Source organism: Benincasa hispida, chromosome 12 (assembly GCF_027475165.1).
Source record: "Benincasa hispida cultivar pf3 chromosome 12, pf3_genome.v1.1, whole genome shotgun sequence".
Taxonomy (NCBI): domain Eukaryota; kingdom Viridiplantae; phylum Streptophyta; class Magnoliopsida; order Cucurbitales; family Cucurbitaceae; genus Benincasa; species Benincasa hispida.
The window spans coordinates 22,540,558-22,667,522 of record NC_143489.1 but is presented as its reverse complement, the minus strand read 5'-3'; the positions used below and the strand labels follow the sequence as shown (position 1 = coordinate 22,667,522).

Below are 126,965 nucleotides of genomic sequence, written 5' to 3'. Positions count from 1 at the left end.
TATGCAGTCTAAATCCTTTGCCTTTTCAAACATTGATTCATTCTATTTAGAACAGTCTTTCGATTTATTCACATAGTTTATAAAGAATACATAAAACAAGTTGAATGCAAGATTAAGGATTACTTAATTCATGTTAGTTGCAACGTTTCTCAACCCATATAGAAATTAGTTGCTCATGGTAAAAGATGGAGAGATGGATAAAAGATAAACTGTAGATACATTTATATTGATAAAAGAAGACTTTCAACATTTTATAGAATATAAATAACAACTGTAGAAGAAAAGAGATAGAGATAAAGAACCAAGTCGTGGTATACAATTCCTTACTCCCTCCGACACTGTGGATGATTTCTACAGAAAGATTGTGTTGAAGGTGAAGTCTCCCCTTGGTTCTCTGGAAGAGATAATGAGCTTTCACTCAAAATTTTTTGAGGGCTCAAAGGAAGTGTCTTTGAAGTGAGAATTTGTGTAGAGTTTTCTCTAATGTCTTGGCTATATTTTTGCATGGAAATATTTGTTGAGTATTTATAGGTGCCAAGGATCACCTTTTTTCTCTCTCACTAATCATTGTGCTAACAGGATGCATTAAACTCCATACCTTGACGCACCGCTTACTCCACGTTAGAAGTTCATTGGCTCTGTCGTGAAGCTTTCTGATCAGCTACCAACCTGATCTCTGATTTGACCTCCACCGTCTGTGCATCATGTCATCTATCGCATGAGGCTATGTTTTCAGCTATGCGACTCCAATGTTGGCATTAGGGCTTCCTTTGTGATGATTGCATAAATAGATTTATTGCGTCCAAAGAGCACAATTTTTACATCTTTCATGGATTGTGAGACTTTGTACACATGTGATCACATGATATTATTATTTTCATGAATTTCTTTCCAAGCCATCACATTTTTCAAGTTTTTTTCTAATTGTTTTAGATAAAAGAAGTAAAATAACTTGTATTTCTATAAGTTATCAGTGACCCACTTTGTATTTGATACAAACTATGTGTTCTGAATCGTTCATGTCGACACATGCGAATGTCAGTGTTCTATGTAATGAGTTTGCATAAGACAGGACCACGAAATAGTCACTTTTACTTTCTAATGTTGTTTACTGATAAGATTGACTATTTCATTTTGATGATCTAGGTAAGTCAATCTTAATCTTGAGCTAACTATGAACTCTTGTTTATTCAGGATTATTCTTTAATCTACATGGGTGAGAGTGGCTCAACATCACCGACTCAATAAGCCTTTCATTTCAGGAGAAAGACCATGTAGATAGTTGAGGACATTGTCCTATAGAATGGAATTCACTCCTACTCAACTCTAGGGATAGTAGATAGGTTGTTATATTAAGTGTTGACTCCCGGTCTTGAACAAGGGGCCTCACCCTTTCATTGGCTCGGGAGGGACTCGGTTTGATGGTTAAACCACAAACCAATTGTTCATGAGAGAATCAATGGGACTTAAGGAGCAAGATGTAATTCCAGGGGTAAAACGGTAATTTGACCCAACTATAATTATAAATAACCTGTGAGAGACCAACTTACTAATCATGGTTAAATCAAGTAGACATAAATATATCTACAGTGAGAAGAGTGCAACTATTGAGCTTTAGGGGAGTGTCCTGGTAGTTAATGAATGTTGATTAATTAGATTAAAGAGTTTAGCCAATTAATCTTAGATCGTTGGAGCTCATGATCTGTAGGTCCATTAGGTCCCCTTGCTAGCTCATTTCAGACTAAAACTTAGGACAATGTGATGAGAGAATTTGAAACGTTCAAATTTAGTTTAGGGAATTATTGTTAGTTATATGCGATATAATGTCCATATCCGCAAAGGAATATAGTCTTGGGAATATCACTGTCCTTTATCATCAACTGATGGTATCCTGAACGAAAATCAATCTTGGAGAATATTGTGGCTCCCTATAACTCATCAAATAAGTCATCAATCCTCTGGAGAGGATACTTGTTCTTTATGGTTACCTTATTTAACTCTTTATAGTCAATGCAAAGACGTAACGAACCATTCTTCTTCTTCACAAACAACATTGGTGCACCCCAAGATGACACACTTGGGTGTATAAACCTTTATCCAATAACTTTTGCAACTGAATCTTGAGCTCTTTCAACTCTATCGGGACCATGCTATATGAAGTTTTTGAGATAGAAGTTGTGCTTGGCTCCAACTCGATCGTAAAGTCTACCTTCTGATATGGTGGTAAACCAGGAGATCGTCTGGAAAAATATCTGGATAATCTCTTACTACTGGCTCTAAAGTCAAGGCGACATCAGTTTTCTCTGATGTGAACCTCGCTAGCCAAGATACTCTAGCTACCTTGGTTAAGCAATTTTTTAGCTTTCATAGCCGAAATTACTTTGGACAGGTGATGCGCTGGTTTATCATGATTTGAAAAGATGTGTGGATGCAATGATTATGCAAGTTTTCCTAACAAAGCCCAAGTATAAGCCTTCTTAGGATCCTAGTAAGTTGAGGGTCAAACGCAGGGATTACTAAATAGATATGCGACATACTCTCTGATCCTATTACGATGGTGATTTAAATTTGATTTTCTAATGCGATGGAATTAAATGCACAACGATGAAAGGTTGGTGTTGTAACAAATATGCGATAAAGGGGTTGAGAAGAGGTTTTTCTAGCATTTTTTAAGATATTGTACAAGTCATGCGATCATGCTATACACAAATATTAAGCACTACATTTCTCAATGCATAATCACACATTTCCTATGTCTAGGATGCATGCGAAGTGTATGGAATGCAGCAGATAGAACTTAAATATTAGTCTCTACTCTTGCTTATGTGATCTAATCTGATTCTCTAAAACCTAAATTCTATCTTTAGACTACTCTCTTAAGTACCCCAAATGATGAATGAAGCATACATAAGACAAGATGATCGCATAAAGTGCATAGCTTAAGTCATGCTAACTAAGTACTTCTCAACCCATTCACAAATTTAGCTACTCATGTATGGTGTGAAGAGACCGAACATAAATTGAAATGAAGTTTTCATTCTTGCAAATAAAGTGTTTAAGGACAAAACAATAAATGGGGTAAGTATCAAGCCAGATAAGCAATGTCTTGCTACCTTTGGCGTTTACACTACTCTTATCACTTCAATTCTTTCCCAAGTTGTAAACTCTTCCTCTCGCAAGGGTTTGGTGTCTCTCCTCCGTGCTGTTTCCGGCAGTCTCTCGACCTTTCCAAAAATTAATTTCTTCTCAAGAATTCCCTTCCCTCGGTTTCGCCTCCTCTTTCTAGAAGTCCTCCTGGTTTGATAGCATTGGGTATAGACTTCTAAACAAAAATATTCTTCTCACTAAGAGTTGCATGGATGGGCAGCATTAATTTTCATACCCTGTTGCGACGTCTAATAGTCACCGAAAGTTCAATGTATTTGCAACAGTATGGTCTTCAACGACCGTCAACTGAATTTCTGATTTGACCATTATCAATTTTACGTCCCATCATGTTTTATTACATTAGGCTACCGTCTTTATGTAAGGTTATCACACGATCATCTCTGAGGTACCCATTGGATCGCAAACTAAAATGCGCTATCGAATTGTTCCAGCACAGAATAACTCAATTTAACTGCTTTTATGCGATGATCGTTAGCGATCGAAAATTTTCTTTTAGTTTGACACATTCAATCGTAATATTGCTTATTCACCATTGCTTTCTCCCATTGTTTTAATAATTTGAGCTTTGATAACTTGTATTTCTCCCAGTTATCACACCGCCAAATTTAAAACAATATTTGCCCTCAAGCACAAACTAAAGATTTCTCAAAATTTCAATCGCCTTTACCTTGCCTAGGCTTCTCATGATGCCTTATTCAAACCACTGAACCGTTGTCATTATTAATTTCTATCCTAATCTCTTCCTAAAATATTTCTAACCTTTAGGGACCGCGAGCTTAATCTTTAAAAAAATCTTTACTCATTTCCCAGGACATCGCATGATTTATTTCAAATTTTATCAAACCGGGGTGTTCAAGTGGTTTTGGCCTTCATATGATTCACATATTAGTTTTGTGATCTTGCGCTGATTCGAGTGCCCAGACTTCGTTTTGGCTTGTCCCCACAGGTGTCATGCGGACATCCAACTACGAGCGAGGCGCTCTTTTCAGTCAAAACTCATGCCCATCTTTTTATTTGGCAGCAGAGTTGCGATCACTTAGCTTCTGCGTTGATCATGATTCCCACCTTCATTTTGGCTTGTCCCCACGGGTGTCATGCGGACATTCATCTACGAGCAGAATCCAATCTCAACATTATATATTATTATTTTTTATTTTTATTATATTTTTTAAATTAAAATTTTGAAAAATAACAAGGCTTAAAATAACCCCCCCCCCCCCAAATTTAAAATGCACCAATGTCCTCATTACTGAAAACGAAATAATTCATGGGATGGACTCAGAAAATTTTGTAAAAATAGTTTTGAAGTAAAGCTAGTAGACCAACTAAATTTTAGAAATGCTTTGTGAATCGAATGTTCTGAAATTAATCCGACGCTAGTTCATGCAATAAGAAAAGAGGCATATATTTCATCACTGAAGTCGTAATGGGCAAAAGATGAATGCAGCAACCAAATAAAGCAATCAAAAATTCAGAATTGAGCCAAACGAGAGAGAATGCGATAGTAGAATTCAGCAATATTAAATTCAAACTAAGAAGTACAAGAATTGAAATAAGATGAGGCAAGGAGGGAGACACCCCCCAAATTTAATTTTCGCCCACATGATTTTGATCGCTATAAACGAGTGCATCAGAATGATGCGATGGGCTTAAAACACGCGATAGGTTGAGCTTTTGAAAGATAGTACGAAGAAAAGAGTTGACAGTCATATAAAGTATTAAATATGCAGGAAGTAAAATAGATTTTTTGAAGAAAAACAAAAAAGGATACACAAAAGGACATACTTCGTCCCTGATAAATGTATGTCACTTATCTTTGCAGGGACTGAGTGTTTCTTCTTTATTCTTGTTTACCCAAGTCAATGGAGATTTTCTCACATTAGAAATCCCCTTCATGATATAGCTTTACTCTTTGTTCATTCACTTTAAATGCGTTGGTCCCATTTTCGTTGGTCAATTCCACTGCTCCATGTGGGAATACTTCCTTGATTATGAAAGGCTCAGACCAACTTAACGGGCAGAAATATATGTTATCATAGTAATAAGTTCTTAAACAATGTTGGATTGCGTTGATGAAATGTGTTAATTTGCGTTCATTAAGCATCGATTTCATAATATTGCGGTCGCATGCATTCAACGCATTAGCACAGTTGATTTTTGTATTTTTGTGCAGAATATGCGTTGACGCAATGCAAGAATTGCGATAATAGGAAATCATTGGTCGTGTGCAACTTCACCGCAAGGATTTGTGTTGATTGTGTTCGCAAACATTCGCCCAAGAAGGATCACCACAACTTGGTCAGCGCAACATGGTGGGCGCATCTAGGTGAAAGGCTAATCAATTTTGATGGGACAGAAAGCTGATGACAGTCGAATTCGAATTAAGTGGTCACAAAGTACATTCAGCTTTTCGATGACAATTATTTGGTGCATCAGTTAGGAAATAAAGTCGTCCCATCTGTACAACCACGAGAGAGAAGCTGCCTTTCACCATGGATGCTCTATAAATACCAAGGGCATTCTTCAAAAAAGGGGTTGACGAGTTAATCAGTTCACCATTCTTTAGTTCATACATCTTTGTTCTTAGTTTTCTTTCATTTTAAGACGGAAGCGAGGAAAAAGGTTGTGCTGGCAGATCGTTCCGATAAGCTTGGGAGAGTGCCAGAAACTTTAAGGGCAGAGAGAGGGCCGACGCCTGCGGGAGCAGGAACATCTTTAGACCGAATAGAGATTTCAGTGTAAAAGCTTCGGTCAGTAAGGAATTGCTACCAGGATCTCTACCTTTAAATTCCATTGTTATTCTGTACTTAAACTCATTTATAAAAATGGAATTTCCTTCTCTATATCTATCCACTCTCTGTTATTTACGCATGAGTAGCTAAATCAGTTGAATGGGTTAAGAAGCATTTAGCTAGCACAACTAGGGAATTTACATTTTTTTGCGATTATCTTGTATTATGTATGCTTCATTCGTCCATTAGAGATACCCGGGAGGGTAGTCTAAGGACAGAATCTAGACTTAGAAGATCTAGACTTGGAAGATCTAGACTTGGGAAGGTCAGGTTAGAATCTAGGCTCGGAATAGCCAGATTAGAACGCATAATCAAGAGATAGAAGGTTAGGAATGAGCACTATTTGTTATTAACGCATCGCATGCATCCTAAAGATAGGATATGATTGTATGCAGTCACCTTGCTTTCATGCATTTTGCATCATCACATAGGACAAAAGTAGAGACTTAGAAATAAGCTCTATAGACAATTTTGCATTCAACACATGCGTCCTAGACTTAGGAGCATCGCATTTGCATTGGAAATTGACTTGCTTTGTATGGTTGTAACATGATCGCATAGTCTGACGCATTCCTAAGTAACGCTAGCTAAAGATCTTCTCAACCCATTCATCGCATACTCATTGCATTTATCACACAACTGCCTTTTCTCAAATCCGCCGCATTTGTTTATTTTCTCATTAATGCAATCAACAACAAACCAACAATTTATTTACTTGGTTACCGCAAGGTTTTCATAAAAATTACCAACTCAATATGTTTTCACAAGTCCTTGTGTTCGACTCTGGACGTACCAGGAAACTCAGAGGAATTTACACTTGGATTCTGCTGGTAAAACTTAAGTGCACAATGCAATTTCATCAACGCATATCATCTACATTTCCATTTCATAAAATCAAGCATCACCAACCCGACTTCAGTTTTCCACGAAAGAGACGACGCAGCCTAGAGTTGAATAACAATACATCTTGACCTGCCTTGAGGTTTTTCTCGCAAAGACATTTATCATGCCATCGCTTGGTGCGTTCTTTGTAAATTTTGGAATTTTCATACTCTTGTAATCTCCACTTGTCCAGCTCTAGTAGTTGAAGAATTCTCTCTTCTCCTGCAGCCTTAAGATCAAAGTTAAGTTTCTTAAATGCCCACATCGCCTTATATTCCAATTCCAACGGTAGATGACAAGCCTTTCCAAACACCAACACATATGGTGACATACCTACGGGTGTCTTATAAGCAGTCTGATATGCCCACAAGGCATCATCTAGTTTCATGGCCCAATCCTTCCGCGATGGGTTCATCACTTTCTCTAAGATTGTCTTTATTTTTTGTTAGAAACCTCTGCTTGTCCGTTTGTTTGAGGGTGATATGCAGTGGTGATCTTATGGTGGACATTATATTTTACCAACAGTTTACTAACAATGCGATTCACAAAGTGGGTCCCTTCGTCACTTATTATGGCACGTGGGGTGCAAAAACGGGTAAAGATGTTTTTTTGCAAGAACTTAGAGACTATTGCCGCATCATTTGCAATGCATGAAATAACTTCAATCCAATTGGAAACATAGTCGACAACCAATAGAATGTATTTATGACCATTTGATGATGGAAATGGTCCCATGTAATCAATTCCCCAGACGTCGAATAGCTCCACCTCCAAAATGACGTTCATTGGCATCGCATTTTTTTCTGAAATGCTTCCAGTGCATTGGCACTTATCGCATTTCATAGAATATTCTTGTGCATCTTTAAACAAAGTGGGCCAGTAATACCCACATTGCAAAACTTCCGCTGTTGTGCACTGTCCGCCGAAATTCCCTCCATAGGGTGATTCATGACATTGAAACAATATACGATGGAAAGCAGTTTTTGGAACGCAGAATCTCAATATCTGGTCTGGTCCTCTTTTCTAGAGATTTAGATCGTCCCAGTAGTAAAATTTGCATTCATGTATGAGCCTTTTCTTTTGATGGAATGTGTAGTTTTCAAGAAATTGTTTGCAGACCATGAAGTTGACAATATCCGCATACCAGGGTAGTTCTTCAATCTTAAGCAATTGCTCATTAGGAAATGAGGCGTTCACCTCCGACTGGATGCAATCCACTTCTGGATTTTCTAATCGCGATAAATGGTCAACGACCTTGTTCTCTGTTCCCTTTTGATTGATTATTTCCATATCAAATTCTTGGAGTAAGAGAACCCAACGGATTAGTCTAGGTTCACATCTTTTTTTTTTTTATCAAATATCTTATCGCAGAGTGGTATATGTGGACAATCACTTTTGACCCCAACAAATAAGGTCTGAATTTTTCAATAGAAAAAATCACCACTAAAAGTTTCTTCTCGGTGGTGGTGTAATTTGGCTACGTGGAGTTTACCGTTCTGCTAGCATATGCGATGGGGTGTAACATTGTCCTTACTTATTGTGCCAAGACTGCCCCCATCGTATATTCGTTGGCATTGCACATTAGTTCGAATGGCTTTGCTCAATAGGGTACAATCAGAACTGGCACTGTAGTCAAAGCGTCTTTTATTATTTTGAATGCAGTGAGGCAGTGTGAACCAAAATTAAAGGGTCTATCAGCTTCCATCAACGCATTCAAAGGTCGAGCAATTTTGGAAAAGTCCTTCACAAACCTTCTATAAAACCCCACGTGTCCTACGAAACTCCTTAAATCTTTCACATTCGCTGGAGGTGGAAGTTTTCTATAGCTTCAATCTTTGCTTTGTTCACCTCTAACCTATTCCTTGAAACTCTGTGCCTTAGCACAATTCCTTTCTTGACCGTAAAATGGCACTTTTCCCAATTCAACACCAGATTAGTTTCTTCACATCTTTTCAGTATTCTCTCCAGGTTTTGCAGACAGATTTCATATAATTGTCCATAGACTGAGAAGTCATCCATAAAGATTTCAACTAAGTCTTCAAGGTACTCGGAGAAGATCGCCATCATACACCTTTGAAACGTACTGGGTGCATTGCATAATCCAAAAGGCATGCGATGAAAGGTGAATGTTCCATATGGACATGTGAACGTTGTCTTTTCTTCATCCTCTAGTGCGATCATAATTTGGTTATAGCCTGCGTACCCATCAAGAAAGCAAAAATAATCATTCCCTGCTAATCTATTGAGCATTTGATCAATGAAAGGTATGGGCAAATTATCTTTCTTTTTCGCCACGTTCAATTTCTGTAGTCCATACAAATCTGCCAACCCGTGACGGTCCTCATGGGGCTCAATTCGTTATTTGTATTGGGAACCACTGTCATCCCACCCTTTTTGGGAACATATTGCACGGGGCTGACCCACGTGCTATCTGCGATAGGGTAGTTAATGTCGGCATCTAACCATTTGTGATTTCTTTTTTGACGACCTCTTTCATCACAGGGTTCAATCTGTATTGAGGTTCTATTGACCCCTTTTGATTTTCTTCAAGCCGGATTCAATGCATGCAGTATGTCGGGCTAATAACTTTTATGTCCGCGAGCGTCCATCCAATCGCTCTAAAGTTTTTTTTTTAAAACACTGATCAACATGATTTCTTTTTCTTCAGGTAAAGCAGAGGATATGATGACTGGTAAGGTTCCATTTTGGCCGAGAAATACGTATTTCAAGTGGGTTGGTAGAGTTTTTAGTTTTAGTGTAGGTGGTTGCTCTAAAGAGGACTTCTATGTTTTTCTTTTTTCATCCAAATTTAGTATTTCATCATTCTTCAACATCTATGTTATCGCATGGCAAGTCTTAATGGATGTTTTCGCATCCTCTCTTTCTTCATTCTCTTCCTCGGACTCCCAATTTTCAACGCAAGTTTGTTCATCATTGGAATCTGATAAGCCTTCCTCATCTGGGAACTTTATTGTCTTGATAATATTGAACCTGAGCTTCTTTCCGTTGATGCTCATTGTGATTTATCCCTTATGCACATCTATTTGAACACGAACAGTAGACAAGAATGGTCGTTCCAATAGGATTGAAACATCTTTGTCTGCCTCATAATCTAAGATAATGAAGTCTGCAGATAGAATGAATATGTCTATTGTTACCAAGACATCCTTTAATTTCCTTTCAGGGTGCACCAAGGATCTATCGGCAAGTTGAAGAGTCACCGTTGTGGGCGTTAGCTATCCCACATTCAATCTTTTGATAATTGAAAGAGATATTAAGTTTATGCTTGCCCCAAGATCGCATAATGCTTGACCAATATAGATTCCTCCTATCGAGTAGGGTATTGTGAAACTGCCTGGGTCGCACATCTTTCGTGGAATTATAATGTTGTATTCTTGTGTCAATGCCATCATGGCGGATCTTCTCGTGCTTCTCTTATTCGAGACAACGTCCTTCAAAAATTTCACATACATTGGCATCTGCTCTATCGCTTCTATGAATGGGATATTGATGTCCAATTGTTTCAATATTTCCAAGAAGCGCTGATACTGGCCTTCATCATTATGTTTCTTTTTCAGTCTTTGAGGAAATGAAGGTAGTTGTACTTCCAATGTTTATGGTCTGGAGGCTTAGAGGTGATCGCATCTTCTGGTTCCCTAGTCTCATACTCCTTTGATTCAGTCTACGATAAAGGCTTTTTTGATTCAATCGCAGGTTACTCCTTTGACTCGATCATGCGAGGCTCCTTTATGACTTCTATCGCCGCCTTTCAACTCCTTAGGGTGACTGCTTGGAAGCTCGGTTGAGCTAGGCAATGTCCCTTGGGGTCTGTTCTTTAGATCTCCCGCAATTTGTCCCATTTGAATTTCCAAATTGCGGATGAATGTAGCATAGTTTTGAAGGACTATTTTATTCTTTTCGATGTATTGTTGCAATAGGTTTTCCAGGGATGATGAGGATGGTGCTTGAGAACTGCTAGCTTGCTGTTGTCTGTTAGATCTATGGAAAAACCCTAGCGGTCCCTCTCTTTGAGCCACAGGCTGACTGCCTTGTTGTGGTTGCTCTTCCAAGAAAAACTAGGGTGATTTCGCCACCCCGGGTTGTAAGTGTTTGAAAAAGGATTGTTTTTGACAAACTGATAGAGGATTTCGTGGGCATTCCCAAAAAGAATGCGATTCTTCACATAAGACACAACTGGTGCTTGTTTGCTCTATCGCATTGACTTACCCATTTCGAGCTCTTGAATTGTTTATTGTGATGCCTTGCAACAAGTTTATAATCGCATTCATCTAATTTTGTAATGATGCGATGGCACTATTACTCGAATTATTTTCTCTAGGCTTCGTTCTTTGATTGCTTTCTTGCCAATCTTCATGGTTTTTGTAGATGTGATCAAGAATATTATTTGCTTCATCATATGTTTTGTCTAAAAGACCTCCTGCTGCTGCCGCATTGGCAGCTATCTGCGATTCAGAGTTGAGTCCATGATAGAAAATCTCCATTTGGAGGCAATCCGATAATCCATTATTTGGGCACGTACTAGTCTCTTGAATCTCGCCCATACGTCACTGAGTGATTCATCTTCTTCTTGTTCAAATTTGGTGATCAATTTCCTCCTTCTGGCATTTTCTATGGGAGGGAAATACTTCTTCATAAATTTCTCCACAACTTGTTCCCATGACGTTATCTCTTCTAGTTCGAGAGAGTATGCCCATTTTCTCGCTTTATCGCATAGTGAAAATGGAAATAACGTGAGTCAAACCTCTTTTGAGGAAATATTAGGGAACACAAAAGTGTTGCAGATTGCAATGAAGCTTTGTAGTGGGGCGTGCAGATCTTCACTACCCTGTTTCCCAAACTGTCTTGTTGTTTGTATCATTTGTAACATTACTGGCTTCATCTCGAACCTTGATCCATCTAATGCTGGTCTCATGATTCCTGGGGAGAAATCATACAAATTTGGTGACGCATAGTCCCGGATGGGTCTATTTCGATCATTTTCTAGTAGGATGGGGTTTGTCATCATGTTGTTTTCATTCGCTACTCGTTCTTCAGGTTGTTCAGCCATTCTACAAACTCTTCCTTGCCGTTTACGTCTGTTTCTCTTCCTTTTGCGAAAAATTCTTTCAATCTCTGGGTAGTAGTTGAGCTTAGAAGTATTTTCTTCGTTCATTGATGTGCAGAAATTGGAAGTCAATTTTACTCGACAACCAATTTCCCTTGGACGCATTATGTGATGCATGTTCCTAAAATATGTGTTGATAGCCATGTGTCGATGGTAGTGCGTTGGAATAAAAATTGCGTTAATGAATGTATGCAATGAACATGCATCCTGCCACAAGTTTTCTTGTGTTCATGCCAAGTATAACATGAATGCAAGTTTCTCGGGTAATCCGAGGTCGAACACAGGGACTTGTAACTATATGTTTGTGGTGATGTGCATGCGACGGTATAAATAAAAGAATGGAGCGGTTATTGTTAAATTAATCATACTCCTGCTCCTATATAAAAGACAACGCAATGAGAATATGCATGAAAGGTAGAAATGCGACAAACCTTGACATGAAATAAATGTGTGGGAAAATAGATAAAATATGGAGATGTTTTCATTGCAACCCTTAAAAGTGACCGCAAGGGAACATTAGTCAGCGTCAGACTATGAGATCATGTTACAACCATACACGGCAGGTCATTTTCCAATGGAAATGTGGTGCTCCTAATTCTAGGACACATGTGTTGAACGCAAAGTGTCCATAGAGCTTATTCCTAAGTCTCTACTCTTGTCCTATGCGATGATGCAGAATGCATGAAAGCAAGGTGACCGCATTCAATCATATCCTATCTCTAGGATGCATGTGATGCGTTAATAACAAACAGTGCTCATTCCTAAGTGCCTATCTCTTGGTTTATGTGTTCTAATCTGGCTCTCCCAAGCCTAGATTCTGACCTGACCTTTCTAAGCCTAGATCTTGTCCTTAGACTACCCTCTCGAGTATCCCTAATGGAAGAATAAAGCATACATAACACAAGACAATCGCATAAACTTCGCTGACCTACGGTTGTTACTATCCCTAGTGAACAATGCATACCTTGCTTAATGTGCCCAACCACTTACCCTCTCGGGCAGTTGATTGTTGCTAACTTCACTCATAGACAAGCAATGCGTTAGCCCATAGACAGGCGTTGTAGCAGGTTCACACTAAGCAAATAAGATTACTCACATACTCGCACAACTCACACCTCTTGGTGGGTTGCTACATGCTTCATATCCCTAATCCACATGACTAAGTATGCAATACCCAAGCAATTCCACTAAGTGTTGCAATGAAAGTAAAGATGCTAAGCAAGAAGATGGAGATGAAGTCGAAGGAAAAGAGAAATGCATTGAAACACATTGTATTAATTTCTTAATTCCAAAATGTTATACAATACAATATGAGAAAAGAAAGGAAAAGAAATGACCGGTTGTGTCACACCCCGCCCCAGACTACCCTCTTAACCTAGGAAAGGGCGTGACTGATAGCAGTTATCAACCCTTTTGTTGACACTTACTGCCTAATAACTCTTGCGGAATAACTCTGATACCAAAATATAACTCATATACAGTGGAATGTCTTTAGGCCAGAAATTTATTAATTTAGAAACATAACATGTTTAAAGTCATTACAACACTAGATTCATAAGTCCCAAAGCCCAAAAACCTTAGTCCCTATATGAACAACGGAAACATGTGTACAATATTTACAGTAACCACCTAAACTGACGGGTTACAATATCTTTATCCTTTAGTGGTAGAGTAGATGCAGAGCTATTTCCTGAGGATTTGACCGCTACCTGGGGAAAGAAAAACATTTGAAAACGGGGTGAGTTTGCTAGCTCAGTGAGTGACTTAAGAAAGATAACTGATTCTCATGCAAAAATCTCAATGAAGAGTTTAAACTGAAATATAAGCTTCTACAATACCTTGTATTGCAGTATAAACATTTTTCAAGCATAAAACATAATAAGTTGTTTAAATCATGAAACAGTAAAACCGTTTCTCAGTTCAAAATAACCTTGCTCTGGTTAAAAATAATCCCAACACAACTGCTAGTCAAGAGAGAACCCTTTTGCTCAATCTCTGACTCTAACTACCTACGTGCATGTGGCCATACTAAGTACCGTCATACCTTAGGTGCTTCTGCTCAGATACCTTCTCAAATATCCTTCAGTATCCAGTTACTAGGATACCTTCTCAAATGTCCTTCGGTATCAAGTGGGCTTGGTACCTTCTCAAACGTCCTTCAATACCAAGTTGATTAGATACCTTCTCAAATGTCCTTCGGTATCTAGTTGGGTAGATACCTTCTCAAATGTCCTTCGGTATCACGTTTTAAGTAAAACTAGTCATAAATGACTTTCTCTTTAAAGCATGTAAAGTATAACACATATAAAAACATGGCTTTAAAGATACTAACGCATGCTGGGTATATTTAACACATATAAATAGCTTTTCAACAAACTTCTCACACATGCATACGTTTAAAATATAACTCATGGTTTACTTGGAAATCACTTTGTAAAATTAGCTGGCATGAGAATAATCTTATTTAAAACATGCTTTCTTTAAAACATTTTAAATATTTTGTCAAATTTTTTAGTCATTCACCTCGATCGTTTAGGAACTTTTCACTCCAGAAGTTCCTTGTTTACCTCGGGCTCCCTTTTTCAACCCTAGAATCCATATTCAAATTTCAACTCAGATTACTCATAGTTCTAAGCCTTATTTTGAGATACTTCCTTTTACAAATATATTCTAAAATGTCTCGGAAGCTTATCCTAAAGTCTGAGCTCAGAACTCCTCGTGGTTTGGCCGGAATCAGAAAATCTTAGAGACTGGCCCAAGCTTATCTAATAGCCTTACCCTTCTGTATTCTTCTCAGTTTCCAGCCCAATCCTCTAGAGATTTTTCTCTAGCAGCCCTACCCTGAAAACAAGACTTTCAGAGCTTTCAGGTGGCTTTAGAATCACTCCAAACGCACGAGTATATTGGGAGAACTCCACGTCCCAATTTGATGTTGTTTTCCAGACTTCACTGTCCACTGCGTCCTCTTTGAAGTTCTATGATCAACGCATGGATTTTGCTCTCAACGCAATGTTTACTCAGCTCTTCCACTCTTGTTAATGTCTTTTTGAATTGTGGTCTGGAAAAGAAATCCTTGGCTCTATTTATAGGCGTTCATACACTCTCCAAGGTCGACACCTCCTACTTGGCTGCATGTCCAAGTGTTTCTTCCTCACACTATCAATGAAATGTTTCATCAACGTAATCTAAGTGTCCTTCTCTTACATAGCCAATGCATGGGACTTAATTTTGCATGACCTCTTATGCAACCACCTCATTTGCTTAAGGCTTAAGGTTTCCTCCCAAGAAGCCACATGTTTGATGACGTCCTTTATGTGAGCTCATCTTTCATATGCGTCCACAACCCTTGGATGTTCAACGCATAGTGCCGTCAACGTATAGCAACCCTTTGTTCCACTTGGTTTTCCAACTCGCCACCATCGAAACCCAACTTAGTCACCGCAAGCCTTAACAATCACAAGAGCCAGCCACCATCAATACATAGGATGGTCGCTCGACCTCGACGCACAGCTCACTCGGCATCACCGCAAGGCTCGCTTGGAATCGACGCATGGCGCTTGGCATAGGCGCTGGTCACCGACACATGGGCGTGTGGCATAGGCACTGGGCATCGCTCGTAGGGCTCGCTCGACCACATGGGCGCTTGGCAGGGCGCTCAACGCATAGGCTGGGCACCTGGCATGGGCGCTCGACGCATGGGTTGGGCCCTTGGTGTCACGGGCATGCTTATCCAGGGCCTGTTGCCCATGGCTGCATGCCCAATCCAACCCCCTTCTAACATACTTCTATATCATGTATTGTATTAGCTTAGTTAGCTTGCTTTCTTTACATTTTCATTGTAAATAACCACTCGCCCTTTTGCACATGCAAGGGTGCCAGTTGGCTTTTTATTCAGAATGCACTATATGGGGATAAGACTAATTATCACTTCCCCATACCCAGAGTAGTACTCTATAAAGTTGTCGTTGTTGCTTATTGCTTTCTAGCCTACTACAATCTTTCTTTCTTTATTCGCACTCACAAAAACTGCTTACGAAAACCTTTTCTCCAAACTCGTTTTCTAAAACCGTTTTCCCTAAAACGGGGGTGGAGGTTGCAAGAGGTACTCAGTGTGCCTTCGGCAGTCCGTATTTGAGTTAGCTCACTTGTTCGTGAGTAGGAACAAGTGCTGCACAATCGCTAAGAGAAGCTCCTGAAAGAGCGATTGTGACAGTTGGTATCAGACCCAAGTCGGCTCATAAAGAGAAAGATCAGTGATCATGTCGGCGACAAAAACCTGAACAAGTCCTATGTGGACAGGCTGGTAGAGATGGAAGAGCAAATGCTCTTGTTGAGAGAGGTCCCGGATAGTATCCGTTTCCTAGAGACTCGGCTATAAGAAGTTGCTGAGAAAGCCGATGGAATTGATGCGATAGTGGGTCGCCTAGACGGATTACCCGTCAGAGAACTGATGATGAGGGTAGAGACCCTTGAGACCAAAACAGCACGGTCCGACAGCTTTGAACATGGCAATAGCTTGTCGGGCTCTGTTGCCCACATAAAGGAGTACGTCAAAGAGTTGGACAGCTCCCAAAAAGCAATAATTTAGATGGTAACTGATTTGTCAGAAGAATTTTGGTCGGCTCTTGACGTCGTTAGAGCCGAGATAGCGGATGTGAGCGCAAGGGTGAATCTCACCATCCGAGTGGTAGAGAACCAAGCCCCATCTGGAGAAGCAATGGCAGTAAGCAGAATAAAAATCCCAGAACTGAAACCCTTCTGTGGGGTGCGGGAAGCAAAAGCCCTGGAAAACTTTATCTTCGACCTTGAGCAATACTTCAAGGCAACGAACACGATGACCGAAGAGTCGAAATTCACACTAGCAATGATGCATCTGGCTGAAGATGCAAAATTGTGGTGGAGATCGTGATTTACAGACATACAGGAAAGACGATGTACAATTGATACTTAGAATAGATTGAAACAAGAACTTCACTCGTAGTTCTTCCCTGAAAATGTCGAGATCTTGGCTTGACGAAAACTCGAAGAGCTGAAGCAAACAAGTAACATCAGGGACTACGTAAAACAATTTGCAGGACTCATGTTGGACATACGCGATATGTTCGAGAAAGACAAAGTCTTTTGCTTTGTCGAAGGGCTGAAATCTTGGGCGAAATCAAAGTTATATGAACAGAGAGTATAGGATCTCCCCTCTGCCTATGCGGCAGCAGCTACACGACTTAGCACTGACTCACAAGATGTGAGGAAATAGCCAACTTCCTCAAATAGGGGAACAGAAACAGTCGTTTCAGTCTTTCCAGACCTGGGGGAGGAGACAAGAACACAGGGGGGACCGTAAACCATCCCAACCGAGATCAGGAAACAACTGGCAGAGGCCGCCGCAACAACATAAAAATTACATTCGCCCCCTATCTTGATTCATATGTAGAGGGCCACACAGGGCGGGCGAATGTCCAAATCGGACCGCGTTCAATGTTTTTCAAGCCACATTAGCCTCTAGCTCAAAAGACAAGGCTGAACTGGGGGAGACAGTAATCGAGCTAGCTGCAGAGAGTGAGAATCTCAGGATGGGGGCATTGAAATTCTTATATGCACTCCAAAAGAAAATGGGAAAGATGACGGAGCCACTAGAGAGAGGACTCATGTATGTGGACGTTTGGGTCAACCAAAGATCGGCCAAGAGCACTATGGTCGACTCTGGGTCCACCCATAAATTCATGACTGAAATGGAAGCCCGCCGCCTAAACTTAACTTAGGAAAGAGATGCATGAAAGATGAAAGCTATGAATTCTGCAGCCCTACCGATTACGGGGATAGCGAAGAGAACTCCGGTGAAGTTAGGAGACTGGAAGGGCCTCGTTGACTTCGTAATTGTCAAGATGGATGATTTCCACGTGGTATTTGGGATGGAATTCCTACTTGAACATAAAGTTATACCAATGCCCCTTGCCAAATGTCTAGTCATTACCTGATCTACACCCACCGTAGTTTAAGCCGGTATCAAGCAGCCAAATGGGGTCAGAATGATCTCAGCCCTCAAATTGAAAAGAGGCCTGGCCTACGACGAACCCACATTCATGGCATCCCGATAGAGTCAGTTGAGACCACAGAAAAGAAGATCCCAGAGACGTTCTATTTGTCTTGGAAGAGTATCGAGATGTCATGCCTAAAAGCTTGCCCAAGTCCTTACCCCCACGAAGGGGGATTGACAATGAGATCGAGTTATTACCAGGGGCAAAGCCGCCCGCCAATAATGCATATCGTATGGCCCCGCCAAAATTGGCCGAACTCCGAAAACAGTTAGACGAATTGTTAGATGCGGGATTTATTAGACCGGCAAAGGCCCCCTATGGAGCCCCAGTACTGTTTCAAAAGAAGAAAGATGGGAGCTTCTGGTTATGCATCGACTATCGGGCCTTGAACAAGCTCACAGTCGCAACAAATATCCCCTTCCTATCATTACCGACTTATTTGATCGGCTTCCCGGTGCTAAGTATTTCTCGAATCTGGACCTGTGGTCGGGATATTATCAGGTCCGAATTGCTGAAAGAGACAAACCTAAGACGACCTGTGTCACGAGATATGGAGCCTTCGAATTCCTCGTGATGCCCTTTGGCCTCACCAATGCTCCAGTAACTTTCTGTACCTTAATGAACCAAGTGTTTCATGAATACCTAAAAAAATTCGTCGTAGTGTATCTCGATGAAATTGTGGTCTATAGTGCCTCGCTGGAGAACCACCGACATCACCTCCAACTAGTCTTCAAAAAACTGAGGAAAAATCAATTGTATGTAGAGAGAGAGAAGTGCTCCTTTGCCCAATAGCGCATAAATTTCCTCAACCCATGATTGAGTGTGGTCGGACTGGTATGGAAGAAGGCAAGGTGGCCGCGATCAGAGATTGGAGGGTACTATCATCCGTGACCGAACTACAATCCTTCCTCGGACTAGCCAACTACTATAGGTGGTTCGTAGAAGGATTCTCAAGAAGAGAAGGGCCATTAACCGAACTGCTGAAGAAATATAGCTAATGGAGCTGGACTCCTGAATGTCAAGCCACCTTTGAGGGCTTAAAGAAAGCAATAATTGAGGGGCTGGTCCTCGAAATTACCGACGTGACTAAGCCATTTGAAGTCGAGACTGATGCTTCTGACTTCGCGTTGGTCGGTGTCCTCAAAGACGGACACCCCATTGCGTATGAGAGTAGGAAACTAAATGATGTCGAACGGAGGTATGTCGCCTCTGAAAAAGAGATGTTAGCAGTAGTTCACTGCTTGAGGGCCTGGAGACAGTATCTCTTGGGGGACAAATTCGTGGCCAACGCCGACAATAACCCCATTTGCCACTTCTTCAACCAACCGAAGTTGTTGTCGAAACATGCATGGTGGCAGGAGTGTCTAGCGGAGTTTGACTTCCAATTCGAACATAGACCGGAGAAAAGTAATCAAGCAGCCGATGCTCTTAGCCGAAAGAGCGAACATGCGGCTCTGTGCATGTTCGGCCACCTACAAACAAGTACGTTGAGTGCAACAGTACGAGAAACTGTCAAAACTCACTTGACAAACGACACAGCGGCGCAGGCCATCATACAGTTGGCCAAAGAGGGGAAGACACGCCAGTTTTGGGTGGATGATGATCTACTATACACCAAGGGCAATTGCCTCTACATCCCAGATCCGGGGAGTTACGAAGGTCGCTGATGAAGGAGTGTCACGACACACCGTGGGCAGGACATAATGGTTGGTAGATGACTTATGCCCTCCTGAAACAAGGCTACTACTGGCCAAGCCTTTAGGACGATGTCATGCAATTTACCAAGACTTGCCTTGTCTGCCAACAAGACAAGATCGAAAGGGAAAAATTAGCGGGTCTGCTAGAACCCTTACCTGTGCCTTCTAGACCATGGGAGAGCATGTCTCTCGACTTCATCACCCATTTGCCCAAGGTGGGAGAGTTCGAATCGATCCTTGTTATCATCGACCGGTTCTCAAATATGCCACTTTCATCCGATCCTTGTTATCATCGACCGGTTCTCAAAATATGCCACTTTCATCCCAACGCCGAAGATGTGCACAGCCGTGATGACTGCCCAGCTGTTCTTCAAACACATCGTGAAATTATGGGGCGTCCACGCGAGCATTGTTAGTGATTGGGATGGAAGATTCACTGGGACATTTTGGACAAAATTGTTCAAAATATTAGGGTCAACACTGAATATCTCCTCTAGCTATCATCCCCAAACTAACGACCAAACGGAACGCTTCAACAAGATGCTCGAGGAATATCTGCGTCACTTTATCGACGCTAGGCAGAAGAACTGGGTCCAGTTGTTATATGTGGCTCAGTTAAGCTACAATAGCCAGTAGAGTTCCGCGATCAGAAAAACATCCTTTGAAGTGGTGAGCAGTAGACAGCCACTCATGCTACAGTTGGTGGACCACCCTTACGCAGGCAAAAGTCTTCAGGCACATAACTTCACTACGGAGTGGAGCAAAACCTCTAAGATAGCTCGCGCCTACCTGGAAAGAGCATCAAGAAGGATGAATAAGTGGGCTGATAAGAAATGGAGGGCCCTCGAGTTTCAAGCTGGGGACAAGGTCCTGATCAAGCTACGACCGGAACAGTTTCGTTTCCGAGGGCAGAGAGACCAACAACTAGTAAAAAAATATGAAAGTCCAGTGGAGGTAATTGAGAAGGTCGGGAGAACCTCATATAGGTTTCAATTACCCTCATGGATGAAGATTCATCTTGTCATCCATGTAAGTATCCTGAGCCCTATCATCCCGATCCCGAGGATGAACAATGAAATATTCTAAGACGCCCACCGGTCACGATGAAGAATTCTACTGAGAAAGAAGTTGCACAAATCCTGAATAAACGTACGAGCCGTATTGGAAGACCCAGACGAGTGGGGGAGAATGTCACTGTCATGCTTTTCCAGGGCTTGTTGCTCATGGCCCCATGCCCGATCGAAGGCTCCGGTTGTCACTCGGAATGGATGAAGGAGGTGAAAAACTCCTAGCCATCTTCTCATGCAATTTGTCTGGATCGCAGGGAAAGTCCCCAGTTCACAAGGATCCTCCCCTGACGTTCGGCGCGTTAGTCCTTTCTGAACCTCTACTACCAACGACATGGTAGGTGAAATGTTAGCATCAGCTTTGAATTTTCTCGAGGTAGATGCGTTGATGCGTTCATTATACCTTCTTCGCGTTGATCCCATTAGAATATGTTGTCACGTAGCCGCATTCACTTAACACCGCAACTCTACATGATGACCGCAATCGCTTGACGAGTGCAATTCCCATGCAATGGACACATACGGCTAATTACCGCAACATCCATGCGTTGATGATGTGTTTGCCTTGCGATGGAGTGTTTCTTCGCATGCGGTCGTCTATACGATGGTCCGATTTTCGAGTTTGTGTTCATTTTCTGCATTGGCTACAAAAATAGAACATTGAACGCGTAATTAACACAAAGTAATGGGTTAGCTGAGATTCGATTTGCTGATCGACGCAAACTCTTTTTCTCATGAATTCCTAGCTTGATCGACGCATATTCTGCCTAACAACCTTCATAATTCTAAGTAAAAGGCCTAAGATGACATGCAGCACACCCCCAAACTTAAAATCATGCTTGTCCTCAAGCATGCGTTATACTCAATAAATTCTAGATCACCTTCATGCTTTCTTTTCCGATGACCAGCTTCTCAGAATATAATTCACACACACCTTTGACCATCACCGCAATGCTCTCCTCCACTTTGGCCGCTTCTTCAAAAAGATCTTTTCTAAGTTTAATCCAGCAAGCCTTTGCTCAAAGCAAATTTTATTCATTCACCGCAATCAAATTTTATTCATTCACCACAATTTTTTGTTTAGCTTCTGAGATTGTGTTCATTCAAAAAAAGTACTTCAAAACTTTACGATGACTTATTCAAATGCGGCGTTGAACCTGGTTACGCTCTTCGTTTTGGCTTACCCACACGTGTGTTATGCGGGCATCCAACTTCGGTTGCGTTCCATATTCAACTCAACCCTTGTCTCGTTTGTTTTGGCTTGCACCGGACAGAGGAGTTGCTCTAATGCGTTGATCCTGGCGACTTGCCTTCATTTTGGCTTGCCCCCACGTGTATCATGATATTCAACTTCGAGCAAGTGCCTTTCACAGCTTAACTCTTATCAACATGGGTTTCCCCCATTGCGTTGACAGCGGAGTTATTATTCCAAAAATCTCACTTCAATTTTTTTTTCAAATGATCGCAATATAATGAACGCAATTCTCCAAGACCGCTACCACCCCCAAACTTAGAGGTTGGCAGCGTTCTCACCGCAAAGCTAAAAACAAAACTACAAGAATGCGATAATAAATGTTTGAACACAGGTTTGTGCAAATAAAATATAAGACTTTAAAATTTTGAAGAAGCTAATAAAAGTAAAGAATGCCTTGCGTTGATTAGTTAGAAAATGCGGTGAATTATACGTACCATCATAGAAACATCGCAAAACAACGCAATCGGGAAAAAAAGAATTTTAAAAGGATAAGGCATAAAAGATAACAAGAAAAGACTTTAGATGGAACAACACATGCGCTTATGTGTTGGAATCCACGTGATTGAAGCCTTGTGTTGAAGGGTGAAGGGAATTCTTCCATTGAACTACGAACCGAGGAGACTTATTGTTGCACCCACAAGAGCAAATGTACCCAAAACCAAGGAAGTAGCCATATATCCAAAATAACAATGAAAATAAAATAAAAATAACCTATACTAAGAAAGCAAAGTAAAAATAGAGTAGAAGACGTCCCTGGAAAATAAGAGTGTTGTCACCGCAAGAAGTCTTCCGTACAGGAGATTACTCTCAACTGTTTGAGTCAAGTTGCCCTGACCATTGGAACTTCCGACAATTGTTGGGCGCATGCGGCCGTCATGTGCTTAGAATCACCTTTATCTTTTTTGCGACCGATTGCCCTCCTACCTTGGGGTCAATACTGACTTTCAGCGCATCGCCTACACTTCAATGCAATCTGATCACGCAAGTTGTAATACACCCAAGATAAAAAGTTTTCTCGCAGAGACAAAAAACTTAACAAACATTTAGTTGCCAAGTCCCCGGCAATGGCGCCAAAAATTTGATGTGCGGAAATTGGAAGTTAATTTTACTCGACAACCAACTTCCCTTGGACGCATTATGTGATGCATGTTCCTAAAATATGCGTTGATAGCCATGCGTCGATGGTCATGCGTTGGAATGAAAATTGCGTTAACGAATGTATGTGATGACCATGCGTCCTGCCACAAGTTTTCTTGTGTTCATGCCAAGTATAACATGAACACAAGTTTCTCAAGTAATTCGAGGTCAAACACAGGGATTTGTAACAATATGTTTACACTGATGTGCATGTGGCGGTATAAATAAAAGAATGGAGAGGTTGTTGTTAAATTAAGGTCATCATGCGATCATCTTTGAGGTACCCCTTGGATCGCAAACTCAAAACGCACTATCACATTGTTCCTGCATAGAATAACTCAATTTAACTGCTTTTATGCGATGAACGTTAGCGATTGTAATTTTTCTTTTAGTTTGGCGCATTCACTCGTAATATTGCCTATTCACCATCGCTTTCTCTCATTGTTTTAATAATTTAAGCTTTAATAACTTGTATTTCTACCAGTTATCAACAAGACCTGTTGAGGCTGATGCCCTAAATCTCATGGGTCCTGTAGTTTGTAATTGTAATGTACAAACGATTTATTTATTTAATAAAATATGTGATATTTTATTTGACATTTTGTAGCATTAACCCATAAAACCAATAAACTAACATCCAGGTTTATCTTGTGTAACTTAAACATGCATGTAGAGACATACAGGTAGATCATGTTTAAGTGATAACCAAAATGGTCTGTAGTAGATGGATAAAGTTGGATATCTTATCCTCATGACACTACGAATAAGCCCGCTTTGTAGATGTTACAATTGTTGTAAAGTGCTATAAATAATCTGATCCTAATCATTCATGTGGAGACATGTGAGCGAGGATGTTCTATACAAAAGGGTTTGTATAAGATCGGACCACAAAATGAATAGTCTCATTATATAACGCTGTTAATAGTAGAGATTTATATTTCACCAGGATGACCATAGGTGACATGACCTAAATCCTGAGTGAGTTGTGAAGTCTTGTCTAGAAGACGATCCTTTGATTTGTATGGAAGAGAGTAGCTAGATCATCGACTCAGTAAGCCTACCATTTTGGGGATCGTCTGAATGGGGAGTTAGGAACACAACTACACAAGACAAAATTCACTCCTTCCCTAATGTCGGGATCAGTAGATAAACTGCTCCCTTAAGGGCTTATTCCAGGGATTGAACAATGTGGCATCACACCCTCTCTTAGCCTAAGAGCGGTTTGATCATGGTTGGACTATGACTTACTATTTATTAGAGAAATCAGTGATACTTAAGAAGTTAGTTGTAATTGTAGAGGCAAAACGGTAATTTTGGCCCAATTGTACTTACAAGCAATTTGTGAAAGATCATCGTACTGTTGACTGGTTATATCCAATGGACACGGAAATATATCTGTAGTACGAAGAGTGAAACAGTTGGTCTTTAGTGGAGTGACCAACAGTTAATAGATGTTTAATAATTTAATTAAAGGAGTTTAATTAATTATTCGAGTACCATGAGAGCTTCAAACTATAGGTCCATAAGGTCCCTTCTGTAATTCAACAAGGATTATTGAGAATTAATTTTGGACTAATTTTAATTGTTCAAATTAATTGAGGGAATTAATTATATGTGATATAATTAATTTAATTTAATTATATGTGATAGAATTAATATAATATATATGATACATTATAATATAAAGTTTATTTTGAGAGGAATTAAATATTTGAATATGATTCAAATACTAATTATATGGATGAGATTCATACAATTAAATTTATTATAAATGTGATTTATGTTAAATGATATGTATTATTGAGAGAAATAAAAACTATCGATTATATTATGTTGATACAATATAAAGACTATAGGTTTTCTGTTATTTTTTATATAACATATAGTTATATATACATATAATAAGTTGGTTATTATATATATATATATATATATATATCAATTTAAATTTAAATTTCAGAATTAAAGGGAGAGAGTTACAACTCTCTCCTCTTAATTATCTCTCAATGAATCGTGGTAGGGGAGGTTATGTATTATTCATCTTCTTTCCCTTTCTTCAAAAGTTTTTAACAGAAGTTCTCTCTGTGATTTTTTAAAAAGGATTACACAGAAGAAAAATTCCTCTCTCGTAGAACTTTCTCCCTCTCCCAAAACTTAGAGCCCACACACTCTTGAGAATTCTCTTCCCCTATAGAGAATACGGAGGTTTCTTTTGTGGTGGTGTCTTTGTTGACGGCCTTTTGATTCGTGATTGACCGTGATCGGAGAGGAGGCTTTCATGAAGAAGTTGTTCTTTAAGGGTAAGTTAATCCCTAACCATTCTTCCTCCTTTTTATCTATAAGCATACTGTAAATTATGTGTATATGTATAATTATATGTTTACTGTATTTAATTATGTGAAAAACGAAAATGAGGACAACCCGCTTCTACAATGGACCTCAAAATTCCTTTAAGACCAAGGTCCCAGCCTCTTTAAACTTAAAGCTAGTTTCCGTAGGAAGGTTAAAAATCATCTATTTGTGAGAGCAGTCTATAATGGCATGGTTAGCAACCAACTAATCATTGTCCAATATTACGTTGAAATCACGCATGTCCAAGACTATTAAGGTCATATCTAGTGTATGATTTGCAATTTTAATTTGGCGCTTTTATCTTTTCATTTGCTAACATGATTTCTCCAAATGGAGTAGAAACTGATAAGACATAATGTAAAGGCTCTAATTCTAACATAACGTGCTTTACAGATACTGATGATATAAACGAGTGTGACAAGTCGGAATCAAACAATACCAATGCATGGTGTCCTAAGATTGTAAGTGTACATGTCACCATTGTGTCTGACTTATCTGCTTCTTGTAAAGTGGTAGTATACACTCGACCATGTTCCTACTTTGACTTATTAGAACTACCTTGAAACGTACTCTTGTGTTGACTCCTATCATCAGATGTGTTGGGTTTTATGTCCCTCCTAGATAGTAAGTGTTATTAATTGACTGTCATCAATAAAGGGTTATAAATGTTAATTCAATAAATGTATTGTGTTGTTTTCTATGTTGGCTTAATAATCCTAAATCCAATAAACTAACATCCAAGGATGCCTTATGAATCTTGAATTGTATGTGGAGACATACAAGGATCAATGTTCAAGTTACAGCCTAAAAGGTCTATAGTATAGGGAGAAGGTTGGGTACCTTATCCTGGTAACACTATGGATACGACCCACTTTGTATTTGATACAAACACAATGATCTAATGCGTTCACGTAGATGACATGCAAGTAGAGGTATCCTATCCAATGAGTTTGCATAAGACCGGACCGCAAAATAGTAATTACTAGATGTAACATCGTTGACTAGTTAGGTTTCCATTTCACTAGGATGACCTAGGCAACGTAATCTTAATCCTGAGTATATTATGAACTTCTATTTACAAGAGATTGTCCTTTGATTTGTATGAGTGAGAGTGACTAGTTCACCGACTCAATAAGCCTACTATTTTGGGGGACAAGATCGAATGGAGAGCTAGGAACATAATAATATAAGATGGAATTCACTCATTCCCATCTTTAGGGTAAGTAGATGAGTGTTCCCTTAAGTGGTGTCTTCGAGACTTGAAGAAAGGTCCCTACCTTCTCATTGGCCCGAGAGAGGTTTCTATTTATTGGTTGGACCATAAAAGGTTGTTCATTAGAGGAGCACTGGTACTTAAATAGTTAGAGGTAACCCAAGGGTAAAATGGTAATTTGATCCAGTTGGAGATACAAACACTCGTGAAGGACTAACTTGCTATTATTGATCTATATCCGTGGATACAGAAATATATTTTTAGTGAGAAGAGTGCAGTTATGAGTCTTTAGTGGAGTGTACTCACAGTTAACGAATATTGATTAACTTGGTTAATGAGTTTAGCCAAATAATCTCATATCGTTGGAGCTTCTGATCTACATGCCCACTAGGTTCCCTTGTTAGCTTACTAAAGGATATTAAAGAGTAATGTTTTGAAGTGTTCAAATCAATTTAAGGAAATTGTATATGTGATTGATATGTAATTGATTATGGATGTGATGTATAATTTAAATTAAGTTGGAAAGAAACATTTGAATGAGATTCAAATAATTAACTCAAGTGAATTAGATTCATAAAAAATTAATAAATAGAGAGGTATTGCACATAGACATACAATATTTATGGTAATTAAATATATATACGTTAAATTGGATTTAATGTATAAATAGTTATTTAATTAATGTGCTAATTAATTAATAAGTATTATTTAATTAATTGTGCACAAAGAAAAATTGAAAAAAGATTTGGAGAAGGGGGTTGACCCTTCTCTATATAAAGTGTTCCTTATGGCCCTTCTGAGAAGAGCATTTATTGTGCAAAATTTTCCTAAGCCACAAAAAAAAAAAAAAAAAAAAAAAATCATCTCTACTCTCCTAAAGGTTTTTCCTCCTCATCCTCTTCCAATAGTTGGATACCACCTATCCTTCTATTGGAATCTTTGTGAATAACAAATTTATTCTTCTGGTTGTGTTCAAGATTGTTTGAGGAGACTTTCGTGTTCAAGATCGTTGGAGGAGTCGTTCGTTGGAATATCGAGAGGACCGTTCTAGGAGCTTAGGAATCTACAAAAGTGAGAATGGTTCTTTCCTTTCTCTAAAGCATGCTATTTCACATGTTTATTGTACACATATTCTATTTTAGTACACCGATTTTGCTTATGTAAAAATCGATTTGCGGGATGCAAGGTGTTTGCACGCTTCCGCTCGAGATTCGAATCCCATCATAATGCACTTCTTGTGAGGCACTTATCAGCTATATGCCTTTCTTTCCTGTAATGGAAACATACCCCATTACCTATTAAGCAATGCCCCTAATGAGTCTCCTAAAATATCTACGAATTGGTTTATCCACTCTAATAGTTATGGACTGAGAAGTCTGGTGCCTCCTATGTCGTGGAGGTCTTTCTGAATTTTGGCTCTTTTGTAAAGGTTTTGGAGCTCTCTAGTCTGCTTCTCTTTTGACCCGAGGAAAGTCCCAATCCCTACAATCTCATGTACTCCTCCCCCTGTTGGGGATGATGCCCTAAAGTCTCGTGTCTTGTAGTTTGCAAACACATTTTTGTACGAACACTTGTGATGTATAATATGTGATATTTTCTTCACTACTTATCTTTAACATTGGATGTTTTATTTGCTTTACTACAAACCAATAAACTAAAATCTCTGGTTGTCATTATGTAACTTAAGCACGTATGTGGTGACATACAAGTGGATCATGTCTTAAGTGATAACTAAATTGGTCTATAGTATATGGATATAGGAGGGAAACCTTATCTAGGTAACGCTATGGATGCGGCCTACTTTTTAGAATAGTTACAAGTGTTGTGACTTGCTATAGATGGTCTGATTCTGATCATTCATGTGGGGACATGCGAGCGGGGGCGTCCTATACAAAGAGTTTTTATAAGACCTGACCACAAAGTGTTAATGTCTCGATATATAACGCCGTTCAAGACAGAGACTTCACTTCACTGGGATGATCATAGGTAACATGACCTCAATCCTGAGTGAGTTGGGAACTCCTACTCGTCTGATTTAGGAGCTGGAAACTCAGCTACACAAGATGGAATTCACTTCTTCCCTGAAGCAAGGGTAAGTAGATAGATTGCTCCCTTAAGGGTTGATCCCGGGGCTTGAACGATGTGGTGCTACACATCTTCTCATGGCTCGAGAGGTGTCCACATATAGTAGGACTATGTTGCATTGTTCATCAGAAGGATCAGTGGTACTTAAGGAGTTAGATGTAACTACAGGGGCAAAACAATAAATTAGCCCAACTGTACTTACGAGCATTTGTGAAGGGTTATCGTACTGTTGATTGGTTATATCTGATGAACACAGAAATATATCTGTGGTAAGAAGAGTTCAGCTCTCGATCTTTAGTGGAATGCCTAGCAGTTAACGGATGGTGGATCTCGTGGCTATAGTGTTTAGTCAGCTATTCACTTATCGTTGGAGCTTCGAGCCATAGGTCTATAAGGTCCCCTTGGTAGCTCAATGGATTCAAGTTGAGAATAAGTTTTTGGGTCAGTTTGAAATGTTCAAATTAACAAGACAAATTCAATTATATATGATATGATTGAACTGGTTGATTATATTTAATATGATTGACTTTATGAGATACAATAATTGGAAAAAATTAGATATAAATATGATTTATATCTAGTGGAGGAGAAAACACTATGGTTGATATATGTTATTAAACTATAGGTTCATGGATATAATATGATTATATTTATTATTTTATTTTGAAAATTATAGGATAATTGGACGTCATTTTCTCCGTAATTGTGTGTTAGTGGAAAGTTCCAAAGCAGTTTTCATAACTAAAGAATAAAATGAAAATCGTTTTCATTTTGCAAAGATTATGGAATTCGCTCATGAGTAGTGTGTTGCCTATTGCTTAGTAAATTAAGAGACTATACAATAGCTCGAATTTTACTACACGATCGCATACACGTGCATGCTTTTTCTAAGTGATCGCCTAAGTTTTACTAAATAATCGTCTAGTGCTCAAGCATTTATTAAACGATCGTATAGACGATCATTGCCTTTTTACTACACGATCGTGTACACTCTTCTAAACGATCAAGCATTTTGTCTATACGATAGACTAAGCCTTCTCCCACTTTCTTGATCATTGTATACGATCTTCATATCCTCATCCCCTCTACCAAATCCCAACAGAGCCCACTCTTTGGATTCTCACACCGAGAATACTAAGGATTCCAAGTGGTGGTGTCGTCCTCATCTTCCTTCTGTTCGTGTGGAGACCGTTCGTGATAGACGACTGGTGGTGTTGCTGAACAATTGGCTTGACGTTCCAACGAGAGCGAGAGGAGCCTAATTCCTTGGAGAGAACGGTGTTTGCTATGAAGAAAAATTCTTCAACTGATATGTATTTGTTCTCTTGTTGGTTGTTTGTTCTAAGCATGCCGGTAATTTTATAGTATGATGCATATCTTTATGTTTGAATGTAAATGTGGTTATTCTGTCACAATGTCTTTGGAACGATCCGCTTCCACTCAGAGGTACTCTTCTATAAGAGTTCCTTCACCCCCATCGTGAAATATATTCCCGTTGCAATATGAAATGTTGTTATATAACTCATGGGTTCATAGGCCAGTACGTGACCTCACAGTCCGTCCTCATACCATGGACGAATCTTTCCATTTTTTCCTCCTCTGCGGCCACCATTTTGGGAGCAAAACGAGACAACTTGGTGAATTCTCCTTCGTATTCCACCATAAACATGACCTCTTACTTCATATTCATGAATTCCACATGTTTCTTATACCTCATGTCGATAGAAAAGTACTTCTCATAGAATTGCTCTTATAACTGGTCCCAGATAACTGGTCATTCGCTCATGTCCACTGATCTTTCTGCTTACTGCCACCAAATTTTTGCATCGTCTGTCAACACAAATACTATGCACTGAAGCTTTTAGCCTTCCGAACATTTTATAAAGCAGAATATATTCTCGATGGAGAACATCCACATCTCTACCTTCGTGCAGCCCTTCAACGACCCATCGAAAGTGCGAGGGTTGTACTTTTTAAAATCCTATAGGTGTTTAGCCTCCACTAATAGCTCTGACATATTATGGTTTTGCATATGATCCTAAACCTGTACTTTAGGCGTCTGGACCTGCGTGGGTGGGATTCCTTATGACTGGCATACTAGGTTATTTGTTTTGCCACAAGGTCTTTTAGTTGCCTCATCACTGCCCTCTTGATAGCTTCTCCTACTCGTTGCGGCCATTATAGTATGCTCGGTCAGTATGACTGAGGAAATCGGTTCCTACGAAGGCATAGTCGTATTCTGGGTTTAATTTCTTAGTTGAGTTATCTGCCACACAAACCCAGAAGGGCCACTAGGCGGTAGGAGACCATTTGGTACAAAAGGATCTTAAACTTGTTGATCTTGAACTTGTGGATCCTTAACTACCAGGTATTGACCTTCAGGATTCCCCCCTTCTAGTAATCTTATGTCCGCCTCTTCCTCTAACTTGTACCATTTTCCAATGATCATATGTAACCATCTTTTATCAAATTTTCATCAAGAAAACATGTCAATTACGATCATAAATCCTAACATAACATTGTACATGTTGTCCTAGAGACTTTTCTTAAGGGACATACCTGACAATGACGAAGAATCCATTAATGGTCAAAATGGACAATTTAGACTTATATAGTAAGTCAGTTTACAGAACCCAAAACAGGGCTCTGATACCAACTGTAATGACCCGACTCCCTAAGATTTGTGCTAGGCCATTACTATATGTATGCATATATCTAAAAATAACACTTTTCATGAATTAACTAAAACCAAATAAATGTTATAAAATAAATAACTTTTATTAAAACTAAATAAGTAAAAATCATTAAGCAGGGTACCTTTAATTTAAATAAAACATTACTAGAAAATTTGTCTAAAACAACCAACAAGGCAAACACTGAAAGTTTTCTAAATTCAATTAAAAATTAGGATATTAAAACATAAAAACATGAAACATGAGTGGAAGCATCTATCTAGTCTCAGTGACACAATCACGAATTTCTCCTGTCATTCGCCAATGAATCCTTTCCCTTACCTGAAAAACATAACATAATAAAGGATGGTTATAAAATACTCAGTAAGTAACCTCACTACCAGGGTCAATGTAAACCCTTAAACCTATTTTACTGATTAATTATGCTTACGTCTCTGTGATTATGACTTAATGTTGTTGGGTTAGTTGAAATGATATGAAGGTATAATGAGAATGTATGAAAGGATAAGAGGAAGGAAAAAAATATTCTAAGTATAGGATGTTAAGCTCTCGGGTGAGATTGAGGGGAATTAATACTTAGAAGAAAAACAAAGAGCTTGATGCGACGAAGTCGAGTCATTCTATGCGACCAGTCATCCCAAGCTATGTAGTCGTGTATTTAAGAAGAGGAAATTTTGGTTAAGTATGACCTATAATGGATCCGGACGACCATAATGGAAGTTGAGTTGGTTATCGGGTGAGTAAAGTGTTGGCCAAGGTTGGTAGAAGATGCATGCGACCAATTTCATGTGATGTAAGTAAAGGCTAACTGCAGGTAGCATGCGAGCAGTCTAGTCGCCTAGACGAGCACTTCAAGTGATGCTAAGGCAGAGTGCTAAGAGAGGCGCAAGATGAGGATTGGCTGAGAGGCTTAGAGGTTGGTAAGCAAGGTTGCCATGAGCATTAGGTGATGACACGAGGAATAGCGTCGCATAGATGATGCGACGAGGTGTGCTATGGATATTATTCAAGGGAAGATGGTCAGATATGGCTTGTGAAAGTGCTTAAGACAAAGTGATATGATTGAAGGTTAGAGTTAAGCAAAGATCAAGGAGGGGATTAAGTGGTCATAAGCCCTATGCGATGAAGTTAAGTGGAAGAGTTCAGCTTAATCACTTAGTAAGTGGGACAAGTGGCAATATTAGAAACCTTAACTAGGGGTTATAGGCCATATAGCATTTAATTAAGATAACTTTACATGCAAACTCAAGTATAAATAGACCTTGCGAAGAAGAAATTTATTTAGCTAATTTGCACATGCTTAAGGAAAGGGATTACTGCAACTTGAAGTTCATAAGGTGTTGAAGAGTTCTCGGGTAAGCACGGGAGATTAGAAAATTTCCAACCTATTCAAAGGAATTGGAAGCTTAAATTATAAGGTAAGAAAGTTAAGATATTTGTGAGTAAGTTCTTAGAAGGAAGTTTAGTTAAATAATGGTTGGATTTAAGTTATATATTTAGAAGTTGAAATCTGGAATAAAATTATGGATGAACAAGCAGGCAGCTACATCCGAAAAATAAGCAAGCAGCTGACCTAACAAAGTTTGCAGTGACACGTGTATGTGATTAGTGAGGACTTACGCGAGAGAAGGAAGTCGTTGGGTAAGGTGCGCACATAGAGTGAAGCATGAGGTTACGGAAAGGGGGTGTCAGCAGCCGAGGCAAGTTGAGGGAGATGCACAACGGACACTCGTCACATAGGCACGGTAAGCGTGTCCTGACACTTGAGTGAGCACCCGTAAGCATCGCTATTGTTCAACCAACTATAAGGTGAATTAATTAAGTATTGATGATGCGATGAGTTGGGTTGACATGTGATGAGTTGAGTTAGGCTATATGATGATAAGTTAAAAGGAATGTCTAAGTTTGATGATAAGTTCTAATGTTAAAGTTAAGCTCAAAATGGAGCTAGTTTTATTAATCAAAGATATTTATGGATGTCGCAGGATAAACACAAATAGAGAAAGCCTGTAACCCTTTGAGGAAATAATCCAAGACTGTGAGTGACATGTTTTATGATTTTTTTTAATTAAATGGTTTCAATGCATGTTTTATGATGAATGTTTTATTTAATAGTTTTCAAAGCGTGATGTATGTTTAAGCTTGAAGATTTGCAAATGTTTTTCTTAAAGAGGTTTTCAACGCATAGGCTATCTACCATGCGACAAGTTCTCACGAATTGAAGTTGTTGGGTGCTATGTCCTAAAACTCGTGGTTTATAAATATTAGAACTTATTCTGAGAATTCAATAAAGTTGTTGAATATATTGTTTTTTTAGAAATTCAATAAACCTAAGTCTCTTGACTATTATATGAGTACTTGAACTTTATGTGGAGACATACAAGTGGATCAGGTTCAAATAAATAGTCAAAATGATCTATAGTATATGAATAAGATTGGGTACCTTATTCTGGTAACACTATTGGATGCGGCCTACTCTGTAGTTGTTACAAAGTGTTATAGAGTGCTACATATGAAGTGATCCTAATTCGTGCATATTGAGACATGAGGAATGGGGGTGTCCTATGCAAATGAGTTTTGTGCAAGATCGGACCACGAAACCTGTCACTCTTACTTTATAACGTTGTTTACTGTTTAAGACTGACAATTTTAAAGCAATGACCTAGGTAACTTAACCTTAATCTTGAGCTAACTATGAACTCATGTTTGTTCAGGATTATCCTTTGATCTGCAAATGGTGAGAGTAGACCAATTGCCTATGTTCAATAAGCTTACTATTTTGGGGATGAGACTGGATGAATAGTTGGGAACATAGGGTGTAAGAGGGAATTCACTCCTAACCGATTAGGGTTAGTAGAGAGGTTGTTCTCTTCAAGTGCTGATTCTGGGTCTTGAACAAGAGGCCTCGCCCTCTCATTGGCCTGAAAGGGATTCGATTTGTTGATTGGATCAAAAATCAATTATTCATTAGGGGATTAGTGGAACTTGAGGAACAAGAGGTAATTTCGGGGGTAAAACAGAGGTTCGACCCAGTCGTTATTACGAAAAAACTGTGAAGGATTAACTTACTGATCATGGTTATATCGAGTGGACATAATATATCTACAGTGAGGGGAGTTCAGCTATGGGATTAGTGGAATCGTCCATTAGTTAACGAATAGGGGTTAGATCGGTCTAATAAGTTTAGCCGATTCATCTCGGATGGGTACGCTTTAGGGTAGCTTGAGAAATTAATTTGAAATGTTCAAATTAAACGGAACAAGAGAATAAATATTTAAATATGATTTAAATATATAAAGATGATAATTGTGTAAAAATTAATTTAATATTTGATATTAATTTAATTAATTTATGAAAATAAATTTTTAATTTAAAATGATTTAAAAGTCATTTTGTATTTTAAAAATAAAATGAAAAATCGTTTTGCATGTTTATACATAATGAAAAAAGAATTTTTTCCATTATCATCATCTTTTATGCTCACACACAAACCATGAACTTCTCTACCTTGATTCTCCAAGCATGAGCTGCAAGCCATACACTCCATCTCTTTGCATGTTCATCTTGATATATAAAGAAGATTGGAGTTGTTGGAGAAGGATGATGAAGATAGACTTTTGAGAGAGAAAAATCGTGGTGAAGAAGAAGCTATCTTCTTCAACTTGCTGCTGTGAGCTTCCCTTGTTTCTCTACATCTACAAGTTGTTCTTGAGTCCCACAACTCTGCCTAAAGCTCCAAAAGCATAGTAAGGAAGGCTTTGAGGTGGTTCACGTTGACGTCAAGTGAAGACAGCAACTGAACAACGATTTTCTTGAAGAGTTCTTCAAAGGTATGTTTTGAAAACCCATTTTTATGAACATCATGCTTTAGTTTTTGCCAAAATTAGTGAATTAGAATACTTATGGATCCTTGATACTTCCGCTGCATTTGTTTAACTTAACAGAAGTATGAGTTTAAAGCAAAGATGTGGACGCATAGTCCTTTCTTTTCAGAAGTTTTTAAGTGAGTTTATGATGAGTTTAAAGAAAAACTTTTGAGTTTTATGTGATGAATTTTAAAAGAGATTTATGATGTTACTTAAGTTTTGATGAGTAGAACCAAGATTTAAGATGTTTCCATGATGTTTAAATGATGTTTTATGATGTGATAATGAAGAAACCTGATACTGAAGGTATGAAGGTACCTGAGTCTCCTAATACTTGAAGTATGATAGTATTTAGGGTATTACCATGTGCACGTAGGTACTATGATGTTGACACTGAATGTGTTGAGATTACTTCACATTAGCTAAGGTTTCGACATTGAGAGATTGCACAAAATGGTTCTCTTTCAACTAAGGCTAAGGAATGATGTTTTAAATATATATGTTGATGATGTGTAAGAATGATGTTTTTACGATGTTCTTAATGGAAGTTAGGGTTTGAGTTTCAGATGTTTCCAAACGTTGAGTTTAGACATGCAAGTTATTTCTTGAGTTAATGAGTCGGTTGATGTTTAATGAGAATGATTTTATAAAAGTAAGTCACTCACTGGACTAGTAGCTCATCTTTTCCAATGTTTTCTTTTTCTCTAAGTAGTGGTCAACTCCCTAGGAGGTAGTTGTTCTATTATCTACCACTCAGGTGCAAGTTTTGAAGAAAAAAAAATGAGAAGTCTAGGTTGTTGAGTTTGTCTTATAAAGAAATAATTATTATGTACATATTAGGACAAGGGATGGTAGGAATGGGACCCCACTGTAACGTATATTTCTTGTTATGTATATATATAGTTTAAGTTGTTTTTGATGCATGTGTATGAGGATGTATATGCTAAGTCTATGAGAATAGGTTATGAGAGGGTTAGGATGGGAAATAGATGTCATAAGAGGGTTGGTATCTAATACCTTCACATCCTCTCTTAGGTAAGGAAGGGAATATGGGAGGGGTGCGACAGTCAGGCTATGAACTTACATCCAATAAATGCAACATACTAGTAGATCAGGCATCTAATTAACTAAATCCCAGATGGTCATCTAGTGAGCGATTTAACTCAACCTAACACCTGGTAACATAATAGGAAACCTATCGGCTTCTGGTAACATTGTAATGTTAGGAGAGTAAATCGTCCCTCTTAACTAAAGACATCATACTTTCAGTAAATTTCATAAATCATAATTCATGTCTCAAGGTCCCACATATTATCATGCTTCTCAATAACATCTAGTTGAATCTACTAAATCATAAAATTAAATGTCGAGCCGGTTTCAGTAGTAAGATTACTTATCTTAAAAAAAGCCCAAATAACAATTTTGTGAGATATCAATCTCTCTATATCAACCTTCACAACCTCTGGATTAAATCCTAGAACATGAACCAAAAGTCAAATTGAACTTTTAAGATTAAATTCCTAAATCACAAATTATCTCAAATGTGTTGAACTTACCCAACTCGAGGCTTGATCCCAAAACTACCCCAATGCTCAATTGAGGACTTCAACCCCAAATCCTTTGAAAAAAAACTTCAGTACAAAAAATGAAAGACCTCTGAACATGATTCTAACATCAACACAATATGGGTAAGCCAAAAATTAAACCAAAATTCAATGGACATTCAATATTCCTTAAAAAAAAACCCACAAAAACCACAAAACTTTCCCAAAATTGTGAGAAATCGGCGACTGATATGAGGTGGACATGGCAGGGCAGTGACTGATGGACGTCGGCCACTGGCATTGAGTTCGATGACGTGCACATTAACCGACAGACAAATGGGCTGGGGAGTGGCAAAACACCAATTGCCGACGCCGGAAGGGCTTGCGGACGAGTTTGACCTGAGCAACGCTGAAACGCGCAGACAAACAAGATCGCTGGACGTTAGACGATAGATCTGCATGGCTTCAAGGCTTAGGCGGCGACGACATTTCACGAACTGTATTGCTGGTAAGTTATGGGCACTAAGAACTCACAAAGGAGAGAAAGATGGTACAGAAGAAATTAGGTTCTTTTTTCCTTTTCCGCATGCCAAATGAGGAGTTAACTTTATATATATATATATTTCCTCTTGCTTTTTAAATTCCATCTTTCCACCGAAACAAAATCAATTCCTTCTAAAATCCTACAAAATCCCAAATCTCCAAATCAATTAAATTCAATAAATTTCAAGTCCTTTAAACCTTTACGTCTTAAAATAAAAACAAATCTTTATCATGCTCAATTTTAATTGAATTATCTTATTCAAAATAATTCAATTTAGTTTCTAAATTACAGAAATATACCCAAATATTAAAGATAATTACATGAAAATTTGGGATGTTATAACATCCCGACGTCACCCTACACTGTTGTCGGTGTCTACTTTAACGCTTCCTATAGCCCTTGTAAATAATTTATTGATTTTTTTTAATTAACGTAAATATCAATAAACTAAATAAACTAAAAAATATATAATTAACGTAAAAATCGATAAATTAAATAAACTAAAAAATAAGTTTACACGAAGTTTGAAAGATTTTTTATTTAATGGTTTCTTGCAGATCTGGAAAAATAAGTTTGAAAGATTAGGTTTATAGCCTAGATTTATTACTTTTGTAAAAATAACAAAAATTGAGCTCAATTCACATAATACACTTGATATCTTTGATACACTTCATACACTATTGATATACACTTGATACACTATCGATATACACTTTATACCTTTGATACTCTTGATACACTACTATCATATGCTTGATGCACTATTGATACACACTTAATACACTATTGATAAACATTTGATATTCTATCGATACACGATTGAAAATGACTAGTTATTTAAGTGTTTCAAAAAAAATGATTTTTAAAAAAAACATTTTTTTCTCTAGTTATTTCAAACACAACAAAATTATAAAAAAAGTATACTACATTGAGTATTAGTGAGCTTGAGGTTGAATCTCTCCTTCCTATTGTACATTTGTACTTAAAAATGAAAGAAACAAGTTGTTTAAAAAGGAAAAAAACTAAAAAATGGATAGAAATGTAGCAAATACAAATTAAATAGAATAATAACTCATATTGTTGCAAACAAAAATTACAAAAATAAAAAAAAATCAATAAAAAAAAATATACAACTGGTATACTTTAAACATGGTATATTAGTTGAATAACATACCAAAAAGTCTTAAGTTTGCTAAAAGTCAAAATTGAAATACGAAATAAACGAAAAAATAAATTTGAGAATTTTATCTCATATATACCCTTTTTCACAAGTTGGAGAAATGCTTTGATTATAGATTTTAGATTTGTCATTCATTGCAAAATTTTATATTATTTTTCTAGTCAAAATTAAGATTTATTCTTTTTTTAGCAAAAAATAAGTTTTATTCATTTATGACGAGATCGAAATGTATATGAGTTGAATATTTTATAATAATTGAATACAAAAATGGGAAAGGGAAATATTATTAAAATCTCAACAATCCAGAAAGGAAACACGTATAAAATGAGTAAATATGGTGTCCGTGTAATATTAAATGTTTGACCATCTAGAAGGAACGGATATGAACGAATTTTGTTAAAGCAAAGTATAATGTATTTCTCATCGTTTTTTAAAATTCATGAATAAATCCAACATCCGAGTAAATTATTATTATTATTATTAAAGGACACCCAAAATTTCATTCCTTTCTTTTTATAACAAAACATTTCAATATTTTTATGGCCATCTTACATTAACAAGTATTATCTAAACCATCGTTTACTTTTATATTTAGGTTTCTTAAATTTAGGCTCGTATCACTCTATAATGAATGTTTTATATGTTAATGATATTAATGATAAACATTCAAGAAATGATCTTCTTTCATTTACCTTTCTAAATTTTGGAAAAAAATACTCGTATAGTCCGTTTACTTCATGAATAAGAAACGAGAATGAGAAATGATATTTTATTACTAAATTTTCAACTACTTATTCCAAGGTATTTCATATTTCGGGTTTTTTATAACCACCCAAATAGATGAATTTTCTCAATTTTCAACCGTTTTTCTCTCTCTCTTACTTTTTATTTTTCCATTTTATTTTTTATCTTCTTTGTTGATATTAATTAATTCATTTAATTTTTATAAATATGTTTAAATTAAATTTATAGTTGACATATATAATTAATTTTATTAGTAATAGTACTAATATAATAATTTATTCTATTATTATGAATAAATATGAAAATGCATGATTTTTTAAAAAAATATATGAATAACCATAATTGCTTAAATCCCTTTTGATTGGTAGTATATATTAAGATCGTAAATGATTTCTTAAAATTATTAATTAGTCTTTTAAAAACATTAATTAACTAATAATAAAATAAGTTATTTTTTTTAATTAAACAATCTTGCACGCTTGTACTTCTAGTTTTAATATATAATCATAGTTATTTTTTTCAAATTAAAAACATTGTTTGATGATTTAAAATCAATTAGTTTATATCAACTTCTTTTATACATAAACAAGATTTATAATTGACATTAAATAATTAATCAATTAACCCTTCAATGAACAAAACTATAGAAAAAATAGATATTTAAATTAATTATCAATTTTTTTTTTATAAAAATTGATAATATAAATGTGCAATATAAAAATTTAATTGATAATAAACATATTGAACTGGAAGGCGAGTGGTTAAACTTAATTAAATTTCAATGGCTTAAAATTGATTTAATAACTTAATGTAATAAAATAAATTAGCAATGAAAATTAATTATTGAAATGAATTTTATAATTTACAATTGCTTAAAAAAATATATATAACACATTCCCAGATATTTTCAGACATCTTATTCATATTTTTATACATAACAAAACAACATTATTTATTTATAGGCATCTATAAAATTTTAAACCAAACGATCTTTTAGAATAAATAATGCAAACTAGATGAATTTAAAGATTCATGGATGGTATAAAAATTAAATTTAGACCCTTAAAAGGATATGAGGATATGAAGTATAGAATGTACTGGATCAACATGGTAGATAGTAAAAATAAATTTGAGAGGTTTGAAAGGTTGAAGTGGTAAATGGAGAAAAGTAAAAAAGAAAGTATAAAAATCAATATATTAAGGAGGAAAAGTTAAAATTAAATTGAAAAGAATAAATACCCCCACAAAAGAGGGAATAAGAAAAAGAGAAGGATTTGACGTAGTATATATTTGGTTAAATAAAAGTTGCATAACGTAGTTTAAAATTTCTCCTTATTTGGATCGCCTCGAAATTTTGATTAGAAATTTTTGTTTTTTTCTCAAAGATATTTCAATTTCATATTTGGAAGATTTTGAGAAATTTCGACATTTCGAAAAAAATTGATTTTTAAAAATTAATTACGTTAATCTAATTTAAGTTTTCCAATTTTATAATTTTGGTTATATACAATTTATAGTTTCACATGTCAATATCATTTTGAACAAAAGATTAAGCTTTTTTATGTATTATTTTTTTTATATATATAATTTTTAACTTCTCTCAATTTCTATCTTTATTTTCGATCCAAAACTTTATTTTTTTAAGAAATTGAATTTGAAAAAACCACAAAAATTACACATATATTTATTTTTAACCTTACTTAAACTTCTTTCATTAAATCTTCACATAATTTCCTCTCGAAATTAAATTGATGTGATCTTTTTTTCTTTAACCATCCAAAACTTTTAAAATTTTCATATTATTTCACTTCAAAATATTCTTAAAATTTATATTATTTTATAATTATTTTCCATTTTTTTAAAAATTTATCTTTTTGCATCGAGACATTTACAATAGTAACCTAAATATTGTCATATTTCATAAAAATTGTGATTAAAAACAACCAACTATAATCTAACCAAGGGACAATTAAGATTTTATCAACTAATTATAATAATTTTCATAATATATATTTTTTAAAATTTTCATTAATATCAATATTTCGAACTTATGTTGCGAGTTGGCGTCGGAGAAGAATGAAGGGGCAGAGCAACCGACCCTTTTGGAGTGGAAGCTAAGCAAACGAGAAACGAGGGCCTGAACCTTTGGTTTGCTTTTTCACACGGACTCGGACTTGACATTCAATTGGGTTTAGTTTATTGGGGTATAAATAGCACGCGTCCGCAGCTCCTAAATGCTTCGTTCCTCTGCGTTGTAATTAATCGTATATGTTAACTAGGGTGAAGAAGAAGCGTCAATGAGCAATATCCCATCTTCCTTCACACGCTCCTCTTTCACTCTCTTCACCCTCGCAATCTCCTCATACCACCCTTGGCCCTTTTCTCTTTAGCACTTTCCTTTGCCTTCAGCTTCTTCCGATGGGGTTCGGCAGCGGCAGCGGCGGTGACAAGCATCATCAGCACCTCCTCCATCTGAATTTCCATTTCCACATTCATTTCCCTCACTTTCACCACCATCGGAACAAGGTGGAGACTCCCAAGGGATGTTTGGCCATTCTTGTTGGCCAAGAGCAACAGCGGTTCGTGATTCCTGTTATTTATGTCAACCATCCTTTGTTTGTCCAGCTCTTGAAGGAGGCCGAGGACGAGTATGGCTTTGATCAGAAAGGACCCATCTCCATTCCTTGCCCTGTCGACGACTTTCGCACCCTTCAGGGCATTATTCACCATGACCACCACCACCACCACCATCTTCCCGTCTCCTGTTTTAGGGATTCTTCTCATCCTCATTGCTGATATTGACGAAAAACCAAACCAAACCAACCTTACTTTTTAGTTTTAGCTTTTTCTTTGTTCGTTTGTTTGTTTGTTTTTCTGATACACATAAGCCAGTAGCAATTGATTTCTGGGATTGGATTTACCTCTGTTAATACATTCAAAATATATTGTGACGGTCAACATTGAATGCTGTATCATATATGATATATGAGCCTTTTTCAGCCTTAAACATGATCATCAATTTCTGTTGCTTCTTTGTTATAGTTCAAATAATATAACCCCCCGTTGGGGTATTTGTTTGTTTAAATTGGCCTGTTTGACTTGGAAATTTTGAAATGAGGATATGCATCTGAAGGGACAAGGGGGTGGATAGAGATTAGAGATTGCTTTGCTTGTAAGGGTGTAATAACTTTTGATTATTCTTTCTGGCAATGGGAGCTACAGCAACAGCTTTGGTGCACGCGTCTTTCTGTGTAAATTAAACCTCATTTGAATAACGCAAAGTCAAATTCTCTTTAAAAAAGGATTATTATGCTTCTTCCACTGACAATATATTGCATTGCAGAATGCCAGATGCCATCATTGACTTCTTCCAACCACGCCATCCACACCCCACATGGAATGGACAACATCACCTCATCCGACCCCTTCCCTTTCAATATTCGTACTTTTTCTACTTTCATTTATTCATATATTTCCTAAACTCATCCCTTTATATCTTTGCTTCTGTATGAACTTCTCCATCTTTCACGCCGTTATATATATATATATATATAGCCCTCTATGTCAAGACTAAATCAATGCATTTACATTTACATAATAATAAATAAAATGAAGACTTATTTCAATTGAAAATTTGAGTTTCAGATGAACGGATACTTTTGGCATGAAAGAATTTCATGGGACATATCACTCTGGTAATTCTCAGTAAAATCTGTATTCTACTTTCTGAATTGTTTATACACGTTGGAAGATTTTCCAAAGAACGGGATGGTAGGATTGGCAAAATACAATACTTATATTACAGCCTCATTTCTTTCTATATATATCTCGTAATCGTGTAGCCTTCTCTTTATTATGTGTTTTGAAGCTGCTCTGAATCAAATGGAGAATACAAAGAGAGCAGGAAAAAATATGAGGTGTACAGGTATTTAACTATCTGCTTCTGCTGTGCGCGTTAATGTCTTGTATTAGAGTTGCGGATTGTAACACCATGCAAAAATCTTGTAAATCCAAAAAAACTGAGTTTCCCGTCAGAGCTTCTTGTCCAATTCTGGAGAAATGAATAAGCTGCAGGACCCAGATTCATTTCCTGAACACATTGTAAACTTGCACTTCAATTCACAGTTCTTGTTGGTTGTGTAAAATGTAGTAATTCCAAGCGTCAAACGGTTTCTTACCTGCACCAACTCATGAACTGAAATGACTCGATTTCCTTCCTGCTCAAAATACTCGAAAGCTCGTGTGGCAATGCTTTCCCATCCCGGAACAGCCTCCAGCTGATATACACTGATGGCGGCCGCGCAGAACTCCTCGAAGTCCATTCTCTCATGAGTGAGAGGTTCCATCTTAATACAAGTTGGAAATGTTAGTGATAAAGAACATCATCCCGGGCCGGGGAAAGCATTTTGCCAAAATGTAAACTTGATCTTGGTATGCAGACAGGACACTATACTCACTTTGCAACCTTATTAATATAAAAGATGTCTAAAATGAAATGAAGGCCAAAAGTAAAAGTGAACTCACGATCTTTAGAATGTCACCAACATGGGACTCTCTCATTGCTTCAGTTGCGTTTCTCACAAGAGCCTGTACAAGCTCATAATATGTTGTATGCATCAAACAGTAAAAATTACAGATAAATGTCAAAGCAAAAAGAATGGCAAAAGGCTAACCGCTTTGAAGTTATCAAGGGTCACAAATCCATTTTGCGGTTCCAATAGCTTAAATTGGGTCCTGAGGTAGAAAAGCTCATCTTCTGTCAAAGCTTTTGCAAGTGCCTGCAATAATGTAGAGATGCCACAGTAAATGGACCTGGCTAATTAAAGTTGATGATGCATTATTGTGCGCCAAACGCTGTACAGAAACTGCATAGCAAGAGCGTCTATATCAAATATAGGTGATATGTTCACTTTCATCAACAGATCACCAGTGCTTGGAAGTTGGAAACAGAATTATGCATACAAATTCCTGTCTAAGATTGATGTAAGGGGGAACTAACTGTTGGAGTTCAAACTTTGAACAGTTCATTTTAAGAATTACCTTCAATGTTGCACGCTTGAAAGGAGTTGCACGTGCATATGCTTTAACTGACTTGTATATGAAGTTATCCAAAGGCACAGCAGGGTTTTCATCTCGTAACCACGGGTGTGCTGTGAATCAAAGGTTCAATATTGTTCGTTCATCAATAAATATACTTTCATAACATATTAATCGTACTTGAAAAGAGAAGGAACCTAAGAACGAATAGCAGAAGAATTTACTTAAAGCTTGGGCTGCCGTCATTCTTTTTCTGTGGTCTTTATTCAGTAGACGTTTCACAAAATCTTTAGCTTCTGCAGAGATGGTAGGCCAAGGGGAATCCTCAAAGTTAGGATCGGCTCTTAGCACGGAACGGAAGATTCCTGATTCAGTTCTTGCCCAGAAAGGTCTGCTCCCACACAACAGTATATATGCTATGACACCAATGCTCCACATATCTGCTTCAAAACTATAAGATCTGTAGAGAACTTCAGGTGCAACATAGTATGCACTGCCAACAACATCATTCAGACGTTCATCTGCAGAAGCACTATAGGTGTTGTGAAAACAGTCTCGCCCCCAGTGAGATGACAAAGTGAAAATAAAGTAAGAATTTTGAAAGCAGCATCTTCTCAAGTACAACCTAGAAGCTTGGATCATAATGAATCTCTCTCCACCAATCTTTCACAATATATGCAAATATTTAACGAACTGAACAAAGGAAAAAGCATATATCAAGGACAACAAGTTTTACCTGGCTTGACAAAATCAGATAGACCAAAATCAATGACTTTTAACCCTGTGTTCTCGTCTTTCTTCAAGAAAAGAAAATTCTGCCATGCACAAAGAATTTTGACAACGACTAGTTACAACAAGTAATAAGGAAGTATATTCAGAGCCAAATAATTACTTGAAGCTACAATTAGACATGTTACCTCCGGCTTTAAGTCACGGTGAACTACCCCTTGTAGATGACAAAATGCGACGACAGAAAGGATCTGCACAACAATAGTTTTGGATTCTTGTTCAGGATATCTTCCTCCTCTGCAAATATAAGGTATGAACTTGGAATCAAGATAATCTACGCTACGCTTTCTCAGAGTGAACGAAGTAAAACCCTTTTTACCTTGACACTATTCTTTCTAACAGTTCTCCACCTTCACACAATCTGATACCAAAAGTTGAAAAAAAGGGTTATGCAATCAAGTCAACTAATATTTAGCTTGATTGAGTAATCAGAATAAGCAGACAAACACGTACTCCATAACCATGTAAATGTTATTCGCATCTTCAAATGCATCATGGAAGTGGACGAGATTCTTATGCCCAGACAATGCTTTCAATATCTTAACCTCCCTACGAACATCTTCAATTCCAACAGCCGATGTCATCTGCCAACCCAAATATCACTTAGTGTTAAAGAAGCAAGCATCAATCATGAAATTCTTTTGTTCCCACTTTTATAGTTGGATTGTAAATTAGGATCTCACGTTTTAAATTAATCAAATCAAGAAGAAGGGATTGAAATATTGAGAAACGTAGAGGAAACCTTAGATTTAGAGATGATTTTAACGGCCACAGGGTTTCCTTTGAGGTCGCCCTTCTTACCCTTGGCCCAAAAAGTATGTCCAAAATGACCCCTCCCGATCTCCCTCCCGAGCTCGAACTTTGCTGCAAAGTTCTTGGAGTACCCGAAGCTTTTATCCAACTGAACCTCTCCCAGCTCCTCTTCCTCAATTTGGTCATCCTCTGGTATAGAAGGCTTGCGCGACTTCCGGCGTAGAATGGCCATGATGGGCTTGGCCGGAGAAGGAGGAGGGAGAGGCCATCGGAATTTCCTCCCCGGAGTTGTGGCCGGAGAGGGGGCTATGCCAGGGGGGAGAGGGCTGGAAAATGGGCTGGGCGTGGAATGCGGGGTATGTTGCTGGGGTCTGGAGGTGGGGTCAGCAACATCAGAAACACCTTTACTACAGTAGTGTCCCATGGAGGAAGAGTTAAGGTGGAAGTTGCAAGATCAGAGAATGGGGAAGAAGAAGAAGAAGAAGAAGAAGAAGAAGAAAGAGGAGAAGGGAGGCGTTGAAAATGGAGGTTGGAAAGTGGGAGGGAGAAAGAAGGCAGTAATCGGAAGAAACGGTGTTGTTTGATTTAAATTTAATGATGGAGGGCTGATGATTGGCCGTCCAATCAACTTGAATGAGGAACAGGATGCTGACACGTGGTCATACGATTCCGTCAATTTAGTAGGTGACCAACAATTTTACTTTCAACTCCTCCCCTTCCAGATTTGAGTTTGCTTCTTGTGAAATCGCAAAATTATTATTATTATTTTTTTAGTTTATGATCTAAAGAAAAATTTGGGTGTTTCCTTCATATACGTATTTTTTAAAAATATTTTTTTAAAAAATTTACTTTTTGTATAATAAAGAGGTGAGAAACACAAGAATTGTAGCTAATATTTTTTTATGATCGATTCTGTGACATTTTTTAAGTTTTAGTACTGCTGTTTCTCATAAAATAAATATTGATTGTTGCAATAAACAAAACTTGTTTTCGTTTTCTCATTATGAAAAACCAAACAGTTGAGATCGGGGTTTGCATTTTAGTTTGAAAATAAATGAAAATGGATGGAAAATGCTGGGAATTTGAATCATAAAAGAACATTGAAAGAGGAAAAAAAAGGAGACGAGAGAAGTCAAAGGGTAGCAGGTACATTGGACCAAGTCCGTTTCGGTGGCAATTAAATGTGGAAAGTTATTCCCCATTTGGGACTTTATGCTCTCTTTCTTTCTTCACTAACTAAATTATATTTAGATTAGCCATATCAGCCAACCATGACCTTTTTAGAAATAACTCGAGCCAAGAGTGTAATGTTTTAAAGTTAGACATCAATGAAAATTATATTCAAAACTTATTCCATCAAAATGTAACATTTTGAAATCGAATAACTGAGAGCTATACAAATTTTGGAGACTAAGTGGATATATTTTCGAATAGTTAAGTTATAAATATTGTGTGATATGAAGTATCTCTACAATTAAAATATCTATTATTTTGCTTGCACTCAATGGTATAAATCTCATATTCACATTTGCTGGATAATAATAAAAATAAAAAAAAAATAATAAAAAAAAAGTATACAATCATGAAGTATTTGCAGCGAGGGAAATAGTGAGTTCCAAAAAACTACGAAAGTCTAGAAAGTTGTGAACCCCCATAATGTAAGGAGTTAGTAAGGTACAAAATTAAAGTTTTTTAGTAGTTAGATCCACAAATTCCTTGGATCAAACTATGAGTGAAGTTCACAACTTCTATTTTCCAATTTTTTGGGCCAAACACAGCATCGGTATCTTAATTATTTAGATTATGCACTTGTTTCTAAGAAAGAAACTCAAAATATTCTCAAGGAACCATTCGTTTTAAATAGTTTGGTATTTTAGATGTTGAATTATTAATTTAAAAATTATAAATTGAAATTAAAAATTGTTGGGGAATATATATTAGGGTTGTTTTCAAATATTAAAAAAAAAAAAAAAGAACCAAACTATTTACAAAATATAGCAAAATTTTAGAATTGTCAATGATAGACGTTGATAGAATTGTCAATGATAAAAGTCTATCAGTGTCTACCAATGTATATTTCTAAAATTTTACTATATTTTGTAAATATTTCCAACAGTTTTACCATTTGAAATAATTTCTCTATATATTATTAGTTATGAGTTTTAAGTAGAGTGTCCATTTTGAAACAAAGTTTTAAAATATTATATTTTTACATATTAATTGTGTGTTTATCTTCCATGTGATATATAGATTCCAAGTTTAGTTTTCATTTTGTCTTACGTTTTAGTGTTACGAAATCGACAATTAAAGAACACAAAAAGGAACGTAGAGATAGAGAAGATCGACATACAGATATACGTGATTCACTAACAGTGTGTTAGCTACGTCCATAGGTAGAGAGAGAAACGGTATTATTAGGGAGGATGTTTTAAAAAATTACATTAAAAAATGGCACCTTTAGGGTTAGATAGTTTATATAGAGCACTACTTTAAACCCTAGAGTCATAATCGTAAATAACTACAAATAAATAAATATGCTAAATACGAATTTTGAATAGTACTTGGTTGTTCGAAGCGCCAACAAATAAATTCAAGGCATTCCAATATTTAGAATGATGCAAAAAGAAATAATCTAAGTTAGAAAATAATACCGAAGGAATTTGTACCGATGGCCCCTATTTAGGGGTCTACTCGAATTTTGGCCTCATTTTAAATTGGTTGTTCGAAATGCCAACAAACAAATTCAAGACATTCCAACATTTAGAATGATGCAAAAAGAAATAATCTAAGTTAGAAAATAATACAAGAGGAATTTGTACTGATGGCCCTATTTAGGGGCCTACTCGAATCTTGGCCTCATTTTAAAAAAATGCTCGAAATTTGACCTTTTACCAATGTTATCTACATGTGAAAGTACCTATTTGACCTCAAGACGCACACAATGGCCTGTTTCGAGATGTAAGGTGTTCACACACTTTCGCTTGAGATTCGATCCCTACACTATGAGCATTATGCTATGAAGAGTGGAGGTTTAACCTTGGATACATTATCTTAAGATGAACACCTTTTGGGAGGAGAAGGAAACTTTTGATGCATACTACGGTAGAAATGAACCTACTTGGGTGTATATTAGAAGGATTTGGACACATAGAAGGATTATCTTGGGAGAATAGGGTAGGTGAACTAGGGAAATGATTGGTTGGGTAATGGGAAAACCACACATTGAACTATGCTTAACCAATAAAAAAAAACTAAGTTGGATGCATAGTGTTTAAAGATGGACACATGAGGTAGCCTAGGATAAGAATGTGACTAACTGCTGGATAGCATGTGACACACCAGGTGATGAAACCTTAGAGGTTAGGTGCATATGGGGGGAAATGAACGCATAATTGGACTATTTGAACACTTGGGATAAGATCAAGGTATTGGAGTTGGTGCCCTAAATCTCGTAGAATCCTATAGTTTGTAAAGATTGTTTAACAAACTCATTATATATTTAATAAAATATATGATATTTTAGTTGTATTAACCACAAACCAATAAACTAACATCCAAGGTTATCTTTGTAACTTAAACATATATGTAAAGACATATGGGTGGATCATGTTTAAGTGATAACCTAAATGGTTTGTAGTAGATGAATAAGGTTGGGTACCTTATCCTTGTGACACTACGAGTATGACTTATTTTGTAAGTGTTACAAATGATTTGATGCTGATTATTCATGTATAGACATGTGAACAGGGATATTCTATACAAAAGAGTTTGTATAAGATCGAACCACGAAATGTTTAGTCTCATAATATAATGCCGTTCATAATAGAGGCTTACATTTCACTAGGATGACCATAGGTAACATGACATGAATCCTGTGTGAGTTGTGAACTCCTGCCTATGAAGGTGGTCCTTTGATTTGTATAGGTGGGAGTGGCCAGATCGATGACTTAATAAGCCTACTATTTTGAGGATTCGTCTGATTGGAGAGTTGGGAACACAACTACACAAGATGGAATTCACTCATTCCCCGAGGCAGGGGTAAGTAGATAAATTGCTCCCTTAAGGGCTGATTTCGGGTTTTGAACAATGTGGCGCCACACCCTCTCCTGGCTTGAGAGGGGTATTAATCATAATTGGACTATGATCTATTGTTCATTAGAGGGATCAATGGTACTTAAGGAGTTAGATGTAACTATAGGAGCAAAACGGTAACGGTAATTTGGTCTAGTTGTATTTACGAACAATTTTGCGAAGGATCATCGTACTGTTGATTGGTTATATCCAATGGACACAGAAATATATTTGTAGTGCGAAGAGTGCAGGTGTCGGTCTTTAGTAGAGTGCCCGATAGTTAACGGATGGTGAATAATGTAATTAAAGAATTTAATTAATTATTCATGTACCATTTGATCTTCAAGCTATAGGTCCATAAGATCCCCTTGGTAGCTCAATAGGGTTAGTTGATAATCAATTTTTGGATTGATTTGAATTGTTTAAAATTAATAGAGGAATTTAATTATATATTATATAATTAAGTTAATTCAATTATAAGTGATATGATTGTCATAATGTATTTGTTATATTATAGCTTAATGGGAGGAAATAAATATTTGAATGAGATTCAAATATAGTTTCCATGAATTGGATTCATAGTTGTTAAATTTAATATAAATATGATTTATATTAAATATCATTTAAAAGAGAAAATAAACTACAGTTTATATGTATGTGATATGATATTAAAACTATAGGTTATATGTCATATTTGATATAACATATAATTTAATATATATATATATAATACGATGAGTTAGTTATCATATTTATATTTATATTATTATTATTATTTTAATAATAAGGAAGAGAGTTACGACTCCCTTCCCATTATTTTCTATAAAAGAAAAACGTTTTCTTCTTCTTCTTGTGATGTTGTTGAGCGACTGAGATAGAGTAAACAACAGAAGAGTTATGTGGTTTTTAAGTCTTTGAGAGAATTCTCTAGCCTTTCTCCTAAACATTAAGTTTTCCCTAAAAATCCAAAATAGCCAGAGCCTACCACTCATAGATTCTCACCCTGAGAATACCAAGGTAACTTTCGTGATAGTGTTCTGTTTTGTTCGAGGTTAATCTCAAAGAAAGTCTTCAATGAGTTCGTGAATGGTTCGAGGGAAAAACGTGCAGAAAGTTCTTCAAACGTAAGGTTTCTTGAAACCCTTTCTAAAGCATGTTGTAATAGAATTAAATGCATATCTTATTTTCTTGTTTACTGTAAAATTTATATTCAATGAAAATGAAATTGGGTCAATCCGCTTCCGCTCAAGGTTCTCTCCCCGTTAGGGTTCCTTCACAAATGAGGACACCAAACTACGAAAAAGAAGCTGAAACTAAGAACGGGAAGTTAGGGGGAAGTTGAACGCATGGGAGGGAACCCATGCACCCAAATTGAATATCTATGCATTGACTTGGTGGATTAATGACAAGATGAGGAACATGGCTTCACTGAGTGAAGCTGAACCATCATAAGTTGTTGACTACATAGATGGAGGATTGCACCTAGATGCCCGACTTCGTATCCCACCCTCTCCTCTGATCTACGCCCTCCTTCAGCTTTGGCTAACCTAAGTAGGAGGTGGAAGACGGATATACAAAGTTGAGCATGCAAAATCAAGAGTGGTCACTTCAAAAGGAAGCATGTGTTGGACATGGTTAGGTGAAGATACGGCCTATTTACATACAAGTAGGTTGTGGCAAGGGCTATACTTAGCTCAATTTGGGATGACACTTAGATTGTATGCAAGGTGGAGGTGTCATGCGATGAGGGTAGGAAAAGATGACGAGGATGGGTTGTTGAAGCCTATAAATACCATTGGAGGATCTCATTTCATCTCACAACTCAAAAATCCTTCGAAAAAGAATAAAAAAATGAAGTGATTGAAGGAAGTTAGGAGTGACCATGAGTTGAGGAAGCCATCTATGTGTTGAAGATGGTTATCTATGCCACTAAGGTGATGATTATGTGTTGAAGAGGAGCTGTCTACGCCCAATATTAGCCGTCTAAGCTACCCTACGCCTAACTGTGCTGATGAGACCAAACTCTGTGCCCACAACTCTTGTTCTTCATCCAAAGGGTTAGTTTAGATCTTTTAGGGTCGATAAGCTAGGTTTAGGGTTAAAAAGATGTTTTGAGATTTTTTTTTAACCCTAAACATGGGATTCTAAGAAAATTACTAGATTAATACATACTTGAAATTAAGAAGGAAATAAGAGACCAAGGAACTTGAGAACCAGATCGGTGAACAGTGAATGGTTTATTTTTAATGTTTCTAAGGATCTATATACGTATATGGTTATATATATATGTATGTATGTATGGTTTAGAAAATCTTTGGCATGGTCGGAAAATATGTTTTTTGAATTTTGATTATTGATTTTCTGTTACTATTGTTGAATGATTGTTTTTCTAGAATTGTATGGATGCATGTATAATATGGATTTGATTATAAGCTATAATTGTAGTCGGGGAATTGTTAGCATATCTTGTGGACATCTGACTAGGACTGTCAGTATAATCTAGCTAGGATTGTCAGTGGGTATGACTAGTGGGAATTGCCGACATGTGCATATTCGACGGGTTGTATTGGATACTAGAATTGTTTCCTTGGATTTGAATATAGTTGAAATAATGCATTTTGGAGAAACATATGATCGTGTCAGTAATATCTCAGTTATCAGGCTGAGCTCATTCATATTTAATATGGTTCTATGATTGACTACTTATGTAAACGTTTTCCAAAATGAAATTAAAAAGAAAAATCTATTTTCATATAAAACATATCACTCACTGAGCTTATCAATTCATGTTTTCCAAATGTTTTGTTTCCCCTCCCCCTAGTGTTGGAAAGTTATCAGCACACAACTGAAGCGATAAGGATCGATAAGCACTCTAATTGATTAATTTTTGCTGGGTTTCGAGTCATACCTTTGAAGAACCATCGAAATCTTGATTTTCAGCTGCAAATTCCTCCAAATCTTTGTGCAAACCACCATAAGATCTTCCCTACTGTTCTCTCGGTGCTCTAGATTGAGTTGTGGGACTCAAAATAAGCTGAAATCAAAGGAAATTTGGAGATTGCTCACTACAACAACCCAAATGAAGAACAATTTCTTCTACCCAAATTTTCAGAAAAAACCATTCGGTTGCAATCCCTTAAACTTCACTCCAATCTATTCAATATATTGTAGACTATCATGCAAAGAGATTTGCTGCATGGGATCCAGCTCATGTTTGGAGTAATTGAAGGTTGAAGATAATGAGTTCTTTGTGAGCAACTTGAAGATGAAGTTGGAAAAACCATTTTTCCTTTTTTGTGTTTTTCTATTTCCAAAATCTATTTTGATTTTAAAAACATATTTTAGTTCTAAAATCAAATTTTATTAATTTTACAAATTTAATTTCATAAATTAATTCTCTAATAAAATCAATAAATAATTATTTAAACAATTTAAACAATTCTAATTAATTTAATATCCAATATTAAATTAATTTTACACAAATCCATCTTCATATATTTAAATCATATTTAAATATATATTATCCAATTCCGTCTAATTCTAATTAAACGTTTCAAATTAACTTATCATGCTACTCTTAATCCATTTTTGAGCTAGTAGAGGTACCTCGTAGACTTCCAGATCATGAGCTCCAATGATTCGAGATTAATCAACTGAACTCATTAGACCTATCTAACCTCCATTCATTAACTAATGGGCCACTCTACTAAAGCCCATAGTTGAACTCCTCTCACTGTAGATATATTATGCCCACTTGATATAACCATGATTAGTAAGTCAACCCTTCACAGGTTGTTCGTAATATCGACTGGGTCGAATCTCTATTTTACTCCTGAAATTACCTCTTGTTCCTTAAGTCCCCACTGATCCTCTAATGAACAATTGTTTTGTGATCCAATCAACAAAAGTGAGTCCCTATTGGGCCAGTGAAAGGGCGTGGCCCCTTGTTCAAGACCTAGAATCAACACTTAAGGGAAGAATCTCTCTATTATCCCTAAAAGCGGGTAGGAGTGAATTTCGTTTTGCACCCTATGTCCCCAGCTATCTATCCAGTCTTACCCCTGAAATAGGAGATTTATTGAGTCGACGCTGTTGAGCCAACCTTCACCTATGCAAACAATTCCAAATAAAAAAGAGTTCATAGTTAGCTCATGATTAAGGTCAAGTTACCTAGATCATCGCTTTGAAATAGTCAGTCTTAAACAGTAAACAACATTATAAAGTAAGAGTAACCGATTTCGTGGTCCGATCTTGTATAAACCCTCTTGCATAATGACACCTCCACTCCTCACGTCCCAACATGAACGAATTAGGATCACTTCATTTGTAACACTTTACAACTCTTTATAACAACTACAAAGCATGTCACATTGAATAGTGTTACCAAAAGAAGGTACTCAATCTCATTCATATACTATAGATCATTTTGACTATTTACTCGAACTTGATCCACCTCTATATCTCCACATAAAGTTGAAGTACTCATCCAATAGTCAATGAACTTTTAGGTTTATTGGATTTCTAATAAGCAATACATCTATTCAATAACACTTTATTGAACTTTCAGAATGAGCTCTATTGTTTACATACCACGAGTTTTAGGACATAAAACCCAACACCCAGATAGCAGAAGGAGGATATTACGGAGTGCCACTAGAAGGTAGAGTTTATTGGCATAATGATTTATGGAATCATTTCTTCTTAGAAATTATGTTAGGATTGGGAAATATAACTAGACATGCTTTATAATCTTGGTCATGTATAAACATTAATATCTTGTATGAAATAAGTTTTCTTTTAGCTAAATGCTCATGACTTAGAACATGGTTGGTAAAAACAGGATAGTTGGACGGTAGATATTACAAAAGAGTAATCTTGCTATCTTTACACCTTCTTTCAAGCACAAGAGATAAGCTTGGGAGAAGGTGTGGTAGGCATTGCCTTCATTCGTGCACATCTCTGACCTTCTCTGCTACAGCGCCACGGTGCTTTCGCCTATTGTAGGGGCTGTGTGTGACATTTTGATTGACCTCCTTGGGTATATTTAGGCTATTTTCAACTCATTTTTATAGTGGATATTGATTTCAAACATAACCTTGGAAATCACTAAGAAACGCACATCAAATCTAATAAAATCATATAAAAACTAACTTAAATCCAAGGCAAATAACACACAATTAAAGTTTGTTTCAGCCACTTCTAAATGTCTCATAAGACCTATCTACGAGCTTCTTTAACTAACGACGCACATTAAAACAAGTGAGAGTGCAAGACTTATTCTAAACACAAAATCATTATAAACATCATATTATGAATGTATGTAAATAGGTACATCTTAATCAATTTTCTTTTATATATGTATCGTTAGAATTATTTGTATTTTGTATCTAGTTCTTAATTTTTTCGGTGTTGATGATAATTTAATATATTTTAACTTTTAAAAGACAACAAATAGATTTTAATGACTTACTAATAGATATGACATCAAGGACGACTCGAGATCATATGAAGCCTTGGGGAAAAATTTGATAGAGAGACCTTCATATAGAAAATATTATCTAAAATTTATTTTTCTTGTTTTTTAAGATGCAAAACTATGTATTAAATCTCGACAATCTAAATTTATTAATATATCACTTTCAGTGGATGATATGACCAATTCATTTATTATTTCTTGTGACATAGTCGACTTTAAATAATATTTAATTAATTTTAATTTTGGAAAGTTTCTTTCCGTAGAAGCAACTGTTACTAGTATTGTTAATAATATTCTATAAGCAATATATGCATCCGGAAAAATATTTATCTTTTTTTATATAATTCAATATTTGAATATGACAATTAATTTCATTTTGAAAGACTTTTCTTAATATATTTAATTCAAACAATAAATCTAAATCGTTAATGCCAAAAAATATATATGTTTTAATGTATTTTCAAGATTAATATAATATCTTTTCAAATTATCATCATCTAACGACTTTAAAAATTTCATATCAAATATGAAGTAGAGATAATTTGTATACTTGAAATTGTTCAAATATACTTTTAAGTGAAGAAATTATTTAATCTATTATTTAATAATTTCTAAAAGAATCTTAAGGTGATCGATCATGTTTCTTCAATGTCAACATTCTCATCAAATTGTTTTTTTCTTTGAATCTTTTTTTTTTCATGAACTATTAGTTGTATTTCCATATCATTTGCAATTTCTTTAGTTAAGATCATAGCATTTGTGAATCCATTTTATCTATATTTTTCTGAAAAATGAAACTAAACCTTTCAAGCGATCTAAAGTAACATCAATATGCATATCTTTATGTTGTAAGACTTTACTCATATAATTTACAAAAAATAAGATATCATACCATATAGTTTGCCTAACAAGTATTCAAAATTTTCAAGTTCATAAGTAGACTTTTCACTTTAGAATCTTCACTAGTTTTTCCTAATTTTAATAAAGTGTCCCTTATATAAGGCGCTTGAAATCTTATTTCTTTAACACTTTTAATTCAACTTTCCATCGTGTTTGTGACAATGGTTTGATAGTCAAGTTGGTCATGCATTCAATAAAAAGTTTCCACCATTTGTAAACGAATAAAATAAAGAACAAATACGTTGCATAACTCTAAAAAAATGTCATTGCTTTATGATATGAGCTAACCATGCCATAAAGTACTAGATTGAGATCATGACAACCACAAGGTGTGTAAAATGCTCTAGGATTTATTTCGAATAATTTTTTTTTGTACACCTTGTTGTTTTCCTTTCACATTAGATCCATTGTCATATTCTTGTCTTCTTATATTCGATATATCAAATTTAAGATCCTTAATTGTGTTTATAAACATGTCAAATAACCTTTTCTACTAGTATCTTCAACTTTTAAAAAATTTAGAAAATGTTCTTCTATTTTTATTGGACTTGATGAAATGTAAACACACCTCAATATAAGAGACATTTGTTTTTGATGACTTACACTAGGTGTACAATCTAATATAACCAAAAAAATATTTTGCTTCTTTAATTTGTTCGATAATTATATTTTTTATTTCAAGTCCTAATAGCTATATGAGTTCATTTTGCATATCATGTCCAAGATAAAAGTAATAAATTTATTTATTTTGAATATGACGAACATGTTCTTGCATTATTTGATCAAATTTGGCAATCGTTTCAATTAAGCTTAAAAAATTTCCATTATTTTCTTGATAAATTTTTTAATTAATTCCTCGAAGTGCTAAATTATTTTTAGCAAGATTTTTAACAACAACGATAATTCGTGTTAATACTTTATTCTAATGTTCTTTTTATTTATTAATTAATTATCGAACATCTTTGTCAATTGTTTTTTTTTTTTTTTAACAATCCAATCTGAAAATCAACAAAATCATTCATATTATATATGTGTCCATTATTAGTTTCATGACTTTTAAGCTGAGAACTAAGATTTTTCCAATCATTAAGTCCTTCATTAGCTAATTGAACTGTATTAGATTTAGTACGAATAACTTACAACAAAAACAATAAACTTTATCGAAGTCCTTTGAGTAGACTAGTCAATTTCTATTATGTTTTTTGCCATTAGATAATTTTATAGTATAATGAATGTTAGAAAAATGTGGATAAATTAAATGACTTTCTTTAATGAGACATTTTTTCTATCAATAAGTCAATTATTTTATAATCATTATTTTTCCATTTTTCTGGAACATATATATTATATTCAGATGCACTATACATGTCTCATTATCATTACTAATACCATAATTGTTTTCTCTTTTTTCACTTTCCTCCTCGTTCTCTAGGGTTTTTTTTTTTTAATTTTTTTATTCAAGTTTATTTGATTACATGCTTCATTCTCAATCATATAATTATCTAATATTTTTTATTTCATTTTTGAATTTGTCTATACCTATCATTTCTTCTATTATTTCATCGATTTTATTACTTTTACTTTTTATAACAAATTTATAAGTACCTTTTTGAGATTTAATCAATTTTTCTACTCTTCTTTTCTTCAAGTTTTTCATATCTAGATTCATATTTTCTAGTATATATATTGATATTCCAAGTATGAAAATATAAACAAATCTTAGATGTTAAGGTATTGAACAGTCATTAATATAAATAATTTTTTTCCAAAAAAAGTAAAAGAATTTGAAGGAAAAAACTCGAACTTTGAAACAGGTAGATTGAGTTGAGGAAATGATTTATGCTCTAACAATTGATTATCAAACTTGGACTCGTGAGACCACACATAATATCGATGAAAATCTGAGTGTTGAGTGAGATTTAGAGAGAAGGAGAGAATTCAACTTAAAATGAATCTAACCTACTATACGTAATATATTCACGAGGGGAATTGGAAGAAAGGTCTTCAATTCTCCCAATGTAAACTTATCAGAGTTTCGAGGGAGTTATATTAATGGTTGAGATTTCTAAGGAAATTTAAAAGGAGCCCTAAATAAAAAAATAAAAAGGTTAACGGATTTGAAATGTCAGCCAATCAAAATTGGAAGAGTTTATGAGTCCATTCATTATGGATTTCTTTTTGGAGTTTGTATTTCCAATATTATAAGAAATTTTTTATGAAAAGTAATAAGTATATATTTGTATGAAAAGTAACAAGTATATATATACGTGTGTGTGCAAAATATGAGGCATTTCTAAAATGTAGGCCTTAGGTGATCACCTCACTCGCCTATGGCTTAAGTCGGTCCTGCATGACATATATATTCATCTTATGATCCAATGTTAAAAATTTTTGGAATGACTTATTAAAGACTTTCCGATGGTTGGTCATCCTTCTAAGAAAGACAAGCTCATTTGGAAGATTTTATTTTATTTTACCGGGTGACTACAATGGATAATACTCTTAGGACTGATAATCAAATATATAGCAACATTATAAAAAATTGTAAATATAGCACAATATATAAGTTATAGACTCTATCACTAATAGACCTGTAGACTTATATTAGCGATATGGTTTATCACCGAGAAACTTTGAAAGCTGAATTTAAATTTTGCTATACTTATAAATTCTTTTGCATTGTGCTATATCTACAAATACTCCGAGTCTAACTACAAAAGCGATTTTTTTTTACATCGTTATTTGTCTTGCTCTTATTTGGTGTATGTTGTCTTTTCTCTTATAGTTTTTTTTCTTTTTTTTTTGTCTATTTGTTATAAATGAAGATGCCATTGTAACTCCACTAGATTGAAACTCTCTTCCTTCCCCTCCTTCTTTAATCGCTACATTAATCAAATGATTTCTCATAAAAAAGTTGCGTAGATGGATCAAATCTCAAGAACTTTCACTAGCCGATTCTACAACATAATTTGTCTCGTAAATTGAATTTGAACCTATATGGTAATTTGTGGTTGTTGGAACAAACTTGATTTGGTATATATGCATGACTATATGCTGCACCTATGAGGTTTATTCTTCGGATGCATATATATGGGATGTATTACCCAAAATTTGGTAGAAATTTATTTAGTACATGAATTGGTTGAGGTCAGAAAATGTCTATTTAACCTTGACTTGAAATATTTTGTTAAGACGACTATTCTAAATGAAAGCCAATGAGACGATATTAATTAAAGTTTGATTTTCCTTTTTTGGATATTAAAAATAGATATTATCTTTAAAATAAATTAGAGAGGAAAAGAGTGGATAGAGATATTTTTCACCAATTTTTGGTGGGAGGGACGAGAGAGCAAAGACGAAGACTGTTTTGTGTAAGAAGGTTTAGATTGCAAAAATCACAGTTTGAACTTTGACCCACAATAAAAATGAAAATTCCTAAAAAACCTCTTTTCCCAAAATAAATTGACTCCTCCTGTCGTCGCTGGCCTTCCTTTCGCCCCTCTCCTTTCTCTCGTCGCCTTCTTCCTTCTCTTACTCAGTGTGTTTCCAGCCCTCCAAATCAGCCACTGCCTGATTCCCAATCTTTTTTCTCTGCGCCTCATCGCACATCTTCCCAGTTCCTCTGGGTGTCCTTCGACCCCCCCGGAGCTAGGGTTTCTGGACATTCCCAGAGGCCGACACACACCGATTTGGAGCATTGACGCACTCTTTTATCCTTTTATGGAAGCCACGGCCACAGCGCGTGGTGCTTCTCTCACCATGCATTCTCCCCAGCTCTCCCGCCAGGAATGGCGAGCCGTTGCTGACAATCACTCCGCTCGAGATGCCGCCGATGAGGTAGGGCTTTCCTCATTTTTAAGGGTTTCTCGCATTGCCTGCCTTCTTTTTTCGTTTCTCCACAAATCGGGATACATGTACAGCAACGTACCTGTTGCTGCTGACGTTTCTTTTTCTTTCTCTTGCCTTGGGCAGTTGGGCTTATATTTCACATGACGAATTATACTAGGAGAGGAACGCACATCTTTGTTTATTTTAATATCTTATCTGTCTACTGGTTCTGTTAATTATTCTTACTGATAATAGATATATTCTTTTTTGTTGCCTTCGCATATCATCATAGTTTTTCTTTCGTGCTTTGAGTTTATCTTATTGTCTGGTCTGGAACTAGGACAGTAGTGCGTCTGCTCTTGCTTCCTGCTTGGTAAATGAGGTGCAGCATATAGTCATGCATGGTTTTGAGTCTTGCGTTTTAAGGAAATAAACCTTAATCCAAATGTAAAAGTGAAGATACGAGAATCCTTTCAGTCGGTTAATATAAAAGCAGCGGCAACTCTAAAAATTATTGTGATTAAGGACCGTAAAGTGGGCCAAAGAGAGTACCCTGCTATGTTTGATTTCAATAGGTATCTTCATGTTGATAGAATTGTGTTCTTAGTAGAGGAGTGGTAGTGTGCAGATGGTCTCATTTTTCTCATTGCTTGCTTTCTTTCAGATTTTATCGAACATTGCATTCATCTATACCCCCCACCTCGATCATACTGAAGTTAGCTTATATCCTCCCTCAATTTCTAAACTTCCGTTCAATTATATGGAGCATCACGTGGGAGTTTAACCTTCATTAGTTTAATTGAAGCCTATTTGATGTGCAGGAAATGGAAAGATCAAAGTTGACACAATCGGATGAAAGGACTATATATGAGGTAAGAAGGTTCTGGTATTGGAATTATATTTATAGAACCTCATGAATCATTGTAGTGAAGATGATTTGCTCTATGTCAAGGTGCAGCAGGGAAGGGAACCCCTTGATGTTGACTTCTGTTCAATTTCAATAGATGGGAATCCAGATAATGATATTTTGCAGCGGCGGCTCAATGATGTAGCTAGACAAAGAGAGGATCTTCAACATATGGAGATTGAACTTAGAGCACAAGTTATTGCAAGATCAGAAATATTGCAAATGCAAAAGAGTTTTGATGCTCAAATGAAAGAACACAATAATGCTGCCATCAAGATGCAGGTTTTTACTCTGTAAATAGATGCTCGGACAAGTTGTCTGATGAAGCTCTTATTATAATCGATTTTTAGCTGCTTTTTATTTTTTTAATCTTCTATATCGTTTACGGTTCAGAAATTCATTTGCCAGTTGCATTGTTAATTGGTTTGATTGTCAGAAGTTATTGATTTGGCTAATGAGTTTCGAGACATTATATATCTACTTATCCCACTAAAGATTTGTGCATAATACTTTTAAGTGGAAATTAACAGACTTTGTGTTTAATTTCATACTACTATCGTATCCTAAAAAGGGGAAAATTAATAAATGAGCTTATTTTTGAATTGATTACTGATACCATGGTTAGATGGACTACTTTGATACTTAAATGAGACATTTTGTGGCTGTGCAGGAACAACTATGTGAAAGAGACCAGACTATTCACGAACTGGAAAGGAAAATAGAAGATAAAGATAGGGAATTGCAATCAATTAAATTAGACAATGAAGCGGTCTGTTGTTTTTTTCCTCATGCTTGATTTGTTAGCCTAAAAATGTTTAAAACGATGATCTTCTGCGGGAACAATGAAGTGGTCACCAACTTTCTTATTCTATAATTTCTTCACAGGCTTGGGCCAAGGATGATCTTCTGCGGGAACAAGATAAAGAAATAGCAACTTACAGGTTACTTTTTGTGTAGATGTCCTTTAATTCTTCCTTTTTTGCCATTGATTTTACCTTTTTTGCCATTGTATTTTAATTTTATTGATGTACAATTATTTACAATCTGCATTTTTGTTGTCTCTGCTATAAATGGTGTTTCTTATATTATGGACTTGTATTATAACATGCCATAATAAGTTATAAAGTTAAGAAAGTTAGAAGCATATCCTTTGTAGGAGAGAACGCGATCATTCTGAAGCTGAAAGAGCTCAGCAAATAAAACAAATGCATGAACTTCAAGAACACATCCATGAGAAAGAGCGGCAGCTTCTTGAGTTACAGGAGCAGGTTTGTTGCTTTTTCTGGTGTCTTTTATTTTATTTTTTGATCGAACTGTTCTTCCTGGGGTCAAGTTCAAAATAAACTTCATTCTTGATATCAGCTCTCTTCCTTTTCACTATTCTCTTTAAACTTCCTTGCAAGGTATTATTTGATGAAGAAACAGAGTTTTTTCTATTCATTTCTTTGATATGATTAAGAAAACACCTCAGAATGTAGGATTAAGTTGGGTGTTCTGGTTTATGAACTTGTATTTGTTCCTCAGAAGTATTGACACTGCAGAAATTTGAAAATATTATCTGAGATGTTGAACAAGCTGGAATATTTGTTTAATTCAATACAGCAAAGTTTCAAAAGAAACAAATAAAAGCAAGTAAATTATCATGTCTCTCTGTGGGCTTCAAATTCGAAGGCTTTGTGTAACTATTCTATAGGAGTGGTTTCGCATAGTTGCTGTCCTTTCTTATGGTGGGTTGTCCTCCTTTTCGTGGGCTGTTTTTGTTGCTATTGTATTCTTTCATTTTTCCTCAATGAAAGTGATTATTTATTATCAATAATAATAATTATAAATAAATAAATAAATAAATAAATAAATAAATAAAAAAAATAAAAGCAAGTACATGTGCTAGAGCGAAAACTTGTAATAAATGCAGGTACAATAAATATGGTCCTTAATGCAATGAAGTAGTTTCTGCCTCTCATCTCTGGGCAAGCTAGAAATTTGCTGCTAAAGGGGTGTACTTTATTTCGTGAATCTTGTAAATATTGGTCCATTACGAAGGATGAGTTCATTGGCACTTCTGGTCAACTTCTAAAGCCTCAGCTGTATATCTTCCTTGTTGGAGCTCGCTCTTGGTATGGACAATTTGAATCCTTTTATTGGGAGGATGTTGATTTTAAAATTTCTCCTTTCGACATGTGGATTTTTCAGCTAAGGAGGAGTGTCTAGTGATCACAATACATCCATTGCCTCAATTACTCCTCGGATGTTTTTCTTCCTTGTTTGAGTTCTCCCTTGGTGCATTTCCTCATCTTCTTCTTCAGTTCTTCTCTCTCTCTCCCCATTTTATTTTGTTTTAATTCATTCTTGGTGCATTTCCTCATCTTTATGAATTTTATCTATTGACCATTTGCAAACAGTTTTCCCCTGATATTGTCATTCGGATGATTGTGTATGGTTACATTACAAAACAACTGCATAACTTCATAAATATCTTATGGTTTGCTATCATTCAGCATAGGATTGCTCAAGAAACCATTTTGTACAAAGATGAACAACTGAGGGAAGCCCATGCTTGGATCGCTCGTGTCCAGGAAATGGATGCTTTGCAATCAACTACTAACCATTCCTTACAAGCTGAATTGCGTGAACGTACGGAGCAGTATAACCAGCTATGGCTTGGTTGCCAGCGCCAGGTTGGTTCTCTTTGGTTTTGTGATTAAGTATTATAGCTTACATACTTACGATTATGACTATATTCGTTTTTCATTTTCTTTTCTTGGATCATCAAAATCATTTTATTTTGTTGTCAAATCTATGAATTCTTCTGCTGTATTTTCAGATTTCCTATTTCCGAGCTTTGTTATTAATGACCTCTAGAATATCAAATTTCATATTCTACAATATTTTAATTCTAATTCAGGAACCATTGCAGCACACTGAGGCTGTTTGCTTAATTATTCCTAGATCATATTTGTATTTTATTTCCTTTAAAATTTATTGTAGTTAGTATTATTATTGTCATTCTTACTTTCTTTTTAAATATTAGTTTGCAGAGATGGAGAGACTTCACGTGCATGCGTTGCAACAACTCCAACTCGAGTTGGCTGATGCAAGGGAAAGAAGTGGGACTTACAATGACGAGTCAAATATATCTCAGACAAGTTCTAAAGATGTATCACAATATGGACAAACCAATGGTAACCAATTAGGTGGAGCAGCTTCAACTGGAAATAATGGGGCACTGTCAAATGGGAATCCAGAAAATGTTCAATCTTTTAATTTGACTGGCAATTCATCTATCCAGGTGGGCTTATGTGTGTCCTTCCCCTGTCCAACTATTAATCTTAAAAGTTTGTACATGGATCAATAATAAACGAAGGAGAAATAATTTTGAACAACTATCCCCTTCCCACAGTATTCACCTGTAAAAACATTGATGACTTCTCTAATAATATGGCTGGTCTTTCTTTGTTTTTAGACTGACCATGTATCCGGTGTTCCAATGGCTCCATCGTCTCTTCTCGGGATGCCACCCTACCTTCCACCTGGGCAGATGGCTGCTCTGCATCCTTTTTTGATGCATCAACCAGGGGTTCCTCATTCTGTACCATCCCAAGTTCCTCAATCTCACATGGGGCATTTTTCATCATTACCAACTATATCATCCATCCAACCATGGCAGACTGAACAGGTAAGTGACAATTGATATATGTGTGTGTGTGTGTGTCTGTGTTCTTTTTTCTTCTTTGCATATTGTAGGAAGCAAATTAAATATTATGCATCTTCTCAAGATTGTTTCAGAGGGTTCCAACGTTTCTGTTCAGAATGAAATTCAGTCATCTCAAAATGTTCAAAGCATGATGACATCAAATACTAATTACCCGTATGAAATGGCTGATAATGGGCAAGCTCATGAACCAGATTATCTGGATGTTCATACCAGCAAGAGAAGAGAACCTGATTCAGGGCTTTCCTTGTCTTCTGGAGAAACACAGGTCTTTTATATATGTTAAACTTCAAATGAATAATCAATTACTGGTTTCTTAGTCTTGTTTGCAATCTTGACAATACATATATTCTTTTAGCTTGAGTCGGTGGATAGAGGTTACCAAGTTGCCCCCCAACCTGATAGGAGCTTGCAACATGTTACCTCCCAATTTCATGATGCTCTAAGGATTGGTTCCACTTCCATTCAGAACAACAATGAAAAGGTGAACCCTTCGGTTCCTTCTTCCCTTTATTACTTGGTGATTGCTTATATGGTTCAAAATTTATTTAACTTAAGTTATACTTCGTTTGGTCCAGGATCAAAATGATTTGGGTGCAGGTGATCAAGTTCTTGAGGAGCAAGGGTTAAGTGGGGGGAAATTAAGTCCTGCTGTCAGTACATTAACCTCTGATTCTTCTTCTGTTCACAATGTGAATGTCAGTGAAATGGCTATCAACAATGCTTCTGGATCTGTTGCGGTTGTACCTGAAGTTCTTGTTTCTTCTGGGCTGAAAATTCCGATGATAGTGGGGAAGACCTCAGAAACTGGCCTTCTTGATGAAAGAGCATTATTGGCTTGCATTGTTCGCACTATTCCAGCTGGTGGTAGAATTCAGATAAGTTCGACAGTGAGTTTTGTGTTTGACACTTTCATCAAAGTGGGTGTTATTTCTAGAAAATAATATTTTGTTGGCCTTTCTTAACTGAAGCTATTTGCTCTTTCAAAAGCAGCTGCCAAATAGGCTGTGCAAGATGCTTGCACCTTTACACTGGCGTGATTATGAGAAGAAGTATGGTAAGCTTGAAGACTTTGTAGCTGGTCATCCAGAAGTGAGATTCTCCAGAACTTTGATGCCATATTATTAAATGATTTTGTTTTTCTAGCAGTTTATTCGGCTGTAAAACCAATTTTTTTAAAACAAAACTTAATTAATTAATTGTAATTTGTGATCAGTTATTTGTGATTGAGGGCGATTATATTCAACTTCGTGAAGGAGCACAGAAGACAATAGCAGCTACTGCAGCTTTTGCTAAGGTTGCCGCTGCAGCTGCAGCTTCATCTCATTATTCATCACACTTGCCTTCTGTTGCTATGACCCCAATGGCTCATACTAATCGGTCAAAGAGGATTCCATCTGCTGATTCAAGAAACATGAAAGCCGAGAAGACTTCTGTTTTTACTTCAAATATGGCCAAGGATTCTCCCCAGGGCACACAAATGAAGAATCAACCTAAAAATGGTTTTCATTCGACTGCTGGTGGAGGTCTATTGAACGTGAAACTTTTTACAAGATCAAAGGATAGTAATGTCTTAGAAGCCAAGCCTGGTGAATCATCTGTGTTTTTAGGTTTTGAAAATGGGGCTGCTCTTGATAGAACATCAAGTGGGAGCAGTCAAAGCCTACCTTCAACTGATGGGAGGTCTAGTGCCAATTTTTCTGGGAAACATCAGGGCAGGTATCATTCTAAACCATCTAGAGCTTGTGGACTCTACGGTCAATATTCTTTTGCTCAATATCTCTTGATCATGAATGATTGAGCATAAGTTTAATGAGCTTAATTTGTATGTGCTGTGACAGGATGGCTGCTGCTTCGTTGCCTTCAAGAAGATAGTAAGTATTCTTGTTTGATTGGAATTTTAGTGGGGGTTTCCCTAAACTTTCTTTTGTATGCAAATCTGCATTTGTGCCTGTTTTTGTTCATGTTGAGATGAAAATTGACAAGGGGCAAAAGATTTTTGGAATTATCACTATCATCATCATCATCTTTCTGGTAGTGATTTTCTTGAGTTGGTTGAGATGCTCAACTGTTTTAATCAAGATGTGGTTAGTGTTTATAAGAATGCACATTGTTACGTGTTTTGATAGACTGTTCTGAATGTTCATGCACTAACCCTTCCTCTCCTGGGCAATAGTAACTATTCTTACCATAGCGGTATTTTTTGAATTTTCTCTTTAGCTCCCTTTTAAACCTTTTTGGTCCAACAAGAAGTTTGTTCTTTGGGGGGAAAAGAATAGTATCTATTCTTGACTTTGGGGTATTATTTGAATTTTCTTAGTTGATATTCATGGAGGATTCCCTTTTCTGTGGATTTTCCAGAGATTATATGAAAAGTGCTAATCTTATGGCTCAATGGGGGCCCTGCCCTGGAGGAAGGGATCAGATAATACTGAGACGTTGAACCAGAAAATCGTCCAGATTTGAATGATCAGTTGGTTATCTGTAATTTCTCCAATCGTACTTGTCAGCTGATTTTTTTTCTCTCCTTTTAGTTTATTTGTATTTTCTTCGTTTTTTTTGGGGTTATTTTTAGGGGTGTGTTCCAATGACACTGACTCATCAGATGTCTCATTCTGATTTTTTATTCAAACGAATGATGATCATAACTGTGAATCTGATAGTTCATACTCGATCTCTGTGGTCTATAAACCGGCATTCATCAGATTCCTAAGGGTTTCTGGCTTGCATTTCCCTACTTTTTTGTTAATTGGATTTGCTCATAATTAGTGTCTAATGTCTTCAGTGTCGCTCACTTTTCCTTGAGGATTGCTTAGATGACATGCTTTTCTTCCACATGGCTTTTTTTTTTCCTCTCTCTCTCTCCCCCATCAAATGCAGGGTGGAGATTGAACGTTTAACCAAAATGAATGAATGAAGTGATTTTATCTAATCTACTAAACTTATCGGGAAGACGGACCCTGATATTGTTACCCTTTAAAACTTAAAAGCTTGTGACAATCATTACATTGATCTTAGCTCTTTCAAGTCGGAATACAATTCAATATTGTTGCATAAATTTGTAGCATGATAAATAGGTTAATAATGATCAATATTGGTCGCCGAACCTTTTTTTTTTAATTTAATCAAACTAACAATTTGGTTCCAATACTCCCTATACTTTGAAAGTAGCAATAATCAAGTCTTTTGTTAAAACTTTTGTGAACCTGCCGTTACCAAAGTTCTTTTTTTCCCCTTGTGTATTTATTTTTGGCTAGCTCCAACCATCGATTATGGCCAAGATTTGAAGAGTAAACAAATTCCCTTATCTGAATTTCTTGAAAATGCCATGGTGATTGAGCAGATCGACTACTCTTCTGTCTATCCTAATATCTCAATTTGTCTGAGAAGAAGCTCTTCATCTCGAGAAACTCAACGATGAGGAAATCATCAATGGAGTTTCCACGAGGATCAGGAACTTCCTATGGGAGAATTTTTCTCACCTAGTTAATTTTTTTTTATCAAAATTCTAAATAGTTCCTAATTAATTTGACTATTGTTGACTAACGGAAAAATGACGTGACAAGTTGAAGTGTCACATCTTAAATGAGTTATTTTTTTTATAAATTTTCTATATTTAGATGACACATTTTTTTAGAACTTTTTCTATTATTTCTCTCCCTCAAATCTTCTCGGACATTTTTCTTCTCGTCTCCAATGGAATCATCCTCGTCCCTTCCCCCTTCCCCTTCTCCATCCTTCCATTTTCTTCTCTCTTTTTTCTCCATTGTGGCCGGTGATTCTCATACGTACACATACAATTCAACTTTACCAAAATCTAAATTATGGCATGTCTTCTCCAAGTATGAAAAATAATGTAGTGTCTATATCAGTTGCAGCTTCTTCAAATTGCATTAACAAATATACAAAATTAGTTTGAAATCAACCAAGAATCAAAAAACATAATGTTCGTCTTTAATAGGTCAAAGATTCTAATACCATTATTAATTATTGCACACTTCAATGGAAGTTTGAATATTATATCTCAATCCCGAAAATATTGCAACTCGTCAATTGGATGGAAGTTAAAATTAGAAAGTCAAATTGCAAAGTTTTACTGAGTGGAAGATTAAACAAACAAAATAGAAGAAATGGTCGGAAACATAGTAGACCCTCACAACACAAATCAACATATAAGAGAAGAAGATTATTCTCTTATTCACACAGTTTAGGAGAAACAAGAATTTGAATATTTGGTAAAAGATTTTACTTTACTTTTCTTGTTTTTCTTGCATACAAATGAGAAATCTTATACAAATTTATACAGGTTAGGTTCAAGAATAATGTGTTTTTAAAAAGAAGTGACAAATATAGGGTAGTTATAAAAAAATGATTTTAACAATGTTGGAAAAAAACAAATTTACAATCTAAGGTAGTAAGTTAAAATAATAAAAATTAAACCCCCCCCCCCCAAAAAAAAAAAAAGAGGAAAAGGAGATACCTAATAGAAACTAAAGGTTTAACTTAAATGTTAAAATGAGTTTAGTTTAATGGTAATTGACATTTGTTGTACTGAAAAATCTCATAGATTTTTTAAAAATGAAATTTCCTTTATTTAACTTAAGATAGTTAATAGAGATAAAATGTGATTTTTAATGATTTAAATATCAAAATATCTAAGATAACCTTATGGCCATCACGTAAAAGAGAGTAAAAAGGGAAAATCAAAAGTTTCTCCCCCATAACCCCTTTTAGATAGTACTAGTTAAAAGACACGTGCAATGCACGTGAAAATTCATAGTTTCATCCGATTTCTTGTAATGTAAGTTAATTTAGAATAAATTTGAAATGTGTTGCATGTAGTTTCATAATTTTATAAAGTAAAATTTAAAATTTGAATGATTATATGCTATGTTGGGTTCAATGGTAAATATTTGATATAAAAGAATAATGAAAAAGAAAGTTGATTAAAAGAGACCACATGGATGATTAAAATTACAATACATAGAGTACAATTGAATTTGACAAATGAGTGAGATCTATATTGAGTTCAAATGGTAATTATTTGAAATAAAAGAATAACGAAAGAGATAAAAATGATGAAAAGATACCATATGGATGATTAAAATTACAATACATAGAGTGCAATTAAATTTGACAAGTGACATAATATGATAGTTTATTACCTCAAAGGAAATTTTTTGGTATTCTTCGATGACGAAAAAATGAATAAGTGTTTTAATAAATTAGATTTGATTATATGAGAATATTGATCTTTATAAACAATATTTTAGGCACATCTCTCACTATCCTATTGCGACGTTCTACACCTACTATTTGGATTGTGTTCATATGTGAATGAATAAGCCGATTTGATGTGTAAACATGTCTATTCTAACAGTTGTGTCCTACTAGCAAACATTCCAACTATTCAATTTTTTCTCTCAACGAACTCCTCAAACTTGAAGAGACACATCCTATTAGCAATGATTGAAAGGGTAAAACATAAATTTATTAAAATTATAGGGTAAAAGAGGAAAATAAAAATTATCCGATCCTTAGTAACCCCATAAAATTTAAAAGTATTGAAAAAACGTATTAAAAAATGTTAAAAATACTCACATACATAAATAAAATTAAATACACATATAATTCAAGTGAAATGAAAAAGTTGTAAGTTAAAATCGTGATAAATAAGTGGATGATAAGATTATTTCATAGGTAAGTCTTTAGGGGTTGTTGGGGTAAGGGGTAGAATAATGAAGAGTAAGGAGTTATAAAGTCTAGGGAGTTGTGAATTCTTGAGAGCCCATAGTGTAAGGAGTTGATAAGATATAAAATTGATGTTTTTAGTAGTGAGACTCATAAACTCCCGGGATCAAACAAGGAGTGGAGTTCACAAATCTCTACTTCCTTACTCCTACTTCTCAACTCCTTGAGCCAAATGCACCTTAAGTATTCCTATAAGAGATTGATTCTAAGAGAAAGAAAAAAAAAGGAAAGAAATATTTAATAAATAAGATATTGGTGCGTTTTGTGATGAAATGATTCAGTGTTTTGGTCTTCTTAATTGTGTAAACACATTGTTTTATCTAATCAAACCCAAGTATAAGTTTAACTAGAGTCCTAGTGAATCCAGGGTCGAATTCAGGGATTGTTCTCTAAAGATGTGGTGAAATACTTGTTTTAGATCTTAAAGCAACTTTGTGCCAATAATGTGAATGTTTGGTTCTATTATACCATCATTACCAAAATGCGTGAAAAGGGGTGCGATAAGTACCGTAGTTCAAGTGAAGCAAGATGTAGAGAGAAATATAAGATTCCAATAAATGAAATAGAGTTGAGAAAAATATCTACTAATACTTCTGAAGCAATGCATATACCAACATGCAAGCAATTTACCCATAATCACAAGCTACACTTCTTAGTGCATTCAACCATAATATCCTATTTCTAGGATGCATGCAATGAGTATTTAATACAAAAGACGTATATTTATGTTTAAAGGTATTTCTTTCTTTGTTTAATGAGATATGAAATCCCTTGCTTTTTCAAACAATGATTAGTTCTATTTAGAGCAATTTGTTGACTTGATCAAAATAGTTGAAGCATGCATTGAACAAGTTGAACGCCAATATATGATTTACTTAGTACATGTTATGTAAAGCCCATATCCTATTTTTCCTACTTAAGTATGATAATTAGTATGTTAATGAAATTCATGTATAAGTAAATGTAATGTTGCAGGAAAAAGCTTGAGGATGATGAAGAAGAAGGAAAAGTTCTAAGTAAGGAGAAACAAGGTTCTCGGGTAGCATTGACATTGGGACACTAGGTGAGAAAATTTGGTTAAATGTGGAAGCTAAATGTGATCACAACATAGTCACCCACTTTAGTGGGCCAACTTTCGAGATTAAGGAAACTAATCCCACTCAATGGTTGAGCTGACAATCTAAGATTTAAAAAGGGGCATGCAGTATTTAGTATAAAAAGGGGGGCCTCAGTTCAGGAACTCAGTTTGATCAATTTACTCGTGCTATTGAGGTGATTTCATAGTCATTAGTTTGATTGTTGAGTGCAGCTGAAGCACTAGGGCTGCCAGAAGAAATTTCCTATGGATTCAAGATGAAATCTAAAGAAAACTGCTAGAAGGTCAAGCTTTCGAATGAATTCGAGCCAGTGAAGAAGATTGAAGGATTCTAGCCAAACCAAGAGGAATCCAAAGCTCAAATTTTAAGGAAATCAAGTTAAGATGTTTTTGAACAAGTTTATAGAAGGAAGTTTTCCAAGAAAAAGTTTGAAAAATAAGTTATTTGAGCTCAAAAATGAATATAAAATTTTGGTTTGAATAAGCAGATTGCTACTTAGGTTGAGCAAGCAAGTAGCTTGGAAGGCCAGATGGTGACACTGGTGAACGCAGGGCTAAGTTGCGTGTAAGGGATGCTTTGGGCTGGGTGCAAGGATGCGCTGAGATGCATTGGACCGTGCAGTGCATGTTGAAGCTGTAAATACAAGGGGGCACTGTGTGGGCGATAGGTTGTGCAACAGTGAATGCGAGGTTGTGCGAGCAGGCGGTGAGGCGCTGGGCACAACGTTGTGCTTTGGGTGTGTTGGCACACGACTGGATGAGCGTATGAAGCATGCGATGGGCGCATGAATGGTCTTGTGGCCGCATAACCTAGAAACTTAACTCAAGAAAATTCTAAGTGTTGAACACATAAGAATATACGTTGAAGCTTGAAAAGGATGCTTAAGGTTAAGTATTAAGTTCAATCAAGTGAGTTAGTTTCACAAGGAGACTTAGGGCATTGACTAAACATGTTATTCATTTTCCATGGGGTTAATGCCAATAGAAAATCCTTATCAACCCTAGAAGGAATGCCCAAGGCCGTGAGTGACAAAACTAATGTTCCTCAAATGTTTTAGTAACACATACTTTATTTAAATGTTAGACACATGCTTGCTTATGATTAAAGAATGTTTAAAATAATTTCCAAAGAAACTAGTTTTCATGAAGCCTATTAATGCATCCTTGTATAAAGAACTTTATGAAAACACGGTTTAAGTATTTCTATACTTAATTTCTAGGAAGCGTGCGTTGGAATATTTATGCTTAATATTAATGATGTTTAAGCATATGATTTATGTTGTTTGTGCACCCAAAGTGTGTTTTACTTCAAGTATGCATATTATGATGATTTTTAGAACCCGAAACTGAAGGAAAATGAGAAGGTATCTGGGCAATAGTACCTAATGTATGACGATATTTAGTTATTACCACGTGCACATAGGTAGAGTTGACGTTGGTTGTGTTGAGAATACTTCATACCAACTAAGGTTTGTCATTGAGGGATTGAGTAAAAGGGATCTCTCAACTAAGGATCATGCTAAGCTATGTTTTAAGCTATGCTATGTTTGAAAGTTTTAAGTATGAGTTTGCTTGGAAAAATTTCAGTTTAAAGCATGATGTCTATGATTTATTAGTCACTCACTAGACTAGTGGCTCACTCGTTTTAAATATTTTCTTCCTCAGGTAGTGGTCAATTCCCCAAAGGTTAATTATACTGCTGCTCTGCCACTCAAGGATTTCAGTCTTCAGAGAAGTTTTAGGTGTCTACTTGTAAATGGTTGTATATACATGTTTTATATGTTAGGGATAAAGGCTAGTTGTCAGGACCTATTGAACTCTATATCTGTTTGATGTAAATATGTCGAATGTTTAACTCTGATTGTGCTACCCAAGATTAAGTATTTTAAATTTTTATTTTTATATTCCAGGGTCTTCTGAGTAGGTTAAGAAGGTAGGTTAAACAGTAAGTACCACAAAATGGTTGGTAACTGCTGTCGTCATATTCTCTTCTAGATTAAGAGGGTAATCTGGGAGGGGGTGTGACATGTTGGTTTCGTTTTCCTCAGCCCATTATGAAATTAGTTGCTCATACTTGGCAAAGAGAAGATGGATAGACAAGAAAATATGATGACATTCATATTGGTAATGAAAGTTTCTCAACGTTACACAATAATACAAATGCTAATGAAAATATAAAACGAAAGATAAGGATAGAGAGTCAAGCCTTCAGATGCAATTTCTTGTGCCTTCTGGCTCCTTTAAATGACTGCTTCATGTTAATTGTGATGGGGTCGATGTCCTTCTTTCTCTACTACCAGTAGAAATCTTGAGCTTTCACTCAAGATTTCTCAAATGGAAAGCTTGGGAGGAAGTTATCTAAGGGAAGGAATGAGAATTTTTAGAGCTTTTGCCAATTTCTTCGATGTCCTTTGGACAAGAATCTTGTGGTTATTTATAGGCGTTGATGAGAAGTTTTTTCATTTCTCACTAATGATTGTGCTGACACCAAGCATTAATTTCCATACCTTGTCACACCGCCTTCCTCGCATCAACCGTTCATTGGCTCTATTGCGAACCTTTCATGTCAGCTACCAACTTTGATTTGACCTCCACCGCCCATGCATCAGTTGTATTTAATATCTTGTCTCCTCTTATCGCATTGAACTTATGCAGTTCAATTCCAGGTTTTTGCATGCGCTTCGACGACAATAGTTGCTTCATCGCTTTAAGTAGAATTTTGCATTCAAAAAGCTCAAATTTTATAATTTACAAGAATTATGAATTTTTGCATGCTAGCGATTGCGTAATGTAATTAATTGCATGATTTCCTTGTTAAGCTAACACATTTTCGATGATTTTTCCTAATTCTTTTAGATAAAAGAAGTAAAATAACTTTTATTTCTACAAGTTATTAGATATTCATTACAGGAGAATCTCATTATAAACTACATTTTAGGGATATCTCTTTATCATTGGAGCGTAATTCAACATTCAATAAATATATAAAAGATAGAAGAGCATGCCTTCGTGTATTATACTCCTGAACCAAATCAATGGTTTTATTGTGGGGAAGGAATGATGTCCATATGAGCATGTTTAAACATGTACATTGCATTCATTGATTCTAGTCTCTACAAATTTCACTATCATTTCATGTAAACTTGTCGAAGGACTTACATGCATATTATCTTTGTTTTTGTTTGAGACTTTGTCATGCATACAAAAATAGCAATACTAAAGAACAAAGCATTCCATCTTAATTAATTTAAATGGAAAATAGAAATAAGAGAATAAACATCATACTCCACAATTAAAACATCGATAAACAAATGAAATTGTAAGATAATTCTTTACCTGATGAGTGATTCTATTAAAAAAAGCGGTTTTTTTTTTTAAAAAAGGAATATTTAATCAAATGAGCTTTAAATATAGAAGGATCTCTTTATAAAGAACATTTTATGCACATCTCTATTAATATAGATCATGCTATTTCACATCTACGATTTAAATCGCACCTATATATGAATGGATGCATCAATTCAATGTATAACCACCTCTATTTGACTATTGTGTCTCCCAGTATAATTGCAACTATTTGATGAAGGGTAAAATAGGAATTAATTAAAATTGTAAGGGCAAAGGAGGAAACTAAATATTCTCCTCTTTAGCCCCATTTATGGATAAAGGGTGTAATCGGAACAAAAATTATAGGTTGAAGTTCATCTAGACCATGATTTACCGTTTTTAAAAAAAATTGGTATGCTACTATTGAACGAGAATTCAACCCATTTTTTTTTTGGCTTAGTTGGACTTTAACCCATATAATAATATCAAATTAGGTCAATTTAATCTTATATGATTCAACGGTCATGATGAAACCACGTTGCATCATCGGAATTTGTCTTCGAATTTAATTTGGGATACATGGCGACTTCTAATTAGTCCAAAATTCAATTATTTGGAATTTTGTCATTAATTTAGTAAATGACATGACAATTTATGATTGATCCAAAATTTCTCGTTCAACAGCTACTTTTCAAAATTAGACCTTTAAACAAACTTATATATAGAGATGTCCATGGGGTGGGGCAGGGCCGGGGATGCCATTCCCCATCCCCATCCTCGCTCCCCATTTCATTCCTCATACCCATAAAATTCCCCACGGGGATCCGGGCGGGGATTCCCCGCGGAGAATTTTTTTTTGTTACGTTTTTTTTTTTTTGTTAAAAGCCAATTAATTTAAATCATTTATGTGAGCAAGTTTTGATTAAATAATTAACTTTATCACTAAATTATTTATTATGGTTAGTTTTATATGACAATTTGAATTTAAGGATAAATTACTCAAATTTTAGCCTAAAAAAGCTAATTATTTTTTAGTAGAAAGAAATAAATATAAATCAAATTATTCACATATATAATCTAAATTTAAACATTTAATTTAAACATATGCATTATCTTTTTCAATAAATAATCAAATTTGAAATTTAAATGTAATATTTATATAATAATAACAACAACATAACATTAGATAACTATACTAAATAAATATGTAAAACCTAATCGAGGCGGGGACAGGGAATGGGACGGGGTCGGGGAATACATTCCCCGTCTCCATCCCCGTTTAGCTCACAGAAATTTTTTTCCCAACTCCCTCCCCTATTCCCCGCCTAATCAGGGAATCCCCGCCCCGAGGTCCTGTCCCCGTGAGGAAATTGGACATCTCTAGTTAGGTTCATCTATTTATAAATAGGCTTTCCGAAGCAAAATTGGTTAGTGGCCCATTATTAATCTCTCTTTTTGAGCGAAGATATTAACATTTCATAGGATGACCATAAATAATTCGACTTCAATTTTAAATGAATTATGAACTCCTATATTGAATATATTGAAATATATGCTTTCTCTCAACGAATCATTGGTAAATATCATTTTTCTTATGATACATTTGGTAAAACATAATTGAGGTCGAATTATATACGGTCTAAATTCAATAGAAATTAAATATATGTAAAACTTAACACTTTTTTTTTTTTTTTTTTAAAATAACTTAGCATGAATAGTATTTTTGCCTCACGCTTTCTTTTTCATTTTTTTTTTTGCCTCATGCTTTCAATTTTAAAATAAGGGATATTTGTGTGGTTGTTAATCCTTCCAACCTTCACTAATAAATTATTTTGGAGTGCGGAAAGTTTTGAGATGAGGATCTTTGTAGTTTGTGGTTGGGATCCTAGTTTAAAAACACGTGCAATGCACACAAAAATTATTAATTGAAAGTAAAAATAAAATAGTGGTGCAAAAATCTATTTTTTTAATTATATAATTTAATTTAGAAGAAATTTAAAAATGTGTTGCTTGTAGTTTCAAAATCTTAACGTGTAATTATATAAGGTAATATTTAAAATTTGAATGATTATATTTTATGTTAAGTTCAAATGGTAAGTATTTGACATGAAATTAAAAAAATGATGAAAGAAATAAAAATGATTAAACATGGATGATTAAAATCAATACATAGAATGCAATTGAATTTAATAAAGAAGTGACATAATATGATAGTTCATTATCTCAAACAAAAATTCTTTGGTATTCTTCGAGGAGGAAAAAAGAATTAAGTGTTTTAATAAATTGGATTTTGATTATATGAGAATATCGATCTTTATACACAATATTTTAGGCATATCTCGCACTGTCCTATTGTGATGTTTTAAATCCACTGTTTGGATTGTGTTCATACATGAATGGATGAGCCGATTCGATATGTAATCATGTCTATCCTAAGGGTCATGTCCTGCTAGCAAATATTACAACTATTTAATGCATTCTCTCAACGAACACCTCAACTCAAAGAGTCATGTCCTATTAGCAACGATTAAGTAAAAATTTATTGAAATTATAAGGGTAAAAGAGAAAAACAAAGATTCTTTGATCTTCAGTAACTCCATAAAATTTAAAGTATTAAAAAAAATGTATAAAAAAAGTGTTAAAAACACACACATAAATGACTAAAATTAAAATACACATATAATGCAAGTGAAATGAAAAGTTGTAAATTAAAATGATGATAAATAAATTTCATGATAAAATGATTTATTATTTGGGCTGTTTTTAAATAAGAAAATGAACCAAAATATTTACAATTAATAGTAACAGATAGACCCAGATAGTAGGCTATCGTTGTCTATCGCAGTCTATCATAGATAGACCGTGATATTTTGCTATTAGTTGTAAATACTTTTAGCAGTTTTGTCATTTAAAATAATTTCTCTTCTTTAATAAACAGGACATTCATTATAGGAGAATCTCGTTATAAACAACATTTTAGAGACCGACATTTCTTTACCATTGAAGCGTAATTCATCATTCAATAAATATGTAAAAAGAAGAAAAGTATACCATCGTGTATTATATTCCTTAACCAAATCAATAGTTATTGTGCGAAAAGTGATGACCATGGGCATGTTTAAACACATACACTACAATCATTGAACCCAATATCTACGAATTACACTATCATTTCATGTTAACTTATCGAAGGATCAATGGTGCATGCTATCTTAATTAATTTTCCTTTGAGACTTATCATGCATAAAAAAATAGCAAGATTGAAGAACAAAATATTCCATCTTAATTAGTTTAAATGGTAAAAATAAATAAATATAAGAGAATAAACAATTTATACTCTAGAATCTAGGATTCCTTTATTTATTGCACTCCAAAATAGCAAATTAATACTTTGATAAATAAATGACATTATAAGATAATTCTTTACATGATGAGGGATTCTATGGGAAAAATGCTTTTTAGAAAAAAAAAATAAAAAAGTAAAAGAATATTTAATCAAATGAACTTTAATTATAGGAGAATCTCTTAATAAAGAACATTTTAACCACATGCCTACTAGCTAGCCGATTGTGAAGTTTCACATCTCAATTTGAATCGCACCCATATATAAATGGATGCGTCGATTTAATGTATAGTCACCTCTATTTGAACAGTCGTGTCTCCCAATATAATTTGTAACTATTCGATGAAGGGCAAAATAAGAATTTATTAGAATTGTAAGGGTAAAAGAGGGTACTAAAGATTCTCCTCCATAGCCTCATTTTTATTCTCCTTTACCGCTAGTTTAGAAATTTATCAAAATTGAGAACTAACTCCTTATACTCCTTCATTTCAAACTGTTATTGACAAGACACCTATTGGCTTATCTTACGAATCATCATAATATAAGGAGTCTATTCATAGAGAAAGGAGATCTTCAGATATCTTCCACTCTAAACCTAAAAATTTCTAAAAAGAAATATGAAGAAACTCAAATGCCCTCTTTCTTTGTGATGTGGTGGTGATCTCAAATGAATAATCGGCGTTGCTTGAAGTGTAAGTGCCATCTTTCTTTCTTTGTGGTGTGGTGGTGATCTCAAAGGAGTAAACGGTGTTGCCTTAAGTGTAAGTGCCGTCTTTCTTTCTTTTTGATGTGGTGGTGATCTCAAAGGAGTAATCGTTTGTTTTTCACGAGATGCATAAATCCATTGGATTGGTAAGTTCAATTGCCTAACATTCTCATGATTAAATGCAGTTTTTTTTTTAATGTTTAATTGGTATTTATTTTTTATTTTTATTTTTATTTTTGGGTTTTTGGAGGGATTTAATTAAGGGATTTGAAAAGGAGATCCTCTTCCAATATCTCCCATCCTAAAGCTAAAAATTTCTAAAAAGAAATATGAAGAAACTCAAGTATCCTCTTTCTTTCTATGTGGTGTGGTGTGATCTGGTAGTGATCTCGAGGGAGTAATCGTCATTGTCTTAATGTGATTGAATCTGTAAACTGAATAGTCTAACATTTTCATGATTAAACGAGTAGCTTCTTCTTTTATGTTGAATTAGTTTTTTTTTTTTTTCCCTCACTTTGGAGAGATTTGACTTAGGATTTTAAAAAAAATAATTTTGTTCACTTACTAGAGATTTAGATTGTAGGGCAATCCACCACTTTGCAAAAACACAGCAGTCACCCAATATTTTTCTTTAGATATTTTGATCCGTATACAATTTTATGATCTCTTCTAATCAAAGTCTCAACAAATTTTATTCCATACTATATAGTTAGAGTGCAAACAAAGTTTCATATTGGTTAGGAAAGAAAGTGTTCATGGGTAATAGTATATAAGTGAAAACAATTATCTCTATTGATACGAGACTTTTTAGATGAAATCAAAAGCAAAACCACAAAAAATATGTCCAAAGTGGACAATATCATACTATTGTAGAGATGTGTGAAGGTCCATTGTCCTTATCATATATGTTCATCTTTTTCAATATTTTTTTAAGTGGTTTCCAAAAGGATTTTTTAAATAAATTTTTGGACTTTGGAAAGATTTGATTTATGTTTTTTTTTTCCTTTTTTTTTTTCTTATGTAAATCCACATCCTACTTGCCACTTTGCCTATAAATAGTGGCATTTGGTGGATCTTAAAATCACACATACATTGGTGAGAATTCCACTTCAAAATTCCACTAATTTTCATATTATCTAAATATCTAATTTTAATTATTTTATGTTATATTATATTTTATATATTTAATATTATTATATTATATTTTCTTTATATCAGTGTTCCGTTGTGCTCCCCAAATTCACAACACGTTATCAGCACAAGCTCATGTTGTTTTAGGTCTTGAAGGTATGCCAATTTTTTTTCTCTTCGTTATAATTAATAAATTTAATGTTATTTTGCATATTCAATATCTAGTAAATTTCTAACATAAGTACAATATTTTATGATAGTCATGCCATGACAAATCTCACAAAATTAGAATTTGTCGCCCTGGATATTAATGGCAATAATTTTTTGTCATGGATACTTGATGCCGAAATCCATCTGGATGCTATAAATCTTGGGGAGACTATTAAAGAAGAAAATACGATATCCAGTTAGGACAAAACAAAACCTATGATTTTCCTTGTCATCATCTCCACGAGGGATTGAAAATGGAGTATCTTACAATAAAGATACTCGTATCTTGTGGAAAAATTTAAATGAGAGGTATGATCATAAAAAAATAGTTATTCTTCCTAAAGCTTGTTATGAGTGGATGCACTTGAGGCTACAAGATTTCAAATCAATAAGTGATTACAACTCCACATTATTTAAAATAGTTTGAAATTGTTATCATGCGGAGAGAAAATTATTGATGTTGATATGTTAGAGAATACATTATCTACATTTCATGTCTCGAATATGCTCCTGCAGCAACAATATCGAGAGAAATATTTTAAATAGTATTCTGAATTAATTTCATGTCTTCTCCTGGCTGAACAAACTAAAGAGTTATTGATGAAAAATCAGGAATCTCGACCAACCAGACGACACTATTTCCTGAAGTGAATGCTATGAATTTTAATAATAATCGTGGTCGAGGTCGTGGTCGTGACCGTGGCAGAGGAAAAAATAATTATTATCTTCGTGGTGGTCGTTTTAATCATTCAAATTTCAAAAGAACCACACAAAATGATGATCAGAAAGGAAAAATCGCCAAGATAAGAGTTCAAAAAGTGTTGAAAATAAATGTTTTTGATGCAGGATGACTGAGCATTGGTCACGTACCTATCATACGTCAAGACACTTAGTTGACCTCTATCAAGCCTCCCTCAAGGAAGAAGAGAAAAATGTGGAAGAAAATTTTGCATACCAGGATAATGATATATTTGATCCATCCCATATGACAAATTTGGATGTGACAAATTTCTTTGAATCTCCTGAGAGAAGATTGGCGCAGTTAATGGAACATCAAGTGTTTCTTTTGCTTTTGAGAATATCTAGACTTAATGTTATCTATCTTCATATTTTTTTAGTAACTTTTGTATATTTTATGTGTTGTTTTTCTTATTTTAATTATTTACTTTTAATGAAGAAACATTGATCATTTTCATATGTTGGGTGTTTTAAAAATGAGCAAAGGACATCTATGTCTGACAGACAGTGCAACTACATACAATACTTACAAATAAAAAAAATACTTTTCCAAATTGACAATTTTGAAAGAAAAAGTAAATACAATATTAGGTTTTGCAAACTTGATCGATGATTTTGGAAAAGCAAATATTATTTTACCTAGAGGAACAAAATTTACAATTGACAATGCATTGTTCTTGAGTCAATCAAAGAGAAATCTTCTAAGTTTTAAAGATATACATTGCAATGGTTATCATATTGAGACTGATAGTAAGAATAATGTGGAATATCTATATATCATATCTACTGTCTCAAATGAAAAACGTAATTGAAAGAGTTCTTGCTTTATCTTCTTGATTGTATTATACTCATTTACGAGTAATTGAAACATATGCAATAGTGAACCTGAAGTTCATGAATCCAGACATATTCACATTTGATATGACCGATTGGGTGATCTATAACGATGAGGAGAATTATTGCGAATTGAAATGGACACCCATTGAAGAACATGAAGATTCTTCAATCTAATGAATTGTCATGTGATGCTTGCTCTCAAAGAAAATCGATAATAGACCATCACCAGCTAAAGTGGGGATTGAATCACCTACATTTTTAGAACGAATTCTTGGTGATATATATGGATCCATTAACCTATCAAGTGGACCATTTAGATATTTTATGGTATTAATAGATGCATCCAGTAGATAGTCGCACATGTGCTTATTATCAAGTCGAAATCTTGCATTTGCAAGATTACTTGCTCAAATAATTAAGTTAAGAGCACAATTTCCTGATTATACAATTAAGACCATTCGTCTTGATAATGCTGGTGAGTTTACATCCCAAGCTTTTGATAATTATTGTATGTCAATTAAGAAAAGTGTTGAACATCCTGTAGCTCATGTTCATACACAAAATGGTTTAGCATAATCATTTATAAAAAGTTTGCAATTAATTGCAAGACTATTACTTGTGAGAGCTAAGCTTTCTTCATCTGTATGGAGACATGCTATTTTGCATGCAGCGTCACTTGTACGCATTAGGCCAGTAGCTTATCATAAGTACTCGCTATCATAATTAGCTTATGGTCATGAGCCAAATATTTCCCATCTGAGAATTTTTGGATGTGCAGTATATGTTCCAATTGCTCCACTACAACGCACTAAGATGGGTCCTCAAAGGAGGTTAGGAATATATGTTGGATATGATTCCCCATCAATTATTAAATATCTTGAGCCCCTGATAGGTGATGTATTTATTACACGATTTGTTGATTGTCATTTTAATGAGACAAATTTTCCAACATTAGGAGGAGGAATTAAGAAGTTGGAAAAAGAAATTATATGGAATGCATCGTTATTGTCTCATTTAGATCCCCGTACAGATCAATGTGAACTTGAAGTTCAGAAAATAATTCATTTGCAAAATATAGCAAATCAATTACTAGCTGCAAATGTTCCATAAAAAATTAATATCCCAACACAACAAGTTGTCACTAATGAGTCTAGAACACACCAAAAGCGTGGTAGACCAGTGGGTTCCAAAGATAAAAATCCTCGAAAACGAAAAATAATTAATAGTGAAAAAAAATTTGGTTGCGTATGTAAATGCCCATAAAAAAATCCTTGACATAACTAGTGAGGAATGTGAAATACCTAAAGATAATAATGAAATTTCAATAAACTATGTCATGATAGAAAAAGATGAAATCGAACTAATGTAATTATTGAAAACATTTTTGCGATAACTTTGCTCTTGAAATTATATCTAAAAATGAGGATCCTGAACCAAAATCTGTTGAAGAATGTCGATATAGAAAAGATTGTCTTCGGTTGAAAGAAGCAATCGAGACAGAATTAGGCTCACTTTCAAAACGTCAGGTGTTTGGACTAGTAGTCCAAATACTAGAAGGTGTTAAACTTGTGGGATATAAATGGGTATTTGTGAGGAAAAGAAATGAAATAATGAGGTCCCAAGATATAAAGCAAGACTAGTTGCACAAAGTTTTTCACAAAGACCTGGTATTGATTTTGAGGAGAAGTTTTCTCCAGTGATGATGCAATTACATTAAGATATTTAATCTGCTTGACTGTGTATAAAAGTCTGGATATGTATCTTATGGATGTAGTCACAACATATGTATATGGATCTCTTGATAATGATATTTATATGAGAATCTTGGAAGGATTTAAGGTACCTGAAACATATACATCAAATTCCCGGGAACGATATTCAATAAAGTTAAAGAGATCACTATATGGATTGAAACAATCAGGAGAATGTGTACAATTGCCTGAGTAGATATTTATTGAAAGAATGATATCAAAATAATCCAATATGTCCGCGTGTTTTTATAAAGAAATCACAATAGGGATTTGCTATTATAACTGTTTATGTTGATGACTTGAATATAATTGGAACTCCTAAAGATCTTTCTAAGGCAATAGAATATCTTAAGAAATAATTTGAGATGAAAGATCTCAGAAAAACAAAATTTTTGCCTTGGTTTGCAAATTGAGCATTTAGCATATGAAATATTTATTTATCAGTCAACTTATAAAGGAAAATTTTTGAAAAGATTTAATATGGACAAAATACATCTATTAAATATTCCAATGGAAGTTTGTTCATTAGATATAAAGAAAGATATATTTCGACCTCGAGAAGATAATGAATAACTTCTTGGTCCTGAAGTACGATATCTTAGTGCAATTGATATTGTATTTTCAGTAAATTTATTAGCTAGATATAGTTGTTCCCTATAAAAAGATAATGGAACGAAATTAAGCATATACTCCGTTATCTCCGAGGAACAATCGATATGGGTTTATTTTATTCAAATAAATCAAATTTTGATCTAGTTGGTTATGCAGATTCTGGATATTTATCTGATTCACACAAAGCTAGATCTCAAATAGGTTATTTATTCATATGTGGAGGAACTGCTATAGAATATCCCCACTCACATGTCTCCATATGAATGATTAGGATCAAATCATTTGTAACACTTTACAAAAATTTTAACATCTACAAAACGGGTCATACTCGTAGTGTCACTAAGATAAGGTATCCAACCTTATCCATCTACTATAGACCATTTAGGTTATCAAACATGATCCACCCGCATGTCTCTACATACATGTTTAAACTACAAGATAACCTTGAATGTTAGTTTATTGGTTTGTGGTTAATGCAACTAATTTTGAAATAAAACATCAAATATTTTATTACATAAATAAAATATTTGTACATTACAATTACAAACTATAGGATCCTATAAGATTTAGGACATCAACCCCAACAGACAGTAGAATACTTACTCAGAAGAAGGGACTTTTGGAGCGTGAGTCATATGCATTGTAGAAAGAGAAAGAATTGTTAACCAAGCTAGAAGTTATTAAAACTGAATCTGCTGAGATATCCAAGCTGATTTAAATTGACGAACTTCAAACAACTTCAACTCAAAGCTTCTAAAATGCGAGAGAATATAAGTAATCTTGAAAGCACTCCTACTCTTACTTAGAAAGATTCCAAAGCTTTGGAGGTCCTTCGTGGAATGTTAGAGGCAGTGCAACAAAAACTGGAGAACTAAAAATGGGCATTATGAGCTAGCTTTATCAATTTTATCTAGTTGCGTGCAATCTATTATAATGGCTTTATGGATTTGATCATCCTTGCTTGATTTTCTAGTGTTATGTTGATAAATCTTCTTATCATATGAATTTTATTTTACTTGACTAAGCTTAAATTTTCCTTTTAAGTTGCCTACGTACCTTTTAGAAAAAAGATCAAGTCATAACGTAGTTCAATAAATCTTTTTATAAAATACTTATCAAGCATAAAATTTCTTAAGGAACTTGTCGTTGATTGGGTCAATTCTCAATCCATCTCGATCGGCGATCTTGTATGCTCCATTTGTGTAGACTTCTTTGATGATATAGGGTCCATCCCATCTAGGCGTGAACTTATTTCCTGTATGTCTCATCGTGATAATGGGTCTTCTTATAGCAAGTACCAAATCACTAACTTGAAAAGTTCAAGGCTTCATGTGTTTATCAAAGGCTTTGGACATTCGTACTTGATAACATTCTAACACCTGCTGAACTTCCAGTCGTATTTCATCAAATGCTTCTAACTCTTGAAGGCGTAATTTGGTGTTGTCTTCTATGATCAACCCCTTTTACACTACCATTCTCAGCGATGGGATCTCTCTTTCTAGGGGAGAACGACTTCCACTCAAAAAACAATAGAATATGGTGTAACTCCTTTAAGGGTACGATGAGTAGTTCGATAAGCCCATAACGATTCTCCGATCTTCTCTTGCCAATCTCTTTTTTTCTTGGAGACCACATTCTTCAACAGATTAAACAGGATTTTGTTGAATGCCTCTGTTGTATACAGAAGACTTATACTGCTTGAAGTTAAACTTCTCGCATGATTTATCCATCAGGGTGTTAGTAAATTGTCTTCCATTATCTATCACAATATGATGAGGAATGTCATATCAGTAAATGATGTGTGTTCGGAAAAAGTTTACAATGTTTTCCTTTTTGGCTTTTCTTAGTGGGACAGCTTCAAACCACCTTGAGAAATAATCAGTCCCTACAAGGATATAAGAATTTTGGGCTGCAGACTTAGGCGTTATGGGTCCAACTAGGTCGAGTCCCTAATCTTCAAAAGACCATGAAACTACTGTTGGATGAAAAGGCTCTGGTGGTTGATATATAAAATTTGCATGGAACTAACAAGCTTCACAAAGCTTTCTATACTGCATTGAATCGTGGATCAGGGTAGGCCAATAGTAACCCATTCTTTTTAATTGATGTTGGAGCTTTGATCCAGACTGGTGAGCACCACAGATACCTAAATGTGCTTCTTCTAATGCTTTTGTTGATTCTTCTTTTCCTAAACATCAAAGAAAGAGGCCTTTGTATGAGCGTTGATAAAGTGTATCACTGTAATAAATAAATTGCGCAACTCTTCTTTGTATCTTAGCTCTATGTTCAAGATCAGTGAGAAGCTTTTCGTGTTTGAGATAATCTATAATGGGTCGACGTTAGTCGTCTTCTTCGGTTGGTGGAACAATCCACTTTTGACAACAAGAGATGTTTACAGGTACATTATATGAGGTTGTTAAAGTAGTGGCTAAATTTCCTAGTGCATCTGCTCTCTTATTTTTTTGATCTCGGTATATGTTCCATTATTATGCCTTCGAACTTATCCATTAATCTCCTGGTATAAATGAAGTAGGGCTTTAAATCCTCATGTTTCACATCATATTGTCATGAAAGCGATTTATAACTAACTTTGAATCGACGTATACTTCTATGTATGTTATCCTAATTTCTAGAGCCATTTGTAAGCCAATGATGAGCGCTTGGTACTCAGTAACATTTTTTTTTATCATAGCTCACTGAGTGTGAAGCTATACATTAACATGTTCTTTTCATGAGAAATAAAGACAACAGTGACGCATGCTCCACTTCTTTATGTTGCGCCATCAAAGTACATAGTCAAAGGCTCTATGCTTTCGACATGAAATACTTCTTCATTGGGCAATTCTTCACATAATTTCTAATTTGATTGGATCAAATGGTCAACCAAGAAATCTGTCAATGCTTGACCTTTCAATACCTTTTGGGGTATATACACAATATCATATTGTTGAAGTATGATTGCCTATTTAGTGAGGCGTCCTGTGTTGACTAGCCTGGATAAGATATATTTAATAGGGTTAGCCTTTGTTACCAAGTGTACAGTGAAGGCTTGCATATAGTGTCTCAACTTGTCTATGGCAAAGAACAAAACAAGACAAATCTTCTCAACTGGAGAATAATTCAGCTCAACCTTGGTCAAAGTTTTACTTAGATAATAGAGCGCACAGTCCTTACCCTTCTCCTTTTCTTGTGCAAGTAGTGCTCTAACAGATCTTTCTTGAGCGACAATATATAGTATCAATGGTCTTCCAGCTGTAGGCGCGCTCAGGACTGGAGGATTGAGCAAATACTTCTTTAAGCTAGTGAAGGCATTTTTGCAAGTTTGGTCCCATTCAAGACCATATCATTCCTCATCAATCTTTAAAATGGTTGACATCATTCTATAAGGTTAGACATAAACCTTCTTATATAGGCCAAACGACCTTGAAGACTTCTTAACTCATGTGGGTTTCTTGGATTTGGCATTTTTCGGATAACATCAATTTTAGACTGATCGATTTTGATTCTGTGGTGCCTTACGAAAAACCCAAGAAACTTTCCTAAAGTCACGCCAAACGCACATTTAAGAGGGTTCATTCTTAATTGGTATTTCCTTAGGCGGTCAAAAACAAGCTTTAGGTCCTTTAAATGGTCATGTCACTTTTTAGACTTTACTACAAGGTCATCGATGTAATACTTGATGTGTTTATGTAGCATATCATCAAAGATCTTCTACATAGCATGTTGGTATGTGGCACCTGCATTCTTTAATCCAAAAGGCATCACTTTATAACAATATATACCTTTTGGAGTTCGAAACATTGTTTTCTCCTCATCTTCTAAAGGCATTCGAACTTGGTTATATCCTGATGATCTATCTATGAAAAATAGAGATTCATGCTCAATGTTGGCATCCATCATAATTTTTATGATAGGCAAGGGAAAATCTATCTTTTGGGCATGCATTATTTAGGTCACAAAAATCTCACGCATGCATGTAGTTGGCTATTCTTTTTTCTTATAGGAACAATGTTGGCTATCCATGTTGGGTACTTGACTTACGTACAAATCCAACCTCTATTAGCTTGTAAACCTCCTCTTCAATTTAAGGAATCAGTTCTGGTCGAAAGCGTCGTCAAACTTGCTTGATTGGCCAATACCCTGATTTGATTATCAGGTGATGGTTAACAACTTTTAGGTCAAGTCGGGGCATTTCTTTATACAACTAAGCAAAGATATCTTTATATGTTGTAAGTAAGTTCACATATTCATTTTCTTCGTCATTAGCAAGTTGTGCACTTATGAAGGTTGGACGAGGCTCTTCTATCGTTCCCAGGTTGACTTCCTTTAGCCCATCAATCGTTGATTGACCACCATTCTCCATTGATAAAGAAGCTTATTCCGCATCCTCTTCAAGCACGTCAGAATTTGATGCTTCTTATATTGTGACATGGCAACAACTTGTTGCATCCTCTTCATCATCTAGTTTATTCTCTTTAGGTAGAGTGATAATGACATCCTGTCATTTTACTTTTAACGAGCCCTTTGTATTTACAAAAACAAGCAGCTTCCTTTTCATTCTTGAAAGAATAGCACTACAAATTTTTTCGTCACTTATCGCCTCACATGCTTTGCTTGAGAATGCTATGGGAGATCACTTTTGGCTTCTTGTTGTGGTTATACTTAATCTCTCGAAAGTAGATGGTTGTGTGGTTGAAGTCGAACGATGGTTGTGTGGTTGAAGTCGAACACACATTATTTATCTTATTCAAGTTTGGATTTAGCCTTCGAAAGGCTGAAAGTCGGGTGGAGCCAGAAGTTAAATGTGTTGGGTTGTATGTCCTAAAACTCGTAGTTTGTAGAGTTAAACATTTTCTATTATCAATAAAGATATTATTCAACATTTCTTCAATAAAGTTATTATTGAATTTGTAAATTGCACTTGTAAAGATTAAATCCAATAAACTAAAATCCATGGCTATTATATGAATATTTGAACTTTATGTGGAGACATAAAAGTGGATCAGATTCGAGTAAATAGTCAAAATGATATATAGTATATGAATAAAGTTGGGTGTCTTATTTTGGTAACTTTATCGGATGCGGCTCACTCCGTAGTTGTTACAATTTATTGTAAGTTGCTACAAACGAAGTGATTCTGATTCGTTCATGTATTGACATGAGGAATGAGAGAGTCCTATGCAATGAGTTTGTGTAAGATCGGACCAAGAAATTGGGTGTCTTAATCCTGAGCTAACTATGAACTCCTATTTATTCGAGATTCTCCTTAGATTTGCATAGGTGAGGGTTGGCTCAAGAGCGCTGACTCAATAAGCCTCTTATTTCAAGGGTAAGACCGGGTAGATAGTTGGGGACATAGATTGCAAGATGGAATTCACGCCTACCCGATTTAGGGATAAGAGGAAGGTTGTTCTCTTAAGTGCTGAATCCAAGTTTTGAACAAGGGGCCACACCCTCTCATTGGCCCGAGAGGGATTCGGTTTAGTGATTGGATTACAAACTAATTGTTTATTAGAGGATTAGTGGAACTTAAGAAGCAATACGTAATTTCGGGGGTAAAACAACATTTGACCCAGCCGTTATTACGAACAACTTGTGAAGGGTCGACTTACTGATTATGGTTAAATCAAATGGATACAAATATATCTGCGGTGAGGAGAGTATAACTATCGAGCTATGGTGATGTGACTCGATAGTTAACGAATATTGATTAACTCAGTCTAAAGAGTTTTAGCTAATTAATCTCAAATCGTTAGAGCTCATGATCTATAGGTCCATAAGGTCCCTCTATTAGCTCGTAAAACATGAACATCTTGAATTAGTAAATTGAGTGAATTTGGAATGATATCAATTTGAAGTGTTTAAATTGAATTTCAATTTGAAATGTTCAAATTAAATTTAGGGTTTGAATTTGAATAGTTCAAATTCAAATTAGGGTTTGTATAATTATATTTGATATAATTAATTAATATTTAATTTATCGAAATTAAAAAAAAAAAATTGAGAGTTTATAATATTAAATATTGATCTAAATATTAATTACATGAATAGGATTCATGTTTGAAATTTAGGTATGTGATTAATTTAATATTTGATATTAAATTACTATTTAATTAATTAAATTTATTTAACTAATTACAATCAAAATTAATTTTCATTTTTATTTCAATTTCAGAAATTGAAATATTGGTTTTGATTTTAATTAATTTTGAATTAATTAAAATTAAAGATTGAAAATGGAAATTGAAAACTTTAAACTTGGTAGTAGACTTTTTCCACATTTTGGTGAAGTAAGGAGGTATTTCTCCTAAATTAACACACTTTGCCCATTAACTTCATGCAATTTAAGTGTTATTGAGGTTGCTCTTTAGTGCTTGTATGTAGAAAAAAATGAAAACCACTTCAGTTTATGAGATTGAGTGTGAGAAACTGCTGGAAAATTGTTTCTAATTGTTTCTGCAACAGGTATTCTTCTTCACTTGAAAACCCATTCCAATTCCTTCACAAATTCAGCTCAATAGTGAGTTTCACCACTCAAATTTAAGGTTGATAATAGTAGAGAAGATTTCTTGGTGGTCCACGACTTTAATTGGAGAAGATTGCAGCTTAAATTCGTGTTTGAAGAGGATCTTCAAAGATATGTGTTGAAGCCCTCTTAATATCCTATGAACATGCTTATTTTGATATCAAAATTAAGGAATTAGAATGCTTAATGGTTCTGTTTTCTTCCACTGCATATTTTTGTAATCCAATAGAATGTTGATTCTTATCTTCAATTGCGGGTGTGGTTAGCCTTTGAAAAATAGATGAATGTGTCGCTGAAGAGGTAATGCGACTAAAGACAGAAGTCCTTTGAATTTTGCTTCTCGCGTCCTCTTTAGAATCATGGCTTTACTCTATAGTAACGTGACACATGTCTGCAACTTTTGCTTTCCCTTTTCCAAGTACGGCTCAGAGGACTTATATCCAAGTCTAAACCTTAAGATAAGTATAAAATATCCTTATTTCTGAAGCTTCTTTTACGTCGAAGAAAGCCAATGTCTTTCATCAAATGTTTTTAGACTTTTAAGCTTGGTGTGAATTGTGAAGTCATACCTTGCCTTTGCCAGCAACTTATATGCCTTTGGATCGAAGCCATCTTTTGTTCATTTTTCTGGAAGAACTGCTATTATTTCTTCTTTCTTGGCCTTTTTTACTTCTACCTTATCCATCTTTGTAAGTGGTATGGTGAAGCTTTCTTTCAAAATTTCGATGTCTTTAATCATTAGATTTTTCGAGCATTTTGAAAATTGTGATTCTCCTTTCTTTCGTTATAACTTCACTAATATTATCATTTTTTAGATAAAACTTTACATCAACAAAGTGAGATTCAGACTCTGAAAATGACTTTGAGTCAGTGTCAACTTTTTTTATGTCTTGTTGATAGAATTTAAAACACTGGTGGAGCATGGAGGTTACTACTCGGTTTTCATGAATCCAGGGACGCCCTAGCAATAGCTAGTAGGTGGTTCTTGCATCGATCATGTGAAATATGGTGCTTACTTGATCCCCTATGGTGATTTCTAGACAATTGGTGCCTATCGCTCTCTAAGCTCCTTGATTGAAGCCCGAAATCACCAGTTTACTACCCGACAGCTCCTCCACCAAAATGCCCAATTTATTCATGGTTGATTTTGGCAGTATGTTGATAGCTGAGCCATTATCTATGAGGAATCGACTGAGTTTCTACTCTCGGACATATCCTGACACAAATAAGGGTATATTATGGAGCTTTGAACCAAGTAGCAAATCTTTGTTGGTGAATGATATCGATATACAACATGAAGCACATGTATTTGTTTGGGTTGTAGAAGTAGTTGGAATTTCATAACCTTTTAAGATTTCGACAAGTGCATTCTTGGTCTCTTATGAAAGTGAGAGAAAATCATTTATGATGAAATAAGGTAGTTTCTCTAGCTTGGTCGTTGCTTCTACAGAACTTGAAGAGGTGTCGTCATCTTTAGTCGCACTAATGATGTGGCACGAAATAGTTTCGACTGGAAATCTCTTTGGAAATAATTTTTTCAAGGTTATTGGTTGTCGAGGTCGAGGAAGCTCTTTGCTTTCTTCACTAACTAGTCGAAGTCTTCTCATATTCTTCCTTGCTTTTCTTCTTTGAGACTTACTCTTCCTTTTATAGTCTCGATACACACGAGATTCTTTCTGAACAAAATTTTGTTTATGTCTCTTCCGATGAGTTTCTAATGTTATACTTCATCTACATCTTCCACTTGCTCCTATTTTTCTCGAGAGTAAACTTTCTGAAAGTCGGTCTTTTGTGAAGGCTCCGATGAAGAATATATAATAACAGGCTCAAGAGATCCAAATTGGATCAAACTTTTTGTCGTAGGTAGTCGAATATCAGGATGAATCATTACTTCGACATGATTTGTTTGCGCCACATTGTTGAGGTATAACTCAATTTTATTCTCTTGAGCTAACTTAAAAAATAACTCATTCAGTACAAAACACTTTTCTACTAGATGACCTATAACTCAGTGATACTTTCAGTAATTAGGATCATTTACTCTCCTCATTTCTATAGGTCGTTTACATTCAGGAAGTTTAATGAGTTTTTCTCCATTAGTTGCTCAAACATATCAGGCAGATTAGAGTCTAGAAAAGGATAGACTTATAGAAAAACAGTTTGTCTTATGCCTTTTATACTTATATTAAACATATAAACATGCGGAAATTAGTCTCAAGCAATTTTCGTAGAAACATACATTAAACATAACATCATAATTTGTACATATTATCAAACCTTAGTTGAGAACGAGCATTCGTAGCTCAAGTTCCCAACGTCCATTCATGGCCATGAGACCCATACTTCGGTCCCATTATAATGAATTGTGGGCAGGAGACCCATACTTTGACCTTTTTTTACTGAACTACCTACGTGCACGTAGAGTATTTAAGTACCGTCAACACCTTAGGTAATTCCTTAGATACCTTCTATACCTTCGGCATCCGGCTTACTAGAATCGTACCATTCATAGAAAACATGTGTAAATAAAGGTTTAGGCATAACATTTACCTAGCTTTCACCATAAGAGCATTGTCATATTTCAACATGCATGCTTCACGAAATATAAACATTTAACTTTTACAATACTTTAGCATTCAACCTTGACTTGCACTAGAACTAGTAAAACTTATTTAAATAGCTTGAAACATCATACTTAAGAAATGCTATGAAATCTTTAAAATCATAGATATAAACTTTAGTTGCTTGGAAACCCATAAATCTTAGCGTGAAATTCATTTGGAAAGCATGACCTTTTATATATAAAGTTTTGAAGACATTTAGTCACTCACGAGTCTTTAGGCTTGTTTTCTTAGGCTTGGTAGGCTTCCTCAATGGACGTTGCTCCTACACATAAGAATAAAAATTTAGCTACTACCTTGGTCTCCCTTTTGAGACTACTCTTTTTAAACCAAGCTCACATTTATTCCTTTCGCTTTCAATTCTTTGTAACTTACCTTAGGGCATCACGTACTTAGTCGAAATTAAAAGGGCTTAAACTTCAGTTGGTCGCCTCCTTTCTAATGCCCACGCCCAATACTTAGTAGGATTTTTGGGGTGTCAAACCCACGTTTAGCATGTAATTGCCTATTCGTCCAACAAATTTTAGATTCAACTTCTAATGTCAATAACTCGAAAACCAAAACTCATTTTAAGAAAATTCCTTTTTCAAACATGCTCAAAATTGTGTTAACAATGTTACCTCAAAATTCAACGTAAATCTCCTTGTGGTTTGATCTGGGGCTTTAAATCTTCTTTAATGGCCTTAAACCTCGAACTGCCTGCTTGTTGAACAACTTCTAGGTTTAACTTCCAAAATATGTAACTCAAACCCCAGACTTTATCTTGCAAAAGTTCATTCTACAAACTTACTTATAATGGTGATAACAATATTATCTTAAATTTTCAGCTTGAAATTCCATGTGGTTCGACTTAGATTTTAAATTCTTCGTCGAAGGCCCAGAAATGATCGAAAATAGACTTCCTCCGGCGAGACTTCCTTCTAGTGGCTCTGCTTCAGAAACTAGACTCATAGAGCTTTCCAACGATACTGAGATTGCTTGATTTTCCTAAAGGAATCGTCCGAATCAAGCTCTTAAAGTTTCCTTTCCTTTTTATATCACCGTCCAGCCTTCTCCATAAAATCTCCTTAAGCCACCTCACCCACTAGTGGAGATTAAGGGCCCAGATTAAGCCATCTATTCGGCTAAAAAAAAGTTTAAAGCTGAATGTTCAAGAAAAACTCGATACTCGATGGAAAACTTGATGGTAATTTGGTAATTACTCGATGAAAAATTCAATGGTATTCTGGAGAATACTCGATGGAAAAACTCGATGCTCGATGCACAATCCTTCCTCAATTGCTCATACTCGATACATAATCCTTCCTTGATCGCACATACTTGATGCTCGATGGAATTTACTCAATGACTGCCTTGTGCTTACTCGATGCTTAATCACTATTTTTCACGACCAACACTTAGGCAAAAATTTCTTTTGCCAAGGCTAGCTTAATAAGTTCTTGAGAGCCAAGGTTCCCATACTTAAACATTTTCCTTCTTCAAAACTTATCCTTTACTCATTTCCCACAATTCCAATCTAACTTAAATATTTAACCCCCTTACTTTAATAAACTCAACAATAAACATATTTAAAAAGGGAAAGTAAGGTTCGGGTTTTACACTTTCTCTTGAACGTTACAATAAGTTTAAGTATTCCAAATCTTCTTACAAGTTTAGTTTTTAAGTCTTCAGAAGCTTGGAACTTTAGTCTTCCAAGTCTTCGGTCTTCAGATCTTTAGGGCTTGGGAGCTTTAGTCTCCAAAGCTTGAGGGCTTAAGAGCTTTGGTCTTTCAAGCTCGAGAACTTTGGAGCTCAGTCCTTTGCAGCTTGAGAACTTAGGAGCTTCAGACTTCAATTCTACAGAACTTCAATCTTCAGAGCTTATGATCTTCAAAACTTCCAATCTTCAGAACTTTCCCCTCCCTCAAATGAAAGGGCAAGACCTTTATTCATAGAGGATTTCCATGGGTTTTAAGTGGGCTTGGGTCCCATTTTCCTTTGGGCTTTTGGGCTTGGGCCCAACTACTTTCTGGGTTTGAGCTAAAGTTGAGCTTGTGCCCAATCACTTTTCTTCAACCCAAATTTTCTATTGTGGGCCTGAATTGGGTCAAAATTTGGACTTGAGCAATTTTAAATACTTGATCGATCCAATTTATGATTCAAAGCCCAATCGGTCATCCAATTAAATTTATCGATCGTGATTTAGATTTAACCAGCTTTGAAGTTGATAAGCCTATTGTTGTGATCTGGCCAGATGGACGACATGTGGCATTTTGTGATTGGAGAAATTTCTTCTCTGATAGTGTCATATATAGTTCTTGAATTTTAAAAAAATATATACTAGACTACTAACATCTTGATAAGTGCGTATAATATGTAGTACCAGATATTTTTTCTAAAAAAATAATGTAACTATCAGCTACAAAATTGAAATTGTGAGGTTCAATTAGAAACAAATATCTAATGATGATTAATTTTTAAACATTTCAAATATTTATGAGATTTTTATACATTTAAAGTTTATATATCTCTTAGATATTTTCCAGGGACTTATTAAAGTTAAAATTAAAAGTTTAGATACTTATTAGCCATAATTTTAAACGCTAAAAATTAAACTTCGAGTGGCGAACTTTACTCTCGTTGGTAGCTTATAGAAGCTTCTTCAGCACCACTTAGGTAAATTACTATTTCATGTCTTAGGGAGCACACATTATATATGTTCAGTATATACATAAATATTTTTTATATTTAATAAAAAAATGTATATTTATATGTAATATGACACGATGTGAGGGGGGCATGTACCCTTGGCCTCTTCATAGATCTGTCCTTGGTTGCAAATGGAATCTATTTGCATAAATAAAAATAGATTCTAGTTTGAGTTTTTTGTCCCAAAATATACTCTTCTTGTTAATAGAAAAATAACAATTTTTTTTTTATGATTTTGACTAGATAATAAACAATTAGAATCGTTGGTATATCCTAAAATAAATAAACCATGGAACAAATATGATAAGGAAAATCTATTTACAATGCATTCCACGTATGATGAACAATTTTTGGGTGTGTATCTAATGTAGCTTTAGAATGATACACTATCATTCGAAACTATTGCACCGAACATTCAACAACTTTGTAGGTGTAAGATGCATGAGACAAATTTAACATCATGTTCTCAACATCTCTGCATACTTCAAATCAACTATTTGAAATTAGTTAAATAGTTAAACTTTTATACTATTTTTTTACTTCATTCATAATGAGTAAATATCAATATAAAAAGATAATACCTACTTTTCATTTTCTTGATTGTACAATAACATTATCATTGTTCAAAGTCATGAGTTATGATACTGTATCAAACCTTGATACTCAAAGATTCTAATTGTCAAATTCATTTATCAAATAAACGTCACAGTTTTGCAAACTTTTGATTTTCCATAGCATCGTCCTTCGTGAATGTGGATACTTTGTCATCTCAAAAAATAGAGACATCACTTTTGCTTCATTGGGTGAACAAAACTCTAGTTAAGTCGTTAATTCCTTCCGTTTTTTATATGGATTTTTTATAATTTTTATAAAAAAATCAACTAAAAAAAAACCATAATAGGGATACAAATTATATATGTGTATATACAAATTATAGACATATATAATTGACATAAACTATGAATTTATTTCTCTACTTTTCGGTTGCTTTCTAAATTAACAGTTAATAAAAAAGATGTGTAATTCCCTTAGAATATCCTCAAGGAATTTATATGTGGCTTCCTCTTTCCATTATAAAAGATTGTGCATTTAGTCTTTAAGCTCATTTATAAAATATTTAGATGCTAAAACCTTGTGATAGGTAGTAAAGTAACAAGTGATATCATAGTATTAATTAAAATTTTTTAGCATTTATTTATATAGAAACTCATTACACTTTTTTACAAACTACATAAATCAATAAATCAATACTGACTTCCGAATATTTTCAATATCAAATTATGCCTCTAACGCATTATGTATTAGATAAATCTTTTAATTTTATGGATATATAAGTATAATTGTAGTTTTAACCTACATTGAATATAGGGATAAATATATGCTATTGAGAACAAATACAAGAAAATTTATATTAAAACATGAAAATAAATAAAAATATAGGGAGAATTAGTAAAATATAATTTTTTTGACAAAAGAATTAATATCATATACTAATCATACTAAAAATCTTAAAATTTTAAATTAAAAAGATTATATTCTAACTCTCTCTATATATTTGTATTTCTTAATTTTCTCGAATCTTCTTTCTATCTTTTCCATATTCTTTGTATCACATTTTGCTCTCAACCAACTTTTTCTGATTATGTTTTCATTAATATATAAAAAAACTTTAATTAATTTAAACAACCAAATAACCACTTTTATTTTTTTTAATGAGAATTTTCTTAAGTAGGTTGCATTTATTGAAATATGAGGAGAAGAACAGAATAACCGTAAAAATAAAAAAAAAAAAAAAAAAAAACTATACATACGAGAGGATAGTGGAATTAGAATTATAATTCCAATAAAAGTAAACGATATAATTATTAAATACATCCTTAAAATTCAACTGAACATGTGAGGATAGCATGATGTTAGTACTATATAATTTCATGGTACTGCCTATTAACCGAACATATTAGCAATGATTGAAGTGCACTTATTCAATGGTAATTGTTGGGTGAAATTTTAACTTTCAAAATAAGAGGGAACTAACCTTTTGGTTGGAGAATCTCAAAATGAAAATTTTGGTATTGGAAACCTCCCTCATGTACTCTAATCTTGAGTTTTGGATTTGGGCCCCAAGGGGTACTATGTTTTGGAGGGAGTGAGAAGATAGACCAATGTGGATTCGATGGATGTCCCACACGCGCATCACCATTCGGTCGGACGAGGCGTGTGTGTGATTATTAATTTTTAATAAAAATATTTTTATTTTTATTTATTTATTTTCTTTTAACCGAAGAAAAAAAAAAGTCCTCCTCCTCCCTTCAGCAGTTCGAAAAATAACTCATTTTCACTTCATTTCATTTTTCCTCAGGGTGTGTTCTGATCGATGACGGTGCATTTTCGATCAGGTTTCTTTTGGCTGTTTTATCCTGGGGACGACGTGGCAATTTTCAGACCTGTTTGCACACTTGGGCAGAGCAGCAAAATGTATTAAAAAGAGCCAGCTCCATGACTTAGCCTATAACGAATTTCTGTTTTGCAGGTTTTGCTCTTTGCTTGATCGTCGTACCTTGACCGTTTACTGTTCGTCGTTCTGAGGGTCCTGCCGTTTCCAACAATTTTAAGACATTCCCGCCACATCATCAATGACACTCAGTAGCAACAATGACGTTATGATGTCTGACCTCAACCATCCATTCCAGTTCGAAGGAGCGAACTTCAAATGGTGGAAGCAAAAGATGATGTTCTTTCTCACCGTCAAGAAAGTTGCCAAAACTTGTACTAGAGCTAAGCCAATCGTCCCTTTAGAAGAACCAACTGAACAACAGATAAAAGAAGCTGCTGACTGGGAGGAGAAAGACTTTCTTTATAAGAATTTTATTTTAAATGGTTTGACTGATGATCTGTATGACTACTACAGTACAATGAAGATAGCAAAAGAGGTCAAGGATGCCTTGCAAAAGAAGTACGACACTGAGGAGGTCGGGTCGAAGAAATATGTTGTTAGCCATTATCTCAAGTCCCAGATGACGGATGACAAATCCATGGAGGCCCAATCCCATGAACTCCAGAAGATAGCCCACGAGATAATTACTGAAGGTATGCTTCTAGACGAACAATTCCAAGTTTCTGTTATTATTGATAAATTGCCCCTTTTGTGGAAGGACTTTAAGAACATTTTGAGGTATAAGACCAAGGAGTTCTCCTTGGAGAGTCTTATAACCCGACTAAGGATCGAGGAGGAAGCTCAGAAGTAGGACCAGAGGGAGGAGGTGAACGCAATACTTGGGAACCCACCTCTGCCGTGGTAAAATCTGACAAAAAATCTAAGGGGACAAAGAGGAAAGGTCACCGTGGCTCCAGCAACCCGAACCAACAGAAAAAACAGAAGCCCCCTTTAGGAGAAACGGTATAGTTCCTCTGCTTTAATTGTAATAAACCTGGGCACATGGCTAGGAACTGTAGGAACAGGCATCGTTCTGCTAGTCAGGCGAACCTGACAGAAGAACCGTTAGTCGCCATGATCACAGAAATAAATGTGATTGGTGGTTGTGAAGAGTGGTGGATAGACACTGGCGCTACGCGCCATGTCTCTCACGACCTTAGTCTATTTAAAACTTATACTGAAACTAAGGATAAGAATATTCTGCTGGGAGATCACCATTCCACGAAAGTTGCTAGAACCGGCGAGGTGGAACTGAAGTTTACCTCTGGGAAGACCCTCACGTTGAAGGACGTTCTGCACACTTTGGAGATAAGAAAGAATTTGGTTTCGGGTTATCTCCTCAACAAAGCCGGGTTTACTCAAACTATAGGGGTAAACCTATATACCCTTACCAAAAATAATGTATTTGTAGGGAAATGGTATGCAACTGAAGGAATGTTCAAATTAAATTTAAACCTTAATTAAATGAAATCTTCTGTGTATATGTTGTGTTCTATGAATATTTGACATGCTAGATTCTGTCATGTGAGTAAGAACTTAATTAGTAACATGATTAGGCTGGAAATGATACCTAAGTTATCCATGAATGATTTTGATAAATGCGAGTATTGTAGTCAGGCTAAAATTACTAAAACTCCGCATAAATCTATACTTAGGAATTTTGAGCCTCTAGATTTGATTCATTCTGATGTATGTGAATTTGATGGCATCTTGACTAGGAACAGTAAAAGATATTTCATTACCTTTATTGATGATTGCTCATATTTTACTTTTGTATACTTGCTGAAAAAAAAAAGTGATGCTTTTGATGCCTTCAAACTTTTTGTTTCTGAAATAGAGAATAAGTTTAATAGAAAGGTTAAAAGACTTCGTAGTGATAGGGGAACCGAGTACGACTCGGACAGTTTTAATGAGTTCTTTAACTTACATGGAATAATACATGAAAAGACCGCACCTTATTCTCCTGAAATGAATGGAAAAGTTAAAGGAAAAATAGAACTTTAGTTGAGCTAAAAGTTGCTATTTTGCTTAGTTCAGGAGCCGCGTCTTATTGGTGGGGTGAAATATCCTTACCATGTGTTATGTCCTAAATAGAATCCCAAAGTCTAAAAACAAAACTTTACCTTACGAAATTCTCAAGAATAAGAAACCAAACTTGTCCTACTTTAGAACATGGGGTTGTCTAGCCTTTATAAGTATTTTAGACTAAAAAAAAAGAAAGTTGGCTAGTAGAGCTTACGAGTGTGTCTTTATAAGTTATGTCTTAAATAAAAGCCTACAGGTTCTATGATCTAGTGAATTAAGTGATCATTGAGTCAAATGATGTCAATTTCTTTGAAGACAGATTTTCTTTTAAATCAACGAATAGTGGGGGCTCTGGATCAAGTGGTCTAACCGTAGTAGGAAATCCTAACCCTAGAGAGGAAACTGACCCAGAACCTAGAAAAAGCAAAAGAGCTAGAACCGCCAAAGATTTCGAAAATGACTTCCTGACCTACAATGTAGAAGAAGACCATAAAGATCTGAGAGCTGCCCTGTCCTCAGTAGATGTCAACCTATGGCAAGAAGCCATAAATGATGAGATGGACTCACTTGAGTCAAATAGGACTTGGCACTTAGTAGATCTACCCTATGCTGTAAGGCAATGGGGTGCAAATGGATCTTAAAGAGAAAATTTAGACCTGATGGGACTGTCGACAAATTTAAAGCTAGGTTAGTAGCAAAGGGCTTTAGACAAAGAGAAAACGTAAATTTCTTTGACACCTTCTCCCTTGTCATTAGAATTACCTTAATCCGTGTCCTGCTATCTCTCGCTGCCCTTTATAACCTCGTAGTACATCAAATGGATGTAAAGACCGCTTTCCTAAACGGTGAACTTGAAGAAGAGATTTACATGGAACAACCTGAGGGTTTTGTTGTCCATGGTCAAGAAAATAAGGTGTGTAAATTAGACAAATCTCTCTATGGACTAAAACAAGCTCCTAAGCAATGACATGAAAAAATTGACAACCTTATCCTATCTAAAGGTTTCAAGGTCAATGAAAGTGACAAATGCATCTACTATAAGTTTGATAATAACCTCTGCACTATCTTGTGTCTATATGTAGATGATTTATTGATCTTTAGGTCGAACTTGCACATCATAAATGATATAAAATCAATATTGAGTGCAAACTTCGACATGAAAGACTTAGAAGAAACTAGTGTAATCTTAGGTATAAAAGTAAATAGGTCTGAAAAGGGAATTTCTTTGGATCAATCTCACTATATAGAAAATATTCTAAAGAAATATAATTACTTTGAGTGTAAACCAACCTGTACTTCTTATAACCCTAGTGTCAAGTTGTTCAAGAACACTGGTGACAGTGTTAATCAATCTGAGTATGCGAGCATCATAGGCAGTCTTAGATACGCTGCTGACTGCACTAGGCCTGACATAGTTTATGCTGTAGGATTACTTTGCAGGTTTACAAGCAGACCTAGTAAAGAGCATTGAAATGCTATAGAAAGGGTAATGAAATACATGAAGAAAACCCAAAACCTAAGATTACATTATCAAAAATTTTCCGCTGTCCTGGAAGGGTTCAGCGATGCTGATTGAAACTCTCTTTCGGATGATTCAAAGGCTACAAGTGGCTATATCTTTAATATAACTAGCGGAGCTGTCTCTTGAAAGTTCCATAAACAGACTATTTTAGCCCAATCTAGGATGGAGTCAGAAATGATAGTACTAGCGACAACTAGTGAAGAAGTAGGTTGGCTTAGAAGTCTGCTATAAGAGATTATTTTATGGGAAAAGCCGATACCAGCCATATTGATCTAGTGCGATAATACTGCAGCAATTGAAAAAGTTCAGAACCATTACCACAACGGAAAGAGATGTCAAATACGTCGTAAGCACAATACCATTAAAGAGTTTCTCACTACTGGTGCAGTTAGGGTGGATCACATACGGGCTGATGAAAATTTGGCAGATCCTTTGACGAAAAGACTGGCCAGAGAAAATGTTTTCAGAACCTTAGAAAGGATGAGACTCATGCTTATAGAAAGATGAATCAAGGTGAGGAAAACCTAACCTATAGATTGGAGATCCCAAGAAACAGGTTCAGTGGGTAATAACTGATCACAAGTGATATATAGTGAATCATGCTAAACCAAACACAGAGTTCCATTCCTATGACTTATAGTCTGAGCATGATATCCTGAAGCGTAAAAAAAGTTGAACTCAGTTCTTAATAAGATCTATACTTGATGACAAGTGGGGTACTTAGCTACAGGAGTACTCTTGATAAACTCACCTGTGTGAATGTGGAAGTGAGGGCCGCTTCCTATGGAGGATTTAGGCAAACTCTCTAGAGCATTCACTAAACCGGGATACATGTGCTAGGCCTTAAAGCACGGGCTTTCGTACTACATCCTAATGACACTCTATGTGAGATGTTATTAGAGATAGAGTTCAAAACCAAGAGTTACTCTAGTATATTCTGAATCATCTACACTATGTAAAGGTTCAGTCTATACAACACATGTTGTATAGACTGAAACTGTTCGATGAAAATCTTTACTCTCTTTCTCTTTTTTATTAAATTTTCAAGTGGGGGATTGTTGGGAGAAAATTTAAGTTCCAAAACAAGAAGAAACCAACCTTTTGGTTGGAGAATCCCATATTGAAAAATTTGGTATTGGAAGCCTCCCTTATGTACTCCAATCTTGAGTTTGGTTTTGGGCCCCAAAGGGTACCCATGTTTTGGAATGAGTGAGGAGATAAACCAATGTGGGTTCGGTGGACGTCCTACACGCGTGCTGTCGTCCGGTCGGTCGTGGCGAGGCAAGGTGAGGCGCGTGTGTGTGTGATTGTTAATTCTTAATAAAAATATTTTTATTTTTATTTACTTTTTTCTTTTAACCGAAGAAAAAAAAAAGGAAAAGGTCAACCTCCTTCGTGCTTCGTCCGTGCATGTTCTGAGGCTCACCGTCTTTTCCGCTCCCTAGCGATTCGTCCGTGCACGTTTTGAGGCTTACCGCCTTTTCCATCCCTATCGTTCCATGCTGAAGGCCTATAAAAGGCGTAGCCTTCAGCAGTTCAAAAAACATCTCATTTTCACTTCATTTCATTTTTCCTCTCCTAACTCTTTCATTTTAGTTTTTCGAGTAGTGGGTTTAGAAAGGGTGTGTGTTCCGGTCAGTAACGGTGCATTTTCGATTGGGTTTCTTTTGGCTGTTTTATCCTGGGGACGACGTGGCAATTTTCAAACTTGCTTGCACACTTGGGCAGAGCCGCAAAATGTCTTAAAGAGAGCAAGCTCCGCGACTTAGCCCACAACGAGTTTCTATTTTGCAGGTTTTGCTCTTTGCTCGACCGTTTATTGTTTGTCGTTCTAAGGGTCCTGCCGTTTCCAAGAATAATTAATATATATTATATAGAAAATTTGTATTGTATGATAAATACATTTTAAAAAATCAAAGTCATGACTAATTACAGGTGTAAAAATCAGATTGCAATCACATAACAATCACATAGAAATCAGATAATTCAAGTTTTCATACGGAAGATTTTTGACATGTTTGCAAAAAAACAAAATCTAGAGATACATGTTCAATTTTCAATCTCTCTTTTTATTAAAGTTGCAATTGTCTCTATTATATATTAGTGACGAAAAAAAAAATAAGAAGATATAATGATGGAGCGTAATGGGATTTGTCGCATATCCCTTCCCTCTTAATTTTTCTCTTGAGAATAACTACATGTGCATTAAGGATATATCCCTTCATTTTGTCAATAATGTCGTAAAATCACATTAGTTAATCACGAGTGCAAAGAGACAATACATGATGAGTATGGACTATCATGATATTGAAAGTGATTTTTTCGTGGTTTAGGTACATGACCTTTTTTTCATCACCAAATTGTATGTTACATGGATGTCTTAAAACCCAAAAGTAACAAAAATTGCTTTTTAAATTGAGATTGTTTTAAAAAAAAACTACGAAAATCCTGCATTCAAACAAATTCTAAATGTATTCTAATATTTAGAGTAGTTGATGAAATACGCCAATATTATGTAATCTACTATAAAGAAAAAAAGAAAAGAAAAGTAACACAGATGACTTTTTAAATTGAGATTTGTTCTAATGAAAGAGAGTTTATTACTAAGAGAATCCATGGACATGCTGAACTTCCATTTTTCTTGAGAATATTTATTTCTTTTGAATATTAATATAAAAAGAACGTAAACATCCTAAATTCATAGTTAAAAAAAAGTTTATAAACATTGATGTAGAAATTTTTAAAAAGTAGAAAAAGAGAAAGAAGAAAATTAGCAAACATTGCTCTCTAAATTTTTTAAAAACTACATAGTAAATATTACTTTTGAAATTGGAATTTGTTTGGTTTAAATGGAGAATTGGTTGGTGAAGAAATTTATCTCAAATGTATGAGTTTAGATAATTACTTACCTATAAATTTTTTATGATGTGAAAAATCACTCTACCATACGAGAATACTATTTCCAATCCCTGTGATTTTGACTTTTTTTTTTTCCAAAATTAGTTTATATAATTCAATAAATTTTAACAAATCTTGACGATGTGTTTGAAATTAAATTTTATTGAAATTTATAAAATAATAATATTTTTTTTATTTTTTAATTGCAGTTTTTGTCTGCAATTATATTTAATCCTAGGGTAAGTAACCTCAAATTATTATTATAAATTATAACAAAAATCAGGTATTATTCTTAACTAAGGTTAAGTCCACAAAATAGTTATTTTCTCACATCTTTCCTCACAAATTTATAATTAACCCTAGGGTAATATATATTCTAGTTCCATTTTTGAAATTCAGGAATAGTGGACTTTACATCTGAAAGTTTGGAAAAATTATTTTAAATGATAAAACTGCTGAAAATATTTACAAATAATAGTAAAATATCATAGTCTATCTGTGATAGACCACGATTGACTACTATCGCGATCTATTGTCGTCTATAGTAGATAGACACTGAATTTTTGCTATATTTGTAAATATTTAAGTTCATCTTCCTATATTTGAAAACAATCTAAAAATAAATTTAACTATTTATTTTTTTAAGCACCTCCATACCATTTTATATATATACTCTAAATAATTGGGCCTTTCAGTATTATATTCATGCTTATAAACATTATAGGCATATAATGTTTATAACTCATAATATTATAATATAACGTGTTTTTATTTGTATGGATATTTAAATAATGTTCTAAAACGTAATGTTAAAGGAATTCATCTTCCTTTCTCCAAAGGTTGGATCCTAAATTGATTTGTGAATCGCACAGCGGCTAGAAGCCCCAACCCAAATGGGTATTATATAATAACCCGTTATTGTTATATTCTTTAAGTTACAAACACTTATTGAAAATACTTATTAACAATAACGTATTTTTGCCCACATGTGCTTTATTATAGAGTATCGAAGTTCTGTGGTGGTATTATATAATAATCCGTTATGTTTACATTCTTTCAAATGATTTTTAGATTCTCTTGAAGTTCACTAGAATGCAAAAAAATTAAGAAAGTTCTTTACAAGTATGTTATGTTGGCTTTTTAGCTCTTAATCTCAAATTAATTAATATTACTTATGTCTAATGCATGTGAAAATTCATAGTTTCATCCAAATTTTCTTGTTATGTAAGTTAATTTAGAATAAGTTTGAAATGTGTTGCATGTGGTTTCATAATTTTAAAATGTAATTTTATAAAGTAATTTTTAAAATTTGAATTATTATATTCTATGTTGAGTTCAAATGGTAAATATTTGATATGAAATTAAAAGAATAATGAAAGAAGTAGAAATGATTATAAGAGACCATATGGATGATTAAAATTACAATACATAGAATGCAATTAAAATTGACAAAATGAGTGACATAATTTGATAATTTATTACCTCAAAGGAAATTCTTTGGTATTCTTCGAGTAGGAAAAAATGAAATAAGTGTGTTTAATAAATTGAATTTGATTATATGAGAATATTGATTTTTATAAACAATATTTTAGGCATATATCTCATTGTCCAATTTGTGATGTTTTACATCTACTGTTTGGATTATATTTATATGAAAATGGATGAGCCGATTCCATGTATAATCATGTCCATTCGAACAGTTATGTCTCACTAGTAAACATTCTAACTATTCACTTCCTTTCTAACTCCTCAACTCAAGGAGGCACATCCTATTAAAAATCATTGCAATGGTAAAATATAAATTTATTAAAATTATATGGTATAAGGGGAAAACAAAAATTCTTGGGTCCTTAATAAACCCATAAAATTTAAAAGTATTAAAAATATATATATATATATTTTATTTGTGAGTGTTTCAGATTAGTTTATGTGCATCTCGATTAATCTTACAGGATAACCCACCTAACTCTAAAACATTTTGGTAGGATAATAAATCTTGGTAGTTGGTCACCATAAATTAAAAAAAATTAAAAACACACGTATATGATTAAAATTAAAATACACATATAATGCAAGTGAACTGAAAAAGTTGTAAATTCAAATCATGATAGATGAGTGCCATGATAAGATTATTTCTTAGGTAAATTTTTAGTGTTACTAGAAGATATTGATTCTAAGAGAGAAGAAAGAAATAAATAAGTATTTAATAATATATGATAAGATTATTTTATAGGTAAATTTTTGTACGCTAGCGATCGCGTAATGTAATTAATTGCATGATTTCCTTATTAAATTAATACATTTTTGATGATTTTTTCTAATTCTTTTAGATAAAAGAAGTAAAATAACTTTTATTTCTAGAAATTATTAGATATTCATTACAAGAGAAACTCATTATAAACTACATTTTAGGATATCTCTTTATCATTGGAGCATAATTCAACATTCAATAAATATATAAAAGGTAGAAGAGCATGCCTTCGTGTATTATACTCCTTAACCAAATTAATGGTTTTATTGTGGAAAAGCGTGATGCCCATATGGATATGTTTAAACATGTAATCCTATCATTTCACGTGAACTTGTCGAAGGACCAACGTGCATACTATCTTTATTTTCGTTTGACACTTTCTCATACATAATAAAATAATAATACTGAAGAACAAAATATTGGAAAATAGAAATAAGATAATAAACATCATCATAGACATCATCCTCAACAATAACAAATTAAAACTTCAAAAAATAGATGACATTGTAAGACAATTCTTTACCTGACAAGTGATTCTGTAAAAAATGGTTTTCGAAAAAAAAAAAAAAAGCAAAATGAATATTTAATCAAATGAACTTTAAATATAGATAATCTCTTTATAAAGAATATTTTATGCACATGTCTACTGATATAGATCGTGATATTTCACATCTACGATTTGAATCGCACTCATACATGCATATGTATAATCACCTCTATTTGATTGGTCATGTCTTCCACTATAATTGTAACTATTCGATTGAGGATAAAATAGGAATTTATTAAAATTGTACGTACAAAAGAGGAAACTAAAGATTGTCCTCTTTAGTCCCATTTATATATAGTATAGATATATAGATATAAATAGATTTTATAATCAAAACTAGGATAATATAGTTTATCTAATGATTTAAATGTCAAACTATTTAAGATATGGGATAAAAAATCTATCAAGATAGTATAGATATAGATATGGGCAAATAAATTACTCTATTAGAAATTAAATTGGTTTTTATATGTAATGAGACTATTTTTTAATTAATACATAACGAGACGTTAATTTTGTATCTAGGAGGTTAATAAAAGTTTAAAAATGTTCGAATATATCTTCACACATTAGACATAAAATTTAAAATTCATGAGTTATACTATCCCAAAATTAAAAATTTTAAAAATATATTAGATATTAGGCAACTTTTAAATTTCTACCTTCGAGACGAGTTCAATCAACATTTTGATTTTTGCAAAAGCCCCTAAATTTTCAATTAAGATCATTAGGAAAAACATCATTTAAGTTTAAATCTTATTTTAGTCTATGAACTTAAAATCTTGTTTTAATTTGGTTTTAAAACTTTTAAAAACATTTGTTTTAATCCTTAAACATTGGTGTTTATTTTAGTATCTACTATTAAAATTGTATTAATTTTCCAACAAAAATGTGAAGGAGCTTTTATTTTTGGATGACTAGACTTTAGATGTATAGAGTAAGATGAAGATAAGCAAAACGTCAACAACCAACATGGCAAAATATTGAACGATCAAACTAAAAATATCTTTTAAATTCTTCCACTTTGCCACCTTATTCAAAATTGAAACTTTAGATTTTTTAGTGTAGCTAAATTATTTGGTAGTTTAGTCATCCAAAAATAGTCACTCCATAATTAATAACATCTTAATATATCAAGGACTAAAATAAGTCATTTTTAAAAGTTCAAATATTATAACGAACATTTTTTTAAAAAAAAAATTTAAGGATTAAAATAAAATAATATTAAAGAATTAGAGACTAAAACAAACATATTTAAATATTTAAGGACTAAAATAGAATATTATTCCAAAAAAGATTTAAACCTATGATTTATGAATAAGGCATTCCCATTTACGGCTGCTAGAAAGTAAGGTGGAAGAGAGAAGCGAAGCAGAAGGGCGTGGGTGGAAGAGACGGAGATGGGTTACGTCCTGAGAGTGAGATTGGCTTCCTTCTTTGCCGGAGCAGCGGTTGCATCGTCTCTGGGGCTTTACCTTCTTCAGAGAGATTACAAGATTGCTTACGACTCCATTTCGCAAAAGGTATTCTGATTTCTTCATTTCTGGTCTATGTTGCGATCTCCCGGTTCTTCTCCATCTCATTTTGATTTATTTTGACGTCAATTACTATTCGTGCATCCGATTTTAGGTGATTCATTTCTAATTCTTTCCGAATTGAATCTATTTGAGGCTTTTATTCTTTGTCAAATTCCTGAATTTTTGTCGTACCTTTGAAACATCAGAGGTGGAGATTCAGATTTGTACTCGGCGCTTGTTTAAAAACTCATCTCTGTACCAAAACTTGGGGATGAAAATTAAAATTAGGGATTTCATTGTCGGGGCATAAATATCTGGTTTTTCATATCATATAGTCACATGTTTCTGCTTAGTGGATAGTTTTAGACATGGCTAGTATCTTATGTTAATGGAAACTGGTCATTCGTTGTTCTTATGAAAAGAAAATGGAAACTGGCCACTGCAGCAGTTTCCGTCAATGTTGGGCGACTTTTTCTAAATCCTTGTTGAAATTTCCTTTCCTGGCTCAATAAGAAAGAAGATTACAGAAGAGGAAGATAAGGAAGAGCGTGCCACAATTGAAACAATGCAATAATGTTTTCAACATAATTAATATGCTTCACTGGCTGTGTCGGCTTCAGAGAAGGTTAAGAATTAAAATGTTCATTGGGGAGCCTCTCTTGAATATCAACAACACTTTCGGTACAATCCAAAGATGGTACCTTAGGAGGTTCCTCTCCCCAAATTTGTATGCCTCATGCAAAAACAGCAAAGAAACTCAAGATCTCCTTTTGATATTTTGTTCTAAGCTTTCCGTTTCTAGATTGCCTTTTTGACTCGCCTAATGTAATAATATTATGGTTTAGAAAAGAAAATAGAACACTTTTGGTCCTTGAAACTTAATGAAAGTAACAATCAAGTATCTGAAATTTAGTAGGTAACAATTTAATCCCTCCCTGTTTTTTTTTTTTTTTCCAAAGTTAAAGTGTCAATTTTTATTGTGTAATAACTTAGTTGTCGTAGTTTGTAAACATATTTTTTCCTTGATCAGTTTTTCGATCTACGTATATAAAAACAATCGCATTAACTCTTAACAATATTTCTTTGATCTATATTAAATTGTTACAAATTTTAAAAGTAGATAAACTAAGTCGTTACAAACGAAAGTTCAAGAACCAATAGTGTTTTTTAAACTAATATTATTATCCTTCTCGCTTATGTTTTTGATAATTACCCTTGCAAATACAAGGTCAAGCCTCGGATGAACTTTATTTGAGTTTCTCTTTGGACTCTTTTGGTTGGGAAGGAACAACTATCAAACCAAGTCATTAAGTATTGATATTTCTATCAAGTTTGACATCGTTCTCATCTATCCTTTTTTTGCACTTTGAACTTTGAGTTGTTTTATATGTTATTTAATTTGTTTCTATTTATTTATTAATACTTCCGATGTTAATTTTCTTTTGAAGTTGGCTTCGCGAATTCTAGGATCCTTAATTTGGATATAATTCTTCTCCACCTAGTCAATGGCACCTAACAATAGTTTCAAGTCCTAAAGAACTTTATTGATGTGGTAAGAAATTTTGTTGGACCCTTGGATTGGAATATGAAATCGGAAAGCTGAGCAGTTACTTTGTTAAAATTTGATATCTCTAGGCATTTAGGAATTATGTAACATTATTCTAACACTTACGTATGAAACTTCTTAGGTTTCATGTTTGATGTTTATACAAGGACACCATGGAGATATATCTGAGAGGGCACTATGAACTTTTGGTTAATATGTCTTTAAACTTAAAACAATGTCTAATATATCTCTAAACTTTTAGGTCGTGTCTAATGCATCCTTGAATTTCAACTTTGTGCATAATAGGTCCTTGATCTAGTGAATATTTTTATGTCCATTGGCCTGTGAAACAAAAAATTAGAAGGTCAAGATCTTAATGGACTTGAAATTCAATTGAGAGATCTTACAGAGGGTAAAGTTTCTTGATAGGCTTAAAGAGGAGACCCCTTCGAGGGAGGCACGGATGAGTGAGCTTCTCTGATGGTTGAGTTCGTGGATCTGATTAGGAAAGAGGCAATAAGTTGGGCGCAGAAAGCTAGAGTGACATGGGTGGAGGAAGGAGATTGCAGATCTAAGTACTTCCGTAGAATCATTATTGGAAGGAGTAAGAATAGAATACCATATGCCCTTTGAAAAATGACAATGGGAAGACATCACAAGGGGTTAAAGAGAACGAGGAGGAGATTGTTTCCTTTTTTTCTTCTCTCTATGCACATGCAGGTCCTCCCTGACCTTTCCTTGGTGGCCTAGATTGGTGCATATTTTGAATAGCAATAGTCTCTCTTCACTTTGGAGGGGATGAGAAAAGTGGTTTTTGCTTTTTGGATTTGATAGGAACGAGGCATATGCCATAATGGTGTAACCATGACCTTTTTATAGTTTCTAGGACAATTGGGATTGAATGGAGGAGAACCTTTGGATGGTTTTTCAGGAGTTTTTGAAAAAAGTAAGATCTATTTTGGATTACTCCTTGAATGAAACTTTTGTTTGGCTTTCCCTTTGGAGATGAATAAGAGGGTTATGAATTTCAGGCCTATCATCCTTGTCACTAGCGTTAGAATTTTTTTGAAAAATTCTCTTACTGTAGCAAACGTAAAAAGTAATGTTATAAACCTTTAAAACCTATTTGTCACAATTTAGGGACTAAGAGTGCAATTTCGAAACCTCAAGGACCAAATGAACGTAATACTGAAAATTTAAGGACAATAATTGAAAAAAAAAAAAAAGAGTGAGAGACTATGCAAGCTTAACTAAGAGACTTGACCAGGATATAATAGTAAAGCTACCAAATGAGTTCAGTTTCCAGATAAGGATATAAGTCAACGTACTAGCAAGTGTGGCCTGGATTAGTGCATGTCTACCACCTTTCAAAATGAAAGCATACTTCTAATTATTTCTTGAAAAAAAAAAAAACAAAATTTTTCATTAAGGGAATGAAAAGAGTCTAAAGCATGCTTCCAATTATGAAGATTGTGCTGCATCTTTTATTCAAGTTGCCAAAAAGAGACTGATTTAGAATTACCTCCCATGGGAAGCCGAAGATAGGTAGATGGCTCGCAGCCCTTTTTGCAACCAAATGTAGACAACATCCAATTCCAATCCATCTCAGAATCATCAATGTGAATCCCTAAAAGCTCTTAGAAAGATTAATCTTTAAGTTTCTTCATAAAAGAAAAAAAGAAAATTACTCTTTCAACCAGAAGCCCTCTAAAACATTTTAACTACTTCAAAAAGGTGTTCCAGTGCAGTCTGATCACTAATTGAAAATGCAATAAACCCTTTGATCTTTAAGAGTAAACTAACCTCCTCTTTTTCCCTTGTAATTTTACTAACAATCTGGTGAATTGAACCATCTTTCTGATTGAATCTCCATGCCTCTTATTTTATTTTATTTTTTTAAAAAAATTTAGAATCAACAACTTTCCTTGAGAGAAAATGAAAAAATACAAGAGCATTAAAAAAAAAAAAACCACTTACAAAATCTCCCCTTCTAAAGAAAGGGTTTCCAACTAATTAAGAGGTTACCTAAGGAATAATTACAAAAATACTTTGGAACAGAAGTCCGGAGCAAAACATTTAACCTCACTAAGGAACAAACTTCACTAGAATTCCTCTCCCCCAAACATCCCACTATAAAGCACACACCCCAACAAATCACAAAAAATGGCCTTTCTCACTGAAAGGCAGATGGAGGAGGAACTCCCTAATTGTTGCACTAACATCCCTCTGGCTAACTATCTAAACATCAAACTCTTGTAGGAAGCAAATACACACCGACTTAGTGAACTGACATCCCAAAAGAAGGTGATCTAGATCTTCCTCCACCTTCTGACAAAGGATACAACAAAAAGGGCCCATTAATGAGGCCATCTTCCTAGCCAGCCTATCTAAAGTGTTCACTCGACCAAGTAAAACTTACTAGGAAAAGAACTTAATTTTCTTCGGTATCTTAATCCTCTAAACCACATCAAAAACTAACTCACTAACAGGAGAGGTATATCTCCATGCCATTTAAAAACTAAACCTTTTCCTTGCAATATGATCCTCCTCTTCTACTTGAAACAATCTTCCCTTGCTAAATCTCTCTGACCTCTAAGAAGTTTTTCATCTTTATTCCTAACCACTTTAGCATCACTAACAGGGATTTTGAAAAAGGATAGAAAGTGGATACAAGAGGTAACAAATTGTGCAACAAAGTTTAGCATCTACCTTTGGAGTACAGGGGTTTTTTCCACTTATATAACCTTTTCTACACCCAATTGCTGGATTCCAGACTTCTTAGGAGATTTCTCCGAGCAGCATGCCTAAATAAAGAAGGGGAGGGGCCACTCACCTTCAGAACAGCCAACCTAACAAATCTTACAGCTTGCACCTCTGTAAAATGTTTAACTTAGGGCCCAGGTAAGGAAGATTAAAGAAGACCTTCCATCTCATAAAAAGATCGTTTAGGCTGTAACATGAGAAGGCAAAAAAAAAAAAAAAAAAAAACATTTTCACCAGCTTAGAGATGGTTAGAATTGATCTAGTAGTGGCTGCCAACTGGTACTTTTAGACCCATGTGCCAAGCCCTTTATTTAAGAGTCTACTGACATTCACGGTTGCAAGTTCAAGAGTCCTTAGCATGAAGTATAAAAGAAAAAGAAAAAGAGTCCCTCCCATCGTTATATTGTTGTAACTGCCGTTAATGTTTTGAAATGCAAGTTGCAGTTAATTTTACATGTCAAATTTCAGCTCTTTGAAGTGGAACTAATTATATGATAATAGCTGAATCAAACTATTCACTAGAGAGAGAATGGCAGTTTTTTCCATTGAGAATTGTGCATGAAAATGAAATGATATCTGCATGTTTACATGCCTAATAGTGATGAGCCTTTGGAGCCTTAAACTTCGATGGTATTTGTTGAGAACAAGATAAACGTTGGTAAGATTTCATTATTCTGCATTGCTGAATTATTGGTATTGGGAAAAACTTTAGTATCCAAGTCTGGCAGTGGAAGGAAGTTGACACGTTTTTTTCCAGTAGGCAATTATAAGTATATTGAAACATGCATTTTGCATGCGTAACCCAGCTCACCTGCGTGTAATAAGAATACATCATCACCGTCTTTTGTCTATACGATCTTTGTCCTATGTTTCAATCACCCTTCTTGGTTGTTTGGTGAGGGAGAGAATGGAGGGGCTCTGGGATATGGTTCATGATAACTTTTCGTTTCCTAATGGTTACTCAGATGGGACGGCTGCATGATTCTATGGAAAGTAGAATTTCGGCACTGGAAAAGCTGAACCAGAATGATGGTGCCCAACATGTTCAAACAGCAGAGTAGACCCTGGAGACCAAGCGAGGACAGTCTAAATGGCCATGCTTGAAATATAAAGAACTTATGAAGAATAACTGTAGAAAAACTGGTCTGCTTTGTATGAACATCAGGATGTTAAATTTTTCTTTGGAAAATTTGTTTATTTAGTTTATGATGTTATCATGAGATTTAGGTCTGTAACCGAGCTGGTAGCTCGTTGTAATGATGTTACCGTGCTCATAGAAAATTCCTTAAAGTTGATGAGGCTAAATCCTGAATGACCAGGTCTATCCCTCCGCTTGTGGAACACAGCATCCATCGTTCTCTTTTCATTTTGCCCATGCTGGAGTGTCATGTAAGACTTGTTAATGAGTTTGATGAGTGACCCAAATGAAATAATTTTTTTTTTCAAAGTTAGGAGATTTTTGGTATTTACACTATCCATTTTTAATTTCAGGCATTCAACTACAAAAACTACCCGTGCTAAGTATGCATATATTATGGTACTTTCAGTTTCCATTTTTAGTCACCAAAAGTTTTAAATACTCTCAATTTTAGTGGTTTCATTTTTTCTTTTTTTTGGTAGTTTCGACTTGTTCTCATCTGTTAAATCTTAGGGAAAATAGCAAAATTCACTCTCGATTATTTAGGGGTTGTGATAATCACACTGAAAAAATTTTTAATTTTGGTTTGAACAATTACTTCTGCAACTCCTTAAATATTGCAAAATCCTCTTGAAGTATAAGAATTGTTAGAATTAACCTTGTTTTTCAACTTTTAATATAACTATTGAATTTTCTGAGTAGTAATAATAATTTAGGATATTTTGTTGGCAGATGGTAGTATTACTATTATATAGACTAGATTTCTAATATAGTAATAATACTCGAGTGGATACCAAGATGAGTTTGTCTTTACATCCCAATTTAATTATACAAAAAATCAAAATAAGAAAACAATTGGGTGTAGAAAGGTCTGAATTTTTACTTGTCATTTCATAGACCTTTCAAGAATCAGTGAGAAGTTCTAGCAGTAGTAGTCTGGAGTATAACAAAGTGACAAGGGTAGGATCTAGAATGAACTTCCAAAACTCTCGAGACCCATCTAAATTCTTCCTCACTTCTCATTGCTCGCTATAAATGTCATCACCATCTCCTCCATGAGACCATACCTGAAAACCAAAGGCTAATTACAAATCTGACATAGCCATGGCTTCAACTCTTTCCTCTTCTCCTTCACCTCTGTTGTCCTTCAAACCCAGACCCCTTAAGAAAACCCCACCGGCACGAGTCACTGTCCTGCCTCCGAGGGTGAAAGCTGAGGCTGGAGCCGGAAGCGATCACAACAAAGATGCATCTTTGGAGGTGCATGTCAATCCAAGCGGCCAGGGCCAGGGGACGTCCGTGGAGAGGCGGCCGGGGCCCAAGCGGCTGGCCCTGGACGTTTCACCTTATGGCAAGTCCTTCCAATATTAATTAACTAATTAAGCACATAAGTCATTCCCATTTAGTATGAATGTTGGTTGAAATGATATTCGATTACCCTTTTGTAGGAATTTTGGACCCTCTATCTCCAATGAGGACGATGAGGCAAATGCTGGACACAGTGGACAGGTTGTTCGACGACGCAGTAATGATGACACCAGGATGGAGATGGAGCAGGGGTGAGGTCCGAGCTCCTTGGGACATTGAAGAGCACGAAAACGAAATCAGGATGCGTTTTGACATGCCTGGCCTCACCAAGGAACATGCCAAGGTTTCTGTTGAAGACGATTTTTTGATTATAAAAGGCGGCCATGAGACTGAAACCACCAACTCCAGCAGCAATGATGACGGCTGGTCCACAAGGAACGCCTCTGCTTACCACACCCGCCTCCAACTTCCTGATGGCGTTGACAAAGACAACATCAAGGCCCAGCTTTCCAATGGCGTTCTTTACATTACACTACCTAAAATCAAAGTTCAACGCAAGGTCATGGATATAGAGATCCAGTAACTGTTTGATATTCCAATTCCATGACTAGTTTTTGGTTTTGTTTGTGAGTTTGCTACTTTTAGCTCTCTTCTGATGTATAGATGCATATAACATTAGTGTTTCTCAAATTCCCGTACATATAATATTCAATAATGGCAAATTATGTCTCTCTCGACTATTCTGGCTGTTACTGAATTTGTTCTATAAATCCAACATCATAAGGACGCTCAGTGGAAAGTAAGCTTGACTAACTTTGCAATTATACACATTCATTGGATGCTACAGTTACACTAGGCTTCATTTCCTTCAGGAATGGCTGCCAGTGCTGGCTTCCAAGTTGATGAAGATTCGAAATTACACAACGTGGTTTGCTCAAGCTGCTGCATGATTAGGTCTTCCATTGACACTTGTTTGGCCAGTAACTGCTGGAGTTGTTTCTTTGTCAAAACGATTCTGACTCTCTTAGTGTTGCTGCTTTTGTCTGAATCTTCAGTGAAGGAATGAGGTGGAAGAAGGGCGGTGGGTTGAGGAGAAGGAAGCATGTAATAAACTTGACCCATCTTCAACTCAAAGTCAGGGGACAGATAGTGATGGTGAGAGGCATCCTGTGAGGATCCGATCACAAACCCACTGAAATTGACTAACACATCCTTCACAAGAGTTGGTGTGATGAACTCCAACACCTTCCCGTCTGACTTAACAATCTTCAAAGCTTCCCCCTGCTTTTTCCTATGTGCTGCATCAACTTTGAGACAACAAGGCAATTTAATTCTGTAGGAAACGCAGGAGTTCCCCATATTGATTCCTTCAAGACTCAAACTCAAGAGAGAGGCAGTGTTAGGCTGAGACAAAGCTTTATACATGGGACAGATGCAGTAGGGCGAAGCTCATGCTCATGTATGCACCCATGAGAAGAAGAAGAAAGAGGCAAATTTGGGTAGCGCTTCCTTCAGTTGGAAAACCAAAGTGGGATGCTATATACATACAAATAGATAATAAAAAGGGAGAGCTAGAAATGGTCAACAAGCGTGCAGAGAGAAAAGGCATCTCAACAACTGGGCGCCTACTGTTGTCCATATTTTACTTGGCCTCATCCCGTACTTGTCTAGCAGTTAATAATTTCTCGGGGTTGTGGCCCATGGAATAAAGTCGAACACTTGGTGGGCACTCAAACTAATAAATGAATTTGGACGAGGGTTTGGTAGTTGAATTCATCGACTAGGGTTGAGTTAAGAATCATTAAAAAGATGAGGATTAGGAAGGAAGATGGGAGGTTAGCTCTTAATTTGATGCCATAAAAAGGCAGCAAAAAGAAATGATTAAAAACAATGCTTGACGACAAAGTTTGGTGTTGTGGAGTGGATTAATGCATATATATATATATATATTAGATTTGTTTTGCTAACCCACTAAATGGAAACTAACAAATACTCAAGATTGATTGGTTGGGACACCGTTTATGCTTCAAACACCAACATATGTGTTTGCTTGTTTCTGTTTTGTTGGATAGTGGGATGGTGGACAATGGACATCAATTCATCTCACCATATTCTTTCATTTACATAATCTTCAATATCATTTATTGCTCCTCTCAACTTCCTCAATTCAAATGCAAATTGTTAGGCGGAGCCATCACGTTGTGTGCGACTTGCACTCTTTTAATAATGGTTAGGTGTGACTAACATATGTTTCGACTTTTTTAGCAATGAGTTATGTTAATTCAAGGAAAGTTTTTTCGCTTTTTATCCTATAAAATTTTTATTTTCAAGAAATTATGTATTTTAATTCAAATATTTTTTACTGGATTTTCACACAATTTCACTTCAAATTTGATTTAACATGATCGTAGAGTTTTCTTTTTCTTCTTTTTCTTTTTTTTTTTTCATTATGTTGTGTTATATTTAATATTATCCTTTTATATCATTCTTATATTTAATATTATGATTTTTCTATTCTTATTATGTTATATTATGTTAGTTTAGTGCTATGATTTTTTTTTTTTTTTTTTTTTTATCTACTTCATTTTATAAGAAATAATTTACCATTATTTTATATGCAAATATTTCATGTCTTTTAATTTTGTAATTAATTTTTAATATTTTGTAATTATTTTTTCATTTTTTTAATTTTTAGTCTTGCATCGACATTTATACTTATATTTTACATCTAAATGTTGTCTTATTTTATAAAAATGATGATAAAAAATGGTAAGTTATAATCAACGTTTTATTAATTAATTATAATAATTTCCATCAATTTTCATTAAAAAATTCCGAATTTTCCCTCCAACCTTTCAAACTTTGGTTGTGAATTTCAAAATCTTTATTTACTTCTGCTCGTGACGACCTTAAATAATTTCTCGTGAGAGGCTTTAAGTGAAATGCTGAATAAACATTAATTTCATGTATATGAGAAGAACCGAGATTGTAGTATATTAAACATATTGGTTGGTTATGACTGAAATAAAATTTTAAAAAATTTTCCATCATGTTAACATGATCTAAAATATACCAAATGAGTTCTAGGGGTGAAACCATATGCCACATGTTAAAGCACTCTAGCCTAGTCATAAGATAGTAGGACACTTTTTCTTTTTCCACTATATAAATGTAGCTTGTGCGAGGTATTACATGCAATTATTGTTGAGTTATGTTCACTTTGAGGAAGACAATAATACGTTAAATCTAAGTAAATTGTAATTTAACCAAGTGAAAATTAATCGAAGGTTAGATGAGCCATAAAATATTAAGGAGACTCTGGCATAACTAGGTAAGATAACGAGCAAACGACTTAAAAGGTGAATTATAACTTTTAGCAAAGTGAAACTAAATAGGCCATATCCCAAAGTAAATTGAAAGACTACATGTTATCTTAACATAACTAGTGAGATTAGAAGTCTTGGAGCTTAGAAGGGTGTACGAGGTTTAAAAGTTGTGAAAATGTTGATGGAAACATCGATAAAATGTTGATATTGATGGATATTTTTTAAAAAATATAAAAATAAAAAATCTTACAAATCTTTAAATTGATAAATAAACAATTTTTTTTTAACTATTTAAACAAGTTAAAATATTTATTGTTTATAATATATTCATATTAGAGATATTTTGTTGTTTTTTAATGTTTCATGGGGTTTTTAACGATATAGAAATATTAATTCATCATTCATGTCGATGTCGAACCTATGAAATATGAAATAACTCCATAACATATGAAAATTTAATATTGTAGTTGTAGTTTAGATAAAATGGATTTTTTTTTAAAATAATGTTTTTTTTAATAAATATTGACAAAAATAGGGTTGGAGGGAAACAATTTTTGAGAATAGGTGTTTTAGGAAATTATTGACAAAAATAGGATAGTGGAATCGTGTATCGGGTACACGACTTCCATGTGGCATACTCGTGTGCCCGGTACACGAGTACCGTTTAATCCAGTCAGCACCACATCGGCTGACTGGTTGACCGATCAAGCAAACTCGTGGACCCGGTCCACGATTTGCTTATAATTTTTTTCTTTTTTTTAAAGTTTGTTGACTATATATTTTAATTGTTAAACTTAATTTCTTTATTATTAAACTTAATTATATATTTAATATACAATGAAAACATCTTGCACTCATATTTAAAAAAAAATACCATGATATTAAAGAATATTTATAATTAGTTCTTTAATTTACAATTTGAAAATGATACAATGTGGGATTTAAAAATGACCCCCTTGGCCCTTACCCCTCATGGGGTTGTCTTCGTGTTCCTCTAAATTAGGTTCACCCTATTGTCGCTGTCTTCTACAACGAATACGTCTCCGATCGGTGTCAGCAACATTGAGTCGTCTTGTTTGTTGAATAATCCCTTCTACGTTGACCAATGTTTGCTGACACATTGAACCCAATTCTGGTAAGTTGTTCTGCATTGAATATTGTTGAACATTGTTGATAAAATTATTCTGTACAATAATATATATATATATATATATATATATATATATTAAACAATATTTATATCATATATATGGAAAATGTCTGATTTTAAATCTCTTACCATACAGTAATAATAAGTGCCGTTAGGTGTGATAAATCGCCTCGTGATCGAATTGTACCAGGGAAAGTAGTCGTCTGATACAGCTGACCCATTTGTTAATTCTCCCTGTGCACAATGATCATGTCGTCCATGCCAGTAGGATAAATATTTCGCATGGATTCGACGCCAGTCTTGGTCGTGCTTACCTCTTAAATCGATCTGGTGTAGTGCTGGGAGTGTATAGGACAACGAAGGTATTGTTTGTCGCAGACCGAACTGTCTCAGCACACGATCTGGATGATGCCTCTCTATTATATGGAAGCATATAAGAGGGCTAACGGTCAACCAAATGTCTTCACCATCACGACAATAATCAGGTAAGGATGACCAAATCTATGTGTATGACATCCAAAAAACCTGACAGAAAAATAATAATAAGTATACATATAAAATGTTTTAAATATTCATTTATATACATATTTACTACCTGATTGTACATCAGCATGTCGAATATTTTTCTGTACACGAGCAACATATTTGTTGGCTGTTCAGAGGCAGCTAATACACCACTCCATCTAAAATTATAAAAAATATCATTAATTTATATTCTTACATAAAATGGTAACGAAATAAATATATAAATGAAATAATACATGGCACTAAGTGGACGATGATCTAGGGCTTGTAGTTGGACTTATGGCGCTATTATTAGAAATCGATCATAAGCCCATACTTGTAATAGTATCAGTAGCCCCGCTATTTCCAACACTTGTGCATTGGAAATCCGAAAAAGTTCTCTGTACAACCATGCAAGACATGCACCACCCCACGAGTACGTACCAACGTGCTCAAAATCAGACAATTATGGGAGGAACATGAGATGCACCAGAGTATTTAACTTGTCAGCAAATAAAAATCCTCCAATAAGCTGGATGTATGCTTGTGCGTACCTACATACGTTGATGTCGTCGGCATCAGGAGGTAATTCTGGAAACTGGGACACCAACCAAGGGATACTCAATCTTGATCCCTTCAGATCCTCTAGTAAAACGCCTAAGAGCTCTTCACAAACGTTCTTCCAGTCATACTATAGTGAACCTGTCAATGGTTGCCCGTCCACTCGTAACCCAAATTGTATGGCAACATCCTACAGCGTAATCGTACATTTTCCACAAGGCAGGTAAAATGTGTGGGTCTCTGGTCTCCAACGCTCAACTAGAGCAGTAATAAGGTGCCAATCAAGCTGGATGAAACCATTTGTGCAACCCAAGAAAACTTACCTGCTGAACATATGGAATAATGCGGTGATCAAATAGGATAGTATGTTGTGCAGTCGCCTCCCTTATCCGACAACTCAACACTACAGTGGAAGAACTATCCCATACTGTCTGTGAACGATGTGTATTTTGTTGGTACAATTGTACAAGATTAGGAGGACTAGGCTCCATTACCTAAAAAGTTCAAATTACATTACATAATAAAATCCATGACATAAAAGATACATACAAAGTATATAAAAAAAAATACAATTACATAAAATAAATTTATTACATAAATTCATTATAAATACATAAAGAATACAAATACATAAAATATACAATTACATGAAAATTATAAGTACATAAAGAATACAAGTACATAAAACTTGCACTTACATGAAAAATATAAATACATAAAGAATACAAATACATGAAATATACAATTACATGAAAAATATAAATACATAAAGAATACAAGTATATAAAATATACAAGTAAAAAAAAATACACCTAATGACTCGAAGACGACGAAGCACCCAGTGTACAGTGTGGACAAGTGCGTCTGTTATGTCCTTCTCTTTTTTTCAAATGGTACATCGTACTTTTTGGCTTGCTTCTCTCCAATCCATTTCATTATGAATGTGTGTACTTTTTGGCCGACTTTGTTCTCTCAGTAAGTCCGAATTTGGACAAACTTCTGTAAATGATAATTCTGGCCAATAATTTGGGTGTTGAATTGGATGGAAGCGGCCTTCATAACAACGCTTGAAATTGGACAATTTGTAGCATTCATCAATAAGTGGTAGGTATGTCATACACATATAATTACAAACTGCAATTACATAGGAGCATGGAATCTTGAATGATTGTCACTTATTGCAAGAACATGTCCCTTCTTTCAAGCTTAAAACTTAAGTGTGTTGTCCTTTATAAGGAGAAATCATACTTATTTTAGTTTGTACTTTGAAAGTTTGACTTTCCCTGTCAATGGATGTCATTGTATGTGTCGATGCTCGTTTTTCCCACCTCTTCAGTTTTTTTAGGGCATATTCTGTATATATGTCCTCACGATCAAGTGCTTCACTGATTTCTTGTCTCCGACGTTCAAAATACAGTATTGTGCGATAGAATGTTAGCCTAACCAAAGAAGTAATTGATAACATTCTAGCACATTTGAAAACATCGTTCATGCATTCAGCTGCATTGCTTGTCATCCACCCATAGCGGTACCCACCGTCATGTGACTGTGTCCATTTTTCCAAGTCAATGTCTGAAAAAAATTCAAGACATTCAGGGTGCAATTGTTTCAATTCTTTCATGCACCGAATGAACTTACGCCTTTGGTGTTGATTTTCGGCCTTAAACACCAAATATTTTAGTTGCTTTGATTTGTATTTTGTATTGAATTTACTGGAACATGTCGAAGACAATATCATTGGTATGCTCTGGGTTCACTCCAACCAATTTCTTCATTATTAATTGCAGCAAGAATGCCCTTGTGTCTATCATAAATCAAGCAAATACCCTCTCTTTGGATAACATATTCACGCAATGCCTACAAAAACCATGACCAACTGGACGAATTCTCATCTTCGACGATAGCAAAAACAAGGAGAAATATATGTCCGTTTGCATCAATAGATAAGGTTGTCAATAATTTCCCCTTATACTTTCCGTAGAGATGAGTTCTATCAATCTGGATTAATGGCCTACAATGGTTGAACCCTTCTCTTGTAGGACCAAAAGACCAAAAAACTCGTCCAAAAATAGTCGTACCTGGCACATCAGAGGGAAGGAAAAATCAAGCTATTCGTGTTCCTGGATTGTAATGAACAACAACACTCAGCCAATATGGAAGCTCCGAATATGATTTCTCCCAATCGCCAAACACAACAATCAACGCTTTTCTCTTGGCTTGCCACACCCATCTATAATTGACATTATAGCCATATTGTTTTTTAATGACTTCTTGGAGTAGGGCCACAGGTACTCCAGGATCAGCTCTAACTAAATTTTGAATTTCAATACTCATGAAATTTGAATCAAGCTGTGAATGATCCTGTGTCAATTCTGAAAACAAACATGAGTGTTATCCTTGAAGTTTTGTGATTTCAAACATCCCATGAGTTTTTCACCGACCCGTAGCCTCCAAGCACAACCGTTACTCCATGATTTACATTTAACATACCAAAGATCCTGATTTGATTCTACTACGACTCTATCACACAATATTTTTTTACACTGTAAATCTTCTTTGGTATTAAACAACATTCCTTTTTGTATTAAACTACAGTTATCTACTCCTACATTCCTTTCTTCCAAAGTAGACCCTAGTTCACACGTTGAATTTGCCCAATCTATTTGGGTGAACATTTCCGACGGTACCAACTCAAGATCATGTTCACCACTACTGTCGTTTCCAAATAATTCATCAACTTCAACATCAATGTCACTATCTCCATCATTTACAGGTTCAAGAATTACTAAATCTTCAGGACACATCAACATATTTATTATGATTTTTTCAACTATTATAGTTGACAAAAAAATATGTTAATATGTCAACCCAACAAAATCTAATTTCTAAGTTTAACATATAAGATCTAAATATTATACATTTAAATCAGCCAAAGTATAAGATTTATAAACTATATATTTAAATCAGCCCAAATAAATAAAAAAAAATATAAGATTTAAGATTTAAGATCTACAAACAACATACATATATTTCTAAGTTTAAATTAGCCCAAACAAATAAAAAAAATTATAAAATCTAAGATTTAAGATCTACAAACTTATACATATAAGATCAGCCCAATAAATTCATATATTTCTAAGTTTAACATACATATATTTCTAAGTTTAAATCAGCCCAAACAAATAAAAAATATAAGATCTAAGATTTACTACAGAACTAAAGAAAGAATTTTATTGAAAAACATACATACAAATCTAAGATTTACCATATAAGTATAAGACTAGCCCAAACATACATATATTTCTAAATTTAAAATATATTGAAAAACAACTAGAGAAAGAATTTTACCACAGAAGCGAGCAAAAATCGGTAGCCGACAAGGTAGATTTCAGTGAGGACCAAATGGAGGTGAGGAAAATCAAGCAAAATCGGAATTTTGGAAGATTTCGGTGAGGAAAATCGAGGACTCGGTGAGGAAAATCAACAAGATTTTGGAAGGTAGAAAGCAAAATGGAGGAAAACCGTCGAACTTATCGCGAGGAACTACGAAATCGGCAGGAAGGCAGTATGTCTCGGTGAGGAAGAAGAAGAGGTGAGTGGCGATTTTAATGGCGAGGAAGTCGTGTACCGGGTACACGACTTCGAGTAATCGTGTATCGGGTAAACGATTTCCTCAGTTAAACCTGCATGACTGCCACGATCGACTATGCGTGCCAGGTGGCCAGGGACTCGTGTACCCAGTACACGATTTAGAGCTAATCGTGTACCCGGTACACGATTTAGAAACCTATTTTTAAGAATACTTTCCCTCCAACCCTATTTTTGTTATTATTTATTAAAAAAAGATAAAATGAGACAATGTAGATTGTAAAATGATTGTGTGGGATTAAAAGTTATGGGTAATGAATAGGTATAACCTAATATTTTCTTTTTTAACCTAGTAAAAGTAAAATAAAAAAATTAATTTTTAAAAATAAAGTTCCACATGACATATTTTTATTGAACGTGCCCGAGCTATTAGACTAATTAAGTGAAGGTAGAATACAAATTTTATTATAAAATAGAAAGAAAATGGAAGAAGTGGGTCAAAAATCGGCCACATTATCGTGATAAAATAATGTAAGGCTGTGATGTTTATGTGTTAAACTAGACCCTATAGTTAGATGTATTCTCTTTCAAAGGAGAGTGGGAGTGTTGACCTTATCTGGTTTGACTTTTAAGGCACCACAAACCTAGGGCGCCCTATGCAAAAAAATTTATATGTATTATTACGAGTGAATTTAACCAAGATACATTAAGAATTTTTTTAGAAAAGAGAGAAAATTATCTTTTTAGTTTTAAAGTTTTAAAGAATATGTGTGTTTAGTTTCTAAATTTCAAAAATTATATTCTTAACTTCAAATTTATAAAAATAAATCTTTGATCTCTGAATTTTCAAAATGTATTTTTCTAATCATTAAATTTTTAAAAACCAGTATCATACCATATAAATGCACGTGTATATTTTTTATTTTTTAAAATAATATCTAAACAATTTGCAGAAAATGTTACCATGTGTAATTATTTAATATTTAATTTCTTATATCTTTTAACTCGTTTTATGAGTTAAATATTTTTATGTTATCTTAGGGGGAAAAAGAATGTTTTTATGTATATTACATAAATTAAAGTCAAATTGATCACTCAATGTAGAGCTAACTTCCTATAAAATGACTATACGAGACTAGGACATTTACTATTATTCCCAAGTTGATAGTTTCATCTTCCCTTGTAATTGTTGAACTAATTAAAAGAAAAAAATCACATAATTTATCTTATTTCTTTTATTTATATCATTTTGTTGTAACTCATGTATAATTTATATATCACATATATTAATATCATTCATATATAAATTGATATATATATATATATATAAAGGTAAGTTGTATATTAGTATTACATATTTATTGAATTTAATTTTTGACATTGAGGCCCTACATCTTGTGGGTTTCGTAATTTATAAATTATTTGTACACAAATTATTATTTAATAAAATAAAATATTATTTTATTTGACATTTAGTCTACATTAACCAAAATCCAGTAAACTAAAATCCAAAGTGTTATTTAATGTAACTTAAACATATATGTGGTTGAAGGAATTGGAATTCTCACAGCGGAAACGTATGAACGCATTCCTGTCTTAGTTTCAGTATCAATAGATTAGTTTGATGTTTTATTTTCGGGTTGTAATCAATGGATTGAATGATCGTTCTTGAATTGTCTATGGATTAAGAGGTAAATCCGTCTA

The 126,965-nt window shown here is 34.7% G+C and overlaps 6 protein-coding genes across 14 annotated transcripts; 3 read left to right on the top strand and 3 right to left on the bottom strand.

Annotated features, from left to right (window-relative positions):
- Positions 1–41,617: 41,617 nt before the first annotated feature.
- Positions 41,618–42,166, bottom strand: LOC120067761 (uncharacterized). The gene has a single exon (XM_039019330.2). The coding sequence runs from the start codon at positions 42,164–42,166 to the stop codon at positions 41,720–41,722; it is 447 nt and encodes a 148-aa protein (XP_038875258.1). The 3' UTR covers positions 41,618–41,719.
- LOC120067760 (CDPK-related kinase 4) lies at positions 41,618–46,554 on the bottom strand. Its single transcript, XM_039019328.2, has 11 exons — positions 45,945–46,554; positions 45,656–45,786; positions 45,522–45,563; positions 45,331–45,439; positions 45,150–45,228; positions 44,638–44,934; positions 44,417–44,526; positions 44,050–44,154; positions 43,901–43,963; positions 43,555–43,722; positions 41,618–43,466 (listed from the first exon to the last, which is right to left on the bottom strand). The coding sequence occupies exons 1-11, from the start codon at positions 46,377–46,379 to the stop codon at positions 43,332–43,334; spliced, it is 1,674 nt and encodes a 557-aa protein (XP_038875256.2). The 5' UTR covers positions 46,380–46,554; the 3' UTR covers positions 41,618–43,331.
- Positions 46,555–59,716: 13,162 nt separating this feature from the next.
- LOC120067016 (RNA polymerase II degradation factor) lies at positions 59,717–67,583 on the top strand. Of its 8 annotated transcripts, none has more exons than XM_039018380.2 (16): positions 59,717–60,239; positions 61,052–61,102; positions 61,189–61,419; positions 61,808–61,906; positions 62,023–62,078; positions 62,294–62,405; positions 63,633–63,812; positions 64,166–64,423; positions 64,598–64,810; positions 64,911–65,114; positions 65,205–65,330; positions 65,425–65,736; positions 65,840–65,938; positions 66,063–66,565; positions 66,688–66,720; positions 67,208–67,583. In XM_039018380.2, coding segments are annotated over exons 1-16 (2,595 nt in total). In that variant the 5' UTR covers positions 59,717–60,122; the 3' UTR covers positions 67,209–67,583. The 8 variants fall into 8 exon arrangements, with proteins under 8 accessions (XP_038874308.1, XP_038874311.1, XP_038874307.1 ...); XM_039018383.2 differs by having other exon boundaries at positions 61,183–61,419; positions 64,944–65,114; XM_039018379.2 differs by having other exon boundaries at positions 61,183–61,419.
- A 41,561-nt stretch (positions 67,584–109,144) lies between these two features.
- LOC120068328 (ABC transporter A family protein) lies at positions 109,145–115,133 on the top strand. Its single transcript, XM_039020056.2, has 2 exons — positions 109,145–109,383; positions 114,652–115,133. Exons 1-2 carry the CDS (start codon positions 109,261–109,263, stop codon positions 114,745–114,747), a joined length of 219 nt encoding a protein of 72 aa, XP_038875984.1. The 5' UTR covers positions 109,145–109,260; the 3' UTR covers positions 114,748–115,133.
- Positions 115,134–115,182: 49 nt separating this feature from the next.
- HSP21 (heat shock protein 21) lies at positions 115,183–116,872 on the top strand. Of its 2 annotated transcripts, XM_090308193.1 has the most exons (3): positions 115,183–115,223; positions 115,722–116,175; positions 116,273–116,872. In XM_090308193.1, the coding sequence occupies exons 2-3, from the start codon at positions 115,929–115,931 to the stop codon at positions 116,713–116,715; spliced, it is 690 nt and encodes a 229-aa protein (XP_090164319.1). In that variant the 5' UTR covers positions 115,183–115,223; positions 115,722–115,928; the 3' UTR covers positions 116,716–116,872. The 2 variants fall into 2 exon arrangements, with proteins under 2 accessions (XP_090164319.1, XP_038875982.1); XM_039020054.2 differs by lacking the exon at positions 115,183–115,223 and having other exon boundaries at positions 115,588–116,175.
- On the bottom strand, positions 116,814–117,687 carry LOC120068327 (uncharacterized). The gene has a single exon (XM_039020055.2). It carries the CDS (start codon positions 117,555–117,557, stop codon positions 116,985–116,987), a length of 573 nt encoding a protein of 190 aa, XP_038875983.1. The 5' UTR covers positions 117,558–117,687; the 3' UTR covers positions 116,814–116,984.
- Positions 117,688–126,965: the final 9,278 nt, after the last annotated feature.

Bases quoted from the DNA above. Each gene is read 5' to 3' on its own strand.
- LOC120067761 (XM_039019330.2), bottom strand. From the start codon at position 42,166: ATGAGGATGAGAAGAATCCCTAAAACAGGAGACGGGAAGATGGTGGTG.
- LOC120067760 (XM_039019328.2), bottom strand. From the start codon at position 46,379: ATGGGACACTACTGTAGTAAAGGTGTTTCTGATGTTGCTGACCCCACC. The intron at 45,440-45,521 runs GTAAAAAGGGTT...TTATATTTGCAG, and splicing joins TTAGAAAGAATAGTGTCAAG to AGGAGGAAGATATCCTGAAC. The intron at 43,964-44,049 runs GTTAGCCTTTTG...GAGCTTGTACAG, and splicing joins CCCTTGATAACTTCAAAGCG to GCTCTTGTGAGAAACGCAAC.
- LOC120067016 (XM_090308001.1), top strand. From the start codon at position 60,123: ATGGAAGCCACGGCCACAGCGCGTGGTGCTTCTCTCACCATGCATTCT. The intron at 61,103-61,182 runs GTAAGAAGGTTC...CTCTATGTCAAG, and splicing joins ATGAAAGGACTATATATGAG to GTGCAGCAGGGAAGGGAACC. The intron at 65,939-66,062 runs GTGAGATTCTCC...ATTTGTGATCAG, and splicing joins TTGTAGCTGGTCATCCAGAA to TTATTTGTGATTGAGGGCGA.
- LOC120068328 (XM_039020056.2), top strand. From the start codon at position 109,261: ATGGGTTACGTCCTGAGAGTGAGATTGGCTTCCTTCTTTGCCGGAGCA. The intron at 109,384-114,651 runs GTATTCTGATTT...ATGGTTACTCAG, and splicing joins ACGACTCCATTTCGCAAAAG to ATGGGACGGCTGCATGATTC.
- HSP21 (XM_090308193.1), top strand. From the start codon at position 115,929: ATGGCTTCAACTCTTTCCTCTTCTCCTTCACCTCTGTTGTCCTTCAAA. The intron at 116,176-116,272 runs GCAAGTCCTTCC...ACCCTTTTGTAG, and splicing joins CCTGGACGTTTCACCTTATG to GAATTTTGGACCCTCTATCT.
- LOC120068327 (XM_039020055.2), bottom strand. From the start codon at position 117,557: ATGTATAAAGCTTTGTCTCAGCCTAACACTGCCTCTCTCTTGAGTTTG.